At 54.3% G+C, this 136156-nt stretch overlaps 7 protein-coding genes and 2 long non-coding RNA genes across 16 annotated transcripts in view; 5 read left to right on the top strand and 4 right to left on the bottom strand.

Moving 5' to 3' along the window:
* MRI1 (methylthioribose-1-phosphate isomerase 1) overlaps nt 1-5512 on the top strand; it is an 8111-nt gene extending 2599 nt beyond the window's left edge. The window contains exons 4-6 of the mRNA XM_069589220.1: nt 1012-1188; nt 1267-1491; nt 5273-5512. Coding sequence (XP_069445321.1) covers nt 1012-1188; nt 1267-1491; nt 5273-5400 — 530 coding nt within the window. The 3' untranslated portion in view covers nt 5401-5512. The remainder of the gene's footprint in view (nt 1-1011; nt 1189-1266; nt 1492-5272) is intronic.
* A 304-nt stretch (nt 5513-5816) lies between these two features.
* C5H19orf53 (chromosome 5 C19orf53 homolog) lies at nt 5817-12571 on the top strand. Its single transcript, XM_069589222.1, has 3 exons — nt 5817-7269; nt 7347-7402; nt 11799-12571. The coding sequence occupies exons 1-3, from the start codon at nt 7173-7175 to the stop codon at nt 11940-11942; spliced, it is 297 nt and encodes a 98-aa protein (XP_069445323.1). The 5' UTR covers nt 5817-7172; the 3' UTR covers nt 11943-12571.
* A 970-nt stretch (nt 12572-13541) lies between these two features.
* Nucleotides 13542-19659, bottom strand: LOC138440173 (uncharacterized). The gene is made up of 4 exons (XR_011256951.1): nt 19462-19659; nt 17458-17620; nt 15546-15594; nt 13542-15247 (listed from the first exon to the last, which is right to left on the bottom strand). It is a non-coding gene; the product is annotated as an uncharacterized lncRNA (long non-coding RNA).
* Nucleotides 19660-19947: 288 nt separating this feature from the next.
* On the top strand, nt 19948-42251 carry ZSWIM4 (zinc finger SWIM-type containing 4). 2 transcript variants are annotated; one of them, XM_069589218.1, is made up of 14 exons: nt 19948-20335; nt 22555-22756; nt 24394-24750; nt 26077-26225; nt 26307-26457; nt 27687-27854; nt 28652-29011; nt 30305-30442; nt 30775-31029; nt 31714-31849; nt 35800-35954; nt 37829-37992; nt 39631-39712; nt 40231-42251. In XM_069589218.1, exons 1-14 carry the CDS (start codon nt 20183-20185, stop codon nt 41088-41090), a joined length of 3330 nt encoding a protein of 1109 aa, XP_069445319.1. In that variant the 5' UTR covers nt 19948-20182; the 3' UTR covers nt 41091-42251. The 2 variants fall into 2 exon arrangements, with proteins under 2 accessions (XP_069445319.1, XP_069445320.1); XM_069589219.1 differs by lacking the exon at nt 27687-27854 and having other exon boundaries at nt 19990-20335.
* Nucleotides 42252-44228: 1977 nt separating this feature from the next.
* LOC138440169 (uncharacterized) lies at nt 44229-51014 on the bottom strand. The gene is made up of 2 exons (XR_011256950.1): nt 50840-51014; nt 44229-45515 (listed from the first exon to the last, which is right to left on the bottom strand). It is a non-coding gene; the product is annotated as an uncharacterized lncRNA (long non-coding RNA).
* Nucleotides 51015-66808: 15794 nt separating this feature from the next.
* Nucleotides 66809-77190, top strand: NANOS3 (nanos C2HC-type zinc finger 3). 3 transcript variants are annotated; one of them, XM_069589217.1, is made up of 3 exons: nt 66809-66977; nt 74712-75032; nt 76867-77190. In XM_069589217.1, exons 1-3 carry the CDS (start codon nt 66881-66883, stop codon nt 76932-76934), a joined length of 486 nt encoding a protein of 161 aa, XP_069445318.1. In that variant the 5' UTR covers nt 66809-66880; the 3' UTR covers nt 76935-77190. The 3 variants fall into 3 exon arrangements, with proteins under 3 accessions (XP_069445318.1, XP_069445316.1, XP_069445315.1); XM_069589215.1 differs by lacking the exon at nt 66809-66977 and having other exon boundaries at nt 72742-75020; XM_069589214.1 differs by lacking the exon at nt 66809-66977 and having other exon boundaries at nt 72742-75032.
* A 1884-nt stretch (nt 77191-79074) lies between these two features.
* On the bottom strand, nt 79075-99971 carry BRME1 (break repair meiotic recombinase recruitment factor 1). 2 transcript variants are annotated; one of them, XM_069589212.1, is made up of 9 exons: nt 99873-99971; nt 98983-99034; nt 93637-93817; nt 89802-89883; nt 89483-89587; nt 86856-88136; nt 82809-82897; nt 80094-80186; nt 79075-79746 (listed from the first exon to the last, which is right to left on the bottom strand). In XM_069589212.1, exons 2-9 carry the CDS (start codon nt 99011-99013, stop codon nt 79593-79595), a joined length of 2016 nt encoding a protein of 671 aa, XP_069445313.1. In that variant the 5' UTR covers nt 99014-99034; nt 99873-99971; the 3' UTR covers nt 79075-79592. The 2 variants fall into 2 exon arrangements, with proteins under 2 accessions (XP_069445313.1, XP_069445314.1); XM_069589213.1 differs by having other exon boundaries at nt 99563-99912.
* Nucleotides 99972-100015: 44 nt separating this feature from the next.
* On the top strand, nt 100016-117921 carry CC2D1A (coiled-coil and C2 domain containing 1A). Of its 3 annotated transcripts, none has more exons than XM_069590899.1 (29): nt 100016-100337; nt 101690-101825; nt 103338-103453; nt 103546-103611; nt 103873-104007; nt 104104-104338; nt 108559-108683; nt 109133-109205; nt 109388-109459; nt 109552-109682; nt 109762-109834; nt 111089-111222; nt 111592-111703; nt 111786-111958; nt 112673-112795; nt 112876-112934; nt 113026-113142; nt 114463-114536; nt 114613-114671; nt 114793-114844; nt 114948-115047; nt 115136-115226; nt 115911-116048; nt 116143-116204; nt 116764-116827; nt 116917-117043; nt 117127-117203; nt 117277-117324; nt 117406-117921. In XM_069590899.1, exons 1-29 carry the CDS (start codon nt 100278-100280, stop codon nt 117424-117426), a joined length of 2853 nt encoding a protein of 950 aa, XP_069447000.1. In that variant the 5' UTR covers nt 100016-100277; the 3' UTR covers nt 117427-117921. The 3 variants fall into 3 exon arrangements, with proteins under 3 accessions (XP_069447000.1, XP_069446999.1, XP_069446998.1); XM_069590898.1 differs by having other exon boundaries at nt 116140-116204; XM_069590897.1 differs by having other exon boundaries at nt 116125-116204.
* Nucleotides 117922-118508: 587 nt separating this feature from the next.
* Nucleotides 118509-124340, bottom strand: PODNL1 (podocan like 1). Of its 2 annotated transcripts, XM_069590896.1 has the most exons (10): nt 124064-124340; nt 123698-123925; nt 122866-122959; nt 122515-122579; nt 122252-122361; nt 121565-121721; nt 121105-121220; nt 119791-120448; nt 119067-119215; nt 118509-118953 (listed from the first exon to the last, which is right to left on the bottom strand). In XM_069590896.1, exons 1-10 carry the CDS (start codon nt 124064-124066, stop codon nt 118803-118805), a joined length of 1731 nt encoding a protein of 576 aa, XP_069446997.1. In that variant the 5' UTR covers nt 124067-124340; the 3' UTR covers nt 118509-118802. The 2 variants fall into 2 exon arrangements, with proteins under 2 accessions (XP_069446997.1, XP_069446996.1); XM_069590895.1 differs by lacking the exon at nt 124064-124340 and having other exon boundaries at nt 123698-124008.
* Between the last annotated feature and the right edge of the window lie 11816 nt (nt 124341-136156).

Here is a 136156-nt window from a genome sequence, read left to right as displayed (position 1 = left end):
CAGTGTCCAAAAAGTCTCCTTGTATCTTGGAGGCCATGATGGAGTCACCTACCCATCTAGGATCAATCACTCAATAGGCCTCGCCTGAGCCATGTGCCTAGAAAGTGGGTGGAATCTGGGCTCTAAGAGGACTAAGAGGAAGGGCGTAGCCCCCTAAAGAAAGATTAGAGTAGCTGTGACCAGGACTTGGGGGACTGGGTCCTGGCGCTCAAGGCAACAGAGTCCACCTGATTCTTAATTCTCCTGGATGTTTCCCTGCCTGCCTCAGTCCCACCTTTGTGCTTGGATACTAAGGCAATGCATTCATTCGTTACTCAGCAAATGCTTAGGGATTTCCCTGGTGGTTCAGTGGCTAAGACTTGATGCTTCCGATGCAGGGGGCCCAGGTTCCATCCTTGTTCAGGGAGCTAGATCCCACATGCCACAACTAAGAGTTCGGATGCTACCACTAAAAATTCCACATGCCTCAACTAAGACCTGACGCAACGAAATAAACAAATATTAAAAAAATAATACAGTTAATAAATGCTTATCTGCCGTGTTCCTCATTAGTCATCCATGCATCCATTCCTTCAATCACTCAGCATTTATTAAGCACCTACGGTGTGTGCCGTCATTCACTCGTGTGCATTCCTTCATTCATTGGACAAACATTTATTAAGCACCTACTATTTGCCAAGCACCATTCTAGCAGTTAGGGACCCAGCAGTGGAGAAAATAGAAGGCAAGTCAACAGATACCTATGATTCATTTCAGGGTGGTACATACTAAAGAGAAAGAGCAGGGGATGGCAGTGTGGGGGTTGCTATGTAACATGGAGTAATCCTGGAAGGCCTCACAGAGAAGGCTTTCTCTAAGCACACATGTACCAGGCAGAAGGGAACAGCCACTGCAAGGGCCTGGGGGCAGACCGCATGGTTTGGAGTACCATGCTGCTAGCCAAAGGGTCACCATGCCCATCTATCCCTTTCTGTCTTATCTTCGCCTCTTCTGGTGGGCTGGGCCCCACAGGTGTGATCCGCTCGCTGCATAACCTGGGCCGTCTCGAGCACGCCTTCTGCACGGAGACCCGGCCGTACAACCAGGGAGCCCGGCTGACAGCCTTCGAGCTGGTCTACGAGCAGATCCCCGCCACCCTCATCACTGACAGCATGGCGGCAGCCGCCATGGCCCACCGAGGCGTGTCAGGTCAGCAGGCAGGGGCGCTGGTGAGCAGGGCTCCAGCATCCAGGGCTGGATCCTGACTCCCAGCATCTCATTCTCCAGCTGTTGTCGTGGGAGCCGACCGTGTGGTTGCCAATGGCGACACAGCCAACAAAGTGGGCACCTACCAGCTAGCCATCGCGGCCAAGCACCACGGCATCCCCTTCTATGTGGCTGCCCCCAGCTCCTCGTGTGACCTCCGCCTAGAGACAGGCCAGGAGATCGTCATTGAGGAGCGTCCCGGCCAGGAGCTGACCGACATCAATGGGGTCAGGATAGCGGCACCAGGTAAGCCTTCCACTCAGAGAGGGGTACACCACAGTGCCTGGGAACCTCTGTGTAGGCACCCTGACTCTGTCATGCGGCAGGTAGCATCTCGGTTATCATCAGCCTTCTAAGACAGAGGCAGTTCCTTCAAGCCATGTTATTAAAGCAGACATGTCTTGGAGGTCAGATTCACTGGTGTGTGCTCAGTAGTATCTGACTCTTTGTGACCCCATGGACTGTAGCCTGCCAGGCTCATCTGTCTGTGGGATTCTCCAGGCAAGAATACTGGAGTGGGTAGCCATTCCCTTCTCCAGGGGATCTTCCCAAACCCAGGGATCAAACAACGTCTCCTACATTGGCAGTCATAGTCTTTACCACTGTGCCACCTGAGATGCCCCCTTCCATGGTCAGAAGGTACGGTAATGAGTCAGGAGACTTTGAGCGAATTGTCTTGTTCTTATCCACCTCTGTTTTCTCACTTGGATAAGAAGTTAAGAATACCACCTGGTCAAGTGCTTCTGAAAAGACAGATATTTCTCAGCTTCACCACACTTCCTGACTGTAGCCAGGTGCCTAAAATTCATCCATAAGGGCCCTATGAGCTATTGTTATGACCTACCTCATACATGCAGGACGTTCAACAAGTTAACCCAGGTGACATCAAGAACCGTGCCTGGTCCTTAGTTCAGTTCAGTTCAGTCGCTCAGTCATGTCTGACTCTCTGCGACCCCATGAATCACAGCATGCCAGGCCTCCCTGTCCATCACCAACTCCCGGAGTTCACTCAAACTCACATCCATCGAGTCAGTGATGCCATCCAGCCATCTCATCCTCTGTCGTCCCCTTCTCCTGCCCCCAATCCCTCCCAGCATTGGGGTCTTTTCCAATGAGTCAACTCTTCGCATGAGGTGGCCAAAGTATTGGAGTTTCAGCTTCAACATCAGTCCTTCCAAAGAATAGCCAGGACTGATCTCCTTTAGAATGGACTGGTTGGATGTCTTTGCAGTCCAAGGGACTCTCAAGAGTCTTCTCCAACACCACAGTTCAAAAGCATCAATTCTTCAGCACTCAGCTTTCTTCACAGTCCAACTCTCACATTCATACATGACTGCTGGAAAAACCATAGCCTTGACTAGATGGACCTTTGTTAGCAAAGTAATATCTCTGCTTTTCAATATGCTATCTAGGTTGGTCATAACTTTCCTTCCAAGGAGTAAGCGTCTTTTAATTTCATGGCTGCAGTCACCATCTGCAGTGATTTTGGAGCCCTAAAAAATAAAGTCTGACACTGTTTCCACTGTTTCTCCATCTATTTCCCATGAAGTGATGGGACCAGATGCCATGATTTTCGTTTTCTGAATGTTGAGCTTTAGGCCAACTTTTTCACTCTCCTCTTTCACTTTCATCAAGAGGCTTTTTAGCTCCTCTTCACTTTCTGACATAAGGGTGGTGTCATCTGCATATCTGCGGTGATTGATATTTCTCCCAGCAATCTTGATTCCAGCTTGTGCTTCTGCCAGCCCAGCGTTTCTCATGACGTACTCTGCATATAAGTTAAATAAGCAGGGTGACAATATACAGCCTTGACGTACTCCTTTTCCTATTTGGAACCAGTCTGTTGTTCCATGTCCAATTCTAACTATTGCTTCCTGACCTGTATATAGGTTTCTCAAGAGGCAGGTCAGGTGGTCTGGTATTCCCATCTCTTGAAGAATTTTCCCTTAGTTAGTGCTTATTAAATAGAAACAGGTTACAATTGAAAACTTTTATAAAAAGGACCAGTTAGTTAGGGAGTTTGGGATTGACATGTACACACTGGTATATTTATTTATTTTTATATCTATATCCATTCCCAATGGCTTGGAGGTAAAGAACCCACCTGCAATGCAGGAGATGCGAGTTCAAGTCCCTAGATTGGGAAGATCCCCTGGACAAGATGGCAACCCACTTCTATCTTCTTGCCTAGAAAATTCCAAGGACAGAGGAGCTGAGTGGACTACAGTCCGTGGGGTCGCAAAGAGTCAGACATTATTGGACACATGATGGATGGATAGATATCAAGTTATTCAATTTAACTCACGTTTCAGTTCAAAGATTCATGTACACTGCTATATTTAAAATGGATAACCAACAAGGACCTACCGTATAACACAGGGAACTCTGCTCAATATTATATAACAACCTAAATGGAAAAAGAATTAAAAAAAAAAAAAAGACCAGTTAAAACTTCTAAGCACTGAAAATACAATGAGACCAGCATCCCTTACTCCAAATATGGAATAAGTGTAAAACAATACTGTACAACTAAGCTGAGGGAAGTCCTAATATTCTGTTGTTTTCTGCTGTGATTCCTTATAGCTTTCTAAAAATAGGACACATTAGCAAACTATTATATATACAACGGCTAAACAACAAGGTCCTACTGTATAGCACAGGGAACTATATTCGACACCCTGTGATAAACCATAATGGAAAAGACTATGAAAAGTAAATAAATAAATAAAAATAGATACATTAATTCTGAAAAAAATTTTCTCAGTGTTTTTTGATGCCCCTGCCTTCCTAGGGGCTTAATTATTTAGCACTGGTCAAAATCCACAAGACCATGGAAAGCGGAATTGACAACCCAGCCTGCTTTTCCCTCCAAGAAAGCTGGGTAACACGGACCAGGTGCAATCCAGCGACCGCAGTACTCTGCTGTGGCCAAGGGTCATAGGAATGTAGGCCCCACGGTAAGAGAAGCCTTACCAAGAGAAGCCTTAACATATGTTATATGGATAAAATCTCCCACATTTTGAAAACTGAAAGTGTTAGTTGCTCAGGCGTATCCAACTCTGCGACGTCATGAACTGTAGCCCACCAGGCTCCTCTGGCCATGAGTTTCCAGGCAAGAATACTGGAGTGGGTAGCCATTCCTTTCTCCAGGGGATTTTTTGAAAGCTGACTGATAATTTGGTGGTCTTAAAAAAATAATTGAGACCGAGAAAACAGTTTGCAGCCTCTTGTGTAAGAGGTTGTTATTCATTCACCAGGTATTTTGAGTGCCTGATCAATGCCAGCTGCCATGCTAGCAGCCAGGGATACAGGAGTGAAGAAAGACCTAAAAGTGGGACCCCTGGCAGTCCAGCGGCTAAGACACGATGCTTCCATAGCAGAGGGCTTGGGTTTGATCCCTGGTCTGGGAACTGAAATCCCTCATGCCTCTTGGCACAACCGAGAAAAGAAAAAGACATACAAAGTCCCTACTCTGGTGGGGCTGACAGTCCAGTGGGGAGACAAATGACAGACGAGACAAAGAGTAAAATTCTAATGTATGTTTTCAGAAGGGGATAAATAAACGAGGCACAGAAGGATACGAGAAGTGTCTCTTCAGAGAGTGGGTTAAACAGGGTGATTAGTGAAGTTCTCACTGAGAAGGTGACATTTGAGCAAAGACCTGAAAGGAAATGAAACATTAAATCATAAGCATATCTGAGGGAAAGCATCCAGGCAGAGAGCACAGTCCATGCAAAGGCCCTGGGGTGGACTCTTGGAGGTTCCTAAAGAGATTCTTGGAGCAGGCACAAGTAGGGTAGACCTGTATAAGACTCTGAAGCCTTCTTAGCAACAATCTGGGAATGTCAGGGTGTCTAAACTTATAACTGGGTGTCAAAACCCATGCATTTGTGTATTTGGGGGGTAAGGATCCCCACATTCTCAAGGATTCCCCAACGCCTAGAACCACCATGAGGGAGACGTGACAATAGCTTAAGTACATCCATTGACCAAATACCTGCCTTCTTGCTTCTCCTCTTCCCTGCAGGAATTGGAGTTTGGAATCCTGCCTTTGATGTCACCCCCCACGACCTCATCACTGGTGGCATCATCACAGAGCTGGGCGTCTTTGCCCCCGAGGAGCTCCAGGCAGCCCTTAGTGCCACCATCTCCTGAGTGGAACACCCTAGATGGACCCCAGAAATAACCAGCCTAGCTCTCCATAGCTTCCATATGCCCTCCATATCCCCATTATTTTTATAATAAACTTATTAAATGTTCTGCACAACTGCTGACCTTCTTCCCACAACCACAGTACTTCCCAGAACAGGGACATCAGGCAGGATCCGGGAAGAGCCTGTGTGTGGCTCTTGAGAGGCCAGCATCTGGAGCCCAGCTGCCTGAGTTCATATCCCAGCTCCACCTCTTCTTCTGCAGTGTGATCTTGGCCACATCACTTCATCTCTCCCATACGTTCTTTTCCTCATTTATAAAATGCAGGTAATACTGGCACCTCCCTCTTAAATTGCTCTCAGGGCTGAAATGAAGGTGACCCCTCCATTTTAAAGGATGCTGTAAGAAGCTCAGTAATCAAGATAAATGGGCTTCCCTGATAGCTCAGTTGGTAAAGAATCCACCTGCAATGCAGGAGACCCCAGTTCGATTCTTGGGTCAGGAGAGCCCCTGGAGAAGGGATAGGCTACCCACTCCAGTTTTCTTGGGCTTCCCTTGTGGCTCAGCTGGTAAAGAATCTGCCCGAAATGCAGGAGACCTAGGTTGGGAAGATACCCAGGAGAAGTGAAAGGCTACCCATTCCTGTATTCTGGCCTAGAGAATTCCATAGACTGTATAATCCATGGGGTCACAAAGAGTCAGACACAACTGAGCGACTTTCACTTTCAATCAAGATAAATAACAGCTTCGTGCATTTTTAAAAATCAAAATTAATGCAGGGAATTTCCTGGTGGTCCAGTGTTTAGAACGCTGCACTTCTGCTGCAGTTGGCACCACTGGGGAACTAAGATCCAGCATGCCAGTGGCACAACCCAAAAAAAAATTGGGACTTCGCACTCGTGGCTCAGTGGTTAGGATTCTGCCCTTCCAGTACAGAAGGCACAGGTTCTATACCTGGTCAGGGAACTAAGATCCCATGTGCCTCATAGTGTGCCCCCCCACCAAAAAAAACGAATAGAAAAGAAAGAAAAATTAATGCAAAAAAAAAAAAGACCTCCATGATAAACAAAATATCAAGCTATCCAAAAGAATGAAACGCTGACCTTGCCTACCCTGACTTTTCTCTAAGTTTTGATAACCAGTGCTCATACCAATAACATTTATTTATAGCATCAGACAGCCAGTCCACAGGCTGTAGTGGACAATATGATTTTTTTAATATTAAAATCTTTTTTAATGTTGAAAATATTTTTATCTTGGTTACTGACGTTTGGTGTGCCTAGTTGCTCAGTCGTGTCTCACTCTTTGTCATCCCACGGACTGTAGCCCACCAGGCTCCTCTGTCCATAGGATTCTCCAGAGAAGAATACTGGAGTGGGTTGCCATTCCCGTCTCCAGGGGATCTTCCCAACCCAGGGATCGAACCCAGGTCTCCCACATTGTAGGTGGATTCTGTACCCTCTGAGACATCAGGGAAGCCCACTGAAGTGTGGGGCACCATTTTTTTTTTAGGTAAACTGAATTTTACTAACAAAACACATAAGACAGTGTAAGTTTTACAAAACAAATGACCAATAATGTTAGGCTATCTATAACCCTTACTTCGAAATTTTCGCCAAACACTGGCTATGATCAACTACCGTTGTGAGTAGCTCGTCCCTTTAACTTTGCCACGTTGTATCCCGTGAGTCATTGCGCCCTTCAGCCCCACTGTATCCCATCGTGCCCTGCGCCTTCCCACTGCGACTTCCCCCTCTTCCGACGCGTTCCTGATCATGGCGCAGGGGCAGCGCAAGTTCCAGGCGCAGAAGCCAGCGAAGAGCAAGGCGGCGGCGGCGGCCTCGGCGCGGAACCGGGGCCCGAGGAAGGGCGGTGAGAAGCGGGCGGGGGACTCGGGGGTGAGGTGGGCCCGATATTCTCCAGCCTCACGAGAGCGCGTTTCTCCCCAGGTCGCGTTATCGCACCCAAGAAGGCACGCATCGTGCAGCAGCAGCAGCTCAAGAAGGTGAGTGCGGACGAGCCGCGGGTCGGGATGAAGTCCCAGTGCTGTGAGCCTCAGTTTCCTCCTTTGTGCGGTGGGTACGGAAACATTATCTAGCAACCAGCGGGCCTCCTAAAGCAGGGATTGGCGCGCAGAAAAGTGTTCACTTTAGCTGCTTTCGCTAAATTGTCTTCGTTAATCAGTTAGTTCAGTTCAGTCGCTCAGTCGTGTCCGACTCTTTGCGACGCCATGAATCACAGCACACCAGGCCTCCCTGTCCATCACCAACTCCCGGAGTTCACTCAGACTCATGTCCATCGAGTCGGTGATGCCATCCAGCCATCTCATCCTCTGTCATCCCCTTCTCCTCCTGCCCCCAGTCCCTCCCAGCATCAGGGTCTTTTCCAATGAGTCAGCTCTTCGCATGAGGTGGCCAAAGTATTGGAGTTTCAGCTTCAACATCAGTCCTTCCAATGAACACCCAGGGGTGATCTCCTATAGGATGGACTGGTTGGATTTCCTTGCAGTCCAAGGGACTCTCAAGAGTCTTCTCCAACACCGCAGTTCAAAAGCATCAATTCTTCGGTGCTCAGCTTTCTTCACAGTCCAACTCTCACATCCATACATGACCGCTGGAAAAACCATAGCCTTGACTAGACGGACCTTTGTTAGCAAAGTAATATCTCTGCTTTTCAATGTGCTGTCTACGTTGGTAATAACTTTTCTTCCAAGGAGTAGGCAACCGTCTTTTAATTTCATGGCTGCAGTCACCATCTGCAGTGATTTTGGAGCCCAAAATATAAAGTCTGACACTGTTTCCACTGTTTCTCCATCTATTTCCCATGAAGTGATGGGACCAGATGCCATGATCTTAGTTTTCTGAATGTTTAGCTTTAAGCCAACTTTTTCACTCTTTTTCACTTTCATCAAGAGGCTTTTTAGTTCCTCTTCACTTTCTGCCATAAGGGTGGTGTCATCTGCATATCTGAGGTGATTGATATTTCTCCCAGCAATCTTGATTCCAGCTTGTGCTTCTGCCAGCCCAGTGTTTTTCATGATGTACTCTGCATATAAGTTAAATAAGCAGGGTGACAATATACAGCCTTGACGTACTCCTTTTCCTATTTGGAACCAGGCTGTTGTTCCATGTCCAGTTCTAACTGTTGCTTCCTGACCTGCATATAGGTTTCTCAAGAGGCAGGTCAGATGGTCTAATATTCCCATCTCTTTCAGAATTTTCCACAGTTTATTGTGATCCACACAGTCAAAGGCTTTGGCATAGTCAAGAAAGCAGAAATAGATGTCTTTCTGGAACTCTCTTGCTTTTTCCATGATCCAGCAGATGTTGGCAATTTGATCTCTGGTTCCTCTGCCTTTTCTAAAACCAGCTTGAACATCTGGAAGTTCACAGTTCACATACTGCTAAAGCCTGGCTTGGAGAATTTTGAGCATTACTTTACTAGCATGTGAGATGAGTGCAATTGTGCGGTAGTTTGAGCATTCTTTGGCATTGCCTTTCTTTGGGATTGGAATGAAAACTGACCTTTTCCAGTCCTGTGGCCACTGCTGAGTTTTCCAAATTTGCTGGCATATTGAGTGCAGCACTTTCACAGCATCATCTTTCAGGATTTGAAACAGCTCAACTGGAATTCCATCACCTCCACTAGCTTTGTTCGTAGTGATGCTTTCTAAGGCCCACTTGACTTCACATTCCGGAATGTCTGGCTCTAGGTGAATGATCATACCATCGTGATTATCTGGGTCATTAAGATCTTTTTTGTACAGTTGTTCTGTGTATTCTTGCCACCTCTTTTTAATATCTCTGCTTCTGTTAGGTCCATACCATTTCTGTCCTTTATCGAGCCCATCTTTGCATGAAATGTTCCCTTGGTATCTCTAATTTTCTTGAAGAGATCTCTAGTCTTCCCATTCTGTTTTCCTCGTTAATAGACATCAAAAAAAACAGGCAGCCTGGGAAAGGAGTTAAAAACCCCAGCCTTGCAAGAAGGATGTCCTGGATGCAAAACACAGTTCTGTTGACAGCTAGTGTATCTACACCCCAAAGATCTTAACTGAAATGGTCCTAGTAATAGCACTTCTCTCCTAGAATTGTAAGGATTCAGGGCCATAGGAGTGCTTGTAGGTGAGCAGGGTTAAATTTATAAAGAGGTTGCGGAAAGACTTGTTAAGATTGCAGAGAAGTTTCAGAGAGATCTGGTGGAGTCAGATCTGAATTCGAGTTGTACTCTGCACAGTAATTCACACTTCCTAGTTGTTCCGTCGCTAAGTCGTGTCAGACTCTTTGTGACCCTGTGGACTGCAGCATGCCAGGCTTTCCTGTCCTTCACTGTCTCCCAGAGTTGCTGAAACTCATGTCCGTTGAGTCGGTGATGCCACCCAACCATCTCTTCACCTGTTGTTCCTTATCCTGCCTTTGGTCTTTCCCAGCATCCGGGTCCTTTCCCGTGAGTCAGTTCTTCGTATCAGGTGGCCAAAGTATTGGAGCTTCAGCTTCAGTGTCAGTCCTTCCAATGAATACTCAGGGTTGATTTCCTTTAGGATTGACAGGTTCGATCTCCTTGCAGTCCAAGGGACTCTCAAGAGTCTTTTCCAACACCGCAGTTCAAAAGCATCAGCTCTTCAGTCCTTCACCCTGCCATCTTGAGCATGTTGTTCAGAGCCTCAATCTTTCGTCTTTTGGTTTTTGCTGCAGCACACAGCTTGCAGGATCCAAGTGCCCCAACCAGGGATTGAACCATTGCCCTCTGCAGTGGAAGCGCAGAGTCTTAACGCCAGGATGTGAGAGCCTCGGTTTTCTTAGACCTGGGTACCCTGCTTACCTCCACCTGGCAGTTGGAGGAGGGAAGTGTCTCTTGGGCAGCTCAAGCTCAGTCTGTCCAAAACCAGGCACTCCCACTCTGCTCCATCACCCCAGCATGATCCTACCAGTCTCTCCTTCTAGATATTCAGGAGTCCCCCTTTCTCTCATCCAGGTTGGACCTCATCCTTTTTGCCTTTTTTTTTAATTGGGCTGTGCTGGGTCTTAGTTGCGGCGGACGAACTGTTAGTTGTGGCATGAGGGATCTAGTTCCCTGACTAGGGATCAAACCTGAGCCCCCTGCATTGGGAGTGCAGAGTCTTAGCCACTGGACCACCAGGGAAGTCCCTGCCTTCAGGATTAATCTAGAATGTACTCACTTTTCACCTCCTTGACCGCCCCCCCCACCTGGCCCCATCCCATCATCTAAAAACACCTGGGCTAGAGCAGTCACCTTCCCCCCGATCTCCTTCCCCTGCCCCTCCAGTAATAGCCACAGGGCGCCATTGAGCATCCGAGAGCTCCTGAATCAGGGCACCTCTGCTCAGAACCCTGCATGACTCCCACCTCGCTCAGGAAGAGCCTGAGTTCTCCGCATAGGACCTGGCACTTTCTACCCCCATCTTTTCCCTGCCCTCATCCCCTCCCTCTCTTCTTTCCTCCTGGCTCACTCCCTCTAGCATAACTGGCCCCTTAACTGCCCCTTGACCCACCTGGGAATGTTGGCACTAGTTGTTTGCTCCACCTGGATTCTTTCCCAGAAATCCTCACTGCTTCCTTCCTCTAGGTCAAGGCTGGCAGCCAGCGTTGCTTCTGAGCAGCCATCCCTGATGGTAACACCACTGCAACTCTCGCTCATTATCCTTTCACTTTTCTCCACAGTAGCACTTATTATCCACCAGCATTCAACAGTTTACCAGAGTGTCACTGAAGGTTACACACACATATGCGCTCGCGTGCTCTCTCTCTCTCTGAATGTCACCTCTGCGAAGGCAGAAGTTTTTCTGTGTCTTTGCTGTTGTGTCCCCTGCGCCCAGGTGTGTGGTGACACCCGTGGTCATCATGGTCATTGGAACTCATAGAGCAAGGGAGCGGTTTAGGTAATAGGATTAAACTGTCAGTTTTGGACCCAAACACTTGGGCTCTGATTGCTATGCCTTTATTTGTTCCACCCCATATCTCTCAGAGCCCCAGTTCACCATTTGCCAAGCAGAGATGACGGGACAAGAAGGGGCTGGAGTTTTAAGCCAGAGAGTCTGGGCAGGCTGGGTTCCAGTTTCCCATCACTCACATAGTTCGGGAGCCCTGGCCAAGTGCCTCCTCCCTGCAGGTGCCTCTGTTTCTCCGTCTATAAAATGGGGATGAGCAGAAGTTTAGAAGCTGAGGTCCAGAGATGGGAAGGGGTGTTTTGTGTGTGTACAGTGTTCTCAGAGGGTGGGGCAGAAGTAGGACTTAAGCGCCAGCCACCAGACTCTTGGGTGCTTTTCAGGGAGAGGGTTGCTGATCTAGCCCCTGGTGAGCTCACGGAACAAAAGGCAGCAGGCCAGGCCCTCCCTCCCACCTCAGGTCCCAGTCTGATTGCTCCATGCTTGCTTCCCCCAGAACCTGGAGGTTGGGATCCGGAAGAAGATTGAGCATGACGTGGTGATGAAAGCTAGCACCAGCCTGCCCAAAAAGCTGGCGCTTTTGAAGGCCAGCACCAAGAAGAAGGAGGCCTCTTCTTGCTCCACCAAGATGCCTGCCTAAGGATGCGCCCCAGCAGTGACCACCACTGCAGCCCCCTCCTCTGTGCTCAGACCTGTGCGGGTAACCCCACAGGAAGGAGGAACTGTGCTCTCCAAAGACTTGAATTGCACCTCGAACTTGACTTGGGCCTGGCCCATGAGCCATTGAGTAGCAGGTCAAAAGCACACTGACCGGCTGGCCTCCCAGGTGCCGAGATGTCAGCACAGGCCAAGGCCAGGGGGATGTCTTCACCAACTTCCTGTGTCCCCACTACCCCCTCCCGCATCCTGTCTGGATAACTTGGAGCAAGACACCTGACTGTCATTCCTCCCGTGGTCACGTGCTCCTGTGAGCAGGCTGTGCTGGGGCCTCGGGCCAGGTGCCCGGACCCCCCGGCCAGCCCCAGTTTACACACGAGCCGCATACCCAGGGATGGGTGGACAAGCTTCCACACCTCCAGCCTGGGGGCTGGGGGAGTCTTTCTTCCTACCTTGAGTGACTCGCCTGCTTGCCCTCCACAGATATCCCTGTGTCTTCCCGTCTGCCGGGGACAGGCCAGACAGGCTAGGGAGCCACCTTCCCATCCTCGGGGCAGACACTGACACCACCTTGTAGAGTCAAATGCTGATTAAACCAGAAGCACTTTCAAACTTCTCTGTGCCACCTTTATCTTTTTATAAAAAGTCTTAACAGTGAGTATGTAGCAGTGCCTGTGGCCCAGATGCTGTTCAGGTGCTTCCCACATGTCTCATCTCAATCCTCACGATGCCCAGGTCAGGTCACGAAATTCATGGCCCAGAGCAAGGACTTGAACGCGGCACGGGCAGAATCGCAGTGCACTCTCTCAGCTGCCAAACCACTGCCTCCCTTCAGAGACCCACGTTTCTGACCTGTTCCATCCTGGGCTCCCCCTCTTCTAAATCTGCTATCTTGAAGACCAACCAGTTATGGTTTTGAGATTAATGTGGCCAATTCTGATGAAACTGGTAGAAAATCCTACTTAAAGGGTGTTGGTGCCATATCCTAGTGGCTTGCCCAGTGGCTTGGTGGGTAAAGAATCCACCTGCAATGCACGAGACAATGGAGAGGCAGGTTTGATCAGGGACCTGGGGAGCAGGGACCAGGGCAGGCTATACTCCGGGGGATGCTAAGCTGCTGTCTGGAGGGAGGTGGCCATGTGGTGGCTGCTCCTCCCAGGTGAGTGACTAATGCCCGGGTGGCCCAGCCTTTCCCAGCCAGTCTCACCCACCCCACATGGGTTTCCTGTGTCCCACATAGTAGTGGTCAACATTTTTCTAAAAAGCAGGGAATAGGGACTTCCTGGCAGTCCAGTGGCTAAGACCCCACACTCCCAGTGCAGGGCAACCCCTGGTCTGGAAGATGTCACATGGCTCAGCCAAGTAACAAAAGCAGGGGACAACCGCTGTGGCAAGCAGTCGGTGGCTCCTCACTAAGTTCAGCCCAGAGTTGACACCACGTGACCCGGCCCTTCTCCCAGGCACACACCTTAAGGGACTGAACTCGGACAGCATCTCACACACTACATTCACAGCAGCACTGGTCACAGTCACTCAAAGGTGGCAGCAACCAAATGCCCATTAGATGACTGGGTAAACAAAATATAGATATCCACACAATGGAATATTTATTATTTGACCATATAAAACAATGGCCTCTGGCGGCTCATTGGTAAAGAATCTGCCTGTAATGCAGGAGACTGGGGTTTGATCCCTGGGGTCAGGAAGATCCCCTGGAGGAGGAAATGGCAACCCTGTCCAGTATTCTTGCCTGAAGAATCCCCGTGGACAAAGGAGCCTGGCGGGCTACAGTCCATGGGGTTGCAGAGTCGGACAGGACTAAGTGACTAAGCTGTCAGTCACCGTAAGACAGGCTACACCATGGGTGAACCTCAAAAACATTCTGAAAGAAGACAGACACAAAGGGCCACATAATATGTGATTCTGTATATGTGAAATGTCCAGAAGAGGCAAATCACAGAGACTGTGGTTCACTATGGGGTGCCTGGAAATGGGGAGTGTCAGCTAATGGGTATGGGCTCATCTTTGGGGGTAAGGCAGTGATAAGATTTTGCAGCTTGATAGACGTTGCAAACACTGCGGAGGTGCTAAACGCCTCTGAATTACACCGTTCTAAATGATGAATGTTCCTTGTGGGTTTTAACCACCGGAAAAAAAAGACAGGAAGGGAAATTCCACACACACACACACACCCCAAAAAATCCTAATTTACATCTCAAAAAAACAAGAATTGTGGCAGCAGAGCCCTAATTTGATAGAGACAGTTTGGAGTTACCTGGAGTCCAGGGCTCAGGATTTCTATTGGGGAGGGTGGAACTGGTGAATGCCTCACAGACCCTTAACTAGAGGGCAGGGCCGCTGCTGGGCTCTGTGACACCCCCAGGGCACACCCTTCTTTGAACCCCACCTGGGGGCCTGGACCTTCTGCCATCTGCCCACCTCACAGCAGTTTTCTACCCTAAGCAGGTAACAAGTGACTTCTGCCCTTGAAATGGAGTTGCTTTGCACAATGGGGATTTTTTCTCTATTTATTTATGGCTGCATTGAGTCTTCGTTACTGTGCTCAGGCTTTCTCTAGTTGCAGCAAGCAGGGGCCTACTGTTTATTACGGTGTGGTGACTTCACAGGTTCTAGGGCAAACGGGCTCAGTAGTTGCGGCACACTAGCCCAGTTGCTCTGCAGCTTGTGGGATCTTCCCTGATCTGGGATCAAATCTGTGTCTCCTGCACTGGCAAGTGGATTCTTAGCCAGTGGACCGCCAGCGAAGTCCATGATGGGCATTTATTGTGCGCCTACTGCATACCAACCTCTGGGCTAGGTAGAAATGAGAACTGACATTCTAGTGGGGAGAACAGGAAACAGAAAGTCCCAGGCCACCCCCTGCGGACCCCAACCTCCTCCCTGAGCCACCTCCTGGCCTTTTTCAGCCCCTGTTGCTCCTCTGCTCCCAGGGATCCCCGCGGAGAACCTCCTCTGTCCCCCGCTCCAGGAGGTGGTCACTGTGCCACTCTCCGTCTTCTGTTTTGCATCTTGGTTATGTCTTGAGCACCTGGGACAGTGGACAGCAGTTGCTCCACGAACAAGTGTTTGTTGAATGAAGGAAGGAAGGAATTGTTTTATCTTTCTGCAAGGAACATTTTGTGTCTCAGTGAATCGGTTCTGACCATTCCAAGCACCATCTCCATACAACACGTGCTTCCCTTCCAGGTGAGCTGATTCATAACAGCCTCTTCGAACTTCACAGCTCCGTGAATTGTCAGCAACTGATAGCAATTCTGAAGATCAACCCTGGAATTTATTTGGAAGGAATGATGCTAAAGCTGAAACTCCAGTACTTTGGCCACCTCATGCGAAGAGTTGACTCATTGGAAAAGACTTTGATGCTGGGAGGGATTGGGGGCAGGAGAAGAAGGGGACGACAGAGGATGAGATGGCTGGATGGCATCACTGACTCGATGGACGCGAGTCTGAGTGAACTCCAGGAGCTGGTGATGGACAGGGAGGCCTGGCGATTCATGGGGTCGCAAAGAGACAGACACGACTGAGCGACTGAACTGAACTGATAGCAATTGAAAACCACTCTTACCTGCTCCTTCCGGCTCATCCAGCCGAGGTCCCATTGCCAAGCTCCTCCCCTGTGGAAAAACCAATTTGCCTCCATTCACACATTTGTTTGCTCGAATAGTCTGAATAGTCTGATCTGTCCTTAAGAGTGCCTGTTTTTCTGGACTCTTTTGAACCTCGTGGAACATCTGCCTGGTTCCCATAGGAGTTCAATAGAAAAAAAAAAAATCTTAATACGTGTCCTTTATTTGTCGGTGAGAGCCATGATTACACCCGCTTTTGAAAATTATCTTTTAACCTTTCTATGTGGAATCTCGAAAGGGCGAGGGCTGGGACTGTCTGGGCTTTGGGTGCCATCTGGCACGTCCCTCGGCCACCAGGGAGCGCCTTCAACCCTGGGCCAAGCCCATGACGCAGGGCAGGCGGAGGACTCTAGTAAACTGGCTCCCTTTGTCCCTCTGACCCCAGCCCCTTTGAGGGGGACCCCAGGGGTGAGGAAAGGCATGCAGGTGTGACAGGATCTGGACTGTCAACCCATCTGTTTCCTCTTCACCCCATCCCCTCAGCCTCCTGAAACAGCCTCATTTCCCCCCAGCTGCCCCCACCCTCCACCCTGTCACTGCCCCGAGTGACTCCTCTCCTTCCTAGCCCATGGGTCGTACTCACAAACCCCTTTTAGTGTTGCAGCCGAGAGCCCCAAACTTGGGCAAATCCCCATACCTCTTGTTCTCTTCAGTCCCTCTCTGAGCCTCGGTTTCTGCATCTGTTAAATGGAGACCCTAACACCTCTTCCTGAGTGTGGAGAATTCGCTGAACCTTAAGGCTGTGACAGCTGCCTTTGTGTCCTGGGTGGGGTGGGAAGCCCAGTTCCAGCCACTCGTCCTGTCTTCTTTCCCTGCCTCCCCCACCCTCACCCCTTTGCTCGCCCCCCACCCCTCCCCGCAGTCATTAAATGTGGCTTTTTCAGACAATTATTCCTGCACGACCCTTTTCCTCTCTTGCCTCCACCTTCCCCCTCTGCCTGGAATGCCCATTTTTCCTGGCAGGACCCTGACTCCCTGCCCATGAGTTTGTGTTCCAAAAGGGAAGAAAAGAAATGTAAGAAGCAGATCTTGCCAGCTGGGCAGGCCAGAGGGGCTGCATCCAGACCAGGAAGCAAAACTGCCCTGGTTGGTTTCCTGCCTGAGTCTTCAGGAGCCTCGGAGTGCCTGGGTGGGGCCGGCGGGGGAGGGGGTTAGTGTGGGGAGAGGGGTGGGCCATGGGGGTGGGGCACTGCTGGCAGAGGGAGGGACCCTCAGAAAGTTAGAATGGTGTGGTCACAGAGTTGTAGGGCACAGCCCCCCTCATCTGAGACTGCGGGGCCTCCCCATTTCTCATGGGTCTCAAGGACATGTGGGTTTGGGGTCTGGAGTTGTGGATGCCTAGACAGTGAGCTCACAGCAGGGCGGGCAGGATAAATGTGCTTCCATTCCCTGAAGCCCAAACTCACTGTCTACACTGAGAGGACTTGCCTGTGGCTGGAAACCAACCCCCCAAACTTCTCCTTTTCTAAAAGTGTTGCTGGGTTTTAAATAGGCTTGGAGACTGCATCCCAGAGGTGTGACACATTTCCTAGGTGTCTTTCTGATTTCTCACATTCTCCTGGGATTGCTATGTGGCCTTGGACAACTTTCTTACCCTTTCTGGGCCTCATTCCCCTCATCAGGGATCATAATGGAATGCTGGTGTGTCCCAAACTGTGCATTTGATCCCCATCCAATGCAATAAGACCAGCCCATTCATCAAGGTAGGGCTTGAATGCTGGCCTTACCCTTTCCTGCTATGGATCTTGATCAAGTCACCTGTCCTGTCTGTGCCTCAGTTTTCTCATCCATGAGATGGGGATGATAGCACTATTAGTATCTTTTGTTAGAGAATAAAATAAACCTTCTCACCTTGTGATACCCCATTCTCTGTTCCTCTATACATCCTGTTCCACTGGCCTGGAGTGTCTTCTCTGGTTCAACATCTTGGGGCACCCACTGAAGCATCGTCAGGACAAGGACCAGCCATACTAGATGCTGAAGGCAGCTGCTTGGAACAGCCGGACTGTGGGTCCTGTTTGCCAGGAGAGTAGCTGAAAGACTTGTTTTGCTAAAGTTCTACCTGCTTCTCTGCTCACCCATTACCCCTTCCCCATACGTCTATCTCTGCCTCAAATCCTTGCAAGAAAGACACACTTTAATAAGTCTAGGGCTTCCCAGGCAGGCAAAGACTCCACCCCTCTAAGCCTCAGTTTCCCCATCTGAGAAATGGAGATGACATCCTCATTTTGCAGCACTGTCAGAAAGCTTAAACTTGATCATGTGTCTGAACAGCTACAGCACACCATAAACAATCAGTACAGTATTATTATTATTATTTCTTGTGTTGTCATTGTGGTCAGCTGCGGTTTCTCAAGACCCACAGAAATTACAACGCAGTGCTGTCCCATAGAAATGACCACTCCAGCTGCATACGTAACTTGACATGCCCTGAGACCCCACAGAATAAAAGGAATACACAATGAAACCGGGGGAGTTAATTTTAATAAGGTATTTTACTTAACACAAACTTATCTAAGATAGCATCGTTTCAACATGTAATCAATATAAAAAGGTTCTTATTTTGCCTTCTTTTTTCTTACTAAGTCTCTGAAATCCAATGTGTTTACATTGACGTGCTTAGTCACTCGGTCGTGTCCAACTCTTTGCAGCCCCATGGATGGTAGCCCACCAGGCTCCTCTGTCCATGGGATTCTGCAAGCAAGAATACTGGAGTGGGTAGCCATTCTCTTCTCCAGGGCATCTTCTTGACTCAACAATCAAGCCTGTGTCTCCTGCATTGTAGGCAGATTCTTTACTGTCTGAGCCACCAGGGAAGTCCACAGCACAGCCTAATTCAGGCTGACCCCATTTCAAGGACTCAAAAGCCCACTTGTGGCCAGTCGTGACCATATCGGACAGTGCAGGTCAGAGAGAGTTTGCTGAATGGTGGGTTGGGGACTGGCCAGAACGTACAGCTGGGAAACTAGAAATTCCTGGAAGGAAAAAGCCAGAGTTTCCATATGGGGAGGGGCAGGGGGCAACAATTAGACCAATTAAGAGCCAGCTTGAGCTTTTCCTGCTCTGTACATCATTTCAGTGGAATGGGAACAGGCATGAGTTGGTTTAGTCAACAAGTTATATATATAGATTGAGCCACTGCTGTCTGTCCTGAGGTGTTCAGGTGCTGGCCTTAAAGCAGAGCATCAGCTGGACAAACTACTGCCTCTTGGAGCTCGCCACGGAGCAGGGAGGGACAGAAGTTAAACAACTGCTGAAATGATAAAGAAACGTAATGATGATGGAGAGAAGTGTGGCAAAGGGGAAATGCAGGATTCTCTGAGGACATGGAGCTGGCAGGGGCCACGTGGGCGGAGACCATGGGCGCGGGTTGGGCTGGGGAACTGCGATGAGCACCACCGACTGCTTCAAGGTCAGAGATGTGGCCCTGACAAGCTGAATCAGAAAAAATAATCAGAAGTGGTCAGATTTAACATCTATTACTTTGAACTTTACGAGACTGTCATTTAGTGTATCAGAAATGATTGAAAATTAATAATTTCATATGATTCAACATAATATATGGAGAAGGAAATGACAACCCACTCCAGTATTCCTGTCTGAGAAATCCCATGGACAGAAGAGCCTGGCGGGCTACAGTCCATGGGGTCACAAAGAGTCAGACACGACTTAGTAACTAAACAACAACAACAACAACAACAATATATGAAGCAGAGAATGGATTGGGGGTACTTATCTTGGGGCTCAAGGATGGATTTGAATTTGGCTCTATTTCTAGAGAGGGTGTCCGCAGCCCCCATAAGCTCTACCAAGCGACCTGTGATCCCTCCATCCCGCAAAGCATCAAAACTTGACCTGGCGCCCAGAGAGGCTGTTTCTCACGCCACGCAGCCCAGAGGGAGGATGGGCTGAGAGGTTGCCCGGGGATCCCGCCGCTCTGTCTCGCTCCCGGGCCGAGCAGTGTTGATTGTCCCCTCGCGGCGCCCGGAAGCGACCCTCAGTAAACAAAGCCGTGTGTGGGCGCAGCCCCAGCAGCCCTGGGAGCGCTGTCCAGCCCGAGGGGGGCGGGGGAGGAATGTTGTGAATGAACCCAAGACCCGCCCCGAAACTCCGCTTAAGGCCGGCGCTGCGGGGTCTCCTCCCACTGTGATTGGTCTTTGGCTCTTCGTGATTGACAGCCCAGCTCGCTGAGCGTCCTGATTGAGTAGTCCCGAAAAGACGGGCAGTGCATGTAACGAATGAACAGAGGCGAGTTGGACACGGATCTGGTGGTGCAGCCAACGGCGGAGGAGAGCCTCGGAGGCCGAAGGGGGGGCCAATGGGGACGGGCGGCGGGGGCGGGACAACGGTGTAGGATAAAGCGGCGGCCGAGGCAGCTTCATTGTTGTGAAGCTTCTTAAAGGGGCCGCATCACCCTGCTGGCCCGGGGGTGGGTGCGGCCCAAGTCCCGGGGCGACCGAGCACAGACCGAGGTCAGGAAGGTGGGCAGGAGTCGTGGGAGCCGGCGAGGAGGAGCGGGCTTCGGGCAGAACCCCCTCAACAGGCCCCGCCCCGGCCCCGGCCCCGGCCGGGCCGGATGGACCCCCCAGCGGCCAAGCGGAGCCGGGGCTGCCCCGCAGGACCGGAGGAGCGCGACGCCGGGGCCGGGGCCGTGCGCTGCCGGGGCCGGCCCGAAGCTCTGCTGGATCTCAGCGCCAAGCGAGTAGCCGAGAGCTGGGCCTTTGAGCAGGTGAGCGAGAGGCGGGGTGGGGAGGAACCCACTCCTAGCCTCTTCCTAGACATAGCTTTTCCTCCCCCTGCCCAGACCCCAGCCTCCGGACCTGTCCCCATCGAAGACACCTCCAGAGATCTCCAAAATCCTTAATTCTACCCAAGACATCCCCTCATCCTCCCATTTCACTCCTTCCACCCCCATCCCTTCCTGGGACAGCTCTGCTCTTCAGCCCACAAGACCCAGGAATACCTGAGTGCCCCAGATCCAATTCGGGACCCTTTTTCTCCTCCTGCCCCGTGGTCCTCTTACAACACCGCATACCTCTCTTGTCCCACCTTATCCTCATCCCCAGTTAGAGCACCCCGTTCAATCCTCAATCCTCTCTCCAACTCTTACCACCGCCTCCACTTGGGAACAGACCAGATCTCAGGACCTAGAGACCTAACATTTCTGACCTACACCCCCTTAGAGGACTCTCCCATATATATAGATCCCAGGCCCAAGACACCCTTTTCTGTCTCCGATCCCTGCCTCCGGCCTCCACAACCCACTTATCCCATGGGGACACCTTCTTCTCTTGTCAATCCTTCACTCTGGCCCTAATACACAAGCCCCTGTCATTCTGGGACCACCTCCCACCTGGGGCTGCCCCTCCTGACTGGCTGCAGAGATTACTCCATTGTCAGAGTCCTCCCTCCCATTACTTCATGCCTACCCTCCCCTTTTCCCCACCCCTCACTCTAAACCATCTCAGTCCTTCCAGAGTTTGGCAGCAAGTGCGGGGCCAGTGTCTTGCTACCTGGACAGGTGCACCTGGAACCGTGCCCCTATGGTCTCTGGGGGCCCTGCCAGGATGGCCCCAGGGCAGAAGCTATTAGAGTCAACTTTCCCAGCCTCAGTGGAGTTGTGACTAGGACCTGACCAAGCCTTCCTCAGCCCCGATAGGTTCTGTCCTCTCTTTGGCTTTGGGTGGCTTTCTTTGCTCCCTGGCCTCAAAAGAATTAGGGAGTCTGCCTCGACCAATGGGTCTGGGCCAAGTGTGGATGGGGCGGGCTCTGATTCATGGCCTGGAAAATCCCTCCTTAGTCATCTGCCAACTGTCCCCGAGGCCCCGGGCGAATCACTGGTCCTCCCACTTCCCTTTGACATCCAGGACTGGGGACTCTGAAGGGTCCCTGCTCCTTCATTGTGTGTGAGACCCCCAGGACAATCTTAAAACCTTCTCCAGGGCTCCCATGTACCTGCCTCGGGCAAGTCTGGTCCTAGTAAAGGTCTTACCCCACAGAAGCAGCTCTTTGGCAGTTGGTCTCCTTCTTACTTTAAGGAAACAAGGGCACAGAGAGGTTGAGAAACTTGCCCAAGGACACCCAGCCAGTGAGTAGCAAGCCTGGACTGGAATGTAGGCTCAACCAGCTCAATTCATTGCCCAGAGCCCCCAGGGGTAGGCAGGACATTCGTTCTTTCCTGGGGACCCTTAGAAGCTGGAACAGAGAGCCTGTCTTGGAACCTGGAGCTCATCAGCTGTAGGATCCTGAACAAATGAATTCACCTTACTTCTGAGCTTAGAATCCCCAGGCTGCCAAAGTATTGGGTTGTTGCTGGTAGAATTAAGGGTATTTAATATGCATAAAACATTTAGCACAATGTAGGCTAAGACTGTGTAGGCCTGATCATTTGTCTTCTGATCACTTTTCTTTCCTCCTGCCCTACCCCAACCCCGCAAGCCTGAGGGGTGAGACTACCTTCCATTAGGATCCTGGGACCTGACATTCAAGAGGGAAGTGACAGAAAGTTCTAGAATACTAACAATGGGCCAGGTGTTATTATAAGTGCTATACATATTAACACATATGTAATACTCATGACACCCAGAAGGCGGATGCTCTTAACATCTCCTTCTTACACTTGAGAAAAACTGAAGCTCAGAGAAGCAAAGTGACTTGTCCAAGGTCATGCTACTTGTTTTATTTCGTTATTTTGGGCTTATGTCAGGTCTTAACTGTGGCAAGTAGGATCTTCACTGTGGCATCTTTTGTTGTGGTGGGTGGGCTTAGTTGCCCCACAGCGTGTGGGATCCTAGTTCCTGGACCAGGGCTTGAACCCACATCCCCTGCATTGGAAGGCAGATTCCCAGCCACTGGGCTGCCAGGGAAGTCCCCAGGGTCATGGTACTTGTAAGCAGCAAAGTCAGGGTTCCAGCACCCGGGTCTCTAACACAGCAGCCCTTCCCACAGGTTGAGGAGCGATTCTCCCGTGTGCCGGAGCCAGTCCAGAAGCGCATCGTGTTCTGGTCATTTCCACGCAGCGAGCGGGAGATATGTATGTACTCATCACTGGGGTACCAGCCCCCAGAGGGCGAGCACGACGCCCGGGTGCCCTTCACCCGCGGGCTGCACCTGCTGCAGAGTGGGGCCGTAGATCGTGTGCTGCAAGTAGGTGAGTGCCTGTCCCTCCAGCCCTGCCAGGGAGGCCGAGGGTCCGGAGCGTGTGTGGAGGAGCAGGGAGCTGGAAGATTCCAAAAGGCAGGCTTTGATGCCCACAGAGGGTTGTACAGAATATTCTGTGCTCAGGATCAGGGATCTGCCTCGACCTGAGTCAGCTTAGTTGGGGGGTGAAAGCAGAAGTATGAGACAGGGAGGAGGCAGTGGTTTTGAGGAGCGATTATAAACCGGAAGTGAGGGGAGGTTCCAGACCTCAGGCAGTGGGACCCAGGAGTCCTCTGGGGCCAGGATTTAGAGCCAGAGATAAGAATGATCCTAGACTTCAGGCAGTGGGGTCCTTGGTAAGAGTTGGAGGCAAAGTTTGTTTTCTTTTTTTAATATTTATTTATCTTTTGTTGGGGCATGTGGACTTCTCTCTGGCGGTGGCACACGAGCTTAATTGCCTCAAGGCAGGCGGGATCTTAGTTCCTCGACACCAGTCCCATACACTGACTGGAAGGAGGATTTCTAACCACTGGACCAGGGAACTGGCGAAGTTTTAGAGCCAGTGGTGAGAAACAGACTTAGACCTCAGGCAGAGAGATTCAGGTGGAGGTTGGGTTCATAGGTTTAGGGATGGTGTTGGACCTAAGGCAACGAGGATTTGGTGGGGTCTGGGGTGAAAGTTCACCAGCTCAGGGAGATGATGAAGGATAGGGAAGCCTGGCGTGCTGCTGTCCGTGGGGTCGCAAAGAGTCAGACACGACTGAGCAACTGAACAAAGGGTGAAAGTTGAGGATCATCGGTAAGGAGTACTCTTAAACCCCAGACAGCAGGGTCCAGGTGAAGGGAGGGGTGGAAGTGTAGCTAGAGATGAAGGATGAATCTAGACCTCAGGGAGCAGGGCTCAGATGGGAACCGGTGGAGACTGAGCCAGAAGGCAGATGAGCCTTGGAATGCCACACTTCACATGGGGGCAGGTCACGTCATCTCCCGGCTGGAGGCAGGGACTCAGCCAAGATGACCCTCTCTGAACCATGTCAGCCTGGGGGCCCCCTTGCCTGGACATGACCCAGCCAGCCACAGGCTCGGCCACCTCCAACTGGTATGAGGAAGCTGCTGTGTCCCTGCGTGACACAGACGGGGCCGGCTGGAGCCTGAGCTGCCCAACCAGTCGGATGAGCCTGGCATCTGGGCTCCCCAGGGGCCAGGGAGGGGCAGGGGGTAATGGGGTGACCTGGCCCTTAGCTGGCCCCCAAAATTCAACCCCTCGCCCCCAAGATTCTTTGGTATTTTCTCAGGAAGTTCCAGGGTGCCTGGTGCCTGGGCAGTATCCATAATCATTCAAGGGCTTGTAGTAATATTATTCAGAATTAGAATAAGAACAAGCATTTATTTAACACTTACAGTCTGCAAACAGTATTCTACATTAACCTATTTCATCCTCATTACAAACGCATGAGGAGGATGCCACCTCCACATTTATTCATTAATATTCCCATTTCACAGATGCAGACACTGAGGCCCAGCAAGGTTAGGTTACTTGTGCTAGGTTACTCAGCTGGAATTTGTACCTGGTCTTGCTGTACGTCGTTTTCAAGCACGACCCATCTCTGGGGTGACACAGCAGTGACAGCTTGGTTTTGGTCTTAGGGTTCCACCTGAGTGGAAACGTCCGGGAGCCAGGGGGCCCCGGGGAGCCCGAGCGGCTTTACCACGTCTCCATCAGCTTTGACCGCTGCAAGATCACATCTGTGAGCTGCGGCTGCGACAACCGTGATCTCTTCTACTGTGCCCACGTGGTGGCCCTGTCGCTGCACCGCATTCGGCACGCCCACCAGGTGGAGTTGAGACTGCCCATCTCTGAGACACTCTCCCAGATGAACCGGGACCAGCTGCAGAAGTTCGTGCAATACCTCATCAGCGCCCACCACACCGAGGTGCTGCCCACCGCCCAGCGCTTGGCAGATGAGATCCTCCTCCTGGGCTCTGAGATCAACCTGGTGCATGGTAAGGGTGCCCCAAGGCCTGATGGGAGAGGTGAGGCCCCAGCTCAAAGCCACCTTGCTTGCTGTGTGGCAGGCGTGTGTCACAGCATCCAGAGACAGCCTTGATCTAGGAATGAGGGTGGAGCACCACCACCTGAGACCAAGCTCACACACCTAGGAAGTGGCAGAACCTGGATTTGATCTGGCGCTGGGTAGATGAATGGTCGGAAATCAGCCAATGGGAAGATCCAGCCCCAGGGGAGGGGTGTCCCAAGATCGCAGGAGCAGGTCTGGGATTATGGATGGGTGGAGGTCATGAGGAGTATGTGTGGACTTTAGTGGGTGTCAGAGGTGGGCTATGGTTAGGAGACAGACCCGGAGGTGTTATGAATTCTGGGGTGGTTTGGAGCTACGAGTGTTGCTTAACTATAATGGTGGGAGGATGGAGTAAGATGGAGAGTGAATAGATGGATGAGTAACAGGTGGAGGCATGAATGGATATTTGAGGGTAGTGATGGGTGGCGGGAAGTTGTTCATGATGGAGTGCTGGGATGAACTGATGGTGTGGGAAAATGAATGGAATGAGTGGATGGGTGATTTACTGGGACAGTAGGTGAATGGGGAGTTGGTGGTACTTGGCAGTGGAGTTGGATGGGACGTGCTTTGATTGGGGAGTTTGAGGTAGTGGACAGATGGGGTTGGTGGCAGCTTGGAAGGACCAAAGGGTACATGGATTGGGGGTGAGTTGATGGGTGCATGAATGTTGTTATATATAGACTGACCTGGTGGATGGATCAAGTATATAGGATGGATGGAGGGACTAATGGATTGGTGGGTGTTTGGAGAGTTACAAATGAATGGATGGTTGGTGGGGAAAAAGATAGATGGAAAGTTAGGGTTAACTGGATGGATGGATAGCATGGTTGTGTGAGTCAGTGGATGAATAGGTCAGTAGTGTTTTGAGTGGTTGGTACGGATGAGTTGGAAAGACAAATAGGGTTGGGTAGGTGGATGGATGGATGGACGGACTGATGGGATGGGTATGTAGATCAGTGAACAGATGGGAGTTATGGGTAGGGTGGATGATGGACTAATGGGGTAGGTAGGTGTGCTAAGGGTTATGATGTGTGGATGGAAAGATGCATGGCATGACATGGGGGTGTGGATAGACCGGTGAGTGGTTTGAATGGATGGGTAGGTGATGCTTTGGGTAGGATGAGGATGGATGGGTGGGTGAGTGGGTTTTCAGGTGGGATGGATGGAATTTGGGGATGGGTTGGGTGATTTGGAGGACTGGTTGACATACTCCTTTCCCCAGCCCACACCTGTTTTCCCTCCCTTCGCGCAGGTGCCCCAGACCCCACAGCAGGCGCAGGCATCGAGGATGCCAACTGCTGGCACCTGGACGAGGAGCAGATCCAGGAGCAGGTGAAACAGCTGCTGTCCAATGGCGGCTACTACGGCGCCAGCCAGCAGCTGCGCTCCATGTTCTGCAAGGTGCTGCGTGGGCGAGCACGGGGGCGGGGCTAGGCTCCGAGTCAGAGCGCCGCCCCTTCTCACCACCAGGTCTTGGCACAGGTGCGAGAGATGCTGCGGATGCGTGACTCCAATGGGGCGCGCATGCTGATCCTCATGACTGAGCAGTTCCTGCAGGACCCGCGCCTGGCCCTGTGGCGGCAGCAGGGCGCCGGCATGACGGACAAGTGCCGCCAGCTGTGGGACGAGCTGGGTGAGTCCGAGACCCCAAAAGCAGAAGCGCGGCGAGCACCTGGGCTCACCACCCTGAATCCGCCCTCATTCAGTACCACTGCCAATATACATGGGCTGTACCGAGCGCTGGGGCTACCACAGGCAACAAAAGAGATTAAATAGCTGCCTTCAGGGCTTCCCTGACGGCTCAGTTGGTAAAGAATCCGCCTGCAATGCAGGAGACCCCGGTTTGATTCCTGGGTCTGCAAGAGCCGCTGGAGAAAGGATAGGCTACCCACTCCAGGATTCTGGCCTGGAGAATTCCATGGACTGTATAGTTCATGAGGTCACAAAGAGCCGGACTCTGAACGACTGAGCGACTTTCATTTCTTCTTCTCAGAGAGCTGACACCTAGTAAGGCAGACAGAGAGGAGAAAATCCCACAAGCCCATTAGGCCAGGGGTCAACACACGTTTTCCACAGGGCTAGATAGTTACTAGTTTTGGCTTTTTCAGGCTATTCGGGGTTTGTCCCAACTATTTGATTTTATCTGTTGTAGCAAAAAAGCAACCACAAACACATAACAAAGTAGGCATGGTAGCATTCCAATAAACTGTATTTATGGACACTATTTATTTATTTGAATTTCATATCATTTTCACAAATCACAAAATATTTTTATTTATTCCCCACCCCCTCCACCATTTAAAAATGTAAAAATGAATCTTAGCTCAAAGGCCATTCAAAAACAGGTGGTGGTCACTGGAAAAGACCCTGATGCTAAAGAAAAAAAAAAAAAACAGGTGGTGGGGGACTTTCCTGGTTGGTCCAGTGGTTAAGACTTTGCACTTCCAAGGCAGGAGTACAGGCTTGATCCCTGGTTGGGGAACTAAGATCCCACATGCGGTGCAGCTCCAAAAAAAAAAAAAAGAAAGGCAGGTTTTATTTTCTCCACGGGTGGTAGTTTGCTGACCCCTGTGGTTGATAGTGATAAGTGCTATAGAGAAAAAAAAATTGCAAGAGGAGTCTGGCAGCCAGGGTTGGAGTCCTGACTTCTGTCTTCCCAGCTGTGTGACTTTGAGCAAGTGACTTTACCTCTCTGAGCTGTAAAGTGAAGAGAGGATGAATTGCAACCTCAGAGGCCCAAGGTGAGAGTTAGGCAGAGACCAGTGCCCAGCACACAGCAGGCACTCCGTAAGTGTGTGCTGCCCCTGCTGGCATGAGTGCTGAGCCTCCTCCATGCCCACATTGGCTACCCTCCCTCCCCAGGGGCCCTGTGGGTGTGCGTCATCTTGAGTCCCCACTGCAAACCAGAGGAGCGGACGAGCTGGCTCCAGCTGCTTAGCAAGTGGGACAAGCTGGATGTGTGCCCGCTGGAGGAGGGCAATTACTCTTTTGATGGGCCCAGCCTGCAGGCCACTGCAGCCCTCATCCCAGGTAGGAGTGGGGTCCCTGCCATTCCCCCCAACAAATCCCTATTGCCTGTAGCCTAGCCTCCCCATCATAGCGCTCTGGGGGAAAATGGAGGCAGGGCGGAGGGGACGAGCCCTTACCTGCCTCCTAGCCAGGAGACAGTGAGTGTCCAGGGCAGGGGCAGCAGGCAGCCTGAGGGACAGTGATGTGAAATACTTAAGATACCTGTAGTTCTGGGCTGACTCAGTCTCCTCCTGGCCATGGAGGCAGAAATCGGGTGGGGGGAAGGGGAAACAGAAAGAAAAGGAAACAGGTATTGAGAAGAGAAAGACAAGTAAAGACAGGCAGGGAGGGAGGGAGAGAAATAGAAGAGAGAGAAGGAAATTGAGTATGGAGGGAGAAAGACGGGCAGACCCAGCTGTTCATTTGTGGTGGCTCAGATAGTAAAGAATCCACTGCAAAGCAGAGACCTAGGTTCAATCCCTGGGTCAGAAAGATCCCCTGGAGAAGGGAATGGCTACCCACTCCAGTATTCCTGCCTGGAGAATTCCATGGACAGAGGAGCCTGGCGGGCTATAGTCCATGGGGTGGCAAAGAATCAGACACGACTTTTTCATGTCGGACACTTGCACTTTCATGAAGGACTATGGTAGCTCCCCTGACACACACACAACTCTAAGTCTTCTGAAAAAGTTGGGGGCAATGATGGCACACTCGTCACTGTATCTAGGCCCAAGCTGGCACTTGGTGGGATAGAACTGTCCACTGCCTAACTGCTAGGGCCCCCCTCATGGGACCACATTTGGGCACCTCTCCCACAGGCCCAGAGGAGGAGGAGGAGGAGGTGATGGCAATGGCTGCAGGTTCCCGCCACACCGTGTTTGGCCGCGCCCTGCAGGCTGGGTCACTGCATTGGAGTGATGACCATCTGCAGAGGATCCTGGCCAGTGACTCCTACAGCCCCAACCTCACAGGCAACGGGGGCAGTGACAAACCAAGCTTCGACCCCCAGGGCCGCCCGCTTTGGCTGGGCGAGCCCTTCCCCACTACCTGTGCTCGTGTGGACACCCTGAGGGCCCATGGATACCCCCGCCAGGCCCTGCGGCTGGCAAGTGCCATAGTCAACACCCTCCGGCTGCAGCAGCGACATCAGCTACAGATTTACAAGCAGCAGAAAAAAGGTGGGCACCAATCTTATCATCGTGTCCTGGGGCTGAAGACACAAATGCCAACTGCTGGGGGCTGTGGCAACCTGGAGGGTCTGTGGGTACAATAGGAAAACAGACCACTCAAGGTGTGTTGAGCAGAAAGGAATTTAATACAGGGGACTGAGGGCTCACAGAACCAGTGAAAGGGCTGCCAGATTGAAAGTCAGGGAAGCCACTGCCTGGGTCCTCAAACTTGAACTTCAGAAGCACAGAGAGTTCAGCTGCCTGTAGCCCTCACTGGGGGGAAAGTTCCCAAGAGACAGCCCAGAACCTGCTGGCAAACCTTACATCTCTGCCCCAGACAGCCACACACACACCTACTCACAGCTGCTGCAGAAGAGTAATGGGCTCATTTTCTCCCACCTTTCACACCTTACACAAAGGGGTCTGGGAAATGTAGTTTCTATGCATCCACCCACATGCCTTTGAAGAACATGGACCCAGCATGCCAGATCAGATTTTTCCAAGAGAGGCCAGAAATCTGGATTCTTTGATGTGTAATTTCCTGTTTTGTTTTTTTTTTCCCCCAATATGGGCAACAAATTCGAAATTGTATTCCATGTTGTTTGACCCCCCCAAAAAAACATGTTTGTAAACTAGATATGGGGAGCAGGAGGGAGCCACCAGTTGCATACTCTGGGTGATGAGGTTGGGTTGATGGGTTAGTTACCAGGAAGTTGAACACAGGGTTTAATGAAGGAAAAGGGGGCTTTGGTATCTGAGCAGAACTCTAAACTAGCCTGGAAGCATAGGGAAAGCCCCCACCCTTCCCCTGGACCAGAGGAGGTGAGAGCTAAGCTTAGATCCTAAGGGTGTACATGAGGTTCCCAGGAAAAAGAGAGGGAGCAACTATATTCCAGCAGAAGAAACAGCATGGGCTGGAACCCAGAGGCAAGGGAGAGCTCAGCTTGTGTGAGATGAGAGGATGTGCTTCCAGATGGCGTGGGTGCGTGACAGTCACAGGGAAGCATTCATATCCGTCCTTGAGAGTGCTGAAAGCTGGTTGAACCTGAGAGAACTGAGGATTAAGGGTTATATGGAGAGGAATGAGACTGGTTGGATGTTTTAAAAGCACCCAGTTTAGCCACGCCTCAGCCTGGGTGTGGGACAGGAGGCCAGGGAGGTGAGCACTACTGCAGAGCTCAAGGGGGCAGAGACGAAGGTGCCAGATGGGTGTCTGGAGGCTGGGCTCGGGGTTTGGGAAGAGGAAGCCCTCCTGGAGGGTTGGTAGAAGGGTGGGCTTTGAACCTTTTTTTCTACCTTCAGAGCTACTGCAGAAAGGTTCCACCTGTATCACCAACATGGAAGGATGGGTGGGCCATCCCCTGGACCCCATTGGCTGCCTCTGCAGGGCACTCTTGGAGGCCTGTCGTCTAGAGGAGGAGACCCTCGCCATTTACCCAGGTATCCACACTGGGGACCCCTGGAGGAGGTGGGAGAATCACCACCCCTTGGCCGTGCTCCTTTGCCTAGTATTCCTATTACTTGGCCACGCCCCTACACTTGGCCTGCCCTTTGGCCAGTACCAGGTGCCAAGAAGCTTAGCTTCTGTAAGTGAGGCCACCATAGGCCTACCTGCTGTTGGAAGGTGGGTGCTACCTCCTGATGTGTGCAGAAACAGCTGGCTCTCCATAAATCTCCCCCACCCCTACAGTATCCATGTTTAAGGTCAGGGACCACTAGAGTCCCAGGAAAATGGGTTCCTCCCCAGTAGCCTTGGTGCCCTTCTCCCACAGACTCGGGCCCTGAGAAGCGGAAGGTGGCCTACCAGCACGTCCCTGTGCCGGGGAGCCCTGGGGAGTCCTATTTGGCAATGGCGCTAGAGGTGGCCCTGCTGGGCCTGGGACAGCAGCGGGCCCTGCCCGACGGGCTGTATGCCCAGGACAAGGTGGTGCGCAATGAGGAGCAGCTGCTGGCCCTGCTGGAGGAAGTGGAGCTGGACGAGCGGTTGGTGCAGGTCCTGCGCAAGCAGGCGGGACAGCTGCTAGAAGGTAAGGCCACACTCCTAAGCCAGGTTGTTCCTGAAACGTAGGGTCCAGTCCACTGCAGTGGTCTGGTTGCTGCTGGGTTGGGAGACCCAGCCTCTACCTCCACCTCCGGTACTTATTGTCTTACCTTATTGGTCGGTCGCTAAGTTGCGTCCTACTCTTTGCGACCTCATGACTGCAGCACGCCGGGCTTCCTGGTTCTTCACTATCTCCCTGAGTTTGCTCAAACTCATGTCCATTGAGTCAGTGATAAACCACCCCATCATTACATACCTTGGCAGTTCCCTAAACGGGAGGTCCTAATTTTGGCCCCGCCCCAGAAAGCCTGCCGACCAATAACGGCTGCTATTGATGAGGCCCCCCCCCCCAGCCCTATCCTTGGGAGGCCCCGCCCCTACCACTTAGGGAAGCTGGTTTGGCCGCGCCCCCAGAAGAAGTGCAGCCCCGCCTTCACTCTGGCAACACCCTGCGTTTGCGTCCTACCCCTACCCAGGGGTCCCAAGGGTCTCATTCCTTTGGATTTTCCAGTACTTGTCTTAGTCCCAGCCCTGTTTCCACGCCCCGGGACCTCTCTAGCCTCAACCACTGTTATCTTGGGCGGCCCATACCCCCACTGGAATGTGAGGACCCCTGGGGAGAGGCGATTCACGCCCAGACCTGGGGGTTGAGCTTGGGTTGCCCCCGCAGGGGGTCCTTTCAGTGGCTTTGGAGAAGTGCTGTTCCGGGAGAGCGTACCCATGCACACCTGTGCCCGCTACCTGTTTACCGCACTGCTGCCTCACGACCCAGACCTGGCCTACCGCCTCGCACTGCGAGCCATGAGGTGAGAAAATGCAGCGGGGGACTTCCCCAGGGGCGGGAGGGATTAGGGGATGGGAGGCTACCGGGAGCCCTATCCTTCCGCCTGCACGCACCACCTCGTTCATGCAGTCTCCATGCTGGCATTCCAGGCCGCTCTGTGCTCTTGATGATTAAATATAAATATGTCATATTATTTTGAATTTGAGAAATCTCCACATGACACAGAATTCAGAGTCCTTTTCTAGGTAAGTTTATCCCAACCTACCCAAAGCTCTCTGGAGGCAAGCAGTGTTACCACTTTCTTATCTATACTACAAGAGTCCGGATTTCTACAAACTTGTAATCTGAAAATTAAAACTTGGTTCTCCTTTACACCCATGATACATCCTGTTGTTTAGTCACTAAGTCATGTCTGACTCTTTTTGCGACCCTATAGACTGTAGCCCACCAGGCTCGTCTGTCCATGGGATTTCCCAGGCAAGAATACTGGAGTGGGTTGCCATTTCCTTCTCCAGGGGATCCTCCTGACCCAGGGATCAAACCTCAGTCTCATGCATTGGCAGGCAGATTCTTTACCACTGAGCCACCAGGGAAGCCCCATACCTCTAGTACCTATTCTTTTTTTTTTTTTATGTTAATAACCTATTGGTTTCTTATGATGGTTAATCTTTTTTTAATATTTATTTAGCTGCACTCAATCTTAGTTGCCGTCCTCAGGATCTTTAGTTGAGGCACGAGGGCTCCTTAGTTGCAACATGCTGAATCTTTTAGCTGCGGCGTGTGAATTCTTAGTTGCAGCAGGTGGGATCTAGTTCCCTGACCAGGGATGGAACCCAGACCCCCTGCATTGAGAGCACAAAGTCTTAGCCACTGGACCACCGAAGAAGTCTCCTGTACCTATTCTTTGCGCCTTGTTTTCGCTGAACTTTTGCATCTTAAAGGCTCTATCCTGTCACATAACAGGTGAACCACTGTAGGGTGGTACCATGAAAAACCCAGTGTGAAACTGATAGACCTTTAGATGTTGCAGTGAATGACCAGGTCACCCATTTCCCATGCGCACCAGCAGATCGTAGAAGCAGAATAGTAAAAGGGCCCGTCCATAGTAAACCATGCCCAACCAATTAAGTGAAATCTGCCTCCCACTCTCTGATCCTGTCCTCCAGAGATACCTATTAACCATCTGAGAGCTTCCCTGGCTGTCCAGTGGTTAAGACTCTGTTTCCAATACAGAGGGATCGGGTTCAATCCCTGGTTGGGGAACTAGGATCCTATATGCCACATGGATGGCCTGGCAAAAAAAAAAAAAGTTTGAGGTGCATTTTCCAGAATATTTGAAAAAAATAATCTGTTAAGAGCCATGATTTAGAGAACACTCTTTTATGTGTTAGACTTTTTTTCTAAACCAGTGCTAGCAAATTACAACCCACGGGCCACCTTTGGCCAGCTGCCTGCTTTTGTGCAGCCCCTGAGATAAGAATGGTTTGTGTATTTTTAGACGGTTGGGAAGAAATCAAAAAAAATATTCTGTGACACATGAAAAATACGTGAAACCCAAATTTCAGTTTCTAGAAATAAAGTTTTATTGGCCCAGAGCACCACTCACTCGTTTGTGTATTGTCTGTGTCCGCTTTTACACAACAGTGACGGTTGTGACAGAGACCAAATGGCCTACAAAGCTGAAAATACTGGCTGTCCAACCCAGTGCAGAAGAAAAGCTGCCAACTTCTGATCTAAATCTGACTCACATTATCCCATATAATCTTCTAAACACCCCAGCGAAATAAGTATATTTACACCCATTTTACACATAGACAGGCTGAAGGTGTGCCCCAAGTCATGTAGCAAAGTCATTTATTTTTTTAATTTTTATTTATTTATTTAATTTTTGGCGGTGCTAGGTCTTCATCGCTTCCCGAGGGCTTTCTCTAGTTGCAGAGAGTGGGGCCTTCTCTTTGTGGCGCTGCTCAGACTTCTCACTGCACTGACTTCTTTTTCACGGAGCAGGGGCTCTCTAGTGCTCAGGCTTCGGTAGCTGTGGGCTTAGCTACTTGGTGGCACATGTGGGATCTTCACGGGCCAGGGATTGAACCCGTGTCTCCTGCATTGGCAGGTGGATTATTAGCCACTAGACCACCAGGGAAGTGCAGCAAAGTCATTTTAGATATTTGGAACCAGAATAGTCTTGACTCCTTTTGCACGCTTTGATTACATTTAACAGCTTTGTAGAACTTTCTTAACACAAAATGCATGTAAACAGTGAGCTGAGGATCAAAATATCTTACGGGGGCCCCCCATTGAGTCATTCAGCAAACATGTGTTGTATGCCTGTTGTATATGGCAGGCATTGTTCTGGTGCTGGAGATGCAATGGTGACCCAAATGGTCAAAAATTCCTGCCCTAATGGAGCTGACATTGTAGTGAGGGAAAGACAGTAAGCACATTTATAGGTAAACTATGTTGTATGGCAGATGGTGACTTGCAAGAAAGGGGTAGAAGGGGCTGGGAGGGGAAGTTGCACTCTCCCATGTGTTGGGCATGTCAGGAAAGAGCTCACTGAAAGTATTTTTGAAGTAATTGTATTTATTGATTTATTTTTGGCTGTGCTGGGTCTTCATTGCTGCACAGGCTTTTCTCTAGTTGCTGTGTGTGGGCCTCTCGTTGCAGCAGCTTCTCTTGTTGTAGAGCACAGGCGTTGGGCACGCTGGCTTTCAGTAGTGGTGGCACGAAAGCTCAGTAGTTGCTGCTCGCAGACTCTAGAGCACAGGCGCAGTGGTAACAGCACACGAGCTTAGTTGCTCTGCACCATGTGGAATCTTCCTTGACCAGAAATCGAGCCCGTGTTCCCTTCGTTGGCAGGTGGATTCTTATCCACTGCACCACCAGGGAAGCCCTGATGAGAGTGTTGTTTTTTTTGTTTGTTTTTTTGTTTTTGAGAGTGTTTTTAACAGTGGGTCAAAACTATGGTCTCTGACAAGATCAGAATATGAGCAGGGGTTGCAGACCCTTCATCTCAGGTGGTCGGGTCTCCTAATCTTGGTGAGTTTCTCCAGCCCCTTTAATCTTGCCTCAGGTGGTGTCTTGGCTGTTCCTCCCTTGATTAGCAACTGTTGGAATCCATCCTTTGGAACGCAGGGAAGTTCCTGGAGACTGGAGTCTTTACTTCAAGAAATGCCAGACAGAAAGGCCTCTGTGCCTGGGATTCCCACAGGGCCCTGCTCAGTTTCAACTGCAGTGAACATCTTTGTCTTCTTAATTTTTACTGGAGTATAGTTGATTTACAATGTTGTGTGACTTTCAGGTGTACAGCAAAGTGAATTAATTATACATATACCTATGTGTGGGGCTTCCCAGGTGCCACTGGTGGTGGACGCCCACCTGCCAATGCAGGAGACATAAGAGACATGTTTCGATCCCTGGGTCGGGAAGATCCCCTGGAGGAGAGCATGGCAAGCCACTCCAGTATTCTTGCCTGGAGAATCCTACAGACCAGAGGAGCCTGGAGGGCTACAGTTGTTGGGGTTGCAAAGAGTTGGAGGTGACTGAAGTAACTTAGCAGCAAGAGCAGCATACCTATGTGTCTGTGTGTTAAGTCACGTCAGTCGTGTCTGACTCTGTGACCCCATGGACTGTAGCCTGCCAGGCTCCTCTGTCCATGGGATTCTCCAGGCAAGAATACTGGAGTGGGTTGCCATGCCTTCCTCCAAGGGATCTTCCCGACCCAGGGACTGAACCCGGGTCTCGTGTCTCCTGCGTTGGCAGGCAGGTTCTTTATCACCAGCCCCACGTGGGAAGCCCCATGTATTTTATACATGCAGTAAACATCTTCAACACACATCTTCCGTCTTCCTGGGTGCCCAGGGCTTTGCTGACTCTGGAGGGTAGGTTCTGGCTGAGGCAAGAGGCGTCTCCTAGAGAGGATGGAGAGTCCAGCCTTGTCTCACAGCAGGCTTGCTTCTCTTCTCACCCCAGGCTGCCCGTCCTGGAGACAGCGTTTCCAGCTGGAGAACCTCCCAGCAACCCGCTGGACTCCATCATGAGCAACCGCTTTCCCCGCTGGTTCATCCTCGGCCACCTGGAGACCCGCCAGTGTGAGCTGGCCTCTGCCATGCTGACCGCCGCCAAGGGTGAGGACCGTGGCTGCCCCCACCCCTGTCCCCCTGCCCTTTACATTACTCCCCTCCCTCCTTACCCTCAGTCCATTCCTCTCGCTTACTTTTACTTATCCCACAGTTTTCCTTGGGGCTTCCCAGATGTTGCTAGTGATAAAGAACCTGTCTGCCAGTGCCGGAGACATAAGAGATGTGGGTTCGACCCCTGGGTTGGGAAGATCCCCTGGAGGAGAGCATGGCAACCCACTCTAGTATTCTTGCCTGGAGAATCCCACGGACGGAGCAGCCTGGAGAGCTACGGTCCACGGGTTACAAAGAGTCGAACGCGACTTAGCGTGCACCTCCACAGTCTTCCTTGAGCACATTCTTTTTTTCTTTTGACCTGTGGGATCTTAGTTCCCCGACCAGGGATCAAACCCACACCCTCTGCCAAGGGAGTGTGGATTCTTAATCACTGGACCAACAGGGAAGTCCCTTCTTGAGTACCTTCTGTATATGCCAGGCACTGCCCCAGACACTGAGCCCCAGTAGCAAACAAAACTGTCCCGAATCCCATGCTCTGTGCTGTTATTCCTAGGGAGGGCAGACAGACAGTAAATAAGGTAAAGAAGACAGTTATGCAGTGGGAGGTAATAAGTGCTATGAAGAGGCATACAGCAAGTTGACATTTAAGCCACAATGTCAAGGTGAAGGTGGAGGAATGCCAGTACCTGGTGTCTTAGCTCAGCTGCCGTAACAAACTATCACAGATGCGGTGATTTAAATGACAGAAAGTTATTTTCTGACAGTTCTGGAGGCTGGAAGTTCAAGATCAGGGAGCCAGGACAGTCAGCTCCTGGTGAGGGCTGTCTTCCTGACTTACAGACGACTGCCTTCTCACTGTCCTCACATGACAGAGAAAGAGAGATCTCTGGTTTCTCCTGTCCGTGTAAGGACTCTGATCTCATCCAGGGGGCCCTAGCCTCATGACTTCATCTAAACCAAATTACCTCTCAAAGGTCTGCCTCTAAATACAATCACTCTAGAGAGTTAGGGCTTCAGTGTATGAATTTTGGGAGGCACAGTTCAGTCCACAGCATCTGGGAAGAGTATTCCAGGCAGAAGGAACAGCCAGCACAGAGTGCCTGGTTATATTTAAGAAGCAGAGAGGAAGCTGGTGTGGCTGGAGCTGAGTAACAGAATTGTAGGATTTAGGTGGACAATAATAGTAATAAAAGTTGACATATGTGCATGTGTTTGCATGCTCAGTTGATCAATCATGTTAGACTCTTTGTGACCCCATGGACTAGCCCTCCAGGCTCCTCTGTCCATGGGATTATCCCAGCAACAATACTGGAGTGGGTTGCCATTTCCTCCTCCAAGGGATTTTCCTGACCCATGGACTGAACCCATGTCCCCTGCAGCTCCAGCATTGGCGGGTGGATTCTTTACCACTGAGCCACCTGGAAGCCAGTCACATATTAAGGCCTTGCCATATTAAGGCCTTTACAAGTATGGGCTCACCGCAGCCCTGTGTGACATGTACCGCGGTATTAGTATTATCCATTGTACAAATGGAGCAGCCAAGGCATGGAGAGGTGAGGTGAGTTGCTCAAGAGCACACAGCTTGTGTGAGTTGAACCCTGGGATCTGGCATCTGCTGGGTCCAGAATTGGCGCCCTTGACAGTTAGGGGTCCAGTGGCTTCCTCCCACAGAAAGGGAAGGGGCAGAGGAGAGATGAAGGGGAGTGCCAAGAGTGGTCTAGGTCTTCATAGAACCATCGCCAGGTGATCACCATCCACATTCACACATTTGGACGTGTGTGGAAGAAATTGTGTGAGCAGGTCCAGCAGCATCTGGCTGGTGCGGGGTATGCCGATGATATCTTCTGTCCCTCCCCCAACTCTAGGAGACCCCAAGTGGCTGCACGCAGTACTGGGCTCCATCCAGCAGAACATCCACTCTCCAGCCTTGCTTTTCAAGCTGGCGCAGGATGCCTGCAAGACTGCCACCCCGGCCAGCGCCCCGCCGGACACCACGCTGTTGGGCATTGCGCTGGAGCTGGGCCTTCAGGTGAGAGCCACGGGAGCGAGCATGGGGGCGAGGCCAGGTGGGCCTGAGGGTAGGGCAAGGGCCCACTTGGGGGTGGGGCCTGAGTGCAAGGTTTTTCTGGAGGCGGGACCTAAGGGTAAGCTTCCTGTCCTTTAGGGGCGGGGCCTGGGTGTGAATGGCATCTCTGGGCGGGGCTACAGAGGAGAGTCCTGGGAGAGGTGTCCTGAGAGTGAGGGCCTGAAGTCAACAGTGAGGGTGGGGCCTATGAATACTCAGTTGCAGACCCTGAAGGTGAGAATCTACTTCTGGAGGTGTGGCTGAGGACACGGAAGGGGATCACGGAGCATGCAGGTGGCCACAAGAGGGAGCAGAACCTACGTGTGTTGGCCTGGGGTTGATGTGCCATAAGGACCATGAGTGGGCGGGGCTGAAACGGAAGAGCCTGCCTACTAGAAGCTTTCTTTGGGAAAGGGCCTGCAGGGGACTGCAGCGAGAAGGAGGCCTCACTACTGAGGGGGCGGGGCTTAGGGAAGGTCCTGCGAGTGAAGAGCCACGTCTGGGGGTGGGGTCTGTGGTTGAAAGTCGTGGAGGTAGGACCTGCAGGTGAGTGTCCAGGTCCTCCCTCAGGGACCCGGACGAGGGACAGCGCTGTAAGGGCAAGGCAGAGGCAAGGGCGCAGCTTGAGGGCATAGACAAGTATGGGGCTCATGGGGGCAAGGTCTCAGTGGCAAAAGTAAAATAAGAGAATAAGGTACAGATTCAGGTGACATCTTCCCAGTGTAGAACTGGCCAGCAAAGGGCAGACAAGTGGCAGAATTGGCCTCTGAACAACGCCGTGAAGGGGGTGGAGCTCTTGTGGGGGAATGTGGGGGTTGAGATAAAGGCGGTGTTTTGGGGGGTTTTTTTGGCTGTGCCAGGTCTTAGTCATAGCACACAGGATCTTCGATCTTTGTTGCTCCATGCAGGATCTTTAGTTGCAGCAGGCAGGATTTTTTTTTTTTTTTTTAGTTGCAGCATGTGAGATCTAGTTTCTGGACCAGGGATCGAACCTGGGCCCTGTGCATTGGGAGCATGGAGTCTTAGCCACTGGACCATCAGGGAAGTCCCCAAGGGTGGTCCTTCAGGGTGGTGACCCTACTAATTAGGAGCTTCCAGGCAGGACCTGGGCTTGGGGCCTCAGGAGAAAGGCCAGCAAGAATGGTGCTTATTGGGGGTGGGACCTGAAGAAGGTGGGAGCTGTAATGGCAGGTGCTTTGTATGGGGCCTCAGGAGGAAATCTGACAGGAAGCACAGAAGTTTCCAGAGAAAAGTGGCAGGTTGGTTAGTTGTCCCAGATAGGATCCACGGGACCTTAGAATAACACTAACAGTAATGGCTGGTGTCAGCTGAGCACGTTGAAACAGTAGGCACTGTACAAAAAGCTTTACTTACTATACACTTTCGCTTTATTCTCACAACTAGGTAAGGTAGATACTATTTTTATCTCCATTTTACAGATGAGGAAGCGGAGGTCCAGACAGGTGAAGCACCTCGCCCACACTGTATGGCTTTGATTCAGTCCTCAACTTCTGAGTTTCCTGGGGCCCCTCAGAATCTTCCACCCCCACTCGTAGGCCTCCCTTGGGTGACCCCCTTCTCTCCCTATGTCCCGTGCTGCAGGTGATGCGGATGACCCTGAATACCATGACCTGGCGTCGGAGGGAGATGGTGCGCTGGCTGGTCAGCTGTGCCACAGAAATCGGTGAGAGCCCCCAAGGGGACTCACAACTCACCTCCATGCAGAACCAGGAAGGCAGGAGGGAGAAGCAGAGCCATTTCCTGGACCCCAGCCCCTGCTCTGGGCTGGGCCAGGAGCAAATGATGGGCATGGGGGAGGGCAGGGTGTGTCTAGCTGAGCCTGGAGGCTGGCCAGGCTAAAGAGGCTTGGAGAACGGACAATCCCTCCAATGCTTAGCACCCACCTTCCCAGTTCCTACCCAGCCCAGCTGCCCTCTGCTCCCTTAGGAAAGTAAAGTGAAGTTTCTATCAAGCCTGGAGTGGAGATAGAGGGGATACAGCTTTATTCTTGCCTGGTGGGAACTGTAGGTCAGGGTAAACTTGTACACATAGGTACACCCATGCACAGATAAGTCGCCAGAAAAGCCATGCACACAGGGTAAACCCATTCACGCAGGGTAAACCCATGCACGCAGGGTAAACCCATGCACAGGTGAATCCCTGCCCCGTGCCCAGCCAGTGTCACCCTCTCGTTTCCTGTAGGCCCGCAAGCCCTGATGAACATCATGCAGAACTGGTACTCCTTATTCACCCCGGTGGAGGCGGCCACCATCGTGGCCGTAACGGGCACCACCCATGCCACGCTGTTGCGGCTGCAGCTGGATGCAGCCCGGCGGGAGGAGCTCTGGGCCTGCGCACGCACCCTGGCCTTGCAGTGCGCCATGAAAGACCCGCAGAACTGCGCCCTGCCCGCCCTCACCCTGTGCGAGAAGAACCAGGCGGCCTTCGAGGCGGCCTACCAGATTGTGCTGGATGCAGCCGCAGGCGGCCTGGGCCACGCCCACCTTTTCACCGTGGCGCGCTACATGGAGCACCGCGGCCTGCCGCTGCGGGCCTACAAGCTGGCAACGCTGGCCCTGGCGCAGCTCAGCATCGCCTTCAACCAGGACAGCCACCCGGCAGTCAATGACGTGCTCTGGGCCTGCTCGCTCAGCCACTCGCTGGGCCGGCACGAGCTCTCGGCCATCGTCCCCCTCATCATCCGCAGCATCCACTGCGCCCCCATGCTCTCCGACATCCTGCGCCGCTGGACCCTCTCGGCGCCCGGCCTGGGGCCCCTTGGGGCTCGCCGGGCTGCCAAGCCTCTGGGTGCCGATCGGGCACCGCTGTGCCAGCTGCTGGACGCGGCCGTGGCAGCCTACATCACCACCAGCCACTCGCGCCTGACGCACATCAGCCCGCGTCACTACAGCGACTTCATCGAGTTCTTGGGCAAAGCTCGTGAGACTTTCCTGCTGGCGCCCGATGGACACCTGCAATTCGCCCAGTTCCTGGAGAACCTCAAACAGACCTACAAGGGCAAGAAGAAGCTCATGCTCCTGGTGCGGGAGCGTTTCGGCTGAGGGTCAAGATGCAGACGGTGGGGGCATCCTCCCTTTGCCCCTGCCCCTGTGGCACCCGCCCTCTATCAGGGGCGTCGACGCTGAAGGCCCGTGTGGCGTTTCAGTATTAAGTCAGGGAAGGAGCCCAGCTGAAGCTGGGTGGTCTTGCCTGCCATCCCCCACCCCCCCAAGCCCAAAAGGAGGTGGGAGGCAGGAGGTGGCATCCTGCCACGTGCGTGCCTAGGAGCGTGCAAGCGAGTGTGCAAGACACGAGGATCAGAAGCCATACCAGCACCCAGAGGCCTGGAAGGGGGTGTGTGCTTGTGCAGCTGGTATGACCCCATTGTGAGCACCCAGAAGCAATAGTCAAGCTCTCCCTTCCCAAAGCTACAGCTCTGTCTGGAGCTGTAGGGGCAGCGGGGAGTGCTGGGAAGCAAGACTCTCCAGACACTGGTTTTCGAAGTCAGAGTAGCATACAGACCCTCCCTGTGCCCAACTCTAGGTGGATGGAGGGCTTGTGTTAGGGCATCTAAACTTTTGTAATACCCCCTCACCCTCCACCCCCTCCTCAGGGGCCCCACTGGCAGCCCTATACCCTCTCCAGGCTGCCCAACGGGAACCAATGGTTCACCCCCCACTGAAGGATTTGAAGAGGCTTCAGGCCTCGGCCACATACCTCACCCCCTCATCCTGCCAGGACTCTGTTGGGTGCCAGGCTCCCAGGGTAGGCTGGGGGAATCATTGTTGCCCCTCCCCCTACCTACTAGTCACTGGACTTACAACTCAGGAACCGAGCCAGACTCACACTGTCCTCCAGACCTGGTGTGGGGGAAGACAAGCACAGGCAAGCCAGAGACCCCCCCAGTCTAGAAAGGGGCCAACATCTTAGCATTTTTTGGCTGGCTGTGTGTCTCTCCTTTTCTCCTCCTCTGCCTGCTCTGTCCTTCATCTTATTCCGTCTTCGCATATTTCCATCTAGCCTGTCTTTCTATTTGCATTCCCAGTTGCTGTTTGGCCTCCCTCCCCCCAGCTTGGCCTAGGGAGAAGAAGAAAGTGTCCCACTCCCAATCACCTGCCTCTGTCTTTTCTCCTCTTGTAATTAAGGACAAAAATCACCGAATTTTGTAACTTTTTTTTCTATTTATTGAACCACATATTGTATTTTTTTTTTTTAAGATTGAACACAGCTTGTTCTTTTAAATTTTAGTTTGAGACAAAAGTGTGTGCTCCTCCCCCAATGCGGCCCCTGCCCGGGCACCCTTTTCCCCCCGTAGAAAATCTCCAGCCTCTTCTCTGGGAATAGCTTCAAGCGACGGGTGCAATGGGAGCCACTGTTGGCTGCATCCAGTGCTAAGAATATGGATGATAGTAGACAGGGATGGAGAGCTCACTGTGAGCAAGCCTAGTGTTTATATCTGTGCTTTACACCTGTCATCTGTTACGACACCTATCTGAGGAGAAAGCCGAGGCTCCAAAGTTTAAGGAAAGGGCGTGGAATTTTAGAAAGTGACAGCTCTAGGCTTAGTACCTTGCTGGGCCCGGGACACTGCTCACCCCAAGCCGCTTGGTCCATGCAGTGCTGAGAATGGCCACTAGAGGGTGCCCTGGCTCCAGACACTCGCTATTGAGGTTCCCTGTGTGCGTTTTCGGTTGCTCAGTCCTGTCTGACTCTGCGACCCCACGGACTGTGGCCGTCAGGGCTCCTCTGTCCATGGGACTTCCTGGCAGGAATACTGGAGTGGGTTGCCAGTTCTTACTCTAGAGGATTTTTCCTCAACTAGGATCGAACCCAAGTCTCCTGCATTGGCAGGTGGATTCTTTACCACCAGGGAAGCCCCGCTATCGGGGTTATTTGTAAGCTTCTAAGCACGTGGCAGGGGTGGGAGGGTTCCTGTCAGGTGCTGAGTGCAGCTGGGTGGGGAAGACACAGCCCCCAAAAGCGGGAACGCGGTTTAGACTAGGCCTTGGTGGGCGAGGTTCTTGCCGAGATGACGTGGGCATGGTCAATACTGGGCGCGCCTAGGGCGTGTCTAGACTCCTACCCCGCGGATGCGGGACCTGAGGGGTGGCGGGAAGGCCTTTAGTTTCCTCTAAAGGTTTCCTGCCTTTAGAGACTGACGGACAGAGGGACGGACTGACTGGGTCGGCGTCAGGGCCGGGGCAGGCGAGGACAGAGGCTTCCGGGACGGGCGGGGTTCAGAGCGAGGCTGGGCGGGGCCAGCAGCTGGAGGACACCGAGGTCCTGCGCGCTGGCGTGGGCGGGCCTTCCCTGGCGCTGGGCAAGGCGATTGGCTCTTGGCACCGCCCTGCGCTGGAGGGAACCAGTTGGAGGTGACCCCACCTTCTGCCCCGCCTCAGACATTCCCGCAGGTATTTGAGGGGAGACCCCAGCGGACCCACAAGCTCCTTAGCGCCGCCTGGAGGCCTGGCAGGGTAGAGGCGGTAGTCCTGAGGGCTCTATCTCAGCCTTGGCCCTTGGGGTTCCCGGCTGCCTTCAAATGTTCTCAGACTTTGGGGCACCCCTTACTGTGCCCCTCGGCTCTCCAAGTCATCTGCAGATATCCCCACAGACCCAGGGTGCCACTCAGGTCCCAGTTACAGCCAAACGTCCCCCTTGGGCCCACATACACAATTTCCCCACCACCGTTCTCAGATAGCAAGACACCTCAAATCTTACCCCTAATCCAAGTTGTCCCTATTTATGTCTAAGTCACCCCTAAATGTCATTAGATCAACACCATCCGGTACCAGTTATCTTTAAATGTCCAGTGTTTTCTTCCAGGTCACCCTCAACCACCAGCTTAGATTGGGTCCCATTCCCTTCCACCTCACCCCTGAACATGGAGCATTCCTTATCACCCTCCCATCTAGGCTCCAGTTCTTGTCACCACACCGACCCTGAATGTCTGTCCCTCCAGCCCACCCCTGAACCCCAGGACACTCCTCAAGTTCCCCTTTCCATGATAAGGGCACCCTTTCCACCCCAAATGACTAAATTGTCATCTTCTCCAGAGTGGGCAGGGTAGGGCTGGGGATCCTGGGAGGTCAGGAGCACAGGAGGCCAGGACAATAAATTCAGACCCATCAACCCTCCCCAGACAAAAAGCCAGGACTCCAGGGTTGCAGACTAGAATACATCACAAACCATCAGACCAGGCATAAGCCAGGGGCCAGCTTTTATTTAACTGGACAGCAGGCTCAAGACACAGCAGAGACTTCCCCAAGCTTCGCTGGAGGAGGGGTACACTGAGCCAACTCTTGACAGCTTGACGGGCTTCACTCTACATCCCTAGTTTCACCCCTAGAAGAGCCCTATTCCATCTGATGATGGATACAGTCTTAACTCTTCCATGCCCTGGACCCACCCAAGGACTGAGCAGGCCTGCTTGCGTCCTCTGGGTCCACAGGGACCTCATTCCCCGCCCCATGTGCCAGGAGGGTGCCATGCCCCTCCTCCCAAGTTAGGAAGCCACAGAGCCCAGGGAGAAGGGGCCAGGCAGGTTCAGGTCAGGCCAGCCTGGTTCCGGAAGCCCGGAGTTGGCATTTAACGGTCTGGGGGGCCCAAGGCAGCTTCCTCTTGGGTAACTGGCTGCTGGGAAGATGCAGGCCAGCCAGGCCCCCACCAGGCTTGGACGAGTAGGGGCCGAGGGTCAGCCAGGCAAGGACACATCTGGCTTCCTTTCTTCACGGAAGGGCCAGCCAGCCAGCCAACCGCCTGTCTGCTCATCCTCAGCTAGGAACTGGGAACACAGCCCAGTCTTGAGTTGGGACTGGGGGGGGGGGGGTGCGGGGGCAGTCCCCACGTGCAGAAATTGGAGTAGGGGGCCTGCAGCAGACAGCTGGGTTCACCAACCCCATCCCAGGCTCCACCCATCCCCAGGTTCTTCCTCTGGACCCAGGTCCCAGGCCGGCAGGGTCCTCATTTCTTCCCCCAGGCAGCGACTGGCTCACCCAAGGAGGGCAGGGGCCACAGCAGACTCCAAGGGGGCTTGACTCCTGTTCCTGCTGAACTGAGCCAGTGTGCACAAATCAACTGTGTTTCAGCTCAGTAGGCACGGGAGGCAGAGCCCAGGGAGGCCCCGAGGTTGGCCAGGCAGCAGAGGGGGAGAGGTGGCAGGGCCAGAGGCGGCGGCAGGGCTCTGGGGGGGCGGAACTTAGCCACTGTGAACACGACTTGATGTGGACCTGCTCACAAGCAGCTAAGCCCTGCTCCCCAGGCCAGATGTGAGTGGTGGGGGCCTCTCTGCCACCCCATCCCCATCCCCAGGGTCAGCGTCCTCAGCGGTGGCAGTGGCAGTGGCGGCCCCGGAGGCAGGGCTCAGGGTCGGTTGGAAATCCCTGGCAATGTGATTTGTGACAGGCAGCAAATCCCATCCCCAGGAACCCCAGCCGGCCATGGCACCAGGGTCGAGGGGCAGGGCACCGGGCAGGGCCAGCAGCTGGCACCTAGGAGAGACGAAAGGAGGTCGTGAGATTTGAGGACACCTGCCCTCCATGTCCCCCCTTGCCTCCATCCTTTGAGGTCTCGCAGAGAAGCCGTTTTCCCCATGTGCGTCCGCTTCAGTCGTGTCTGACTCTTACGACCCCACGGACTATAGCCCATCAGGCTCCTCTGTCCATGGGATTCTCCAGGCAAGAATACTGGAGTGGGTTGCCATGCCCTCCTCCAGGGGATCTTCGCCACCCAGGGATTGAACCCTCGTTCTCTTGTCTCCTGCATTGGCAGGCGGGCTCTTTACCACTAGCGCCACCTGGGAAGGCCTTCCGCATGTGCTGCTGCTGCTGCTGCTGCTGCTAAGTCGCTTCAGTCGTGTCCGACTCTGTGCGACCCCATAGACGGCAGCCCACCAGGCTACCCCGTCCCTGGGTGTGGCAGCAGCTAAAGATACCACCAGGCTGGACACCCCCAGCCAGGCTTCCCAGACCCAGAGAGGTAGAGATACCCACAGGGTCACTTTCGGTCAAGGAGGCTGTAGGAACTCCCAGAGCCAGCACCCCCTCCATTCCTTGGCCGAGCCCCCACCCCCACCCCCGCCCCACCCGCAGCACGGAGCCCTGGGCAGGCTAAATGGGGCCATGGGGAGAGGAAGCTGAGGGGGTGGCGGGCAGGCGGCTGAGGAAGTGATCTCACCCCAGCTGGCGCCACTTCCTAGAAGCCTGAAGGGCAGGAGGAAACCACTAGGGCCTCCCCCCATGGTCCCGTCTCCTCAGTGGCCAGGCCTCAGCCCGCGCCCCACCAGAGCGGATGCCGACAGCGGGCGCCCCGCTCTCCCCCCAGGCACGCACCCACCCAGAGCACCAGACCCAGGCTCCAGGTGCAAATCCCAGCTCCACAGTTTCCTAAATACCATCCAAGCCTCAATCTCTCCATCTGTACAGTGGAACCAAGAGCCTCTACCGCGTAACACAGTGAGGTTTCACCAACAGTACATAGCAACTACCCAGCACCAGGAGCCCCCTACAGAATTTATGGGACTCAGTGCAAAATGAATACTCAGGTGGGAGAGAAATGAATACTCAGGGTCCTTCTCAGTGCGGAAACACCCTGTGAACCGCACAGGCCACCAGCCGGTGAAGCCAGCCCTCTGTTCAGTAAACAGAGACCTCCCAGAGGATGAGAGCCCTGTGGCTAGGCGCCCTACCTCTGGAGCCAGCCCAGCTGCATCTGAACCCTGGCTATGCAGCGCACCAGCTGGGCGACCCTGGGCAGGGGACTCAACCTCTCTGAGCCTCCGTTTCCCTATCGGCAAAGCAGGGGCAATGCTGTGGTGAGGAACTCGTGAGTGCAGTGTATAATTGGGACGGGGCTACGCTGTCATCATTCCTCAGGCAGAAACAGGAAGAAGGATGGCATTCAGGAACTGCACACGGGTAGGACCTCGGCATCCAGATATGATAGGGGGTGGCCACCCCCAGGAGACAGGTGGAGGGAGGTGTCCGCTCTGCACCGACCCTGCCATACACACGTTACATACGCTGGCCACCCACTTTACGGCGGGGCCCCAGCCCAGCCCTGACTCTTCAAGGTCTAGGGGCACCAACCGGGAGCAGACGAGGCCCCGAAGGGCGGCCGGCCTCCCTGGGCCGCCTCCGGAAGTGAGACAGCACATTCGTGTCCCAGGGACGAAACGGGAAGGGCGGCCATTTGGCCGGGCCCGTTTCCTGTGGGGTTTCCCCTGCACAGAGCCTCGGGCCGGGGCCAAGGCCACTCCCCGATCCCCGCAGGCACAAAAGGCCTGGGTCTCCAGTGGAGGGGGCACTACCAGGCAGGTGCCCAGGAGCAGGATGACCCCCATTACCACAGGCGTGCCCCTCAGCCTCAGGGGAGACGGTGTCCAGGGAGGGCCAAGCTCCTGGCAGCTGGAGGCATTTGGGGGGCAGGGGGCGGGCGGAGGGCCCTTGGGCCAGGGGAGTAGGGCAAGCCCCAGGTCACACCATGGATGGATGGATGGATGGATGGATGGGTATCTAAGTCTGCTCTGCAGACAGGGCGTGGACTTGAGAGACATGCTCTGTAAGCCTACCCACCCCCCACCCCCCCAACCCCTCCACCCCCCGCCAAACCCCATGCTCCAAGAATGAATCAGGGGCAGCTTCCGCCGGGGGCGCCACTGCCGCCGCTGCCCCCAAGCCTGGTCCCCAAATACTTTCCACCCTCTCAGAGCAGCTGGGATCGGAAAATACCAAGGGCCGCTGGCCCCGCCCTCCCAGCCTGTCACTAACGCTTTGCCTAATGGGCCCAGACTCTCCGCAGAGGCTCCCTGGGCCAGGCCCTGAGCCAGCCGCTAACCTGGGCCTTCCAGCCAAGTGCCGCCTGACCACCAGGGCCACCCGCCCCCTCACCCGTCACCCCCATCCCAACGAGGCCACCATCACCACCAGCCCAACCGACGGGGCAGCCCTCGGAGGTCGGCACCCAGCTGAAGGAAGGCAGGCCACTGGCAAGTGGGTGGACCCCCACTGCCCACCCAGGGCTGAGGGGAGGGAGGAAGGCTCAGGAAGGGGTGAGTAAGTGAGGAGTGAATCACTTGTTATAAATAGGGGAACTGTGCAAGTCACATCTCAGCCCCCATGGTGCCCAGCCACACCACACTCCAGCCCCTGCCTTCAACTCTGATGACCCTCAGACAGATCACAGAATTCCCAGGGAACCCCTAACGTCCACACAGTGAGCCCTTCACTGAGGGGTACATGCTAGACCACATTCATCTCTGCCTTATCCCCAAACAGGTCCCTGTCCCGGCCATCTGGCCTGCATTTTGGGGGCCGCTGGCCTCGAGGATAGTCGCTGGCTTCCAGGCCCTGTCCCCCTCCTACGGCACCCTGACCATTCCCAGGCCCAAAGCTCTAGGTTCCTGGGCTCCCCAAGCCATTCCCAAGGTGTGGGTGACCACGGTCCTGGATGCTAACACCAGACCAAGGACAGAAGGAGGCTGAGGGGCTTAGCGTCGCCCAAGTCGGTTCCCTGGCCCAACCCAGGACCCCAGCCCAGACCACCCAGGCCTGCTCTGCCCAGGGCCACAGCTTGGTGACCACACCCAGGGTGGCGCCAGCTCCAGCACCCTGGGGCAAGGCGCCGCTAGAGCATGACTCAGCCGTGCCCAGTATGGCGGTGTCCTTCTCTGCCCAAGGATTCTCACACGCCCACACCCACTGGCTTCCGAGTACGTCCTTCCCAAGGGACCAGTCTTCCCCAGACACACCTCCATGATCACCCAGGACACCCGATGGCAGGAGGGAAGGTGGTCAGAGGGCCACCCCCCAAAGGGATCTGAAGGCAAGGGCCTTGGACAGGGAGCGGAAGCGGACACATCTCTCCGCTCGCTTTCCCAATGCTTCCCATATACAGATGGAGAAGCTGAGACCCAGAGGATTCAGAGCCAGGCTCAAGGTCATGCGAGAAGTCTAAGGAAAAGCAAAAATTATCCTGATCCTGGCTTCAAGTGCATGCAGAGCGGGAAAGGGCTGGCCAGCCAGCCCAGAGAGGGGCCGGAAGGAATTTTCTCCGGACCGCCCAGGGTTCCTGGCGGCGTCCTTCGCTTGGAACTGACTCCCCCACCCAGCCTCCCAAGGTAAAGGGCAAGTGCTGAAAAATCTTACAGTATATCAAAGAATCACCTAGGCCCTTGGTGAGCAGGTCCTCCCACTGTACCCTTTGGGCCAGTGTCCCTCAGACTTCCAGGGAACAGGGGTCTGCCCCGCAGCTGCGGCCCACCACACACAACATCTGGCCTTCACTTGCAACAGGTAAGGGTTGGTTGCGGGGGCTCCCGCGGAGGACCCTTGGAGCATCCGTCCCTGTTGTTTCTTTCCACTGAGCAAGGGTCTGCGGAGAGTCAGAGGCCGGGCCGGCACAGACAGGCCCGACCCCCCCTGGACACGCCCTGTCACGCATGTGCTCGGCGTGCCAGCCCAGAGCCAGGCCAGCAGCTACTTCGGGGGCCCCCTCCAGACCCACAGAGACAAGGCTCGCCCACTGGGGTCTTGAGGGAGCTCCCAGAGGACATCCTGCAAGGACAGAGGGCAGTGGGTGCCCTTGGGGCGCTAGAAGAGAGCTGGCACGGAGCCCTAGGGCCCGTGCCTTCCCAGGACGGCGGCATGTGAACACATGCGCATGGACTGGCCCAGGCACGGTGCGTGGGTGAGCGGACAGGGTGTGCCCTCCATCACCTCGCCTCTAAGCTCGGGCACCTGTTGGGGACTGCCCTCCGGCTCGGGCTGGCATCAGCAGGGCTGCCAAAGGACACCCTTATGCCAAGGGTCCCAGCTTCCCCCTCAAAGACCACCCATCAGGAGCAGGCAGTTGGTTGGGGCTGGGGCAGAAAGGATAGGTGACACAGAGCCAACCGCACCTCCATTCAGGAAGCCACTGGGTCTGGGCCTGGCTGGCGTGCACCGGACAGGCAGCGCAGGGCTGAGGGGCTTTGGTAGCCGTGGAGCCCAGCACTGGGGGCAGAGGTCAGTCTGGCGCTAGGATGAAGGGGGTCTGGGTTCAGTCTGAGCCCTTTCACCCTCTTCTTGCACCCCAAGGGCACAGGAACCCCAAGCTACACAGGGCAGAGGAGTCAGCCCTCCAGGAATCTCCCAGATGTGGGCCCCCTTTCTATGAATGAGCCTTCTTAGTTGGGCCAGAAGGAGTGAGAAGGGAGGAGAGGGGTCCCCCCAGTCCTCTTTTAAACCCAGGCTGGACTGCTGGGTCCCCACTTCTCTCCTCTGGAGGGCCTCCCCACCCCCACACTGGCTGACATGTCAAGAACTTGAAGCACTGTCCTCCACCCGCATCCACACAACTCTGGGAGACCCTCACTAACACAGCCCAGACAGGCACCTACCTTCCCACTCCCGGGGCCGAGACACCATGTCCATTCCCTCCACCACGAGGGGGGCGCATACCCTCCCACCCTGCGCCCAACTCCAACCCACCTCGACCTGCCCCGATTCGCGTTGGGACCCGCCCTCCCCAGCACGCTCTCACGAATCTCCTGGGTCGGGGGAGTGGCTGGGGGGTCGCGGTGGGCCCTTGGGGACGGGGCAGAGGTGGGCCGCCCTTCCCCCGCTCCGCAGGGGGCGCCGCGGGACTCCGCGGCCGCCACCATCAGACCGGCCCCGCCGTCCCCCCAACCACCGGCGGCGGGGCGGCGCCCTCCCCTTCGCCCAGGGCTGGGGGACACGCCAGGCGCACCCCCACTCCGCCCACGAGTCCAGCGCGGAAAAGTTATCGCCGCCACCACGGCGCCGCAGTCTCCCTCCCGGTTGCTTCCCCGACTCACCCGCGGGGGAGGGGAGCCGGCACTCGGGGCTCCGGCCGCCGCCCCGGCCCGGCCGACCGACACCCGGCCGGGCGGGCGGGCGGCGGGCCCGAGAGGGGCCGGGGGCGGTCGCCGGCCGCGCTCCATCCCACTCACTGGCCGGCCCGCGGCCGGGCCGAATCGCTTTTAAAACCTCCTCGTCTCCTCCCCTCCCGGGCCGGGCAGGGGGCGGGGGCGGGCGCGGGGCGGGGCGGGCGCCGCCGTCATGTGCCCCCGGAGCCGGTCCGCCCCCACTTTCTCTCTCCGGTCCCCCAACTCGGTCCCGTCCCCAACTCAGCCCTAACTTTTTCCTCCCTTGTCCCAACTCTTCCTGAGCCTGAGACTTAGCTCAGGTTCCCCCTCTGGGTCCTGGGCTCGGGGATCCAACCCCAGTTCTTCAACGAACGCCCTTCCTGCTGGGATGGGGGGCGGTTTCCTAATCCATATTGCACCCTAAACCCCTCTTGGCCTAAGTTCTGCTCCCCTGCGCAGGGAGAGAAACCCAGGAGGCCATGGACAAGGAGAGGGTAGATGGTGGGGCACAGTGCCACACTGCCACTGTGGACCCCTCCCTGCCCTGGGGGGCATGGGCCCGGGGAATTCTGGGGCCCGGCCAATTACGAATCCCCACTCTATGCATTTACACAGTGCGTTCTTTAGCCTCAGGAAGTCTCCCCTTTTATCCCACCCAATACTCTCCTGCTGCCATTGAAGACTTGCTGACCCCAGTCCAGGTGGTCCCTGGTCTGGGTCCCCTCTCCCCCTCCCCCCACCCCTCCCCGCCAGGCTTCCCGGCATCCCCACCCCCCATCTACCCAGGGCCTCTGGGAAACTCCCAGCTCCTGGAGTATCCCTGGGAGAGAGCCCCTCCCTGCATCCCTCCCGCCTTCCCTGCGAGCCGGTCTGTCCCACCTCATCCTCCGCGGACCTCCCCTCAACCGGGAGGAGGAACACCGAGGCATTGTTCACCAGGACGGGGCCCTGCCTTGGGGCCTGGCCCCGTGCCCAGGTGGGGGGCCGGGAACAAAACTCAGCGAAGGAGGGGTGGGGTGCCCTGTGCCGCCAAGCCAGCCTCCTTGGGCAGGCCCGGATGCCACTTTGCCCTCTCCAAGATGGGATGGGAGCCAGTGGCCCACAGAACACCATCACCACCACCATGATGCGGAAGCAAGTTTCTACAGCCTGAGGACCCTTCCCAGACCTGTGTGGGCACTGCTTTGGGAGACAGGTTTCCTCCCACCCACCTGCAATATTTCCAAAGCCATATAATTGGGGCCGGGGGGGCGGGTGGGCAGATTCTTCATAACCCACGTCCTGGGCAATAAGACTAAAGCTGGGATGGGGGGTACCCAGCGGGAGGGCCCAGGCAGAAGACTGGAGGGGCTGGTTGGATGCCTGTGGGTCACCTTGCTCCCCCAGAATTCTTCCAGGATCCCTCATTTCCCCAGTTCAGCTCAACAGGTTCCTCACTTTGGATCTCGGTGGGACTGGGAAGAGAGGGGCAGAAGCCACACCTAGCTACTATCCCATGGGGCCCAGCCCTGGGGGCTCCCGGGTCTTTCTTCTCTGTGGGGCCCAAGGGGCAGGCTGGCCCAGGCTGCAGGATCTGGCAGGTTGGGGCAGGAGGGGGCAGAGCCGCCTGTGGGGCCCCAGGGGAAGATTTGGGGTGGCACAGAATTCCCCGACTCAGGGCGGGGCCCTGAGGGGGTGGGGCACTCACCACAGGACCTCCTGAGCAGCTACAAACAGGGGAATGGAGTTCCCAGGGTCCAGGGTCTTACTGTGGACACAGGCTTGCATACACACACACACACACAACCCATTCTAGAAGTATAAAGTGACCAAATTACAATAGGGCACTTCCTCCATGCCACCTCTCCAGAACACTCCCTTCATGCCCTGGGACAAGGTCTCCATCGAGAACCATCCTCCTGTTCTTATTAGTCCAATCAGGCGTATATGTGGGGGAAATGCCTCCTCCAGGCTGGCCTCCAGGGATAACTGTGCCAACTGCGCCTTGTGCCGTTACCCTGCATGTGGTTTGGGCCACAGCAGCTCAGCATCCCTCGGCCCAAACTTGGGAGGGTCCTCCCAGTGTCCTCAGCCCTCCATCTGGATTCTGAACATTTGCCCCCACCAACCCCCTCCACCCTGGTCCTAAGCTGGCCAATTTACCCAGGGACAGCAGCCAAGAGGGATCAGAGCTCTCCAAACCGGCCAACTGATTCTTTGTAATGATGGGGACGGGTGAGAGGACAGGGCCAGGGTGAGACCAGGCCAAGCGGTCAAGTGGCACAGGGCATACACACACGCCCATTTGTTCATTCTTCAAACATTCATTGAGTGCCTGCTGGGTGCCAGGTGCTGTTCTGGGCACTGGGGACATAGCAGAGAACAAGCCAGAAAAAAAAACCCTGCCCTCATGGAGTCCACATCAATGGGGGAAATACAGGCAGTAAACAGGTATAAAGATATAGAATGTGTTGGGTGGTATGTATTAGGGGAGACTAGAAGGGGGCTAAGAGGATGAGGGGAGGGGGCTTCGCAGGTGCACTAGTAGTGAAGAACCTGCCTGCCAATGCAGGAGATATAAGAGACGCAGGTTGGATCCGTGGGTCGCAAAGATCCCCTAGAGGAGAAAATGGCAACCCATTCCAGTATTCTTGCCTGGAGAATCCCATGAACAGAGGAGGCTGGTGGGCTACAGTCCATAGGGTCGCAAAGAGTCTGACACAATTGAAACAACTTAGTATGCAGGGAGATGAGGAGTGAGGGGTTGGGGGCCACGTCAAGAAAGGCTACTCCGAGGAGGAGGAGGTGACATTTGAACAAAGATTATAAGAGGTGGGGAGAAGCCACACAGACAGCTAGAGGAAGAGTTTCAGTAGAGAGGGAACAGCCAGTACAAAGGCCCTGAGGCAGGAAGTTCCTGGCGTATTTGAGAAACAGCAAGGAACCAGTGTGATAGAGTGGGGAGGGGAGCAGAGAGGCAGAACGGAGTTTCCAGTTCTTGCTCCCAAATTCCTAGCTGAATAACTTTTGCTAAGTGATCACACCTCTGAGCTTCAGTTTCTTCATTCATGGAATGGACCTGAACATTTTTAGGGTTAGGAAATTGAGATGAGCTGCACTTTGTCCCAGCCCCGGGCTTGAGGCAGGGTAGCGGCTGGACAAGCGTTAGGACATAGGTACACCACTTTACGTAGCCATTCAGACCTGGGATGGGGAGGATGGGTCAAGGGACCCTGACGGACTCAGTCGCCCTGTAGGTCACCCTGGCTCATATGCAGGGCCGCCTGCCGGGCCCCATGGCAACGCAGCACACAGAGACATCAAACAGGCCCTGCCGAGGAAGTCCCACGTCACTGTGGTTAGGGTGGCTCCTCCCAGCCCAGCCCCCGGCTGGCGCTGCGCTCCTCCTTGCCAGTCAGGGCCCCTACCTCCTGTCACCCTGGTGACAGGCTGTGTTATGGACTGAGCTGGGATCCCACCACCTGCCCCCTCACTAGGGCACTAGTCACTCCCCACATCCGGAGGACATTATGCAGTGGCCCCAGTTCACTGCCACTAACCCTTTCATTCAACCGCCCCAAATTGGCATTGGGAGCAGCAGGAAAGCTCTGGTCAATCCACCTACAGTTCAGAGGGCCAGAGAGGCCCCAGGGACCTATGGGGTCCCCCAGCCGGGGGCCTGAAATCCCTAGGGCAGGGTCCATCAGGGTACCTGCCAGCTCCTGGGGCAGGGGAGAGGTGAGTCAGATAGGAATAGCCCCCCAGGGCTAGCCCAGCCCCCACCCGGGAACTGATTCACCACCTACCCAGCACCAGATGACATCAGGGTCTGGCGGGCCACCCTCACTTGGAACCAGGCCAAAATGGGGGTGCCCCAGAGGTGTCACAGAAGGCTGCCTTCTCCCCTCTGACTGGGGCCTGGCAGGCACAGGGTTAAGGAGGGGCCCTCCTGGGGGTCTCCCCCCATCAACCCCCCCTTTTCCCGGGGATTTCGGGCCCCAGCCCCTCTGACGTCACTGGGGGTTGCTATGGCAACTGCCCGAAGTTCCCAAATAAAATTACCGCGGGCGGGTTAAGTTTCCTAGGAGGCAGCAGACGGGTAAACAATGGCGGTGGCAGGCGGGGCCGGCGAGGGGCTGTCTCCCCCTCCCACTCCTCATTCTGCTGGGACAAGGGGGGGGGGTCCCCAGGGCGAGGAGGAGGGTCCCCTCCCCGACCGGGTCCCGAGAGCCCACGAGCACCCGGGGCACTGGCGCACAGACGGGGGACAGCGGGGCCACCGCCGAGATGAGCAAGGGGGACCTCAGAAGGGAAGCTGGGGCGGCGGGGAACAAAGGAGGGACCTGAGGCCCGGGCTCCGCCCTCTGCACACCCTGCCTGCCCCCCCCAACCCCCAGCCGGCCGCCAGTCCAGCTGTGGCTGCTCCCAGCTGCCTGGCTCCCCACATCTGGCGGGCTGCGCGCTCACTTCCTGTCGCCCTGGCTGCCTGGAGGGAGGTAAAAATAACCCTCCCCCTCCCCCTGCCGGCGGGCGCAGACGGCGGATCCTCCTGGCTTGGAGGAGGCCGAGGCCGAGCCGCAGCGGGGGAGAGGAGCCCCCCTGAGGCCGACTCCCGTCCCTCCCACTGCCTCGGTGTCCTGGGAGGAGGGGCGCAAAGGAGGTGGCACAGATCCCAGGCTGCAAAAGAGGGCTGAGGAGTCTATTGCCTTAAGAAGGCCCTCACCTGGGCCACCAAGAAACCGAGGAAACCCTGGCTTCTGAGTCCCATCCCCTACCCCATTACAAGTCACCTCTATTCCCCCGCAGAACTGTAAGCAACATGCTTAGGTTCCAACTGGGGGTCTCCCACTTATTAACTGTGTAGATATGTTCAGTTCAGTTCAGTCCAGTTGCTCAGTCGTGTCCGACTCTTTGCGACCCCATGAACTGCAGCACACCAGGCCTCCCTGTTCATCACCAACTCCAGGAGTTTACTCAAAACTCCTGTCAGTGATGCTACCCAACCATAAAAAGTAAAAGTAAAGGCGCTCAGTCGTGTCTGACTCTTTGCGACCCCATGGACTGTAGCCTATCAGGCTCCTCTGTCCATGGAATTTTCCAGGCAAGAGTACTGGAGTGGGTTGCTGTTTCCTCCTCCAACCCAACCATAGAGGGAGAGAAAAAATAAAAACCTCTAGGCCTCGGTTTACCTGTCTGTACAACAGGGATGATAGTAGTACCTACTTCGAAGGGTATTTGCTCCATCTTTGTTATATTATCATTTCCCCATGCCCAGGGTCCCCTAAGACCCTCAAGTACTCTTGCCAGATAAAATATAGGACACCCAGTAAATCTGATTTTCTTTGAATCATTTCATATCAGTATGTCCCATGCAATAGTTGGGCCATCTTTCTATGAAAAAAAAAATTTTTTTTTTACTTGCTCTATAACTGAAAATCAAATCTAACTGGATCTCCTGTATTTTTATTTGCTAAATCTGGCAACTGTATTTCTGAGCCATCATCATCTCTGGCATGAAAACACTCCAACTCTGGTCTCCCTTGTCTCCTTGCTTCCAGCCTTACTCCATCCATTCTCCAGAGAGAGCCAATTAAACCCAATCACATTTCCCTACCGTCCACTGCGAAAAGTTCCTCTGTGGTCCCCCTTGTCACCTACAAGACCTTGCTTGTCAGGTTCCCACCTTCTTTCCAACCTGCCTTTCACACCCACTAGTCAACGGCCAACTTGTTGAGATCCTAGGTCACCACCCCCTCCAGGAACCCTTCCTCACCTCCTGCCATGACCCTCTGACTTACTCTGACTCTAAACACTTCTGTCTCCCCACTCAACCATTTGAATGATATAGTCAAGAAAACAAACGTTTCTTAAATGATGCCGAGGTAACCGGGGTTGGGGGTGGGGAATGTACCTGTCAACCTGGTCTCAGTGTTGTTACCTACTCTTTTCCCCACCCCATGGGATCTGGGCCCTAGGAATCCCCTCAAGCAGCTCCCTTAGGGGTCCTGTGGGCAGCTGGATGGCGGCTAGTATGGGTCTTAGGAGCCTAGAGTTAAGTGATGCTGGCTCTTGGGGGACTGTCTCCTGCCCTCAAGTAGCCTGGAAGCCTGGAAGGGCACCTGGAACAGCCTTGCATCAACAGCCCCCAAGGAGCCCACCTGGCCCATCTAAGCTCCAGTGTGGACTCATAGCCTTGCTGGAAACTCCCACAGATATGACCGCCCCCAAGAGGAGGCATGCACCCCCCTGAGAGGAGCATAGAAGCCCAAGTCACCCTGCCTGGCTTCAAGCTCGGTGCCCTGCCTCCTCTGGCGAAGGATTGTGCCTCTCTGTGACTCAGTTTCCCCATGTGTCAAATGGGAATACCAGTGGACTGTCAGAGGGCTATTGTGAACATTAGGTAATGTCCATAGTGGTAAAGAATCTACCTGCCAATGCAGGAGATGCAAGAGACACCAGTTCCATCCCTGGGTCAGGAAGATACCCTGGAGGAAGAAATGGCAATCTACTCCAGTATTCTTGCTTGGAAAATTCCACGGACAGAGGAGCCTGGAGGGCTATAGTCCATGGAATCACAAAAAGTCAGACACCGCTGAACGGCTGAGCACGCGTGTAGAACACAGCTTGGAACATAGAACGTGCTCACTGTTAGCTACTCTGGGGACAGGGGGGATGGTGAAAAGTCAGAAGCCCTGATCACAGTCCTCCTGACCCCCACCCCCAGGTCGGCTCCCCAAATCCCTATAGGAAAATGGTTTCGACCTCCTGACAGTAGCTCTAACCTAACTTCTCAGGGTTCGTCTCACCCCACAGAGAGTCCCTAGTGCCATCCCCTGGCTCTGGCATCGGCCTCCTGAGAACCAGAGACAGGTCTGCCTTGAGGACCCTCTGTTCTCCCCCATCCCCAATCCCGCTGCCAGTGAACCACAATCTCCTTCGCCCTCATCTCTGTATCAACCAGGACTGTAGACCTGATCTGAATTCCTAGTCTGAGTAAAGCCACCGGGTCCCGGAGCCTCTCACCGCTCCCACCCGGCTGGAGCCTCGAACCCGTGTCCTCCTCGAGCGCAGACCCGGCGGGGAACCAGCGGCAGTTGCCCGGCAACGCGCTGTTTGTTGGCGCGGGGGGCGGGGCCGGCGCGCACGGTGACTCACAGCGGCGTGATGCTGGCGGGCGCGGCGCCCGGCAGCCTGGAGGGCGGCCCGGCCCAGGCTGGCCCCGGCGGCTGGAGGGGCCGGGCGGCGGGGGCGCCCCAGCCTCCAAGTGGGCGCCCAAGGCGGGTTGGGAAGTGGCAGAACAAGCCCCGGCTGCCGACATCGGTTCGATTTTCTGCCCAGCCTCTGACTCGGGTGTGACTTAGGCGCTCCTTGCCTCAGTCTGGTCATCAGTAAAATGGACGCGACATTACAAGCTGCAGTAACCCATTACTGGGCTACAGAGCAGCTGGGGTCATTACATATTTAGACTGTCGGGCATCACTTTGTGCTCTGACTCGGTTTGATCTTGTATCTTTGAGCAAACTTCATAATCTCACCGCGACTCAGTTACCCCATCTGTTAAAGTAGCAAGGACGTCTCACCTCTCCGGTGGTTTGGAGATTCCACGAATCAGTAGTGAGACAACAGCTGGCATGTCTCAGGGGTCTGCCCTCCGCCCCATCAAGGACCAGAGGGACTGTGGGAAGTTTTCTTCGTGGCCTGAACCATGTAGGGTGGGGAGTGTAAGCGCCCCTGGAAATAAGTGAGTGTGAATCACAGGCCCAGGGTACGGTGGCGTGAACCTGGCTGCTGGGGCCCCAATCCTGAAGTTGGCGCTGGCAGCACCTGCTGCAAGGGGGCAGGAGGGAGGCCTGAGCGTGAGTCACTGCCCAGCAATGAGGAGTGAGTCACGCAGGGCGTGGTCCCCCGGCAGCCCCCCCACCCCAGCGTCCCAGCCGCTCCCACAAAGGCCCTTTGAGAAAGTTCCCCACCCCCCTCCCCCAGACTCTGGGCCCTCTGGGGGAGATTGTGCTGTGGGGCCAAGGCCCTAGTGGGCTGCCCCCAGGACCCCCGCCTGGGCCGGGAAGGCGCCAGCCTGCTTCTGCAATGTCTGTGAAGAGTCACCGTGGGCAGCAGAGCGTCCCCAGAGAGGGGGCTTTTAGGTTGCCTGAGTCACTAGGGGGGCAGTGAAGGGTCACACGCATACAGTGGGTAAAGTTGAGTCAGGCTGTCTGGTTGGGCGTGTGGGCCAGGGCCCTTGCAATCAGGCTTTGAAGGCATCATTCTTCCCACCCTGGGAGAGCGTGCAACTCAGGAAAGCCCATGACTTCTGGTAGGAAACAAGGGTTCTGGCGAAACATCTCGGCGTATCTCCCTGACTTTGCTAGCCCTCCACCTAGGCATCCTCTCCTTGCTGTCCCTCTGTTTTTTTTGGGGGATTGGGGTGGGGTGGGGTGGGGTAGAGGGGGATAGGAGGGTGGGGTTTGGCCACATAATGTGGCATCCAGGGTCTTAGTTCCCGGACCAGGGATCGAACCTGCCCCTCCTGCAGAACAAGTGCGAAGTCTTAACCACTGAATGGCCAGGGAAGTCCCAGTTGTCCTTCTTAAGCTTGGTGTAGGAAGGACAGCAGGGCCCGGACTAGGCTGAGAGCAGAGATCCACTGAGGGCAAAATTTATGGGGACACCAAAACACTCAGCGTGTGGGTGCTCAGTTGCTCAGTTGTGTCCGACTCTTTGCGACCCCGTGGACTGTAGTCTGGCAGGCTCCTCTGTCCATGGGGATTCTCCAGGCAAGAATACTGGAGTGGGTTGCTATGCCCTCCTCCAGAGGGTCTTCCCAACCCAGGGATTGAACACACGTCTCTTATGTCTCCAGCACTGGCAAGCAGGTTCTTTACCAGTAGTGCCACTTACTTACTAAAACATCAAGATTAAATATTTTTTATAACAACTTTGTTGAGCTAAAATTCATGTACCATGCAATTGACCTTTTTTATGTACAATTTTTATTATTTTTTTGGCCACAATGCTTGGTTTGCAGGATCTTTGTTCCCCAATCGGAGACTGAACCCAGTGGAAGCATAGAGTCCCAAACCACTGACCTGCCAGAGCAGCCCCCAGTGAGTCTATTTAAAGTAAGTAATTCAATGTTTTTAGTATATTCATAGAATTGTGTAAGCTTCACATTTTCATTAACCCCCCAAAGAAACTCAGTACCCATACGCGATCACCCCCCAGATGCCCCCATCTCCCCCACCCCCGTACCCCTACACTCCTTTCTGTCTATATATGAATGGACTCATACAATGTGACTTAATCACTAGCTTCATTCACTTTTCAAGATGTGTTCAGGTTGTGGCATGTATTGCAACTTCATTCCTATTGATTGCCAAATCATATGTGGTATAGATACGCCACATTTTTAAAAATCCATTCAGCAGTTAATGGACATTTGGGTGTTTTTCGCTTTTTAGCAAAAACAAGAGTAATGTTGCTATGAACATTTGTGTACACACTTTTGTGTGGGAAATCAAATAATAGACAGGGTTTGATAGGGTGGGGATTAGGGAAATGTGAGTGAGGTGAGTCATCAGAGGGCAAAATTGAGTCCTGTCTAGATTTGTGCTTTACCAATGAGGTTGCCACTTGTCCCTTGGCTACTGGGCAGCTGAAACCTGGCTATTCCAGACTGAGACATGTTGTAAATATAAAGCTTGTTTTCAAGAATGTGAAATATCTCAAGAATTTTTGAAAAATCTTGATTACATGTTGAAACCATGCTATTTTGGATATGTCAGGTTAAATCGCATATATTATCAACATTCGTTTCACCTGTTTCTTTTTACTTTTTGAAATGAGGCTACTAGGGGACTTTTCTGGTGGTCTAGCAGCCAAGATTTCTGAGCTTCCACTGCACGGGATGCTGGTTCGATACCAGGTCGGGGAACTAAGATGTCACATGCCACTCACTGTGGCCATAAGACTACCCCCCCCAAAGCAAAAACAAGCAAACCTGTAATGGGGCTACTGAAAAACTGCTTTATTACACACGTGGCAGCTCACGCATGTGGCTCTGTTGTTTCACTGTTTAGTCACTAAGTCGTGTCTGACTCCTTTGCAACCCCATAGACAGTAGCCCACCAGGCTCTTCTGTCACTGGGATTTCCCAGGCTCAAGAGTGGTTTGCCATTTCCTCCTCCAGGGGATCTTCCCAAGGTTTGACCCAGGGATCAAACCCAAATCTCCTGCATTGGCAGGTGGAGTCTTTACTGCTGAACCACCAGGGAAGCCCATTCGTGGCTTTAAAAGTATACAGCACTTTTGTTGGAGAGTGCTGGGCTTGTTGCCTGTTTCTTTCTCTTCCTTACTTCTCAAGAGGGTGCCCGATCACACTAAGTGGTGAGTCAGCCCAATGCTCCCAGTCACCTCTGTCCTCGACCTCTGTACAGAATCTGTCACCTTTGGGGAGCTCCCTTGCAGCCCAGTGGTTAGGACTCCATGCTTCCACCGCAGGGGGCACGGGTTGGATCCCAGGTCAGGGCACTAATATCCCACATGACGCACGGTGTAGCAAAAAAAAAAAAAAAACACAAAAGAATCTGTTACCTTCGCCTACTTCCTCCTTGGCCGCAGGACACTACATTCTCCTGGTGGCCTTTCTCCTCCTCCTCCTCAGTCTTTTGAAATGCCTCTCAAACGCTCTCTTCCCCAGGCATAGCTTTGGTCACTACGTGTCGATGACCTTCCTCTCCAATCATCTCCTCGAGGGGGCCCTCAGGTGTCTCTGACTCCGTCTGCTCATCCTTCCTCCGTGGTTCCTCGGTCCCCACACTTGGTCCACCCCTGAGACCTGTCTGCCTCCTGAAGCTGCCTGTTTCCACCTGTTCCCCGGGGCCTCCGTCCTAATTCAAGCCGGTGGACAGCCAGCCACACGGGTCTCCCTGTTGGCCCTCTGCTTCCTCTCATGTCCTCGTTGCTGTGTGCTTGCCCTGGTGGACCTGCTGATCACCTCCCACTAAATCTGCTATATCATGATTTCAGACAATGGTTACACAACTTGTATGCGTATGTCAAAACTCAGAGAACCATGTAAAGGCAGAATTTTACTCTATGTAAATAATACCTCAATATATTTAACTAAAAATAGAAACCCAGACTTCCCTGGTGATCCAAAGATAAAGAATCTGCCTGCAAATGCAGGGGACACGAGTTCAGTCCCTGATCAGGGAGTATTCCACATGCTGCAGGGCAACTAAGCCCGTCTGCCGAAACCACTGAAGACCATGTGCCCTAGGACCCGGGCTCTGTAACAAGAGAAGTCACTGCAATGAGAAGCTCCAGCACTGCAGCTGGAGAGCAGCCCCCACTCACCACAGCTGCAGAAAGCCCACGCACAGCAATGGAGACCCAGCACAGCCATAAAAAATAAAATTTAAAAAAACCTTCCAAATCTTCCCACCCTATACTTATATCCAAACCCCTCATTGACCACCAAAGCCCTGCATGACCTCACCCCCTCCAGAAGCCTTCCCTGATTGCACCTCATCCTCCAGACTGGCTCCATACCTCCCCAACACTCCCTTATCCTTCTGGCTTTCAGCACTGAAAACTCTTCATTGCAGTTGGCTAGCTACGTGACTGTCTGCCCCACCTCACAGTGGCAGGCAGGTGCGTGCCACGTCATTTTGTTCTCCATGTCAGAAATGCAGTGATCATCAATACGTCCAGACAACAGTCTGAGACTCTCCTCTGAGTGCTCCAACATATAATGTTCAAAGGCGATAGGGTGGACTTCCCTGGTAGTACAGGGGCTAAGAATCCACTTTGCAATGCAAGAGACATGGGTTCGATCCCTGGAAGATTCCACATGCTATGGGGCAACTAAACCCACGTGCCACAACAAATGAGCTTGAGCTCCAGTAGCCCTTGAGCCACAGCTACTGAGACCACGTGCTGCAACTACTGAAGCCTGTGCACCTAGAGCCTGTACTCGGCAACAAGAGAAGCCACTGCAACGAGAGGCCCGCACACTGCCCACCACAAAGAGTAGCCCTGCTTGCCGCAGCTAGTGAAAGCCTGCGCGTAGCAATGAAGACACAGCGCAACCAAAAAATAAAAAATAAGAGTGATGAAAAAAAGAACAAGATAAAGCAAGGGGGTGGGATTTTAACGAGGGGCATCTGGGAAGGTCTCACTGAGGTCATGATATTTAAGTAGAGGCCTGAAGGAAATGAGGGCGGCAGCCTTGTGGGTACCTGGGGGAAGAGATTCCTGAGCAGAGGGAATGGCCAGTGCAAAGGTCCTGAGGAGGCTGGACAATACCCTGTGTGTTTGTGCAACAGTGAGGAGGCCCATGTGGCTGGAGCAGAGGGAATAAGGGAAGGAGGAGAGGAGGTGAGGCAGGGAGGGGACAAGAAAGCTATAGTGTGCAGGGCTGTGGGGATGACTTGGGCTTTTGGTATGAATGAAATGGGAGCGATGGGAAGTTTTGAGCAGAGAGGGGACTAAGGTGCTCACTGGTGCCGTTGGGCCATGGTAGGACAGACTGTGAGGCTGGAGCACCGGGAGAAGAAGGAGGTGGCAACTGCGTGGGTCCAGGGGAGAGATTACGGTGGGGTGGTCCTGGGTGGGAGCTCTGGAGAGGGTAGGATGCCTTTAGAAGAGACAGTAACTGAGCTTGTTTTAATGGATTGCATTTGTTAAGAAGGGTTTTGGCCGGAGCAGCTGGAAGAATGGAGCTGCCATTTCCGGAGACAGGGAACATGGCTGGAGAAGCCGGTTTGTGGTTGAGTGAACTAGCTCCCAGCCCAGGCCTCACATGGACCTGGAGAGTTGCTGCCCGGACTCCGGTGGGATGCGGAGGAAGGTGTGTTCACAGCCTGAGCCTTGCCTAGGCACACATCTGGGCACACACGGACACCGCCCAAGACCCCCACAGCCCGGCAGACCCAGTCATGGCCACAACCTTGCAGGGGGGGTCCTTGGGGACTGGGGCTCAGGGACTGATGGAGTCGAGAAGACCCTTCTGGTTGACACACCCACCAGGGCTACATCTGGGTCCCTGAGGCGACCCCCCCCCCCCAGGGGACAGGAGGTGACATGGGGTGGAAAATCTCTCAGGGAGAGGTTCAGGAAGGACCGCTGGCTGAGTCACAGCCGTGGGTCCCCTGTGAGTCAGCACTGGCAGGGGCCCCAGAACTAGGGTCTGGGGTGGGGCAGGCAGTTCCCACGCCAGAAGGAACCAGGCGGCTTGGGCACTGGGGCTTCCCCCTCTGCCCCTCCCATCCTGCAATGGGCTCCGAGGGATATTCAGAGGACTTTGGGTTAGGGGGTGGGACTAACCACTCGGCCAGGATCCAGGAGTCCTCTCTCCTGATCTGACCCAGCTCAGGAATGCCGAGGCTGCCCACCCAGTTTGTGTTGCAGCAAGAAGGAGCAGAGCTAGACCTTAAGAGGGACCCCGTGCCAGTAAGACACTGCTTGGGACATCGGTTCTAGAAGGCTTTATTTAAGAAAAGTTTGTTTCTGCCGGGGCCCCTGCATTTTGGCAGTAGCGATTCCAGCCTGGGGGGGAGTCGGGGGGGGGGGCGGTCTATGCAGCGTCCTCCGCGGCTAGGGCGAAGAGGGAATTGAGAGCCAGCGAGTTCCCGCAGCCGGAGGGCTCTGGAGTCTGCTGCCCCCTGCTGCTGGCTGTGGGAAGTTCAGCGGGCTGAGTGCTTCTTCAAAAGGATCCTGGGAGATGGGGAAAGACCTTGCACGGAATCCGAGCTCTGCAGCCTACAGACTGTGCCTCACTGGGCAAACAGCAGGCCCTCTCTGGTCCTCAGTTGCCCGTATGTAAAAATCACACTATTCACTTCATGGGCTTGCTGGGAAGAGTCTGCGATAACTGGGATTGAATGAAAATATTATTTCAATGCAACCTTTTTCCGTTAGAATGGGGAGGGTACATATGGGACATCCACAAAGCTGTCTCTACCTACTGAGGCCCAATTACTGTTTACTCACATTCTCGTCCTTCTCCTCCAGGGAATTAGTCCCTATTTGCAGGAAAGTCAGGTACAGAGTAGGGCTGAACCCCAAAGGCCTCTGGGGGACTCCCAAGGGAATATCCACCCTCCTGGGCCTGCTGGAGCTTGGCTTTCTGGTCTGAGACCCGAGGAAAGAAGGCAGGTGTGGGAAAAGGAGACTTATCAAGGAGAAACTGAGGCAGGACATTGAGGGGGCTGAAGGGGAGGGCCGTTGCCTGGTGGAGCAGGGCCCTGGCCCCACAAGGGTTAAGGCCTGTGTTTTGGGGAGGTGAGGGGCTCGAAGGTTTCCTTTACCCCATCTTAGACTGGAGCAGGGACGAAATACACAGAATGAGAAACTGGTCAGCTCAGTCCTGGCCCATGAAGTCCAGCTGGCACCACAGACTGCCCTGAGGTGACCTCTTTCTGCCAGTCGAGGAGGCCACGGCAGGCCAGCATTGTGTGTATTGATGGAAAGTATAAGAGGGGACCTGTGTGCAAATTCCTGGAGGGATCCTCCATCAGTGTACTGTTGCTGCTGTGTGTGCCCATGTACCTGGTGTGTGTGTGTAACCATGGGGGCTCCGTGTAAGCATCTCGGGGGAATCAGGGGAGCCCCACCCCATGCACAACTTCTGAGTCCATCTCCTGTATGTGACTTCTGTACCTGGCCTGTCTGTGTATTTACACTGGTTGGTCCCAGGTACACATGGCCCCAAGCATCCCTGTATTTTGTGCGTCTTTATGGATCCTGTGGGCTTCCCGGGTGGCACCAGTGGTGAAGAACTCGCCTGCCAATGCAGAGATAGAAGAGATGCAGGTGTGATCCCATGGTTGGGAAGATCCTCTGGAGGAGGGCACGGCAACCCACTCCAGTATTCTTGTCTGGAGAATCCCAAGGACAGAGGAGACTGGCAGGCTATGGTCCATAGGGTCACGCTTCAGACAGACACGACTGAAGCGACTCAGCACGCATGCATGGACCCTGTAACCCTAGGACCTGCCCGGGGAAGGGGGGACTTTGTGGGTATGTGTGTTGGTTCTGTGAATTCCTGTGTGGCAGGAATTGTGCATATATTTATGCCCAGTTTGTACAAGAGGGATTGTGCATATATTTGTTTCTCTGTGAACTTTGTGTGTCTGTGTGTACCCCTGAGATTGTGTACCTGACATGTCTTATGGGTGTATTTCTGTTCTGTGTATACATCCACGTGTGCTGAACTGTTGTGTGTCAGGGTGTTCCCATGGCTGTGCACTTGATGAGTGGGGAGGTGTGTGGGTTCTGTTTACACTGGTATGTCTGTGTACCTTGTGTGAGCCCCTGGGCGTGTGTATGTGTGTGTTTTGGGGCCATTCCTGCGAGTCTGTCTATTTCTGTGCCTATACTGTCTGCGTACGCCCCTGGGATTCTCTGTGTGCTCTACTTCAGTTCTGAAGACATTCTTCTTGCCCCTTGGATGTGGTGCGAGTCCTATCCTGCATGTCTCTGTGTGGCCCCAGGTGTCCCTACGTGTGTAGGGGGTTTTATGAACAAGGTGAGGCGGGTGCCCCTGCGTCCTACCATTTCCTCCGGTGGGTTTGTGTCTGGAAGTCCCTTGCACACCCTTCCCTGTGTTTGTGGTCCGCGTGCCTTTGTGCGCGTCCGCTCCCCGTGCGCCTTTGAGGTCTGCGTGCATCTGGGCTCCAGCGTGTGCCCGCTCGCGCCCCCGTGTCCCCGTGTCCCCTGCGCGGAGCCCGGGAGCTGCGTCCTGGAGTCCCGTGGGCATCCCCGCTTGCATCCTGGTGCGCCTGGCGGGAGGCCTCGGGGCGCACACGGCCGCGGCTGGACCCACCGCCCGGCAGGAGCGGGGAGGTGGGAGGGGGCGGTGGCGGCGGGGAGCGCGGGCACGTCACCGAGACAGACAGGCGGGCGAGCGGGTGGGAGGCGGCGGCCGCGGGTTCGAGCCGGCGCCGGAGCCCCGCGGTCCCCTCCCCCTGCCCGCGGCCTGGGGAGCCCCCGCCCAGCCCCGGAGCCGCCAAAATGCAATTTCCCGTGCCGGCGCCTCGCGGCTCGGGGGGCTTTTCCGGGCGGGTTTTGGACAGAAGAGGGGGAAACAAGGCGGCGGCCCCAAAACGAGGTGAGCGCGGGCGCCGGGCGGGCCCGGGGCGCGAGCGGGGCGGGGGCCGCCCGCGGGGAGGGGGCGCGGCGGGGCGGGGCGGCAGCGGGACCCGCCGCAGCCCCCTCACGCACCTGCTCGCGGCCGGGGGGCGGGCGCCCCGGCCTCTGCAGCCCGGCCCTCCATTGTTGCGGCGGCTGGGGAAGGGGGGCGGGGAGGCCCTGGCGGCTTCTCCGAGTCTCGCCCTCCCCGAGAGGGGCCCCCGGAGGACCAGCCGCCCCCCTCCACAGGGCACGGACCCGAAGTCCCAGGCCAGCCGGGGGCCGCCGGGGGAGGGCGGGCCGAGATGCCCCTGCGGGGCGGGGGCGCAGGCTGAGGGTCGGGGGGGCATGGGTGCCGGGCCTCCTGACACCTGACCGTAGGAGGCCCTGGGGCCGGGCGGCGGCCAGCTTTGTTCTTGGGGGAGCAGGGCTGATGGGGCCTCGGATATCCCGGACCGGGAGAGGCTCCGAGCCGGCGCGTGCGTTCGAGAAGGCGCTCCCGGCCAAGTTCACGGGCGTGCAGGCCTGTGCGGGCCCTGCGGAGACGGATCCCGGCGGGGGCTTCCCGCTCGGGCCTGGCTGCGGTGGCGGGCCAGGGGCGACAGCGGCGCCGCCTGCCGGAGCCCCGGGGCCCTCCGCAGCCACCCCCCCCACCCCCCCGCCGCTGCCGCCGCTTGTCATTACCGCCGGCTGCAGAGTATTTACCGGGGCCAAGGTTTGCTAACAGGAACACGCCCTCAAAAAGTGGCCGTAAAAAGGAAAAATTGGCCGGGAATCCCACTGCTGGGGAACCCTTTTAAAGCGACAAGGCGCCTTTCACAGGGACCTCGCCCTGGAGGACATGCATTGGGGGCGGGGGGAGGGGATGGAGAAGACCCCTCATTGGCTAATGGGATCTGAAATGTACCCCGCATCCCACTACATTTCAGTTCCATCTCCTTTCCCACCGATTCTCCACCTCCCTGGACTGCTCACAGATACACTTACAGAGTCACAATCAGATGAAGACCCCAAATCTACACCCTATACTCCCGCATAAATCATCCCCATTGTTACTCACATCACCTGCCAGAACGCTGGTGCACACACACAGTCACCCATCATAACACTGCCACGTGGGCACACATCACCCACAATGACAGGAACACTCAGGGCGGACACCTGGGAAAACGTTGCCACAGAGGAATGAAGCTGCCACCGACCGTGGTAGACATATCCTTGCACATAACACTGACACACACACATAGCTTTCTATTGCACACACAGACACTCCTATGCTCACTGTCCCATGGGCACCCACAGGCTGTCATCAGAGTAATCTGACAACCGAAGCTAGGTAAATGCCCCGACACAGGGACAGGGGGACACCATTATCCTCAAGTACTTGGGCATGCACACATAGGTCTCCGTGTGCCTGCCCAGGCAAGGACACAGCCAGTCACCCAGGCAAACTCCCACACACACACAGAAGGTAAAGGCCTGCACAGATGATGGACATTTTGACATCAGGTTACAGTAATCTTAATCTACACACATACAGTTAAATTGACCCTCCTAGACAACCGTTGTAACAGTCTCCCACAGACAGATATGAACAGTCCAATAGTACCTACACCCATAGTCACCCACACTGACACCTGATTATACCCTTAGACACCCCTGGGACTTCCCTGGTGCTCCTGCGGCTAAGAACCCATGCTTCCAATGCAGGGGGACCTGGGTTCAATCCCGGGTCAGGGAGATAGATCCCACATGCTGAAACGAAAGATCCCTCAACAAAGACTGAAAATCCCACATGTCACAACTAAGATCCGGCGCAGCCAAAAAACAAACCACTGACCCACAGACACAGTAACACGTTTGCAGTGAAAATGACATACAGGAAAAGGACATAGAGACATGTAGAAATCCAGTCACCTGAATGCCCACAAATCCAGCACTTGTTTATTGAGCATCTGTTATGTACCAGGGATTGTTCTCTACTGGGGTTATAAGAGATGAAGAGCCCTATCCTCCTGGAGCTGAATTTTTAGTGAGGAGGGGTCGGGGGGCACCATCATCAGATGACACAGACCACAGCCACCTACAATGACATTGACAGACACCCATGTACACCAGCTCACACATCGACCTGCAGTTACCCACAATCACACTGACATCCACACACAAACAAGCCCATGGGAGTGCCAACACACACCACTGGCGTAGAGACAGCCAGCCACCCATGATGGCACATGCCTGCCTGAACTAACGGACACCCACAGACCCCCTAAAATAGCCCGCCAAAGTAGCTTTTGGACCCTCAAGCCCATCACAGCCCCCAAGTAACAGGCCCACAGGCAGTTGCTGCCTACATTTTTGCAGATGGGGCCCATCCTGACCCAGACCCAGGGTCACTCTGCACTACAAGCCTTGGTAGAAGTGCCTGAATTTCTCATTAGCCTGTCCCAGGCCCCTCCACGGCCCCCAACCCCAACTCCAGGGAGGCTTCTCGCCTCCCCCCAGCCCTGGCCCCACATCTGGTGGGCTTGAGAAGGAAACTCAGGTTCCTGGCTAAACTAGCTGCCCTCAGGGTCCTGAGCAGGACAGACAAGCCTCTTGTTTGAGGACGTGGAGTCAAAAGCCTGAGCAGCCAGCAAGTGGAGAGGAAGCCTGGGGAGGGCGGGGTGGCAACCTGAGAGGCCGTGTAGGTAGGTATCATGGAAATGAGGGGCCCCCTGCCTGCCAGTCTAGACAGCCTGGGCCATCCACCAGACCCCACATGGGGACTCCTGTGCTCACTGCCACTGCACATTCCATAATGGGCTCTTTGTCTGCCAGGCTCTGAGTACCTCCTCCTCCGCGTGTTTCCCGCCCCCAGGTCCTGTGCACACACACACAAGGGCACAGACACAGGGACATATGTACACTGGGGCACAGGAGGGACACACAAGCCACTAGATACCCCTGGAAGCCCTGCATCTCTAACCCTGTGCTCCTCCCTGCTCCCACCTCCACACCAGCACCTTGTTCTCCAACTTGACAGCAGAGCTGCCTCCACCCATTGCCTGCCCATCTGGCTCCACTGGGACCTCTCACCTCCAACCCCTGACCCCCAGGCCCCATGCCAGCTGCTCTGCCTTCCTGAGCTTAGGATGAGGGTTGGGGTGGGGATAGGCTCTGGGTCAGCCTGGCTGCTGAAAGGCTGCCCCCCACCCAGTCATTCCCAGCCCAGACAGGCCCTCCCAGCTGCGGTGTGGGGTCCCAGGGATAAGGAGAAAGAGGCAGGGCCCCTGGGTTGGGGGTGGGAGGAGACGGCTCCCTGCCTCCCACCCTGCTGGGCTTCAAAGTCAGACTGGAGGCCCCTTCAGCCCTGGAGAAGGCCTCAGGACACTTGGCGGGAGGAACACTCAGCCGCCTGCTGAAAGGCCCCAGGTGCAGACAGAGAGAAGGAGACAAACCCAAGGCCGCCTTTCACCAAAGGGCAGCTCCAGACGTGGAGGGGACAGGCGGATGGACATAGGGGAGATCAGGTGGCAAGGGCCAGACACAGGTGACCCCAGACAGCCAGGGATGGGTGCACACAGCAGGGCTGGGGACCCAGACTGATACCAGCCTGCGAGGGGCACAGTCAGACCCAGACAGGAGGACTCAGACAGCAAAGGCGGAAGCCTATACCCACCAGGACAGACGAAGGGAGACAGTCAGACCCCAGGTTATGTCTGGACAGCCCCTCCCCCATAGGGTGGGGCTGGGGGCTGCGGGCCTGGGGCACCTCTCTTTGATCCCAAGGCCCATCCTCTGGCCCCAGCCCTGCCTTCCTGAGTTGGGGAGACCCTTACTAGGACCTACCTGAAGTAGGTCAAAGTCACAGCCCTCAGGGAAAGGAGCAGCGGGGTCCGGGGAGGCCCCCTCTCCCACCCCCAGCGCACTGTGGCCACAGTGCCTCTCCGTGACCTGGCATTCTAACCTCTTGGTCGTTAAGAACCGCTGAGAGAGTTCTGGTCCAAACTCTCAGAACCTCACCTTCCTCATTGATAAAACCTCCCCTTCCTCATTGATAAAACCTCCCCTCCCTCATTGTATCCTACTAACAGGGTGATTATGTAAAGCATCATTATCAGAATTACTGTCCTTGTTATTACCCTGGCCTCCTAACCTACCCTCCTCTCCCAGCGTTCTGCTTGTTAGGACCACTGTCCTCCCTGCAGGTGATCGCCTCTCCCAACACGCGCCCTGAGAAAGGCCTGGATACCCTGTGCCTGAATGGGGGAGGGCTCTGCAGGGCGGGTGGATGGTCCTTGGGAGAGGAGGCTCCGTGCGGAGCTCCAAACGGGTGGGAACCGGACTGGTCCCGGGTGGGCGAGAGGGCGGGCTCTGGGGAACGCGATCCAGGTGGGGGGCGGGCCTTACGGGAGTCGGGCTCCGAGGGGGTCCCCGGCGGACCTTCGCGGAGTTGAGATCCCTGGGCACGACCTTGGGGACGCGTAGGGACGCGGTCTCTGGGGGTCTGGGAAGGATGATTTGAGAGGCCCTAGAGGGCGGGGGCTCCCGGAGACAGCTGTAGCTGGGAGGCCAGCGGGGGTGGGCTCAGAGGGCGAGGCCCCGGGGAGGGCCTTAGAGAAGCTGGGTGGGTTCTTGGAGGACCGGCTTAGGAGGCGTGTTTTATGGAGATTGATTTTGGGTGTGGGCTACATGGGAGTCTATCTGGGCGGGCTCTAGAGGGAGGGTCCTAGGGATGTGGCATTTGTGGGTGGGCTCCGAGGGGGCGGGCCTTGGGGGTGGGGCTGGAGTCGGTGGCTGGCGAGGGGCAGGTCTCTGGAGGCTGGCTCTAGGTGGGGATCTCGAGGGTGGGGCTCCGAGCGCCGCGCTGCCTCTGGCCGCCTCCGCGGAAGGTCATTTTTGGGTTCACTCAAGCTCAGCACACCTGGGGGCTCTGGTTTGCCTAAAGTGTTACGACAAGCGGTTCATCCTTTGGGGCTCGATACTGCCCTCAGTGAAATGGAAGGGGACTGGAAATTTGAAGTCCAGGCCGTTCTCTGGCGAGGGGGTGGGTCCCAGACCTCCCAGACCCAGGGAGGTGGGGAGCAGCCTCCCCTGAGACTGCGCGTGGGGGCACCCTAGGGGGTGGGCGGCTAACTCTACTGCGGTCCCTGGAGGGAGGGACTGGGGACCGGGTTTGAGGGTGAAGAAATGGGGAAGGGCAGTAACGGGGCAACCCTCGCGTGGTTATGCGCTTGGGCCCGGGTCTGATCCCGACAAGGGCCTGTTTGGAAGCCCGGGACCCTCTGCGATCCTCTAGCTTCGCCCTTGTCCAACCGGCAGTTGGATCCACAGGCGGGCTGGGCAGCGGCCCCACCTCGGGGCTCGAATTTGCAAAGTGCAGACTCTGACGACCCACCCCCCCCCACCACCGTGGGTTGTTGTGATTATAAACCATTGTGTCGGGAACACGGTGAAGCTCACTGAAGGTATTACATTGTATTAAAATGACTTGTTTATCTCTCCGTTGCATCCATGCCCCCGGGGCCAGAACCACTTGGCCTCCAGACCTCTTGGGGCCACTCCGAATCCCTCCCCTGCCTCTCGCTAAGGGTGCCCTCTGGCCTGTTTCCCAAACTGACAATTGGAAGAAATATGCACCTTTGAGGGCCCTTTTGAGAATGCTTTGACTAAATGGGTTAGAAGCCCAGCACCCACTGCTGCTATATTTGCATAGCAAGGGTGACAGAAGTATCTGCTGTTACTAGTACTTAGATTTATCTCCTTTTTCGGTGTCCTGGAGCAGGGAGTTCGCTCCTGCTGTTTTCTAACTTAATAGATTCTCTAAGTCTCTCATTGCCTTCCCCTCTCCTCCCTCACCCTATCCGGTTCCTTGACCCCCTCAACCTCCACTCCCCACCCCCAAGGAGTTGCCAAGGGTTTGGGGGAACATTCAACCTGTCGGTGAGTTTGGGCAGCTCAGGCAAACCATCGACCGTTGAGTGGACCCCGAGGCCTGGAACTGCCGTCCACCCACCCATCACGACCCCCAACTTTCAGATCTGGGGCAGGGGCAGGGGATCCCGAATACATCCCCTCCCTTAGGCCACAGCGAAGGTCACAATCAACATTCATTGTTGTCGGTGGGTTGTGACGGAGACCAGACCCACCGAGGGATGAATGTCACTGTGGCTGGGCCAGACACAGCCTCGGGGGAATGGGATGGAGGATACAACCCACCCCGGACTCCCCTCCTCCCGCCCCCCTCCAAACTGCTCAGCCAGAACCTGACCCTGACCCTGGCCTCTCACCCCTCGAGGAGGGCTGGTGTCTGGAATCCTTACAGACACAGGCTGGATTTGGGGGACTCAGTCCTGGAGGGCTGTGAACAGGAATTACAAGTTTAGGACTGGGCAGCTGAAAAACCTTTCTGAAAGGGATTAGGGGTCCCTGCTTCCAGAAGGCTCAGTGAAGCTTTCTTGAATGAATGAATGAATGAATGAATGAGTGAATGACTGAGGTGCATAGGTGGCACATCACCTCTTCTCTGAGTTCCAGTCTTGGGCCCTGCTTTCTCACCCCCCTTACCTGGTACCTGCAGACCCCTCCTTTACCTTCAGTCGCCCACCTAGCCCCTGATGCCTGTTGATCACCTGCCAGTCTGTGTCCCACCTGGGTGACTCAGGGGCACACTGCATCCTCCTGAGATGGAGCACAGGTCTCATTTGAGAGGGCGATCAAGGTGCTGGCGAATGCTAGGGGTCTCCCCTCTGGCCCGTTAGCCCCACCTGCGCCTGTGCTCTCTTCTTCCCCATAATTCTCAGTCTCAAACCCTTTTCCACCCCAGGACCAGGAGAGACTGACCCCACAACACCTAAGGCTCCTGTAACTGGTGGGGGAGGCAGGCTTTGTGTTTGTCTTTGTGAATAACCTCAGGGCAGATGGCTTCAAACCCCAGTTTGTTCATCAGTTAAAAGGAGGTTCCACTGACAAGGGGTGTGAAAGCTCCCTGAGGGTGACCAGAGCTACGGGCCTTGGTCCTGTCCCCCCCAACCCCATAAGTCAGGCCCATCCTCCTTCCAAAGACAGCTGGAACATCAGCAGCTCCCCCTCCCCCTCCCCCGGTCCAGGAGAAGGAAGAAAGAAGTTACTAAGTTACTGGCTACAGCAATGCTAGTCTTTGGGGTGGGGCTTCCAATGCCCCCACCTGCATCACTCTGGTTCTCTAGGAGGCTTAGACAAGGGTAGCCCTCTCAATGCCCTCTGGGTGGGGTGTGTGGCTGCTTATTGCTGGTGCCCCCTGCAGCCTGTGTCTTGTCACGCCCCCTCACCCCTGGCCTACCCAGAGGCCATGCAGCCCCGTGGCAGGTGCATTTCTGGGGGAGCTGCAGCAAGCCCCCTGTGATGATAGGGAACCTCCTACAGCCTGCTCCTCCCTCTTCACACCCCCTTGGAGTATAAGGAGGGAACTGACAGCCCAGACTCCTCTGCTCCAGAGAGGGAAGGGAAGGGAGAGGAGGCAGGGGTAGAGAGACCAGCTTGGAGGCGGCTGGGTTTCTCCTCTCTTCTGCCCCTCCGCCTGGCACACGGGGCCAAGCCATGGGGACCTTCAACCTGTGGACAGACTACTTGGGTTTGGCACGCCTGGTGGGGGCTCAGCGTGAGGAGGACGAGCCGGAGACCAGGCTGGACCGCCAGCCAGAAGCAGTGCCAGAACCGGGGGGTCAGCGACCCAGCCCTGAATCCTCACCAGCTCCCGAACGCCTGTGCTCTTTCTGCAAACACAACGGCGAGTCCCGGGCCATCTACCAGTCCCACGTGCTCAAGGATGAAGCAGGCCGGGTGCTGTGCCCCATCCTCCGCGACTACGTGTGCCCCCAGTGCGGGGCCACCCGCGAGCGCGCCCACACCCGCCGCTTCTGCCCGCTCACCGGCCAGGGCTACACCTCGGTCTACAGCTACACCACCCGGAACTCGGCTGGCAAGAAGCTGGTCCGCTCGGACAAGGCGAGGACGCAGGACACTGGACACGGATCGCGCCGAGGAGGAGGCGGCGGAGGAGGTGCCTGTGCAGGTGGCTGGGGGGACTCGCTGCACAGGGGGTTCTGCCCTGGGCTGACTTAGAGCCTCTGAGAAGTGGGTTAACCCCTGGGCTGACCCACTTCAGAGGGTTGGGTGGGGGACAGAATCCATACATAATAGAAAGCTTAGAACTGTGTTCTAGAACTGTTGCCCCAGTGGGTAAGCTAGGGCTGGGGTTCCCTGTGTGGCCTTGGGCAAGACACTCTCCTTCTCTGGGCCCATAGAGGGAATGTTTTTTTCAGGTGCAGGGTGATCTTAGCAGGGAGGCCGTGGTGACTAGTGATGGGGTCTGGCAACAGGTACAGCAGGGGCTGCAATCTTGTGCGGAATGTAGGCGCCATGTGACCCAGAGGGAAACAACCTCACTTGTCCACTCATTCGCAGGTGGTTTGTGAGGCTTGTCCTGTGCCAAGCACTGGCTGGGCTCGGCCCTCAGTGGTAGATAGGAGAGTTATAACAGAAACGGGAGTCTAAAGGGAGCACCCGAGCTAGACAAAGCAGTCCAGGAGGGCTTCCTGGAGGAAGGGACTCCTGGAAATCTCATTCAGTTTGGTGAAGTGCTGAAGGCAGTCTGGAAACTGGGGCTCATTAGGGAACTTGGTCAAATTCTGTGCGTCTGGGATGGGAGTATGCATGCACGTAGGGTGGAGGGGAAGGTGTCAGAAATTTCGGGGAAGGGCTCCTTGCTGATCGCCTTGAAGAGTTTGGACTTGGGTACTAGGGAGCTGAGAAAGAGACAAGAGCAGGTCTGTGTGTTAGACTGTGCCTGTGTTAGACCGTGGCTAATGGGTTGTGCTGTGGGAGTGGATTCGAGGGGGTTGAAAGAAGTTGGTCCTCCAGGCAGAGGTATCCGAGTTGGCGTCAGTTTGGAAGGAAAGAACCATGAGTTTGCTGTGTGGGGATCACCCCTGGAAGGGTGGCTGGAGGCTCCCTAAGGTCTGCACAGCCACAGAGCGTTCCCTCCATCTTGCTCATCAAATTCGGATTCCAGTTATGCAGGTCTGCGTGAGGCCAGAGCATCTGTACTTCTAACTAGATCCCCTTGACCTCCGTAGCCGGCAGGGTGTGAGTAGCTAGGCTTCCATATCAGCAGTTACTACTACAGACTCGAAAGACCTCCGCTTCTGCAGGTTCTTAAGAGAGAAATCCGTTTTAGCAACCTTGGGGAAGTCAGCCAACAGAGGGACCGGTTTGACCGGGCGGTACCCCAGTACTGCCCCTCTCATCAGACTGGGGGCCCCTCGGAAAGTCACCAGAAGGGAGGACCTCTTCCCATCCCGGCGGCTGTGCGGGGAACACATGTTAGAAAGGTTGTGAGACTGCCCGCGGGACAGGATAGTATTCCTGCGAGGTCTGACAGGGTACAACTGGGAGAGGGAGGAAGCGGAAGGGACACAGAGACGATGGTCTCAGAATCTTCCTTTTTCCCCTTAAGCCCGAGGGAACAGGAAAACTTGATTCCGTGGGGGTGGAATGGGGTCGGGGAGCCCTCACTACGGTATTGGCACGGAAAGGCTGCCTGAGGCTGTCCTCCCAGGAAACTTTCTGAGTGTAACAAATCCGGGGTTCCCGGAGCCCTGCGGCCTCGAGGGGGCAGCACGGCAGGACGGAGTTGGGAGTTTCTGTTGCTTTGTGTCTGGCTCTGGGTCCCACCTGGGACTGCCCGGGGCTGGGAATAGCACAGGGGTGCTAGTCCAGAAGGTGCCTGCAGGTGGCGCCAGAGCACCGGCAGCTCCGCAGGTTGAGTCGGAACTTCCGGATCATCGAATCATCCCTATTACTAAATGCTTTTCTCCTCCCCCCCCAACTCTGCTTTTAAAATCTAGGTTCCAAAGGTGCCAGGAAGTCTTCTGGAACTCCTCCCTCTTCCTGCTGCCCCTCTACTTCTGCCTAAGGAGACTGGCGCGGGCAGGATGACGCCTTCACCTGGGGATGGGGACCCAGCCGGGGTTTCAGGGAAGACCCACCCTCCGAGGATCCGCCCCTAGGCGGTGCCTTCAGCCCGGGGACTTGGCAAAGGAGCCGGGTCTGGGACCACCGCCCAAAGCGCGCCCGACCCCGTCACTGAAGGGGGTGGTCCTCAGGCACCCCTGCCCTTCTTCCCCAGCGCTGGGCACCCAGTCAGCGCTCAATAAATGTTTATGAATGGATCAGCGTCATACGAAGCCCGGTCTTGGGACAAGGTATCGTGAACTGCGCCGCTGGGGCTGTCGCGTCCCTCAGCCTCCACATCTTACTCTAATCTCCGGTTTCCCCAACTGCTGTTTGGATTTCTTTTCGCCCTGGGGAGCTGGGCTGAGGTGCTTTGGTCCGAGAAATGGCAGCTGTGGGGTTCTGGGGGGTCGCCCCAGCCGGGCACTTCTGAGCAGACACTTGCAGTGGAGTTAGTGCCATGGATCTCGTTCCTGTGACTTCTGTGTTTGCAAACTTTTCTGGCCACCTCTTGCATATTGATATGTCCACACTGGAGGTGGGGGCCTGATTTGAGGGGGCAATGGAGAAACAATTAAGAGGTCCCCCCATCGTTGTCTTCACCTCAGAAACCCTCAGTGAATGTTTATGTTACCGTCAATGCCCCAGAAACTGGGGACCAGAGTCACATGCCAGGCCCTTCAGAGCAAGGGAAGGACTTCTGGGTTGGGGCAGGGTGAGGGATGGGGGTCATAAGGAATGGGAATATGTCCTGGTCGGCTGTGCCAGACAATGCCTTGGGCAAGGGGCACTGTGGAGGCTGTACGTGTTCAGGAGTGGGAGGGGACGGAGGTCCATCCCCACCCAGGGAGTGTGATCTGGTTCTCCTGGGGGGTTTGGCTTGGGGGGATCCCCACCCCGTGTCTGCCTCCTCCACGCCAAGATCTGTTCCACCAGCCTCGAGGGGGCAGCAGGTGAGAAGTGCCAGTCCACATTCCTTCCCCAATCTGAGGGATGGCCTGAGCCTGGTCTCCACCCCCAGCCTACAGGTCTCCTAGGGTTGAGTCAGGGCAGAATTTGGACTTCCCAGAATTTGCCCTTGGCTTTGCCACTTGATCCAGGACGAGGCCACCTGAGGAGGGCTGCGGTGAGCCAGGCATCAGAGAACGCCCTTGAAGACAGCCTACTCCCCAGGCTTGGAGAGAAAAGGGAAGGAGGAGAAAGAAGGCATGAAGGAGGCCTCCTGAGCAGTGCCAAGGGTTTCACCATGGAGTCAGGGGACACAGTACCCCAGCCACTCTCAGCTACCTACAAATGCTAATTGTATAAGCCAGAGCCACTGGGGCTTGAGACCCAGGGAACGGGGTGACGGCACATTTGGTGGGTTCAAGGAAGGGGCTGTCCATTCTGCAGGGTGAAAAGGCTGGGGGACTCTGAGCCACCTGAATGGGATGCCCCAGGTATAAGAAGGTGGCGGCAGGAGGGCCCTCCCTGCCTTGGCCCTAGGAATTAGGGTGCAGGACCCACCGGCAGAGCAACAAATTAGTCTTGGTCTGGTCCACCTAGTGGTGACCTATTTAACAGAAGCAATGTCTTCTGCAAAACGGGTTCGACAGCAGCAGTTGGGACTGCTAGTGGCAATGTGACCTCACTGGGGCTGTGGTGAGGCTTGGTGGGGCAGGGTGTGCACGGCTTGCCCTCAGCACCCTCCAGGCATTAGCTGTGTATACATCAGTAATAATTCCCACCCAGGGTTGCCTCCTAGACCAGGGCTTCTCGTCAGCTTGTCCCCCAGAGGAGAGGCAAGGCCGACTCAGCACTGAACTCCAGCTTGGACAGTCCAGATGTCTCAGTGGGCTGATTGGTCCACAGATACTTGCGTGCTGGAATTTGTACACATGCACATCTCTGCACGTATCCACCTGCTCCAGGAGAGTCTGACATGTGCTAACGCGTGGGGACCCCTGGACTCCATCTGGGAGTGGGGGCCCCCGGCAGTACACCAACTTGTCTTCGCAAGGAACATGAGAAGCAGAAGGAGAAAGAGGTGGTTAAGGAGGTTTGTGGGCAGGCCATCAAGGAACTGAAAACGCCTCCAACCGCAAACAACAGGTCACACGGTCTGAGGTCTGGCTAAGGCATCATTTATTAATGGGCTTCCCAGAAGAAATAAAATGGAAATCCGGTGAAAAACAAGGGTATGACCAACAAAGCAGCCCTTTTCTCCTCCAGGAAAGAAACAAATTCTGAACCTTCAGTAACCCTAGCTAAGGAGCTGAAATTTGCAAACTCAGATAAACATCTGGGCGGCCCTGGGCCCCTGGCTCAGAAGCAGCTGGCTTCCTGGGGCCCCAGAAGGCCTGCCACAGGCAGGAGCAGGTCCCCGCCCCACGAAGCTCCAAGGGGAGGCCGGTGACAGAGGCAGGGCCTGCTGCATTTCCCGTGGGAAGCCGACTTCCTGGTCAGCTGAGGGAAGGTTTCTGGGGCCCCCAGGACTGGCATGTCAGAAGGTCAAGATAGCAGGGTGGGGCAAGCACGCAGGGTCTGCAGAGGGATTGTTCCCCACTGTTTGGCAGGACATTTCGGGGGGCCGGTGAGCTTACAGGAATACACACCACAACCCTAGGCAGTTTGGAACCAGCTACAGATCCCTCCAGGACTGCTCCCCTCGGGGGAGGGTCCCCGCCCCCTTTGCTGTGTAGGGTGTGGGGGCCTTCCCCGCTGGCTTCGCTTTCCGGTAGTAGTTGAGGCGCTTGAAGGTCTCCAGGTCCCGGTGGGCGCTCATAATCAGCCGGCTGGGTGGAAACAGGCCTGGGCTGTGCCCCACCTCACACTTGGGCACACTGGCCTGCTCACGTCAGCTCACTCACTCATGGGTACTCAGGTCACACCCACATAAGCATAGGTGTGTGCACAGTCCGCATCAGCCTGCTGCAGGCAGGCTGTGACCCTTCTAGCCCCTCCTCAGAGCCTGACAACTCTGTGAAGGAGAAGCTTCCCAGAGGCCCCTCACTGGGTGGCCAGGCCCAGCCTGGCGCCCCCAGATCACTGGTGCACCGGGCCCTCCATCACCCACCCCCGGCCCCATCCCCTCTGCCCATCCCAGGGACTGTGGGTCCGCGGGGCCCAGCCCAGCCCTTACTTCAGGTTGGAGAGCTCCATGACCAGGCCCCGCACGGTGTCTGTCGCGTCCTCTATGCCGGTGGCCTCGCACGTCTTGATCCCCACTCGTGTCCTGGCGGGAAGGGAGGCAGGAGGAGAGGCCTGAGCTCACTGGAGAGCCCCACCAGCATCCACTGGGGGTGCTCTGCTGGGCCTTGAGGAGTCTTCTCCAGAGATGAACACCCTTGACAGCTATGACGCTCCCCCGGCCCAGGCAGGGCCCTGATGGCCAACCCCGTGGCTCTACTGCTGAAAGCACGCCCAGAGTCCAGCCCCTCCCCCACCAGGTGGCTCCTGAGGGGCAGTTGCCACACCCGCTTAGCCCCCACCTCCTGCCCTTATATCCTGTTCCCTCAAGTGACTTGGGAGGGGCTGTGGAAATGAAAACCCAGCCCAAATCTCTCCCCGCAGCCCTACACCATCCACCGTGCCTCCAGACCCACCCACTCCCTCTTGTCCCTCTTCCCCCTGTTCCAGCCACACCGAATTCCTGGCCATTCCTGTAGCACTTCTTAGGGCTCTGGAATGTTCTTTCCAGAATGTCTCCTCCGTGGGGGTGGGGCAGGGAGAAGATGGGAGGGGGACCCTCCCTCTCCCTCCCCATCCACCACACGTTAAAATCTTAACCCCTTCCCTGCTATCTTTTTCTCCCCACCACTGACCAGCTAATAATTTGTCTGCCATCTGACCAGCTAATAATTTGTCTGTTGCTCACCACCCTGCCCCGCCCCGCCCCAGCTCCCAACCAACTAGGGAGAAGCTCTGTGTTTCTCCCCAGTGCCCAGAGCAGGTCCAGGAAGACCTGGCATTGGAGGGCATCAGTGCCTATAGAAGGGGTAGACATGGGGGGCACTACCGTTTCTAATAGGTATAGCCTATGGGGGAGGGGTGCAGAGGGTCATACAGCTTAGCAGATCTCCTGGGCTGTCACTAGAGGAACTGTGGTTCTGCTCCACCTGCTTTAGTCACCCTGAGATGACTGGTCAGCCTGAGCCTCAGTTTCCTGCCTTTTCTCTCTTGGCCAAGGGCCATAGAAGCAGACCCCAGGACCCACCTGGGGGCTTCCAGCCATCCATGTGGGGTTGCATCGAGGCCATCAGAGATTCATACACGAATCTGCCTCCTCTTTGCTTAAACAACAGCAGGGGCCTTCTCTGGTGGTTCAGAGGCTAAGAATCCACCTGCCAGTGCAGGGGACATGGGTTTGGTCCCTGGTCTGGGAAGACTCTACATGCTGCGTGGCCACTAAGCCCAGGCTTTAGAGCCTGTGCTTTAGAGCCTGCGCCCTGCAATCAGGGAAGCTGCCAGGGTGAGAAGCCTGTGCGCTGCAATAAAAAGGAGCCCCCGCTCTCTGCAACTAGAGAAAGTCTGTGAGCAGCGGTAAGGACCCAGCACAACGAAAACAAATGCTTTAAAAACCAATAGTGGGGCCACGCTGATTAAACAGCCTCTGGTCCCCATGCAGGGAGCTGGTGTGTGTGTCCGTCAAGGGAAGCAACGTGTGGTACCCCAGGTACTATACACAGATGTGTGCAAGGGCAGGGGGTGGGAGGACTCCCTCTTCCCTGAGGAGGAGGAGCAGGAGGAAGAGAAAGGAGACAGATTCCGCCAAGGGCTGCATCCCTCATCTCTCCACACCTGCCAGACAGACCCAGAAACTTGGCCATGAATAATCAATCGGCCACCGCTCTGCAGTTTAAGTACAAGGTAACAGGAGAGGACTGTCGCACAGTGCTGGCGGTCAGCAAGGCTGGGAGAAAGGACAGGAAAGGAGGTGATGGACTCTGAGAGGGAAGCTCTGGGGTGCGGGGAGAGGACCCTCGCAACACACACCTCCATGGCTGGAGGAACACACCCGGTGCCTGTAGGAGGGAGAGAAGCTGGCTGCCTTGGGGAACAGAACCAAGCAGGAAAGAAGATGGGACAGACTGGGGACTCTGGAGGGCCCGAGGGTGCCAGAGCAGGGGTGGCCCCGAGGTCGCGCAGACCAGTGGCTCCGAGCTCTGACTGGGTCCCCGCTCCCTCCATGGAGATTCAAGGAAAGCTCTGGACCGTCTCTCCAAGAAAACACAACGTGCATTCAAACCACCACAGAGCTGGGGGCACCATCCCAAGGGACCTAGGGAGAGATGCTAGCTTGGGTACAGGGTGCTGACGGAGTTCTCCACTCCCAGGGAGCAGGGGGCATGGGAAGTTTGCAAGTGGGAGTGGGAACCTTCCTGGCAGTCCAGTGATTAAGACTTTGCACTGCAATGCAGGGGGCCTGGCTTCGATCCCTGGTGGGGACTAGGATCCCACGCCAAGTGGCATGGCCGAAAAACGAAAATTAAAAATTTGGGGACTTCCCTAGTGGCCCAGTGGTTAAGACTCTCTGCTCCCAGTGCAGGGGGCCTGGATTTGATCCCTGCTCAAGGAATTAGATCCAGCATGCTGCAACTACAACCCAGCGCAGCCACATAAACAAGTAAGAAATTCAGGGCTTAGCAACCTTATTGGACAGAGAAAAGTGAGGCCCCTCGAGGGAGAGCCAGGGTCACCTCCATCGCCCTCATTCACAAAGTGGAAGCTCAAAAGGCTGGGGTAGGGGAGAGGTGGGGGCTCCAGTCCCAGGAAAGCAGCCACGCTCCCCGCTTCCAGAGACCAGAGGAGGGCTCCTGCCAAGGCAAGGTCCCACGGTGCCTCCCACTCCGCCTACCTTGGCTGGGCCTCAGCACAGGAGCCTCTGTCTGCACGCCGGCCGGTGCCAGGCCGGCAGGGGTCCAGCTCGCCTCCTGCAGGAAACAACTGGAAAAGGAGAGTGTGCGCACATGTGAGTGACCCGGTTGGGAGAAGGGAGAGGGGCCACGCAGGTCTGGCTTCTCCTCTGCCACGCTCTGAAGGCCGAGGCATGCTTTCCTCCTGCAGAGGAAAAGTGGTGTGGGGGACAGACGCCGTAACAGCCAGACCTGCAGGCCACCAGTCCGGCTGCTCTCACTGGCCCCTCAATACTGGGCCTGACCCCGGGGACCTCTCCTGGGCCCCAGCCTTCGGACAAGCTGATCTGATCCACCGGCGGGTGGTTCCATCCCATATTCTCTGTCCCTGACAGCTGAGGCCTGGTGTGGTCTCAGGCCTGTCCTGCAGTATCTAGGAGGGGTCAGAGAAGACCCTGGGGGTGCTGACTGTGGTGAGGTAGGCGGCTGGCATGGAGGGGCAGAGATTGGCCAGATAAGCCCCAAGTTTCATGTCAAGGAAAAGATTTTGCAAATATATTTTGAAGGGAACATTCATAATTAATGGGGGAGGGAGAGCCAGATAACCCTGAGAAGCTTAAATTTCTAAAGGTCAACGGTGGTTTAATTTTCATGGAAAATGTCAGGCTCAGTGGCGCAGGTGACAGCTCTTTGCCTCTTTGGAGCGGCTGGCCCAGGGCTGTCTATTCTGAGGAGACCCAAGTCCTGGGTGGGGGATGCGGTGAAGGGTTTGAGCTCAACCTGCCAAGGGTCCCGGGATACAAAGGAATGGACATGAAGAACTGTCCGCAGCTCAGCGGCTTTCACTCAGGGATGACTCCATCCCCAAGACACATCATAAGTGTCTGCAAACATTTTGGGTTGTCACGCCTTTGGAAGAGGGTGCTCCTTGTGTTCAGAGGGTGGGGGCTGGAGGCCAGGGATGCTGTTCAGCCCCCTTCCATGTACAGGACGGCAGCCAGGCCCCCAAAGCCAGCAGTGCCAAGGTTGGCATGACTGTTCTAGGCAGTGGTTTCTCCCATGCGCCCGGCCGACTCTCACGGAGGCAACTCTGTGACTTAAAATACAATTCAGGGACTTCCCTGGTGGTCCAGAGGTTAAGACTTTTTGCTCCCAGTGCAGGGGGTCCCAGGTTCGATCCCTGGTCAGGGAACTAGATTCTGCATGGCGCAACCAAGATCCGGCACAGCCAAATTGAAAAAAAAAAAAAAAATTCGATGCCACAGATTCAGCTCAGTTTGGTCATAAGGAATGTTCTCCTTCCCAACAAGGACCACGGCTCCCACCAGGGCTGTGTAAAAGTTTGCCATAACAAAGGTCGTGCTTATCCTGAAGGCACAGTAGTGCACCTTCCCCCTGCGGAGGCCACCCACGGGGGCCACGAGAGGGACCTGGGATTTTAAATGAGGCCCTCTTTACGAGTGGAGGGGGCTCCACCGGCCCTGGGGTGAGCATCAGGTCCCTAGGGAGCCACGATAAGAGGGCAGCTGGGTTTGCAGCCAGCCTGTCACTGCTGCAAGTCCCCAGGGGCCCCCTTCAGCAGTGGAGTTCACAGCTGAGCCCGCTCAGGCCGCGGGCCGAGACGCCATCCACCAGCACTCTGTTCCCACAGGGCTTTCCTGCCAGGGAGGGGTCCTGCCTTCTGGAACCTCCCCATGGGAACCTGTGCTCGGGTTGCCCCGACTTGTTCAGGAAGCCCCGGTGTCAAAACAGAGCGTGCCTGGGCATCCACGGCCCTGCCAGGGCAGTGCCTCCTGCAGTGGGCCCGTCCACCCTGGGCGCTGCTGGGTTCCTGGTGCTCCCGGCTGGGTGGTGATTTGAGTGTGCTTGCTGGCGGCACGTCCAGCAGGGCTCTCCTTGGCCGGCTAGATGCCGCCCAAGGTTCCAGCTGCTTCCTCAGCCCTCTCCCTCAACCACGGCCCAAGATGCCAGAGACTGGGGACGACCAAGCTCTTCTTTCCAAGAGAGGGGTGTGCATTTTTAAGGGCTGGGGTTTTAATTACAACGTTTCAGCTCTGTCCAGAACCTGAGTGCCTTCCTTTTCCTGGGCCGGGCGTCTGCGTTTAATGGCCACGATCTAGCCGCACTGTGACTCGCTTTCTGTAATCTTGCTTGTCTGGTGATCACAGCAACGTGTGATGCATAGTACAAAGAACTGGAGCCAGGGCAGGGAAGCCCGTGTCACAAATGACCCCTGGCCATCCCTTGGGAAGGCAGCGCCTGAGACCCACATTTCCTCGACCCAGACATGGTTTCCCTCCACGGCTGGGAACAGCTGGCTTCCTCCAGCTGGGCACCAGATGACGTCCTTTGCTTGTTTGGGGGCTGCGTCTTAGGAAGAGACTCTTTAAGGGCAGAAATGACAGGGTACAAAGTGCTCATTCTGGGAGAGGCAGATGGAATGGCGCTACTGAAAACCTCTGGGGGCAGAGATCTGTTCGCCATCCAGATCTGTTCACTCCTGCCACAGAGCAAACTCTCAAACCTCAAACACATTTTCAAACAGGGGACTTCCCTGGTGGTCTGGAGGATAAGACTCCACGCTCCCAATGCAGGGGGCCCAGGTTTAATCCCTGGTCGGGGAACTAAGATCCCACATGCTGCAACTAAACCCAAGCACCCCAACTAGAGAGCCCGCATGCCACAACAAAGACCCAGAGAAACCAAAATAAAGAATAAATTAATAAAAGTTGAAAAAAAACTTTTCAAACACCCCCAAAATAAAGTTTTAAAACAGGGATGGCCAAAGAGACGGAGGCCACGTTTGTGAAGTGACATGGGCTCTGTGTTGGTTCCAGGTCAGAATGGTTGAGGCACAGCCGCAGAATCAGGCCACCTGGGCATGATTCCCTCCCAGCTGCCTCATCGTGGGCAGGTGCTCAACCTTCCTCAGCCTCTCAGCCGCACCCAGTGTGTGGAAAGAGAACCGCCCACCTCTGAGCGTGAGGCCACAAGGCACTTAGGCTCAGGTGGGCAGGCTGCTCCCAGCGATGTGGTGCCTACTGGGGGGTGGGGCCGAAGTGGGGTTGCCACCTGCCCAGACAAGTGACCACCCACGGCCAGCACAAGCTCAGCAGGCAGATCCCGGAAGGAAAGCCCTTGCAAATGCCAGCAGACAGGACTTCCCTGGTGGATAAGACTCTGCCTGCCAATGCGGGGGATATGGGTTCGATCCCTGGTCCAGGAAGATCCCACATGCCCCGGGGCAGCTGAGCCCCTGCTCCACAACTACTGAAGCCCTCAAGCCCTAGAGCCCATGCTCTGCAACAAGAGAAATTACTGCAGTGAGAAGCCCTCACACTGCAACAGCAAAAAAGTAGCCCCCACTCGCTGAGAACTAGAGAAAGGCAACACAAAAGCAGAAAAGACCCAGCGCAGCAAAATATATAAATAAAAAGATGCTAATCATCATCTGACCGCAGAGTTGCCCCAAATCTTCAATTTGTAAAAGAAAAAAAGAAAAACCAACTGCAAGGCACAGTAAAGTGAAAAACAAACAAAAACTCCAGCAGACAAATGAAAGTCCATGTAGATGTTTGAAAAAGAATGGTATCAGGTGACACTAAAGATGGACAGAGGTTCTTCCCAGCAGGGGAGTGAGGTCCCGCCCCATGGGCCCAGTTCTGAGGTCCCTTGCTGGTCCAGGTAGCCCCTTTTGGTCTGGCGCTCTCTAGACACCCCTAAGCAATCTCCAGGCAGAGCTGGGCACTGAGGTGTGCAGGACGCAGGTACACCGGGGGCTCTGCCTGGGCCGACAAAATGTGTGTATCACGCCCCAGGGCTCCTCAGCTCCCAGACGGACAGGCCCCTCAGAGAAAGGCAGGTCCAGCCTTCCCAGGACATCACTGGCTCCACACCCACTGAAGCTGTGACTCAGACCCTAGGACTCATGCTGAATAAACAGGTCACCACGTGCCCCTCTTCCCCCGACTACTGGACGGTTTGGGAGGGTTCGTGGCCTTCTGGCGCCTGCCCTGGGGCATGTGGCTGTAACTTGGGGAAGTTCTTACCTGCTCAGGTGGGGCTTCAAAGCCAGGGGCTTCCAGGGCATCCTGTATTTGGCTGTCTGGCAGGAAGTCGAGTTCCATGGCTGGTGACCCCTCCCAGATGGCCTGCTTGGAAGAGTCAGCGGGGCGCCAAGGCTGGCCTACAGGGCCTGTGGGGGTGTCTGGACTGCCCCGGCCTGCCCCAGCATCCTGGGGAGGGCTGCTCGCTGCTTCTTGGTACATCGGTGCAGCAGAGGCTCTGAGGGACAAACTGAGCCCCTGGAGGTCTTGCTTGAGGCTCAGGCTCCCTAGCTCAGCTGCCTTTTCACCTGCAGATTGTGACAGCCAAGGCTGCGAGCACACACCTCCCAACCCTTCCTGATCCGGGCCTGGCACCTGGGTCTGACCAACATCTGGGCCCATTTCTAAGGCTGAAAGGCTGGGATCCCCAGCTACTAGTGTGGGTTCTTGGGTCTCATGGGGCAGAGGCAGGGAGGCTGCAAAGCACCCCAGGATGTCACCAGGGGGCTCATCTTCCCGCTGTGCCTCCCCTCTGCCTCCACTGGTCACCCCAGTGAGAGGTGCGCAGCTGAGCAGGGCCCTGCTGTGGCCTGCGTTGGGAGCCTTCCCACTGGGAGAGGCAGGCACCCTGGCGCTGACCTCCCTGTCTGGCACGGCCACCCTCAGAGCCTTGTGTTCTGGCTCAGCGGGGTCTGTGTTCACATCTGTGATAACAATAGCCCCAAGTGGCGGGCACCGAGGGCAGCTCCAGTTCCACTCTGCTTCCCTGCCAAGGGTTTGCAGGGAGCGAGGAGGGCCCAGGGCTGCAGATGGGGGCTCTGGGCCCAGGAGGCTACCTCCTTCTTCCCGGAGCCCCTCAAGTAGGTCAGCACCTGCTAGCGCTCGGGCACCTCCCTGCTGGGGGGCTCCTTGCTCTGGCTCCGTCTCTCCAGTGTCACTGCCTGGCAGGCGCCCTTTTTGGCTATGATTGCCTGGAGCCCAACCCTCCTCCGTGCTTCCACCCTTGGGCATATTGGTCCCAGGCTCTGACAGGTAGTCCTGGTCAGCCCTCTCTGAGGCCGAGGGCACCGTCCCCAACTCTGGGGAGGTGTTGGTGGAGACAGAGGGCTGAGGATCCGCATCACTGGGCCCAGGGGTCATGGGGCTTAGGCCACTGGGCTTGGTGCAGGTGCCATCTGCCTGGGTCTGGTGTCCTAGGTCCCTGGCCTCCTGAGGGGCAAGTCCTGGGGATTCTTCCTGAGGCTGGCTCCTGGTCTGCTGTGCACTGGGTTCTGGCAGTGTTCCCTGTGGAGAGAGAAAGACTCCGCCTTGGGCCCTCAGTAATCAACTGCTCTGAAGACTTTTCTAGTCATCACTGCCCCTATATGAAGCCTCAGAAGCCACGAGGATGACAGTGCACCCAAACAGGGATCTGTGCGGATCCTGGGTGGGTCTCCCCGGCGGCTCAGCGGTGAAGAGTCTGCCTGCCAATGGAGTGAGTTCAAGGCGAATAATGCTGCAGTGAACATGGACACACAAGCATGTGTTCTGTTTACGGATGTTACCCATGTTTTGTTTAATTCATTCATCCATCGACAGAAACTTGTGGCCATACGGTTTCTACAACTTCCTCGGAGTCTACTTAATGCCCTGGAGATCCATCCAAGTGGTTATGTATATCTCACTAGTTTGCTCTTTTTGAAATTGTGTTCTGTGGTGTGAACGGACCACAATTTGTTCAACCATTCACCCGCTGAAAGATACATGGGGTGTTTCTGGTCTGGGGAAATTACAAACACAGCTGCTGGGAACGCCCACCAATCACTTTTTAGGGGAGTGTGTTCCAGAGACAGCGATCGTGACCCCTGGAGCTGACAGGGGTAAGGACAAGCCAGCATGCCGTAAGAGCCCCCTCGGCTCATGCAACAGCTTCTGAGAAGCAAAGGGGTTAAGGGACAGAAATGCGGGCTGCCTTTCTTGATTCACTTTTAACTGGAGGACAATTACTTTATAGTATCGTGGTGGTTTCCGCCATACAACAATGTGAATCGGCTGTAAGTATACATACATGTCCCCTCCCTCCTACCTCGTGCCCACTGCAGCCCTCTGGGTCATCACGGAACGCCGGGGTGAGCTCCCTGTGCTGAGCTCGGGCCGCCTCTCTGAGTTTCGCGACTTTCACTCAGTTTGGGGCACAGAGCTCTGGCCTCTGCAGCCTCAGCGGGCGCTGCCCTGAGCACCTCTCACAGGCCTGGAGGCTGCTGACACAGCCCCTGCCGTCCACAGATGCCTTTAGGGCTAAATATGGTGGTGGGGGAGCATGGAGAGGGGCAGGGCTGCGTGCACACTCAACTGTGTCTGACTCTTTGCGACCCCATGGACTATAGCCCGCCAGGCTCCTCTGGCCGTAGGATTTCCCAGGCAAGAATACTGGAGGGGGTTGCCATTTCCTTCTCCAGGAGATCTTCCTGACCCAGGAATCAAACATGCATCTCCTGCATCTCCTGCACTGGCAGGCAGGTTCTTTACCACTGAGCCGCCTGGGTAGCCTAGTCATTGTCAAAGGAAACCAAGGTTGAACTTGGCTGCTGAGGTGGGGCCAAGAGGTGGTACACCTACAGAGCTCAGCCTGGCTGATGGTAGGACCTTACCGAGCTGAACACCCCCATCCCGAGGCGTTCTTCCCTCCTCTCTGCTTGTCTCGTCACTGTCTTCCTGGGTTTTGCAAACTGAGGGACGAACTTCCCCACTGAGTTCTGTGAACCAGATACAACAAGAACAAAACAGCAGTAAAGATGAAGGAAGAGTGAGTTCTTAGAAATCAAGTGCGAAAACCCCAAAACCGGTTTCTGTCTTGCAGTCTGTGCCTTTCAGCCCCAGCACACACTCCCACCAGCGGCTGCTGCTGCTGGATACAGACAAGCTCCCCAGCATCTTCTGTGCCTATGTGAGGCTACAGAGCAGGCTCACCTGGGAAGGAGGAAGGGGAACTGGCTCCTTCTCTGGCTGCCCAAGGAGCCTGGAGGGAGCGTCTGCTTCATTATCAGGAGAGCTGGAAGGAGAAAGACAAAACAGGGGAGGTTCTCAAGTCCTCCTACACTGTTAACTTGTGTAGTGAGACAAACAATGGAATTCAAAGGCAGAGGAGTGCTCGGAGTCTCCGAAGAGGGCGTCCCTGGAGCACCTGCTGAGAAAACGCGGGGTGGAGAAGGGGACGTAGGACTGCCAAGAAGCATTCGGAGTCCCATGCCTAGAAGCCAAGCTGCCTTCTCTGGCAGTGCTTTACTCTTATAATCCCAGTAACTGGCTCCTGGAATAAGAACAGGGATTCTCATTTGGACAGACATCACAACCCCCAATTCTACAAATGCTAAAAGGTTGCAGATATAAAAAAAACGCACTGTCTAAAAACACGAGTGTATTCATAATTGCCAAAATGTGGAAGCAACTGAGAGGCCCTCAGCGGGTGAGTGGATAACTAAGTTGTGATAGGCCTTTCCTGATGGTCCAGTGGTAAAGAATCTGCCTGCCAATGCAGGGGACACCGGTTCGAGTTCTGGTCTGGGAAGATCCCACATACCAAAGGGGACAAGAAGCCCCTGTGCCATAGCTACTGAGCCCCTGATTGGAAGCCGTGATTACTGAGCCCATGGGTCCCAGAGCCTGCGCTCTGCAACAAGAGAAGCCACTGCAATGAGAAGCCCGCACCACGACTAGAGAGGAGGCCCTGCTCTCCACAACCAGAGAAAGCCCACGCACAGTAACGAAGACCCAACCCAGCACGGCCAAAGATAGATAAATAAATAAAATAATTTTCAAAATAAACTCTGGTACATGAAGTGGGACAGCATGCAGGGTGAGAGGAAACAAGCGCTCCTCTACTCAGTGCTCTGTGGTGGCCTGTATGGGAAAAGAACCCAAGAAAGAGAGGACGTGTGCACAACTGGTTCACCTTGCTGTACACCGGAAACTCACACAACACTGTAAATCAATTAGACTCCAATAAAAAAATCTGAATTAATTTTTGACCACACCTCAAGGAATGTAGAACTTCCTAAACTAAGGATCGAACCGGTATCCCCTGCACTGGAAGGGTGGAGTCTTAACCACTGGACCACCAGACAAGTCCAGACTTTTTAAAAATACATAAACAAAATTATGCCATCTGCTTTATAAAATAAAATTAAAAAAAAAAAAGAGCTCTCAAGCCATGAAGACATGTGGAGATACCTTAAATGCATGTTACCATGTGAAAGAAGCCGATATGAAAAGGCTATGTATTGTATGATTCCAATTATAGGATATTCTGGAAAGGGCAAACTATGAAGACAGTGAAAAAGATCAGTGGTTACCCAGGGTGTAAGGGAAAATGAATAAACTGGGACTTTTATGGTTGTGAAAGAACTCTGCATGATGTTATGCTGATACATGTTATTATTCCTCTAGTCAAATCCACGAGAGTGTACAACACACAGAATGTAAACTTTGGGGCTTCTCTGCTGGTCCAGAGGATAAGAATCCACCTGTCAATGCAGGAGACCCGGGATCAATCCCTGGTCCAGGAAGATCCCACATGCTGCGTGGCGACTAAGTCTGTGTGCCGCAGCTTCTGAGCCCGTGCTCTAGAGCCGGGGAGCTGCAACCACAGGAGCCCGCACGCCTTACAGAACACGCTTTGCAACAAGAGAAGCCACTGCAATGAGAAGCCCATGCACCGCAATGAGAGGAGCCTCTACTTGCCACAACCAGCGAAAAGCCTGGGCAGCAGCAAAGGCCCAGCACAACCAAAATTAAACAATAAAACACAAAAATCTGAAGTAAACAATGGACTGTGGGTGATTAACATGTGTCACTGTAGGTTCAGTTCAGTTCAGTCATTCAGTCGTGTCCGACTCTTGGTGACCCCAGGGACTGCAACGTGCCAGGCTTCCCTGTCCACGTTAATGCAGCTTCATCTTTGGTAAAAAAAAAAAAATGTACCATTCTGGTGAGGGATCGCAGTCACGAGGGATGTGGGAGGGCGGAGGGTATATCAGAAATCACTGTACCTTCCTCTCAATTTTATTGTAAACCTAAAACTGCTCTAAAAAAATAAAGTCTTTTTTAAAAACTGGTGAGACTTAAGGTTATACCAAACAAATGTGGATATATATATATAGTTAAAAAAAAAAAAAAAACAGAACCTGGAACTGAAACTTCATGATTTCAACTTTAGAAGTGGAGCAGGATAAAGCATGAAGCTACACTAATGGGCTTGGATCATGCCAAGGGAGGTTATAGAGACAGAATAAATCTAGATACCAATGGCAACCGTCTGCTCGAAATTTTTTAATTGGGATGGGTTGTTTGGGTGGCTTCTGGGGTACTGGCAAGATTTCATTTCTCAATGTAAATGTGCTAGGCTGATTGATTTATGTTGCTTTTTTTCTGCTACATTTCCGCACAGGCGGTATTTCTTAATAAAACATTAAAAAAACAGAAACAAAGGGGTGGGAACCCACTTCTTCGGGTTCTGATTATTCTTGTGGACTCAGACAGCAGGGTGGGCAGCGGCCCTGACCCCATCAGACCTGATGGGCTCTCTGGGGTGAGGGACATGGTGACACCGTCGTGTGTCTGGGAGGGTGGCTTAGCTGTGACACGTGGCCCCTCTCTTCCTACCACACATGCAGCTTAGCTCTAAGACTGCCAAGACCTGAGATCAGACACGCACCCCGGAAAATGGGCCTGTCGGCCAGGCCGCATGCCTTACTTTTTCATGCAGAAAATGTGCTACACCAACCCACGGTGCTTTCTCTGAAGACTTCGGACAGCAGGAACTATCCTTCTCCCGACTCCTAACGACCCTTTCTACTTTGCTGCAGTTACATGTGGCTTACCCTCATGGAGACTAAATGGTTCTCCAGAGAGTTCCTTTCTTCCCACCGTGTTTAATTACATATTTCTTGAAAATATATGGGAACTGGGAAGCCATAGTAGTGAAGAGCACAGGAACCAGATGAAGCCAGAACTGCAGCCCACCTTGTATGAGCTTAGTGGCCCTGGGTAAGTCATCTGATTGCTCGAACCCTCAGAGTCCTCATCAGTCAAATGGGGTTAAAAACCTGTGTCAGAGTGCCATGAGGATAAAATAAGCAGATGTGTGTAAAGTATTTATTATTAGCACACTGCCTGGAACATAAAGATGCTTAATCCTCTCTTATGGGTTATTATTTCACAGACCCACAACTCCTCCAGTCCCCTCTTCATTAAGAAGGAATGTGGGAGGACTTCCCTGGTGGCACACTGGATAAGAATTTGCCTGCCAGTGCAGGGGACACAGGTTCAACCTCTGGTCCACGAAGATTTCACATGCCATGGGGCAACTAAGCTTGTGCACCACAACTACTGAGCCTGTGTGCTACAACTACTTATGCCCACACGCCCAGAGCCTGTGCTCCACAACCAGAAAAGGCGCTGCACTGAAACGCCTATGTACTGCAATGAAGTGTAGCTTCCGCTGTCTGCAACTGGAGAAAGCCCATACGCAGCAACAAAGACTCAATTCAGCCAAAAATAAGTAAGTAAACAAGAAATAAATACAGTTTAATTAAAATTATATATATATTGACTTTTCTCACTAGAGACAAGTCTCTAGAGCAAAACTTCAAGAACCTCAATCCAAGGGCCTTGACCCCTGTTGGGGAGGCACAGCACTGGCAGGGTCATGTTGGCTGGTCCCCTGTCCTTTGCATCCTGTCCACTAGGTCACTGTGCTGTGCCCACTGTCAGAGGAGAGGCTTGCTGGATGTTCTGAGCCACCTACCTGGAGGCTGCCTGTCCTGGTTCCTCCCCACTCTGCTCTGCAGAAGGAGTGAGTCCCGATCCACCTTCTGATTCTTCAGGGTGATGCAAACAGTCTAACAGGGAGCTCTGGCTGGTGGCCCCGTCAGAGTCTTCTATCCTTGGGTTCTTTGGAAGTTTCCGAAGATGGAGTCCTTCCCTTCCTGGTTTGGAGACAAAAGATTAAGGAGGCTTCCCTTCATGGTGGTCCAGTGGTTAAGAATCCGCCTGCTAATGAAGGGGACACAGGTTCAATTCCTGCTTTGGGGAGATCCTACATGTCTCGTGGCCACTACTGACAGAATTAGGATAAATTACAGGAAAGTCAGTGTGGTCTAGTGGAACCCAACAAGAGAAGCCACCACAATGACAAGCCTGTGCATCGCAATGAAGAACAGATGCCGCTCGCTGCAACTGGACAAAGCCCTCAAGCAGCATCGAAGCCCCAGCACAGCCGAAAATAAATGAAAAGAAAAAAGAGAATTGAAGGGGTGGGGGACAGTGGGAGCACACACTGCCGTGACCCACAGCCAAACACATCTGGGTCGCTGATGCGACCTGAGGAGGCTTGTGCAAAGGGCAGGAAATTCCTGCTCTGACGCTTGCTTGGAGAGTGAGAGACGGGATGGACTGTCATCCAGGTGGGACCCACGAACTTATGGGGCCATGGGATTCAAAGGCTTTTAACTTGTGGTCTGGTCATGATGGACGCTGGATCCTGAGGTGACCTGGCCTGGCTCAGAATCACGAGACAACCTGTCCAGCTGACTGTTTCTCTGGGGAAGTGGTGAGAGGTGTGTGCTGGTTCCCTTGGATCTCAGCTCAAATTGCCCCTACAGAGGGGCCTTTTTTTTTTTTTTTTTTTTGGTGAGAGAGCTTGTGGGATCTTAGTTCCCCAACCAGGGATCAAACCTGTGCCTCCTGTGGAAACAGAGTCTTAGCTACTGGACCACCAGAGGAGCCCCTAGAGGAACCATTCTTGCCCTTTCTATACAGCAACTCCTCTCGGACCCATGCTCTGTTGTATTCACTTTACATCTTTTCTGCAAGCGTCCAACGAACAGGGTCGTTTACCGTCTCCTCCACTACAATGTGTCCATGCAAGGAGGGGCCTCAGTTATTTCACTCTCTGCTGGGTCTCAAGTGGCTAGATGAGCATCTAATAAACCATTGGTGCTCAATAAATGGGGCTTCCCTGACAGATCAGTTGGTAAAGAACCCGCCTGCAATACAGGAGACCTTGGTTTCATTTCTGGGTCGAGAACCGCTCAATAAATACTTGGAAGATGACTGAATAAGTGCATGAGGAAATCCAGATCACTTCCCAGAAAATGCAGACGACATTAAATTTTATGTACCACTCTGGTTTTCCATGACACTTGTAGAATATCCAACCTGGGAAAACTGGGACCCAGAGTCATCGAGCAGTAAGGAGGTGACTTCTCAGCTCAGTTGCCTCTTGGTCCCTGCTACATTCCTAAAAATACCTTTCCCATCACTGAAAGCAATTCAGACCCTAAAGGTGCTTATTACCTTCTATTTGTTTAATGAAGGGAACTCCCTTATATAGAAATTGCCAATAGTGGCTGACTTGTCAGAATGCTCTGGCCCCAAATGAACCATTCATTCAATGAACAAATAATAAGGGTTGACTCTTGTTCAGTTCCATGCCAGACACTGTCTTGAGGACTCAGGTATGTTATGATAAAACTTCGAGGTAGAGTCTTCATGTTGTGCCATGTTACGGATGAGCAAGCTGAGGCCTGGAGAGATCAGATTCTGAAATGGGATTCAGGCAGTCCAGCTCCAGAGCTTTCACACTTAAGTGTACCTGAACACTTACTGAACACCTACATATACTGCATCTCCGACCAGGGAGTGAGAACAAACAGATAAACCAAACCCAGGTCTGATTTTTCTGGAGGTTGTCAGAAAGACCTTTCCACACTCAGCTCCTTTTATTGTTGTTCAATTGTGTCCGACTCTTTGTGACCCCATGGACTGGAGCATGCCAGGTTTCCTTGTCCTTCACCATCTCCAGGAGCTTGCGCAAACCCATGTCCATTGAGTCAGTCATGCCATCCAACCCTCTTGTCCTCTGTTGTCCCCTCTTGAAGTAAACCCACTGAGAGTTTCCCAGGTAGCTCAGTGGTAAAGCATCCGCCTGCCAATGCAGGAGACACTGGTTTGATCCCTGGGTCAGGAAGACCCCCTAGAGAAGGAAATGGCAACCCACTCAGGTATTTCTTGCCTGGGAAATCTCATGGACAGAAGAGCCTGGAGGGCTACAGTCCATGAGGTTGCAAAGAGTCAGACACAACTAAAACAACAACAAATCCATTGAATGATCTCCCTTCCTCCAACACTGAATGCTAGAGTCCTCCTCAGCGTCCATTTGGCTTTTGGGGTTCCACTAGACCACACTGACTTTCCTGTAATTTCTCCTAATTCTGTCAGTTACAGCTCACATGGGCCCATTTAGAACCTTACCCCATTGCTGTGCATTTGATTAGCTCCCTTGGTGAGAAGCATTTTTCCTTTCCCCCTGATTTGACTTTGAAGGAATCAACTGCAAGACCTAAATCTCATCTTGATCTCATCTTCACCGTGCTTCCCGCCCCCTGCCCACTTTATGGACCCACCCTGGCACTGCACCCAGAGCAAAGCTCCAATGAATGTTTCTTATACAAACACATTTCTACTTTGTGGTCTACCAGGAAATGCAAAAATATAGTGGCTTCATTTGTTTAGTTTCTTGAGAAACCCAAACACTAGCTTGCTTTGCTCATCCAATGGACACTTATTAGTACCAAATAAAAAGCAAAAATACCAACAGGAGTGAAGAGGCTCCCATTTTCTTCCTGTGATCCATCCCCACAGGATTAATTTAAGAAAAACGAAAGCAGAACCTTGTGTTCAACACTAAAGGCCAAAGACATCAGGAGGGAAAGGGTTCTTTCACCACCTGCCAGAATTGTTTTTCTTTTTCCCCACCCATCCAGGACACACAGAAAGAACTTTCCTGGGCCAGCCCAGGGTCCACTGAGCTGAGGAGTCCACTGCCAAGACAGGCCCCGAATGACCTGCTGTGGGTGGGCCTGGCTGGCCCCAGCTTCCGCCTCCAAGGTCACAGAAATTCCTGTGCCTCCAAGCAGCTTGTTACTCATCTCTGCACAAACATCTTTTTTTTTTTGGTTAATAATTCTATTTATTTATTTTTGGCTGTGCTGGGTCTTTGTCCCAGCTCAAGCTCTTCTCTAGCTGTGGTATGAAAGCTTCTCACTGCAGTGGCTTCCCTTTTTGCGAAGCACAAGCTCTAGGGCACACAGGCTTCAGTAGTTTTGGCTCCAAGGCTCTAGAGTGCAGGTTCAATAGTTCTGGTGCAGGGGCTTACTTGCTCCACGGCATGTGGGATCTTCCCAGACCAGGGCTCGAACCCCCGTCTCTTGCACTGACAGGTGGATTCTTTACCACTGAGCCACCCGGGAAGCCCTTACACCAAACGTCTTTGATCTGTTGATTTCTTTCCTGCCCTACATCCTACTCTTGAAGTTCATTAGTCACTAGGTGAAGGGGTCATTCTTAAATTTTTAAGAAATTTAAATTCCTTAGCCAATGACAGGGGAATGGAGCTATACCACATAATACTGGATGTTTTCCTTCTGAACGAGGCAATTCTCTATGTATATTGAGAGGTAACGATGATCTTGAAAACCCATGAAGTTGAAAATCAGAGGTTGCATATCAGTATGTAGATAATTATATTTATCCAATAAAAACACTGTATTTGTGTATATAAAGAAAAAGTCTGGAAGAAGTACGGTACTGAGATTTATTTCTTGTTTTTTATGCTACACGATGCGGTTGATCCAGGCTTCCCTAGTGGCTCAAGTGGTAAAGAATCCAAGTGCCAATGCACAAGACACGAGTTTGATCCCTGGATCAGGAGGATCCCCTGGAGGAGGAAACGGCAACCCACTCCAGCATTCTTGCCTGAGAAATCCCAGGGACAGAGGAACCTGCGGGGCTACAGTCCACGGGGTCGCAAAAGAGTCCGACATAACTGAATGACTAAACAACAACATGGCTGACCATCATCCTATGGTTGTGGGTGGCTTTACCATTAGCGGAAGGCGAGGAAAGGGTAGACTGAACTCTGAAATATTTTTACAACTTTTCTGTAAGCTCAAAATTGTTTCAAAATGAAAAAAAATAATAATCTGAAAGGACAATCATAACAGCAGCATATATCAGTGTCCTGCCGTGTGTCTACTCTCAGTGCTTCACAAATGCTAATTCACATGTGAGCTCTAGGGCAAAGTTCTCAGCTTTGGCACTACTGACATTTGGGGTACTACTGACATTTGGGGCCAGGTCATTCTGGGCTGTGGGGGCTGTCCTCTGCGTGCTATGATTTTGAGCAGCCATCTCTGCTCTTGACCCATGAAATGCCAGTACCTCCCACCCACCCAAACAAACACACCAGTTGTAAAACCCCACAGTGTCTCTAGGGACTTCTCTGGTGGTCCAGTGGTTAAGATTCCTGCTCCCAATGCAGGAGGTTCAATCTCTGGTCAGAGAACTAGATCCCATGGGCCACAACTGAAAGATTCCACATGCCACACTTAGGACTTGGCACAACCAAATAAATGAATAAATACTTTTAAAAAAACGTCTCTAAATATTGCCAAATGTCCTCTGGAATCAAACTGCTCCCCGCAACAGGTTGAGAATCACTGTTCTAAAGGACAGGGTGGGGAGGTGGGAGGGAGGTTCAAGAGGGCGGAGACATACTTGTGGCTGACTCATGTTGATATGTGGCAGAAACTAACACAATATTGTAAAGCAATTATCCTCCAATTAAAGATAAATTTTTTAACATTTTTAAAAGAAAATAAAGGAAATGGTATGTGCTCTTTATTATCTCCTACTTGCAGGAGGAAAGTGAGACAGAGTAAGTTATCTGCCATCACACAGGGAGATGAACCTAGGTCTTTTGCTTAAGCCACATACCAGCACATCAAGCTCTATTCACGGGTCATCTCTGAGAGTGGACCTGCGTAGAAGCTGCACCCCTCCCTGAAGCCTGCAGGCCTCCCCTAGGCTGTGGGATCCCACTACAGGCTGGAGGAAGCTTCACAAAGCTTTCACTTTTTACTATAAGCACTTCTCCATAACTTATACTTGGACTAAGTCATCGTGTGTATTAAATCATTGTTGTTATTTTAAGGAGCTTGGTGTGGTCACCTTAGCATTTCTGCAATAAGCCCACATTCCTCCTAAAAGCAGAAGCAGCAATAAAGATGTGTCAACTTGATCGTCCAAATACCTGAAGTCCGAAGCTTCTTCCTCTTACTCATTTTCTCTCTCCCTAGAGAAATCTGAAAACAAGGAGCAAATCTTATCATTACAAGCAGTTCCTGTCTCTCAGTTACAAGACCCAGTGGCCTTGGCTGAGGCCACCCCTACCAGACCTAGACCTATCTGGCTGCCCCAGGGGTCAACAGAGCCCCAGTAGGGCAGAGGATGGGAATCATAGCTACCTTGGGCTACTCGGCATGTGAATTTAAACTCCTCCATGCTGCAGAGAGGGAACTGCCTATTTTCTGCCCAGGATCTGAGAGCACCTGGGCCGGGGTATGGCCCCTCTAGTCTCTAAGATGGGGCAGCCTATGTGAAGCTCCCTTCCTCCAGGCTAGGGTACTTGGGACCCTTCCAGGGACACCCCAGGATTTTCGAGGTGACACATGGGGCCCTGCAGGGTCATCTGAGGGCTTCAGAGGGGAGACCTGGGACCTTTCAAGGGATGGGGAGGCCCTTTGGAGGATGCCTGGGGCCTTGGGGGAGGCCAGAGTCGCCACCACAGGTCCATTCCTTCCAGCCTAGGAGCCAGACAAGCCCAATCTGACCTGGGTCAGAGTTGTTGAGGTCCCTCTGTCGTTACCAGGAACTAGGAAGGTCTACCTGGATCTGCTGGGGGATAATTCGGTTATTTCCGTAACGTTTTTTTTTAAAAAACAAAGGCAAAGTTGTCCCTCACGGAGGCCGGGCAGCTCGAGGTCTGAGGCCCGAGTGCTGCGGACCTTGCTTCTGGTGACCAGGCCCATCCTAACCCTACCCTGGAGGCCGAAAGCGAGAACTGCCTAAACCAGGAAAGACCAGAACTCGCAGGTGAACCGGCCACACCGTGAACCCAGGGACCGCCACCAGCCCTCACACCTGCAATCGCTCCGCCCCGCGCACTACAAGGCCCTGCCGCGCACGCGCTATGCCGGAACCTCCCTTCTCCACTTGCGCACGCTCCGCCTCTTTCCCGCGCAACCTGCGGCACCGCCCATCGCCGGCAACGCGCCTGCGCATTCGCGCACTGCCTGCCGGGAATTGTAGTTTCTGTGTTGTGGGGCCCGGCAAGTCCGGTGGCTGAGCTCCGGTGCCGCGGCGCCCGAGGGCCGAGGCGGAAGTGGGGCAGCCACCTGGGGGCCGAGGGCGTGGGGTCGGCGGTCTCGAGGCGCCGACAAGGGGCGTGGGACTCAGGAAGGGCGTGTGCGCTGCCATAGGCCCCGGGGGAGGAGGCAGGGCAAGACCAGGCCAGGGGTCCAGTGGTCCGAGTAGCCAACCTGGAAGATGCACAAGAGGAAGGGACCCCCGGGACCCCCGGGCCGAGGCGCCGCCACCGCCCGCCAGGTGAGTCTGTATCCCATGGCCCCGCCGAGGTATCCCATCCCACCCTTGTCACACGTTCAAGGGAGGGCCCCACCCCCCAGGGGAACCGGCTCTCCACTCCCAGGTGAGCCCACGTCCCCGCCCCCTAGGTTAGGTTTGACCCCCACAGTAAGGCCTGTTGGCCCGGGCTCCCCAGCTCCTGGCGCCCCGCCCAGGGCTCAGGGCCACCTGTTGCAGTAGCAGCTCCAGTCGGGGAGGAGAAGGCCTTGAACCTGGGATAAGAAAGACAGTTATGGCTTTCCTGGACTGAGCACTGTGGAACCCTGGCATCAGCTTGGCCAGGTCATACTTTTTTATCCCCATTGTACAGATGAGGACACTGAGGCCCAGAGAGGTGAAGATAACTGTCCAAGGTCATAGGGATCAACTGCTTGGCCAGACCTAAGGGCAAATCCAGTCTGTTTGCTGTGAGCCCACAGAATTGTGGTTGGGCACCGTCTCCCTCCCTTATTACCTTTTTCCTAGGCACTGGGAGAGTTTGATTTTTCTCAGCTTTGATGGAAGGAGCTCAGGCCAAAACTTAGTGCCCAGGTATTAGTCTGGCTGACCTGAAGTTCCCTCAGGGCTTCTCCGTATTGGATACTTGGCTTCACACCTCTAAGCCTCAGTCTTCTCATCTGTACAATGGAGGCCTTAAGAGTGTATGTCACAGGATAGCTGTGAAAATTCACGACTATCTGTGATAGTTTACAGAGAGTGCTAGAACATAGCGCTCAATAAATGGTGTCATCATCGTTACTATTAGATGGAGCCGTTGTATGATTGCTGATACTTGGCCATTTTTGACCCAAAGAAAAGGAGGTAATTTGTGTACTTCAGCCTAATATTATCATATCATGGTTGGTTATTAACAAGGATAGGATAGGAAGACAAGTGTTTCACACAGCCAAGACCTCACTTCCAACTTCAGTGCTGTCTGCTTCCTTTTACTCTTGACACCTCCAGCCTTCCTGCACAGCTCCCTCTGCTGAAGATGCTGGAATGGAAAAACCCAGTTGTGCAGAGTGACTTTGCTTTGGGGCAGGGTGTAGGGCCTTATTTCACCGCTGAACTTGGCTGGCAACCCATCATGGGTGTGGGCTCAGAGCAGGCAGTTGGGTCTCTCTCTACCTGCCCTTTGCCCCATGTTGATCTGTGCCAGAGGAGTGACTTGGCCCATCTTGGACACCTGTTGTGTCTGGGGCCTGTTCCAGCTGACTGGCTTTCCCCAGGAGCTCTGAGTTCCTACCCAGGGGACTCCAGGTCCATCACAGCTGCCTCTAGCTAGCCGGGGTGCATCCCATGGTATGACAGAAGCCCCATTGTTTCCACAGCTGGGCCTGCTAGTTGACCTCTCCCCAGACGGCCTGATGATCCCTGAAGATGGAGTTAACGATGAGGAACTGGAGGCTGAGTTCTTGGCCTTGGTGGGAGGCCAGCCCCAAGCCTTGGAGAAGCTTAAAGGCAAAGGTGAGACTCTCAGTACACCCCTGAACATTTTCTGAGCTCCTGTTTGGAGCTGGGCACTGAAGCGATGAGAATATGCAGACAGAGAAGGTCCCTGTCCGCCTGGCAACCTAATTCTGGGGAAGAGTTAAGCGATCGGCTCTGGCCCCAAAATGAGGATTCAAGTCCCACTTCTGCAACTAACTGGCTGTGTGACTTGCTGAGTTTCAGCAACTATATGGGGCTCAGTTTCCCTGTCTGTAAAATGGGAATAATCACCAATAATGGATGTGGCATGTCCTCCAACCCATGGTTCTGTGATCAGGGCTGGGATCAGGGGAGACCTGTGGGCTGGACTGGGATTCCAGGAGGAGGCACCTGCAATGGGGAGGGCCAGGTGAAGAGTGGGGGAGGGGGTGAGTTACAGTTTGTGCACAGGCCCTGGAAGAGGTGGCAAGGGGCAGGGAACTCTGCAGGGGTCAAGTGGGGCTGGAGCTTGGGCACATGGAACCTTTACGCTTTATAGCTAATGCAGTTGATCCTTGTTAGCTACAGATTCCAAATTTGTAAATTCATCTATTGGTTTCAATTTATTTGTAACCTCCAAATTAGTTGCTTGTTGCACTTTTGCAGTCATTCACAGACATGCACGGAGCTGCCAAAAGTTTGAGTCACCCAGTGTGCCTGTTCCCTGCTGAGGCGACACTCTGCCTTCTTGTCTCAGCGCATAGTGTCCTTTTCTTGGTCTGTTGAATGTCACGCTTTTCTCATGTTTGTGCTTTTTGTTGATTTTACGGATCCACACGGCCCCAAGCGTAGTGCCAGAGTGCTGTCTCCTGTTCCTTAGCGTGAGAAGACTAGGATGTACCTTGTAGATAAGCTTCATTCAGGCATCAGTTATAGTGCTGTTGGCATCAAGTTCCGTGTTAATGAATCAACAATATATATTAAAGAAGGTGTCTTTAAGTAGAAACACACATAAAACAAGGATATATATATATTACCTGTTTGACAACAGTGTTGTGCCCAGAGGCTCATGGGAACCTAATGTTGTATTTCTTTCAGGGCCAGTTGGTTCATTATTCACTAATTCCAACTTTATAGAACATGGGTGCCATGAATAACAAGAGTTACAGGAACAACAAATGCTGACAGTGTGCTGTTCTAAGAGCTGCATTTACCTGTAGTCCCTGCAGTCTATGGTGAGGGAGAAACTGTTATTGTCCCCATCTAACAGATGGGAAGACTAAGGCCCAGGGAGGTGAAGCGACTTGCCCAAGGTCCCACAGTGAGAAAGTTGCAGATCTGGGGTTCCAACTCAGGCTTGTCAAGGAAGAGATGAGGCCAGGGAGATCGACAGGGAGTAGGATCATGCCTGTTGGCCCAAGGACAATGGGGTGCCGTGGAAGAGCCAGGAGAGGGAGACATACTGCCCACTGCCTGCTACCCTAATTTTCATGGCCATGGGTGAATGGGACAGGAGACGGGGGACTCTTGAAGGATCCTGGTTCAACTGGGGCCTCCCATTGCCTTCAGGTCCCCTGCCCATGGAAGCCATTGAGAAGATGGCCAGCTTATGCATGAGAGACCTGGATGAAGATGAAGAGGAGGGAACAGACGAGGAGGACGTGGAGGCTGATGATGACCTGCTGGTGAGCACCAGGGGTGGAACGGGAGACCTCCCTCCCGTTGTTGTCCACCCAGCAGGCCCTCACGACTGGCCCCCGGCCGTGTGTCCCTGCAGGCAGAACTGAATGAGGTCCTTGGGGAGGAGCAGAAGGCTTCAGAGTCCCACCCTCCTGTGGCCCAGGTATACCCCTGACAACACTGGTCTGTGTAGCCCAGGGTTCAAGGGCTACCTCCTCCCTCTCAACCGCGGAACCTCGCACAGGTGGTGGGGTGCCTCTGATCCCCAGTTCTCCACCCTGGGAGATGGGTGATGATTTCTGCCCCTTCAGGGTTAGAGGGGGCAACACACCTGGTATACAGTAGGTACTCAACCCAGGAAGCTATCACGGTGGATCTGAGAGAGGGGTCACCACCCAGACTGTGCACCTGGCCCCTCCCGCAGCCAAAGGCCACAACCCCCAGCCCAGGGCTGGAGGCCACCTTGCAGGAGAGGCTGGCCCTCTACCAGACTGCGATCGAAAGCGCTAGGCAAGCTGGAGACAGTGCCAAGATGCGGCGCTACGACCGGGGGCTTAAGGTGAGTGGGCAGACAAGAGGGTGACCAGGTCCTCACCACTGCCCCCTGCACCCAGCTCCAGGCTCCTCTCAAACCTACGTTCACACCTTCTCCCAGACACTTGAAAACCTGCTGGCCTCCGTCCGGAAGGGCAAAGCCATCGATGAAGGGGACATCCCGCCGCCTGTGGCTGTGGGGAAGGGTCCAGTGGCCACGCCCAGCCACACGCCTGCACCCACCCAGCCGGCCCCTCTGAACCCGCTGGCCCCAGATCCCCGGGTTGTCGTGGAGAGTCCTCCTTCTGCTGCTCCATCCTCGTCCCTGGCCTCAGCTAAGCCCCAGCCGCCCCCAGGTAGGCCACAGGCAGGGCTGGCTGATATGGGCTGTTGAGGGGGTATCCATTTAGTGGCTGGCCCTTTGGTGCGGGGGTACAGGGCCTGCACTGATTTTTAGATATTTTTTACCACCTTTCCCTCCCCAGATCCTACTTTCCAAGGGGCACACAGGCTCCCAGGAGAGGTTTTCTGTCTGTGGTAGCTGTAAAATATATTTTACAAAACATTTGCCATTTAACTGTTTTTCAACATGCAGTTGAGTGATATTTATCACTTTCACAATATTGTGCAACCACCACCTCTATCAGTTTCCAAAACTTTTTCGTCCCCCTCTATTCAGCATTAACTCCCCGTTCGCCCTTGCCCAGTCCCTAGGAACCTCTGTTCTGCTTTCTGTCTCTGGATTTGCCTTTTACAGATATTTCATGTAAATAGAATCATCCACTATTTGTCCTCCTGTGTCTGGCTTCCTTCACTTAGCAAAATGCTGCAGCATGTGTCAGAACACCATTCCTTTTTAGAACTGAACAGCATTATGGTTTTTTGGTTTTGTTCTGGTTTGGGTGTGCCATGTGGCTTGCAGAATCTTAGTTTCCTGACCGAAGACTGAACCCAGGTCCCGGCAGTGAAAGTGCAAAGTCCCAACCACTGGACCGCCAGGGAATTCCCAATAGAGTTTTTTCTTTTTTTTTAAGATTTATTTTTATTTATTTATGGCTGCGTTGGGGCTTCATTGCTGCTCACAGGCTTTCTTTAGTTGCGACGAGGGCTCCTCTTCATTGTGGTGCACAGACTTCTTATCGTGGTGGCTTCTTTGGTTGCAGAGGATGGGCTCTGAGTGCACAGGCTCAGTAGTTGCACCTCGAGGACTCTCAAACACAGGCTCCGTGGTTGTGGCTCACAGGCGTAGTTGCTCCATGGCTTGTGCGGTCTTCCCATGACCAGGGTTCGACCCCATGTCTCCTGCATTCTTAACCACCGGACGACCAGGGAAGGCCCCCACCCATAGAGTGTTAAGTGAGTAGTTCCCAAGCCCTCAGCTTGTCCATCGTTCCTAAAACTCACTTGCTGGAGAACACACCTCCCAAGAAGTTTTCTTTCCCTTAACCTCCCCTTCCCCCACCTTAAGAAAAGAAAATGGGGCAAACCAAAGGAGATACTCCAAATGCTGGCCTGAGGTTCAGAAAGTGAACCCCTAGTCTCTTGAGTGCTTCAGCCAAGCTGGTTTCTAAGCTTTTGTTTTTAGTAAAGCTCAAGGATAACTATTGGAAATTGTGACCTGAGATTCTCAGCTGAAATCACCAACAGTTTTTCATAATGGGGTTTTCTGTATATAGCTGCGTGGAGACCCTGAAAATCACGTGACATCTGTAAGACTCTGTCTCTTCCCATCTATTTGATGATGTGAAGCAGGTTTCTTTGCACATTAAAAACAAAAAAGGAAAGTAGGAAAAGAATGAACAAGGAAGCAGGAGCTAAGTGCTAGTGGGTGGACCCGGCCCCCGCCTTGTCAACAAGAGCTGCCTTGCCGATACAATTTTACTCTTAGTATATCAAAATTATTTATCAGAAAAGCTCAATATAGTTAAGCTTTGCTCAGTTTTGTGCAAAAAATAATTCCAACAGTAATTCTGCCCCAAAATAAATTTTAACACTGAGAGGGACTTTCAGTGGCAGGAGATAAAGCCAATGAAATGTCAGGATGTTACAGGACTTCCCTGGCGGTCCAGCGGTTAAGGCTTTGCCTTCCAATGCAGGGGGTGCAGGTTCAATCTCAGCTCGGGGATCTAAGATCCCACATACCTCGGGACCAAAAAACTAAAAACATAAAACAGAAGCAGTATTGTAACAAATTCAATAAAGACTTTAAAAATGGTCCGCATTAAGAAATGTCAAGATATTGGGCAGGGGAGATAAATTAGGAGTTTGGGATTAACAGATACACTTTACTATATATTAAATAGTTCCAAAAAAACCAAGGATCTACTGTATAGCCCAGGGAACTTATGCTATATGGTAGATTTATACATCATATATATATATATATATATAAAATGGAAAAGAATCTGAGAAAGAACATTTATTTATATATATACATAAATGAATCAGGTTTCTATACACCTGAAATTAATACAACATTGTAAATTAATTATACCTCAATTAAAAAAAATGTCAAGTTGTTTTGTTTCAAGTTGGACACCTTCTCAGGCAAGTCCACCAAAACAAAGCAGTGAGTCCAGTTATCAGTCTGAAAAAGTACAACAGGTACTTTGTACTGTTTTCCAGGTATTTCTAGGATGTATATCTGGGTGGTGAGTGGTGTATTTACTGTATTTTATTTTTAATACCAACAATTGTACTTACTGATGTCAATTTAAGAATACTGTTCCTAAGAACATATTAGGCATATTATTTGAAGCTGTATCTAATAGAGTGTTTTTAAAGCCATTTAATCCTGTTTCCCAACTTTGCTGATACAGTGCAGAAAGGTACATTTATATGTACAATAAGGTGTTAAAAAAAGACTCTCGAGTACCCAAATACATCATGTTAGGATACAGTTCTGCCAGAAACGTGTATGTAAATAAGGGAAGATCTGAAGTTCCTAATTGCTCACTGTGAACCCTGGCGTATATTTAAAAAGTAGGACTTCATGGTCCTGTGGTTTGAAATCTGTTGGCTGATGCAGAGGACATGTGTTCAATCCCTGGTCGATCCCAGAAGCTTCCACGTGTCCAGTTTCTGTTGACAGATGAAGCATACCTGGATTTCTTCAGCTTTGCTTTATTACAATTCACAGATTAGTGTGATTTTTTTTTTTTTTTACAAATCAGTTTGTGGTAACTGTACTCTGAGCAAGTCTGTTGGCACCATTTTTCCAACAGCGTTTGCTCACTTTGTGTCTGTCTGTCACATTTTGGCAACTCTTAAAGGATTTCAAGGGTTTTCAGTATTGTTATACTTGTTATGGGGATCTGCAATCAGTGGTTTTCGGTGTTCCTGCTACAGTGTGCTGAAGGCTCAGGTGGTAGTTAGTGTTTTTTAACAATCTGTTTATATTAATCTAATGAGTGTTTCTCTTTGGCTGGCTTCTTTGTTGCACATGGGCTTTCTCTAGTTGCGGTGAGCAGGTTTCCCCTTGCAGTGGTGACTCGTGTGGCAGAGCACGGGCTGTAGGGTGTTCAGGCTCAGCAGTTGCAGTACCTGGGCTTGGTTACCCTGTGGAACAATGAAATTCTCTTATGTTAAAGTATGTACATTGTTTTTTAGTCATAATGCTACTGCATGCTTCTTAGACTACAGTATAGTAGAGTAACTTTTACATGTACCGGGACACCAAAAACCCTGAGGGACTCACTTCATTACAATATTTGCTTTATTGAGGCGATCTGGAACCAGACCTATACTAAGAGGTATGCCTGAAAACGGGTAAACAAATGTGCTCCATGCATATAATGGAATATTATTCACCCTGAAAAGGGAAGGAAATTCTGACACACGCTACAGCACGGATGAACCTTGAAGCCATTATGCTGCGTGAAATAAGCCAGCAACAAAGGGACAGATACTGTATGATTTCGCTTATAGGGGGTCCCTAGCGGAGTCAAATTCCCAGAGACAAAAAGTAGACCAGTGGGTGCTGGGGGCTGGGGGAGGGGGATGGGGAGTTAGTGTTTAATGAGGACAGAGTTTCAGCTGGGAAAGATGGAAAGAGTGCTGGAGCTGGACGGTGGTGATGGTTGCGCAACAATGAGAATGTCCTTGATGCCACTGAACTGTATACTTATAAAGGGTTAAGATGGTAAATTTTATCTTGTATTTTACCACAATCTGAAAAAATAAAAAGGGAAATGTCGGTGAGTTTCAGATCACTATGGTAGTTAGGATATATTTGATTTAAAAGAGTAGTGTGATGATTTTCTTTGTCAAATGTCAGTATTTGAAGACACTAGGAACAACAGCCATTGCCACTTTCTCAACTCAAAATGAAAAGTTTTAGATGTCGACTTAAAAATGTGTAAGAGTACAGAAAGTTTTCCAGGATTCTCTTAGGGGCAAAATAGCATTGGCTCTAGAGACTAACAGTCACAGGGTTGAGTCCTCACTATGCCTTCTTCAGGCTGTGTGATTTGGGGAAACAGCATCCCCTCTCTAAGCCTCAGTTCTCAAATCTCTAAGGTGGTCCTTTGTTGTGAGAATTAAGTAGAAATAGTTTGTGCACTGTCCCCTCTCCCAGGTCCTTGCAGCCCTGGCCCCCTGGCTCAGTTGCAGAGCCGCCAGCGCGAGTACAAGCTGGCTGCCCTCCACGCCAAGCAGCAGGGAGACACTGCCACTGCCGCCAAACACTTCCGTGTGGCCAAGGTGCGTCTGGAGGGGTCAGGGTTGGAGGTAGAGGACAGGATGCTTCTAACATTGTGTGATAGCAAAGAACGGGGGCTCTGGAGTCAAGACAGACCCAGATTTGAATCCTGGTCACTCCGTGACTGTAGTTTGCTGCACCTCCTGAAGCTTCAGTTTACCCTCTCTGTGAAATGGGCGTAAATGTCTGGAGGAGGCTTGAGCAAAATACCACAAAAGGACTTCCCTGGTGGTCCAGAGACTGACCACCAGGTCAGTCTGCACTTCCACTGCAAGGGGAGCAGGTTCAATCCCTGGTCACAGAACAGCCAAAAATAAAAATTTTAAAAAGATGCTTGCTGCAAAGGAAGTGACAGAGTGGGGAGTCATCTGCCATGTGGCAGGTCGTGGAGGCTCCCCATGGGGTCCTAGCCCTCAGCTGCAGCCTCCTCCCCTGATCTTCCTTCTCCCAGAGCTTTGATGCTGTCTTGGAGGCCCTGAGCCAGGGGGAGCCTGTGGACCTGTCACGCCTGCCCCCTCCACCTGGTGAGGACCCCACCCTGCCCATCCTCCAGGACTGCTGGAGGTCTCCAGGACGTTCTTGCTGATGCTGCCGCCCCTTTGGTCAGGGGGACCCCAGGAACTCCAGCCTCAGGCCAGACTAGCCTGGTCGGGGGAAGGGTGGCTACAAGTAAGCCCCCTACTGGACTGGACCTCTCTACCCCTAGACCAGCTGCCCCAGGGCCCACCATCACCACCTGTGCAGCCTCCAACTCCTGCTGTGGTGCCCTCCACGCCAGGTAGGCTCCTGGGACCCTGTGGGGTGGGCCGGCCGGAGCAAGACAGTCTCCTCCCACCGAGACCCTTAACTCTGCCGTCTGGTCTGACCCAGAGGCTCCTCCACCTCCGAAGACTCTCCTGGAGGCACTAGAGCAGCGGATGGAGCGGTACCGTGTGGCTGCAGCTCAGGCCAAGACCAAGGGGGACCAGCGGAAGGCTCGCATGCACGAGCGCATCGTCAAGGTGCGTGGAGACCCAAGGAGGCGGGTCGGCCACCCCTAGAGACCTTGCCCAGGAAGCCTGACACCGGTGTTCCCTGCAGCAATACCAAGACGCCATTCGAGCCCACAAGGCTGGCCGAGCGGTGGACGTGGCGGAGCTGCCTGTGCCTCCAGGTAGGCCCTGCTCCGCAGCCCCACCCCACCACCCTCTGAGCCTTTGCAGGTGCTGTTCCCTCCCGCTCTCCAGGCCCAGGGAGCTGATGGCTGCACCTTCAGAAATTCTGCAAGCTTGTTGGACAATGGGTACCTTAAAATCATTTACCATGGGAATGTTTACACCACAGAAATTGGCAAACACTACAAATTAGGAGGTTTTTATCTGAAGAGTCTGTTCACCAGCCCACCACTGTCTGGTCATTTATTTATTTTAAAACATTATACATTTTTTTTGACTCTGCTGGGTCTTTATTGCCGCACAGGCTTTTCTCTAGTTGCAGCGGGCAGGGGCTACCCTCTAGTTGTGGTACACGGGCCTCACTGCGGTCACTTTTCCTGTTGCAGAGCACAGACCCTAAGGCATGTGGGCTTCAGTAGTTGCGGCTTGAGCTCTAGAACCCAGGCTCAGACACTGTGGCATTGGGGCTTTCTTCGCAGCACGTGGCATCTTCCCGGATCAGGGATCAAACCCGTGTCTTTTGCTTTGGCAGACAGATTCTTTACCACTGAGTCACCAGGGAAGCCCCTGGTCATTTCTTCTTTGACTAACTCCTTCCTAGTCATCGGCTCTCAGTTTTACAGAGATCTCCCCAGCCTCCCATCGCCCCTGCCGGTGGGTTGGAGACGTCTTCTGGGATCTCAGAGCTGCCTGTGTGTCCACCATGAGAGCAATTACAGCTCTGCACGTTGGTCCCCCGGGAGTCCCTCCAGGCCCAGGGCCGCCTCTTAGGCCCAGCATGCCACCTCACATGGTGCTTGCTTGTTGCAGTCTGGTCAAGACCCGGCCAGGGTCAGGCAAGAGGAGCCAAGAGCAAAGAGGGAGGTTAGAGGGAGGTCTGACATCTCCACCAAACCAGCAGCAGCTCCTTGCATTCAAAATAGATTCAGGGACTTCCTTGGCAGTCCGTTGGTTAAGGCTCCACGCTTCCCCTGCAGGGGGCGTGGGTTCGATCCTTGGTTAGGGAAGTAAGATCCCACATGCCTCGTGGTGAAGCCCACCCAGCCCTTCCACAAAGGAAAGAAAGAACCAAGAAAATGCAAACGTATTGTGTTGGCCAAAAAGTTCATTCAGGGTTTAAAAACCAGAACAGACTTTTTGGCCAACCCACATAGATTCAAAGGCCTGAAGCTCCTTAGCAGGGGAAGAACCTGTGTCTCAACCATTATAGTGTGGGCCTCACCCTCCTGACTGGGTCCCAACTGGCCACCTAGGCTTTCCCCCGATCCAGGGCCTGGAGGCCACCGAGCCCACCCAGCAGAGCCTGGTGGGGGTCCTGGAGACCGCCATGAAGCTGGCCAACCAGGATGAAGGCCCTGAGGACGAAGAGGACGAGGAGCCTAAGAAGGTGTGAGGGGCTAGGGCCTTGGGGTGAGGCAGGGGAGTGGCATGGCAGCAAAGCAAAGCCCCAGTAGTCCTGGCCTTGAGCCAGGAAGAACCAGCTACACATCTGGGCCTGCTACTTCCTGGCTGTGAGGCCACGGGCAAGTCCTCTTGCCCTCTGAACTTCGGGCTCCTCTGTACAGTGAGTGTACTAGTCCCTACCTCCTGGGGCTGTTGCCAAGGTTTAGTGTGAACAAGATCGTATGTTGTGCTCAGTGCTGAAGAAACATAAACTGAGATGGTCAGTGTTGTCGCTGTCAGGCCTCAACCCTGTGGGCAGCAGACTCATCACAGGCGCTGTGAAAGCTCTGACTTGTTTTCCAACCCTCTGCAGCTCAGCAGCCCTGCAGCCCCCACAGCCCAGCCCAAAGCCCCACCTTCAAAGGCACCCCCGTCAGGATCCGCCCCCATAGCCAAAGCAGCCCCCAAAGGCACATCCACCAGAGGTAGGTACGCCCCTCCCCACCTGGGCAGCCAATTGCCTGGCTGTGGGTGGGGCAGCACCCGCAAACACCCCTGTACCCACAGCCCAGCAGCAGCTGGCTTTCCTGGAGGGCCGCAAGAAGCAGCTCCTGCAGGCTGCGCTGCGAGCCAAGCAGAAGAACGACGTGGAGGGCGCCAAGATGCACCTGCGCCAGGCCAAGGGGCTGGAGCCCATGCTGGAGGCCTCACGCAATGGGCTGCCTGTGGACATCACCAAGGTGAACCCTCTAGGCCTTCTGGACCTTCCCAGGCACTCACCCTTCGGACTTTGGCCACTTAGCTGTCACATGACTTGGAATGTATTCATCAGGGTCCAGGTTAAACTGCTGTAACAAACCCCCCTTCCCAAGACAGTGGCTGAAATAAGACAGATATTTCTGTTTCCTGTATGTAACACTGAGGGCATTCTGGTCTCTAAAAGAGACCTCTAAAAAAGCCCTTCAGGGCCCAGATTCTTTCCATCTTGCTACTTTGTGACACCCTAGGAGGTCATTCTTGTCCTTGTGGTCAAAGTGGATTGACCTTTGACCAGATAAGGAGAATGCCTTATCTGCATCTGGGCTATGGGCAGTGATGTGGAGTTGCCATCACTTCTACTTGCCTCCCTTTGGCCAGAATTGAGTCATGTGGCCACACTTAGCTGCAGGGGAGGCTGGGAATGTGGTCTCTTGCTGGGCTGCTGTGTGTCCAGCCAGAGCTCCATTACTAGGGAAGAGGGGTTGGAGATCAGGGTAACAAATTGTGCCGTGTGGGACAGACCATCCACTTCTCTTTGAGGATTACTTTTCTCCTTGGGAAAGAACAGGGCCTGCGGATGAAGCTGTAGTCAGGGAAGGCCTCTTGAAGGAGGTGTGATGTTTCCGCAGAGCCCTGGGTGGGTCTGCTCATGGTTGTCCAGCAGGCCCCTCCCTCACAAGCCTCGTCCTCCCTAGGTGCCACCTGCCCCCGTCAACAAGGATGACTTTGCCCTGGTCCAGCGCCCTGGCCCAGGTCTGTCTCAGGAGTCTGCCCGACGCTACGGCGAACTCACCAAGCTCATAAGGCAGCAGCACGAGGTGAAGGGGGCTTCCCTGCCCAGGTCGCCAGGCACACGGCGCCCCTCCCACCCTCCCCTCACTGTCTTCTGCTCCCCCAGATGTGCCTGAACCACTCTAACCAGTTCACTCAGCTCGGCAACATCGCTGAAACCAGCAAGTAAGAAGCCCAGCCCCAGGCCCCACCAACTTCTGCACCCCGCAGCCTGCCCCTGGGACCAGGGACCTGAGCAGGGCCTTCTCGCTGGCAGATTTGAGAAGCTGGCGGAGGACTGTAAGCGGAGCATGGAGATTCTGAAGCAGGCCTTTGCCCGGGGTCTCCCCACGCCCACTGCTCGCTTTGAACAGAGAACCTTTAGCGTCATCAAGTAAGGCCCCCTATACCCTGCCACTGGCCCTTTTGGAGAGGGGTTCACACTCCCCAGAAGCCAGCGGAGGTCTTGCTTCTGGAGGAGAGTTCGGGTGGTCTGGTGGGAGCAGAGCAGGTGCAAGTGTCCTGAGGCAGACGTGCCGTGTAAGTAAAAGGTGGCAATGGAGTGTTGACAGTGACACGTTTGGAAATGGGGACAGTCTAGTGAATGCAGAGGCCTGGACAAGCTCATGGAGTGGTGAGGTGGGTCCTGCTCCTGTTACAGCATCTCACACTCCAAGGAGTTGGGATCATTTTTCCCACTTGTACACGAGGTTAGGGGTGGCCACTGGGGTAACCTAACATCACCACTTAGGAACCTGCACCCCTCACCCTGGCTCCCCCACATCTGCAGAGCCTGGCTCCCTGTCACCCCCTCATCTCCTCTCACTGACCCCACTTCTGTCACCTCCAGCCACACAGACTTCTTTTTGGTCAGTCAGACACACCAGCCGTGTTCCCACTCAGGACCTTTGCACCGGCTGTCTCCTCTGCTTAGAGCCTCTTATGCAGATTACCATGTAGCAGCCTCTTCTTTTTCTTAAAAGTTTTTTTTGGCTGCACTGCATGGCCTGTAGGATCCTAATTCCGTGACTAGGGGTCAAACCCATGCCCCCTGCAGTGGAAACTCGAAGTCTTAACCACTGGTCTGTTAGGGAAGTCCCTGTAGCAGCCTCTTCTTGACATTCAGAGTCACCTACGATGTTACTTCTCCTGAGAAGCCCTCCTTGATGGCCCTGTCTAGAGCAGCACCTCCCAAGCACACGCCAGTGTTTTAATCCTCTGCAGAGTTGTTTTTGTTTTGTTTGTTTATATATTCGGGGTCATGAATTATTCAGCTAGCCAGGGCTCCCTGAACACAGGCGCAGTCTGCCTCATTTACCTCTGTACTTTCAGCAGTGAGGACGCTGGCTGGCATATAGTAGATGCCCAAAAAACCTTGTCAGAGAAAGAGAAGGTCCTGCAGCAGCTAGGGCACTTGGTGAATTCTAGAAGATTCCAGAAAATTCTAGAAGGTTCCAGAAATCTTATGCAAGGAAAGCGGTCCCACAGAGGTGAGGCCACTGACTGGTGCAGAGCTGGTTCCAAATAAATATGTGCAAATTTATGAAGGACTAAACAAGTAGCCAGTGGCAGACCTCGAATGAGAATTGTAGTCTGTCTGGTTCTAAAACTCAAGCCTAGGGCCTGAGACACCCTCAAGAGACTCGGGGGAGGGCCAAGAAGGCGGGCAGGGCGGTGGCACTGAGGGCCTGTCTCCCACCCTCCCTCTCGGAAGGATCTTCCCTGACCTCAGCAGCAACGACATGCTCCTGTTCATCGTGAAGGGCATCAGCTTGCCCACACCGCCAGGTGAGGGGGCACCAGGCAGGGGACAGGGCTATGGGGTCCACCCATCTGCCCAACTCTGACCCTTGTCTTCCCACAGGGCTGTCTCCTGGTGACCTGGATGTCTTTGTTCGGTTCGACTTCCCCTATCCCAACGTGGTACATGGGGAGCTGAGGGGGGGTGGGCTCCAGCCCCTTCAGGCCTGGAGGGTGTGGGCCTGGCGGGGGTTCAAGGGCAGGCGCCAGCCCCTGAGCTTTTTCACCTCCTGTCTGGTCACAGGAAGAAGCTCAGAAAGACAAGACCAGCGTGATCAAAAACACAGACTCCCCTGGTGAGCCCTGGCAGGAAGCAGTCCCCCGCCTCCCATCCCCACAGAAAGCCCACGAGACCATAAGCTGACCCTGCCCCTCCTCTCTCCCTCCTTCCCCTGGCAGAGTTCAAGGAGCAGTTCAAGCTTTGCATCAACCGCAGCCACCGTGGCTTCCGAAGGGCCATCCAGACCAAAGGCATCAAGTTCGAAGTGGTCCACAAGGGGTGAGCTGGGGCCGCAGGTGCTTTCTGGGCCTCCAGAGGAGGGGGAGCTGCCCAGGGCCAATCATTCTGTCCCCTCTCACACACGCAGGGGGCTCTTTAAGACTGACCGGGTCCTGGGCACAGCTCAGCTGAAACTGGACGCCCTGGAGACGGCATGCGAGGTCCGAGAGGCCCTTGAGGTGAGAGGTGGACATTGGTCTGAACACTTGGGTATAGCCGTGCCACTCATGAACATCAACCAGATGCTCCCTGCCGTGAGCTTCCCGAAGGTCCTCTCTGCTGACACAGCCCCTCCGCGGAAATACCAGGCTTCCCCACTACCCAGCCCTAAGTATCCTCTGCACCCTGCTCCATTAAGAGCAGCTGGTGTCTCAGCCATACCCAGGGGCTCATATTTTGGAAATTTCTCTGGTTGTCCTGGAGCCCAGCCCTGAGCCTCCAGCCACAGCCTGCTGCTTTTATTTATTTATTTTTGGGGGAATTTTATTTATTTATTTATTTCAGCTGTGCTGGGCCTTCGTTGCTGCGCAGGCTTTCCTCTAGCTGTGGCAAACAGGGGCCGCTCTCTAGTTGTGGTATGCAGGTTTCCCGTCGCGGTAGCTCCTTTTGTTGTGAGTGCGGGCTCTAGGGCACGCAGGCTTCGGTGGTTTCGGCACGGGGGCTCAGCAGTCGCAGCTCCCGGGCTCTAGAGCGCAGGCTCTATAGTTGGGGCATACGGGCTCAGTTGCTCAGCAGCATGTGGGATCTTCCCGCACCAGGGATCGAACCCACATCTCCTGCACTGGCAGGCGGATTCTTTACCACTGAGTCACCAGGGAAGCCCCACTGCCTGCTTCTTAACAGCCCCCCCTCACTGCCCCCAGGTCCTGGATGGCCGCAGGCCCACAGGGGGCCGGCTGGAGGTGATGGTTCGGATTCGCGAGCCACTGACAGCCCAGCAATTGGAGACCACGACTGAGAGGTGGCTGGTCATCGACCCCGTGCCAGCATCCATGCCCACAGTGAGACCCCTGCCCGTCAGCAGCCCTGGGGGGAAGGGAGGGCTTGGTTCAAGGTGGCCGAGACTCACAAGACTAGTTCTGTCCTCTGAAGCAGGTTGCTGGCCCCAAAGGGAAGGCTCCTCCCATGCCTGCTCCTACGAGGGAGCCAGGGAACAGGTAGGTGACTGGGCCCAGCTGTGCTGGAGAGAATGCCCTCTTCTTATCTCAGCCTCTCCTGGACAACTTACCATCAGGCACAGATTAAAGCATGTCTCTCCCCTGCTTCAAAACCTTTCCTGGCTCCTCTTCTCCTGGAGCATCTAGTTTAAACTCCTCAGCTTGATCTTTAAGACCTTTTGTGATCAGACCACTGTCAATAATCCAGCCTTCTTCCTGTTGGTTCATGGCTACATTTAGTTTTCATGAGCCTCTTGGCTACTCTGTGTTATAATACCCTGAGCACCCCTATCGCCACACTTGCTCCTTGCTCCTCTGCCCAACTCTGACTCCTTTGATTCCCAGCTTGGCTGTCACCTCCTCCAGGAAGCCCTCCCTGACACCTGGCATCACAGTTGCCTGGGTGTACACCCCTTGTCCCTGTCAGGTTGTGGATTCAGCAACACAGGGGTGGGCCTGGCTTGTCTCCCACTGTTCCCCGGGGCCCAGTATGTTTGTTGAATTAACAGGGTTGGGGATGGGAGTTCCCTGCAGCCCCTCCCCCTCCCCAACTCCATAGATCAGCACGGCCCCTGCATAGTCTCAGTGTGCTGGCCTTCGACCAAGAGCGTCTGGAGCGGAAGGTGGGTGCCACCCTACGAGGCTCATGGGGCAGGGCTGGGGGTCTGCAGGTCCCTCACAGCTCCCTCTGTATCCTCTCTCCCAACCCCAGATCCTGGCCCTCAGGCAGGCGCGGCGGCCGGTGCCCCCTGAGGTGGCGCAGCAGTACCAGGACATCATGCAGCGCAACCAGTGGCAGCGGGCGCAGCTGGAGCAGGGAGGCCCGGGCATGCGGCGGGGTAGGAGCTCAGGGATGGGTGGGGGGAAGGGTGGGTGGCGCGGGCCCCATCCTGATGGCCCCCCCCCCACCTCCATCCCTCAGAGTACATGGCCCAGCTGGAGCGCCAGCTACAGTTCTACACGGAGGCCGCCCGGCGTCTGGGCAATGATGGCAGCAGGGTGAGTTGGGCAGGCGTGGGGGCATGGCCAGGGCCACCAGGGGCTGCCCGCTGACTCCTTCTTCACCCCCTAGGAGGCCGCCAAGGAGGCACTGTATAGACGGAACCTGGTCGAGAGTGAGGTGAGCAGCTTGGGCATTGAGAGCCAGGCGGGCAAGTGTGGTCGTGTCCCCCATCCTGACCCAGGCCACTTCTCCCCGCAGCTGCAGCGGCTCCGCCGGTGAGGGGCAAAGGGACAGGCAGCCCCCGGAGAGCTGGGAGCGGGCCTGTGGCCCCTATACTGCCACAGCCTCGGACCAGACAAGCAGACAATCAGTGGACAGTCAACTCTGGACGGACACATCCCCCACTGGGCCCACCTGGCCCGGATGGAGCCTCCCCCAGCAGGGGGCGTCGGCAGAGTCTGCCAGCCTGTGTGTGCCCCTCACCCAGGCCCAGCTGGGTGGGCCCCAGAAAGTCCGTTTGCACAGCCCAGGGGTGCACAGACCCTTGCCGGCCTCCAAAGCAGGAGGATGGCTGGGACCAAGCCCCCAGGGCCCTTGCAAGCACTTTACTTCCTGTCCCTCCCCAGCCTTAACCCTGATGCCCACCCGCACCCCAAAGAAGCCACTGAGGCGAGCCAGGGTCAGCCAGGCTCCCCAGAGGGTTGCCCTGGCCCAGCTGGGCCCCCAGGGCAGACACATGGAATAAACAGCCAGGGCCACACCTGGCTCACTCTCTCCTGCCCTTGTTTCTTGTTCCTGGCCCCAGTGCCTGGGCTGGGCTGCCCCACCCCCGGGGGCTGATGAAGAGGTGCCTGCGAGAGGAGCAGGGAGCGTGCCCACAAAGGACATGGTCTATGCACACACTCTTTGCAGAGATGTGTGTGAAGGCCCATGCGTGTGTCCTTGGGATCTGTAGTGCACCTGAGGGCATCTGCGTGTGTGTCTCCAGCTGGTGGCCTTGGGTGTATCTGGGTTTACACACAAGGTCAGGTCATATGCGTTGGTGCTTGGTGACCCACATGCATCTCAGGGCCTTGCAAGGCAGCCCTGCTGCTCGTGGGCCCCAGGACCTGGACTAGACTGCCGGATGCACTTAGCATCCCAGAGCTTCAGCTTCCGCTGCTGGATATGGCACGATGAGAGTCCCTGCCACAAGCGGAAGGGCACCTGGTCTGCGGTGAGCACTTGCAAGGGCTAGAGGTGTTTTTCTGTTTGTTTTTTGGTCATGCTCCAAGACATGCAGGATCTTAGTTCCCCGACCAAGGATTGAACCCACACCTCCTACAGTGGAAACGGGGACTCTTGACCACTGGACCACCAGGGAAGGCCGGAGCTAGGCTTTATTGTTGCTTCCATCTGCACAGGCAGTGGGGGAGCGTCCAGCAGAGCCCGAGTTGCCTGTACGCCCAGTGTGCGCGTGGTCTGCTCCAGTCTCCTGGGCTCCCTGGGTGTCTGGGTGGTGGCCCCTCCCAGTGTCCCTGCCAGCACAGGATGGGCAGGCCCAGCCCTCCAGGCCCAGGAGAGCCAGGTCGAGGCCCCAGGTGGGCGCTGTCTCCTTAGTCCATAGTCCAGCAGAGCCTCAGGGATCTGGGCCATTCTACCGGGCTCCTCGAGGCTCAGGGGCCTGCTGCCCGTGGCTGGCGTGGGGCTGTGGGCGGCAGGTGGACCAAGACAGGCTCGGGGTTCCCCGTCGTGTCCACTACGCGCAGGTGCAGGAGGCCCAGGAAGGCCTCAGGTGCGATGCTGGTCATGTGAAGCCTGTTGGCCCTGGACCGAGAGACGGGTATGAGGGCATGTTCCTGGGGAGAGGCCCCCCTGGGCCTGCCCACAGCCCTGCCCTGTGTACCTGGAGTTGCCTAACCCGGCCACCCCCAGGGTACCTGAGGAAGAGGGCGCGCAGGCGTGGTGTACTGAGAAAGGCTTCAGGGCCCACGTGGCCGATGCGGTTGCCCTGCAGGTGCAGCTCCTCCAGGGCCTCGGGTAGGTCAGGGGGCACGAAGGACAGCTCATTGTGGCTGAGGTCCAGCACCTGGGCAGGCAAGCAGAGATGGCGCCGTGGTGGCCCCAGGCCCTGGGCCACCTGTTCAGCTAAGCCCCAACCTGCTCCCTTCCCGGGCCCTCATGTACACCCAGCCTGGTTCTTCTGCCCCCTCCCCGCACCTACTTTGTGGCTGCCAAGTCCTGCCCTCCACAGAAGTAAACTGAGTCCCTTCTGGGGCAGGCCTCATTCTAGGTGACGGGGACCCAGACAGGGGGCCACTGATGCAGCCGATCACTCACAAAGACAGTATTGGGTTGACCCAGAAGTTCTTTCGGGTTTTGCCATAACATCTTACGGAAAAGCCTAATGAACTTTGGGACCAACCCCATTCTTCCCTGGTGGCTCAGACGGTAAGAATCTGCCTGCAATGCAGGAGACCCAGGTTCCATCCCTGGGCCAGGAAGATCTCCTGGAGGAGGGCGTGGCATCCCAGGGCTGGCCTACATACAGTGGGGGCTCTCTTTCTAGCATCTCAAGGCTTTCCAGGGGAGGAGCTGGCCAAGCAGGCAGAGGGGTGAAGGAGCTGCCCTGTGGATAGTATGGCCAACCAGCCTGCCCCTGACCTGCAGGGCTTGCAGCTCATGCCAGGTGCCAGGCCCAATGCCACCCACACGCAGTCGGTTATGTGCCAAACTGAGCTCCTGAAGCTGGTGCAGGCCAGCCAGCGGCTCCGGCTCGAGGACCCGCAGCTGGTTGCGCTCCAGCCGAAGTGTGTGCAGGCCAGCGGGCAGGCCGGAGGGCAGCTGGGTCAGCTGGTTGCCAGCCAGGTCGAGGCTGCGCAGGGCCCGCAGCCGGCGGAAAGCCCGGAGGTGCACGCGGGCGCTGGCCAGGCAGTTGTAGGCCAGGTTGAGCTCGGCCAGTCGGGGCGTGGAGGCCAGGTCACGGGCGCCCAGCGCGGCCACACGGTTGTGGGGCAGCACCAGGGCCCGCAGGCGGCGGGGCAGCGCCTGGGGCACTCGGTCCAGCCTGTTGCCGTAGAGGTGCAGCGTGTGTAGGCCCCGCAGCGGCCGCAGCGCCCCGGCTGGCAGCCCCGTGGCCCCCAGTTGGTTGTGCTGCAGTAGCAGGTAGCGCAGGCCCCGCAGGCCACCCAGCCGGGCTGCCTCCACCCAGCGAATGCGATTGCGGCCCAGATGCAGCACGGCCAGGGTGCGGGGCAGGCCAGCGGGCACCGCAGCCAGCTGGTTGTGGGACAGGTCCAGGTACTCCAGGCGGTGCAGCTTGCTGACAGGAGAGAGAAAGGTGGCGTCAGGCTGGGCATCCAGAGTGGAGGCCCCAGATAGATGCTGCAGGGCAGGTTGGGGTGGGGAGAGTTGAGGAGCTGTCCTGAGAGATGTCTGGGCTTTCCAGGTAGCTCAGTGGTCAAGAACCTGCCTGCCAGGGGAGGAGGAGATGCAGGTTCAATCTCTGGGTCAGGAAGATCCCCTGGAGAAGGAAATGGCAACCTACTCTAGTATTCTTGTCTGGGAGAGCCCATGGACAGAGGAGCCTGGTGAGCTACACTCCACAAGGTTGCAAAGAGTCAGACATGACCGAGCATGCAAGCACACACCTGAGAGATGTAAGGTGGAGATTTCAATTTGGGGGTGACGAGCTGAGAGATCTGGGCAGGAAGTAAGTCTGGGGTGACTAGGTCAGAGTTCTGGGTCTGATATCTTCATGTGGCAGCTGTGATGTTGGGTAATAAGACCAAGGCACCAGCTGGTTGGAGGCCAGGTGCTTGGCCAAGCCCGGTACACGGTAGGCACACACCAAATGAGGCCTTGAATTGGCCATAAGGGGGGGTGGTGAAATGGAGGGCTGGGGCTCCCAGATTCTAAGTCCTCAGACCCTACTGCCAGCACGAGCCTACACCCCCCAAACCCCTGTTCAGGCCCCACCTGAACGTGGTAGCATCCAGGCCACTGTCTGTCAGCTGGTTGTGCTGAAGGTAAAGCTCACGGAGGTGGGTCTGGCGGCTCAGGGCTCCTCGGGGCACCTTGGAGATGAGGTTGTTCTGGGAAGGGAGGAGAGAATGAGACAGGGTCCAGGGTTGAGGGCAGTTGGGAGCCACGGGGGCTCCTGAGCAAGGCACAAGGTGTTCTTTTGAGCAAGGCTGCTCAGAGAGAGCCCGTGAGCACCCATGCCAGAGGAAAGGACCCAAAGACACTTTTGATTGCTGGTATGACAAGGGGTCCCCCAGGACAGAGGTGAGGGGCCCCGAGGGGAGTGGGGACGTGGGGGTGGTCGGGCAGAGGGGGCACCTGCAGGGGCTGCTGGGATGACAAAGAGCCCCCCAGGACGGAGGTGCAGGGCCCTGAGGGGAGTGGGGATGTGGGGGTGGTTGCGCAGAGGGGGCACCTGTAGATGGAGCCGCTCCAGCGAGGGTGGCAGGCTGGGCGGCACGTAGCTGAGTTGGTTGCTGGAGAGACTGAGGGTGGCCACCGCCTCAGAGCCGCGGAAGGCGTCAGGGGGCAGGCCGGCGTTGCTCAGCTGGTTGTTGTGGAGGTACACGGACCTGAGGGGAGCCAGGCTCCTGCCACCAGCCCGGCCCCGGCCTTCCCGCCACCCTGTGCCCCAGCTCAGGGCAGGCTTCAGAATGTGTGTGTGAGTGTCTGTGTGTGTGGGAGTGGTGTGGGTGTGATTTGTGTGGGTGGGTGTGACTGTGTGAGTGAGTGAATGTTGAGTGTACGTGTGAGTTTGAGTGTGAGTATGTGTGAATGTGTGTATGTATGTGTGTGTGTTGAGTGTATGTGTGAGTTTGAGTGAGTGTGTGAGTGTGTGTGTGTGCTGAGTGTATGGTGTGTGTGAGTGGGTGGGTGGGTTGAGTGAATGTGTGTGAATGCCTGTGTGGGTGTATGCGAGTGTGTGTGTGTGGAGTGTGTGAGTGTGTGCACTCTGCTCCAGTCTGAACTTCTCCAGACAGGGCATCCGGGGCCCTGTCTCCCCCCCGACCCAGAGCCTCATGACCCGTCGGACCCCAGGGTGCAGAGGGACCCCAGGCCTACACAAGTCCCAGCGGGGCCTGGGCTGGGCCAGGGGCTATACCTGAGCGCCGGCTTCTCCCCAAATGTGAGCGGGAAGATCTCAGTCACTTCATTGGCAGCCAGATCAGCAACCCGGAGGGAGCGGGGCAGAAACTGGGGGGCCACAGAGAGCTGCGGGAGCACAGCCGCAGTGGTCCCAGTGGCACGCCCGTCCTGCCGCTCCCCGCCTGCCGCCCACCTCCACTCAGCGCTGTGGGACCCCAGCTGGCTGCGCCCTTGCTGGGCCCTGCCTGGGGCGGGGTGGGGGCGTGGCAGGGTGCTCACCTTGTTGTGGGCCACATAGATGTGCTGCAGCTGTGTGAGCGACTCGAAGGCCTCGTCGGGCAGGCCTGTGCGTGAGGTGGGCAGTGAGGGGACCCTCCTGGCGGTGGTGAGGGCGGGGGCAGCCTGTGTTCCCATCCAGCCTGGAGGCTGGCAGAGGCTCCTCCAGGCGCCGCCCCCGCTGTGTCCTCAAAAGCCACAGCCCCCGCCCCCTATTCTCTGAGTTTCCATCCTGCTCAGCAAAGGGCAGTTCTGGGAACTGCCGCAGAGCTGCCCACAGACCTAGCTGGGGAGGGAGAGGGCAGTGGGGACTGGGCTGTGGAGGGGCCTCCTCCCATTGTCCCCCCAACTCACCCTCAGAGGAGATGAGGTTGTTGTGGAGGTTGAGGGTCCGCAGCCCGATGAGACGTGACAGCTCGTTGTAGGGGAGCTCCTGGAGCTGATTGTTCTGCAGGGCAGGCCGGGGTGGGGGACGACATTCACACCCTGACCCCTGTGACTCTGAGCCCTCAACAGATGGCCCTTGCAAGCCCTGCTTCTCAGCTTCCCGTCAGCCTAAGCAGGAAGCCTCCACACCCTTTCACCCTGTTGTTTGTTGTTGTTGAGTCGCTCAGTCATATCCGACTTTTTTCGGACCCCGTGGACTACCCCACCAAGTCCCTCTGTCCCTCTGTCCATGGGTTTCTCCAGGCAAGAATACTGGAGTGGGTTGCCATGCCCTCCTCTAGGGGATCTTCCTGACCCAGGGATTGAACTCCCGCCTCCGTCACCTGCTTGGCAGGAGGTTTCTTTACCACTGAACCTTCACCCTGTACTTGATCCCAAAGGCATTACTTCGTAACAATCCCGTAACAAAAAGACACTGACCCCCAACGCCCCATCCACCCCTACAAGTGACCCCGGATGCCTCATTACACTTGACCTCAAGCAGCCCCTTAATCAGCAGACATTGACCCCTCAGACACCCCTTAGCCCCTCCCACTTTCGGCATCTGTGCCCCCCACCTCCTCTCACCTGACTCCTGCACAGACCCCTACGTGCTCATCAAGACCAACTCCCATCTGTGTCACGACCCACAGGCTCAGCTCCTCAGCCCTGCACAGGGACCCTGCATCCCCCAACCCCGGCACCCTGCAGGCTCCCCGTCCACACTGGGAGCTGCCCTGCACCCACACGCCGGCCCCACCTGCAGGGAGAGGTGCTGAGCAGCCCTGGTGATGTTGTCCGGGAACACCTGGAGGTCCAGGCCGTCGCAGTCCACCGTGTCGGGCCGGGGGCAGGAGCAGCGTGGGGGGCAGGCCCGGGGTGGGGGCTGGGAGCTCTCCCCCAGGTGGGGGAAGGAGGCGTCATCCTCCATGCCAAGGGCGGGTGGGGAGCCAGGCAGCAGCAGGAGCAGCAGCAATAGGCTCAGTCGCTGGGAGTTGAGGGACAGGTCAGGGTGTCCCCAGACTGGGCACCGGGTCACCATGGCAACGGAAGCATCCCCGCCTGGTGGGGGGTGTGCAGCAGACAGGCAGGCCCCACCCTCCGACCCACCCCCGCCCCACCTTACCATAGCCAGCCCCGCTCTGCCGTCTCGCCCAAACTGCTGACCAGAGTTCCTTAATGGAAACCAGGCGGTCACCTCTGGAGGTTGTGCTGTGGCCGCCACCGACCCCCATCTCACACAAACCCCCCTCTTCCCCCCCAGCCTGTTCCCTCAGGGGCTCAGGGGAGCTGGCCCACCCTTTCCCCGCCCTGCGGAGGGCGGGCAGGCACCGGATGGGGTGGTGAGGACCGGCCAGCCCATCCCCTTGGTCCCACCCGCCTCCCCCAGCCACCCCAGCTCTGCTTGCGTAACCTCGGCCAGCCTGGGCCGGGCCACAGGAGCGAGGAATGCTTGGGGGAAAGCTGAGATTCGCCCTGTCTGGTATTTGGGCCGACCGCAGGAGTAGGGGTGGGGGCAGAGGAGTGGAGGACACTTCAGGGCACAGGAGGGTCCCCAAGGAGCAAGGGCCAGGGCAGGCCCGGGCTCAGCCTGCCGGTCCAGACACCAGCCTGGGGTGCTCCCAGTCAGGCCTGCTGTCTGGGCCCCTCCTCCCCTCTGCCAGCTAGACGCACTGGCAGCTAGGCTCCCCCTGTACCCAAATGGCTACAGCTGCTGCGGCCAAGAGGAAATTACAAGTATTGAGGCACCAGCCGTGTGGTTAAGGATGTGCGCTCAGTGGCAGCCTGCCTGGGCTTGAACCTGGGCTCTGCCGCCTCTCCGGGCCTTGGTTTCCCACTCTGTAAAGTGGGAGAGTGGTTGTCTTGCCCTCCTGAGTGGGGTAAGGATTCAATAAGATAATGCATAAGAAGGAGATGAGAGAGGTGACTTCCCTGGTAGTCCAGTGGCTAAGACTCTGTGCTGTCAACGCAGGGGCTGGGCTCAATTACCAGACAAGGAGCTAGATCCCATGTGCCGCAACTGAGACCCAGCACAGCCAAACAAATGCTTGAATGTGTTCACGTGCTTGGTCGCTCGGGCATGTCCGACTCTTTGTGACTCTACGAACTGGAGCCTGCCAGGCTCCTCTGTCCATGGGATTCTCCAGGCAAGAATACTGGGGATCTTCCCAACCCAGGGATCGAACCTGCATCTCCTGCATTGGCAGGCAGGTTCTTTGCCACTGAGCCAGGGAAATCCAAATGCATGAATTAAAAAAAAAAGACAAAGGTAAGATAGCACCTAGCACATACCAGGCCCTCAACAGCAGAGTGGCAGCGTGTGCTGAGGGGTGAGGAAGCCCAGCTCTGCCCCAGGTCCCATCCTCCGAGACGTGCCACTTAACGGCAAGACTTCAGACAAGGCATCTCCCTGCCCAAACCTCTGCTTTCCCACACATAACATGAAGATGACAGAAGATCCTTTTTCAAAAGACTGTCACCAGACAGGGACTTCCCTAGTGGTCCAGTGTCTGAGACTCTGAGCTCCCAATGCGCGGGGCCCTCATTTGCTTTCTGATCGGGAAACTGGGTCCCATGTGCCGCAACTGAGAGTTCACATGCCACGACTAAGACCTAGAGCAGCCCAATAAATAAAATGTATGTATTTATTCATTTATTTTTAAGAAAAGAGGCTGTCACAAGACGAAAACCAGATAGTGGGAAGGAAAAAACTAAGCAACTGACCCAAAAGTGCTCAGCTTGGGTGGGAGTGGCTGATGGGCTGCTTAAAGGGCCTGATGGAGGTTGGGGTCTCTCCAAAACAGACGGAGGTAAAGATTTAGTGCCATCACCTCAGAAACAGCAGCTGTAGGGGAGCAGGGGTGTGGCAGAGGGAAGGAAGGGAGCAGTCAGTAATTGAGGAGACATCACCGGAGTAAGCAACTTGCCCTGGAACTTGTCAACTTCAGCTCTCAAAATCCTGCATCCCAGGAACATTCAGTCCTGGACACACTGGGATGGTTGGTCATTCTCATAATCAAATTTTCACTGCAGGCAGCTGGAGCTCAGTCCTGCAAGGGAGCCCTGGGAGATCAGAGTCACCCCACAGCAGAGGTGAGAGAGCTGAGGTATTGATCCTCCAACTCCCTCCATTGGTCGCTGGTTGAGGGCTACCCCCAAGGGACCTGAATTCCCTGGCGGTTTGGGTAGAGCAGGTTCCACCCCTAAAGAGATATTAGGGACTTCCCTGGTGATCTGGTGGTTAAGAATCCGCCTTGCAACGCAGGGGACACAGGTTCGATCCCTGGTCAGGGTACTAAGATCCCACATGCCACGGGGCAGCAAAGCCAATGAGCCAGAACTACTGAGCACCAGCACTCTAGGGCCATGAGGAGAGATCCCACATGACACTGAAACTCCCTTGTGTTTCAAGGTCCAGAGCAGCCAAATACAAATAAATATTTTTTTAAATAAAGAGATATGAGATGTTTGCTGGTGTGGCCCGAGGAGGGCATGGTGAGCCCCAGACAGAACCAGCTACAGAGGATTTTCGTCAGGTCATGGGGTGATGGAAGTGAAGTGCATCAGGTCAGTGGGAAGAAAGGACCATGATGTGGAAGAATGATGGACACAGAGAGGGTGTCTGTATTATTAATCCCTCTTTTACAGAATAAACTTGGACCCAAAGAGGTAGTCATTTACCATGTTTCCTAGAACTGCGTGGCCTCCGGAAATGGGACGCTCAGGGCTAGAAGACAAGATTTAGCTTTAACCAGAAGAGAACAACAGGGCTCCGAGTTCTCCATGTGGGACTGACAAGCACTAGCTTGGACCTTGTGTAGCAGCTTCTTAGTCTCCGTAAGAGAGTAATTAGAGAGTAATAGCGTAAATAAAACGCTGCTGAACGCAACTGGCCAGAACTACTGAACTGATCCTAGCCACAGGGTCATAACAATGAGGACCAGACTATTAATATGTGAACTTCTGGCAGGAAACTCTTAAAGAGGCAAAGGAATAGAGAATCAAGCCAAACTAATGAATACAAACCAAGGTATTTATTAACTCATGAAGAGAAATGTTGAAGGGGCGTCCTTCAGGCATAGCTGGGTCCAGGTGTTAGGGGAAGCACACTGATTGAAACCGCCCACCCTGGCCAGGCACCATAGTAACCATTTGCATGAGTTGTTTTATAACAGGAGATCCTGATAAGGAATACGGAACTAATAAGCCACCAGCAACTGGAAGAGTTCGGGAAAGGTTGAAAGGAGACACCGTGTGTCTGTCCACTTCCCAGAATCCCTCTCGCTAGCATCCGTCTTGGCTGAGCAATGCGTGCGCCACCAGGAAAGACCCTGAATTAGAATGATTGGCCAAAGACCACCCGGAAACTAATCCCATCACCATAAAACCCGAGACTGTGAGCCACGCAGCAGAGCAGTTCTCCTCGGTTTCCTTACCCTACTGCTCTCCACCCAGGTGCCCTTCCCAATAGAATCTCTTGCTTTGTCAGCACGTGTCTCCTCGGACAATTCTTTTCCGAGTGTTAGACAAGAGCCCGCTCTTGGGGCCCTGTAGGGGGGGGCCTTCCCCTTCCTACAACAACTGGCGACTATGAAGGGACACCCTCAGTTTTACTGGGGCTGACATCCAGACCGCTCAGGGTACTCCAGGACCAGCTCGCCTGCCAATGGATCTGACCCAGCAGCTGCAAATTGGACTTGTTTGTCCCTGGTCTCTTGACACGGACAACTGGCCAGGGTGCCCCAAATGGGTAAGGAACAACAGATCTTGTTGACCCCTTTTATCTCACCCCTCCTTTCAACCTATCCTAGCCTATCCTATTTTTCCTGTCTCCCCGTCCTGGATGCAGGAATCTGGTTGAAGGGCCTCAGCCTGAGCTGAGGATTGGAGACTGATCACCTCCTCTTGGCAGAGAACTCGAATTTCGGTTCTGGTAGGGCTGAGCTCCACTCCTCCCTTCTCTGGAGGCCAAGGGGAAAGTCCCATAATGCCTGGGTATCTGCAGGTGGCAGGAGACGTTTTTTCTTCTCTCTCTCCGCCACTCTTAGAGCTTTGTCTCTTCCCACTCCTCTCTCAGCCTGGCCTCTTTTCCTCTCTTTGAAGATCCAAGTTATTTCCATTTACTCAGTCTGTCAATACTGGGACCTGAAGTGCTGGGTCTTTGCAAGAGATTTTCTGAGAGGCTATGCTCTCTGCTTCCCATTAGCTGTGCTTCTTGTTCTTGGGGAGACAATCGGGCATTAGAAGCCCTCCATCGGGTGCCCTGTTTCTATAAATTCAGCTGTTTAATTGAGCATTTGGCTGAGTGCTTCCACGTGGAAGTGATTGACGGGGTTCAGTATAGTCGCCCCTGGTCTTGGGTGAAAATCAACACCCTAGGACACATCCTTAGGGGTTAATTCACCTTTTGGGACCAGCCCTACAGCCCCATTGATTGTGCTTACTACTGAACATTTCCTTTGGCGCATATACAATCAGGCAATTTGGGACCAGGAAAGAGCTTACAATCTCTCTAGAGTCAGATATAGGGGCATCCACCCCAATACTGGTCTCCTGGGAACCAGATATAAACTATACCATCGCTAAAATGGGAAATAAGCCTAGCTTCCCTTTAGACACCCTGCTGGGTTGTCTTTTGGGCTACTGGGAGGGATACCAACTGGAAGGGCTAAAAAAGAAAAAAACTTATCAAATACTGTACTCAATACTGGCCTACTTACTCCCTGGGAGGAGGGGAAAAATGGCCCCAGTCGGGATCACTTGGATACAACACCATTTTACAGCCCAGTCTATACTGCAATCGCGAGGGTAAATACAAGGAGGTTCCCTATGTCCAGGCCTTTATGGCCCTCTACCAGGATTCCGAAAAAAGGGAAATTATAAGCTTGAGGACTTTGATAAATGCTCTTCCAAAATCCTTTTAGCAAGGTCTGAAACAGATCCCCTTGACTGTCTTGACCTCCTCTGCTTCAGCAGAGGAGGTCAAGGGGAAAGGAGGGTCAGACATGCCTGGAGGTCACGAGCCTGGACCCGGAAGTCGGGAGGCTAGGCCCAGAAGTCACGAGGCTGGGCCCGGAAGTTATGAGATCTGAAGGGAAGTCACTCACAATCGCCTCCGCTCCTCCTCCATGTGCCTCCTCCCCCATGGGGTTACCATCAGGAAGTAAGCTTCGTCCTCCACAGAAGGAAAGGTCATCCTCAGACAAAATCTGCCCCCTAAGAGAGGCACCAGACAGGGAAGGGGGATCTACGCATGTCCATGTTCTGTTCTCTGTGCAAGACATTACCCAATGCAAGGAACAACTGGGCTCATATTCTGAGAACACCCCAAAATTTAAGGATAAATTTGAGTGTCTTAGCCTTAACTTCTTCCTCACCTGGAGGGATATAATGGTCATCCTTACCTGGTGTTGTAATGATGAGGAAAAACTCGAATCCTAGATCAGGCTAGAAAAGTGGCTGATGAGAGACAGCGGGTAGATGTCAGTCTGGCCCCTGCCGAAGAGGCAATTCCAGAGCCAGACTGGGATCCTAATACAAGGGCAGGAAAGGAATCCTTAAGACACCTCATTACTTGCCTACTACAGGAAATGACCCAGGGTGTCCGAAAGGTTGTTAATTATAATAAAAGAGGTTACACAGGAAGAAAATGAAAATCCAGCTCTTTTTTTGGGCAGACTCACAGAAGCCTTTAAAAACGTTACTGAGACAGATCTAAAGAGTATGGAAGGAAGTGTCCTGTTGGGCCATTCCTTCATAACCCAGGCAGCCGCAGACATAAGGAGAAAATTACAAAAATTAGGAAAAGGACCAGAGACCCCAATTTCCGGTTTGGTGGAGGAGGCAAATAGGGTGTTTTTGAATAGGGACTGGGAGAAGGAAGCAAAAAGGGAGCAAAGGAAGCCCGAAAAGATAGGAGAATAGGCAGACCCAGGCCTTGGCCCAACAACAGGCTAAAATCCTGGCCTTGATTCATCCTGCCACTATGCGAGAGTCCCGGAGAAAGCAAAGAAAAAAAAAGGATCTTAACAGTCCGCCGAGGCTGAGACGCACCTGGTGTGCCTGTTGCAAAGAGGATGGGCATTGGGAAAGGGAGTGCCCATATCGCTGCTCCCTTAGTACTCTTGCCTGGAGAATCTCATGGACAGAGGAGCCTGGTGGGCTACAGTCCACGGGGTCCCAAAGAGTCGGACACGACTGAGCGACTTCACTTTCACTTTCCCTGTTCATCCTGGGCTACCGGACTGATGGACTGACGGTGCCCAGTGGCTTGAGAAACTCCCGCAAATGGTGAGGTCCAGATCACTCCTCTCGACCGCCCCGCCGGGTGACTACATACAGAAGGTAAGGATGCGAACTTTCTTTCAGACATGGGGGCTGCCTTCTCTGTTCTTCCTTTCCGATTAGGACCTTTAGACTCCCAGACTAAAATGGTGATGGGGTAGATAGAAAACCCCAAGGCCAAAATTTTACTAAGCCCCTCCATTGTAAGGTGGGCAATTGGCAAGGAACCCACCCCTTCTGATACATCCCTAGTTGCCCTGCTCCCCTACTGGGGAGAGAACTTCTTTGCCGCCTCCAGACCAGAGTGACTTGGGGAAAGCTAGAAGTCGATAATTTCCTTTGCATAGTGTCTGAATATTTACAGTCAGATATAGAAAAGGAGGAGTCTGTCCCTTTCTTAGATGAGGTCAATCCCCAGGTGTGGGATGTCTCCAGCCCTGGTCTAGCCATAAACGTTCCACCAGCAAAGATTCTTCTGAGGCCAAATGCTCCTACCCCTGGAAAAGACAATATCCCTTAAACCCAAAAGCTCTTGAGGGTCTTAGACCATTAGTTAACAAATACCGAGATCCAGGAATTCTAATCACCTGTGAGTCTCCCTGCAATACTCCAATCTTGCCTGTTAAAAAACCAGATGGATCTTATCAATTTGTCCAGGATCTAAGCTGTTCTCCTGGGTTCCCTTACCCTACTGCTCTCCACCCAGGTGCCCTTTCCAGTAAAATCTCTTGCTTTGTCAGCACGTGTCTCCTCGGACTATTCTTTTCCGAGTGTTAGACAAGAGCCTGCTCTTGGGGCCCTGTAGGGGGGCCTCCCCCTTCCTACAACACAGGGGCTCAAATGACATCTTCAGTATGGAAACTCTCTGTACCTCTCAGCTCTACCAGCAGGCTCCTCTGTGTGGTGCCAAGATATCCCCAGCTTTAGTCCAGCTGAAAGCCCCAAGGTTACACGTCATTGGCCTAGCATTGGTCACATGTCCATCTGGAATCAGTCCCTGTGGCTAGACAGAAGGAATGTGATGATTGGTGGGGAATATAACCACCACTCTTGTAAATGACCCACAGGCCTTATCTTCCTGCAACAAATCGCCTTCTCTGTACTGTACTGTGCCCAGCCCGGTTCAGCCCATCCCAGCTCTGCCCTGCCCAAGAGGGAGTTCTACAGGGGTGATAAAGGAGTATGGTCTACCAATGTGGAGCCTGGCAGAATCAAAATGCATGTAGGATTGTGTCTGTATGTGTGGGGATGTTTGCATGAGGAGGGGGTGTTGGTGTCTCTTGGTTTTCCTGGGGCTGTGATCTCAGAGTAAGAAGGACTGTGGGATCAGGGGGACAAAAGATAGTTGCAGGAACACCATGGGAGCTAGGGCAGCAATCTGATCTCATTTTGTTTTTCAACACTTTTTTAAAATTAAAAATTGTTTATTTATTATTTGGCTGTGCCGGGTCTCAGGGGCAGTACAAGAGATCTCTAGTTGCAGCATACAGGATCCTTTAGTCGTGGCATGTGGGATCAAGTTCCCCAGCTGGGGATTGAACCCTGGCCCCCCTGCCCTGGGAGCATAGAATCTTAGGGCCTGGACCACCAGGAAATTCTTGATCTGGTGTCATTTTGGGTTGGGGGGAAGAAGGGGCAGGGTTGATGTGGGAGGGAGCAAGAAACTGATGGAAAATGTAGTTTCCCAATGAGAAGAGGAAAGGAGGGGTCTTAACTCAGTACCAGTTAATGATCCCAAGGCATACCTTGCGCCTGCCCCTCCTCATCCTCGAATGGCATCCAGTCTTGACTCACAGGCTAAGGCCAAACTCCTCAATCAGCCTTCATCTGATTGATAAGCCCCTCAGGATCTGCACCCAATCCATAAAACTAACTGGTACTTAGCCAGGCCTTATGGCTGCCTGGAATAAAATACTACATTTCCCAGGTTCCCTTGCAGGTAGACAAGGCCTTGCTGCTGTACTGTGCTCAGTCGTGTCTGACTTTGCGACCCCGTGGATTGCAGTCAGCCAGGCTTCTCTGCCCATGGGAGTTTCCAGGCAAGAATACTGGAGTGGGTTGCCATTTCCTCCTCCACAGGATCTGCCCAACCAGGGACTGAACCCGAGTCTCTTGCATCTCCTGCATTGGCAGGTGGATTATTTACCACTGCCACCACCTGGGAAGCCTAGACATGGCCATATGGCTGTGTAAGCAGAAGTGATAGGTGCAACTTTGAGGAAAGGAGGGTGCCTTCTTATTTTCTGATGGAACATAAATGTGCCATCAGCTGTCTTGGGCCATGACACTGCCTTGGGACTAGAAGCCTCAAATGGTGGAGCAGCAAGATATCGTAGAAGGAGACTGGATCTCACATACCATGGAAGACTGTGCTGTCCATGAACTGACCAATGTTTTAATCCCCTCCTGTTGGCCCTGTTGGAGAAAGAGGGATCACATGCCCTAAATGGTGCAAACACATCAGAGCCCAACACATGGTACTCAACAGGATAGATGAGATCATCCTCAGTTAATTGGTCACACATACTCACAGGCCAGAAGTGGAGGAAGACACTGAGCCACCAGGTGGGGGTGCACTCAGGAGCAGAGTCAAGAAGCAGGGGCTGCAAGGAGATGACCTTGGTAGTGACAAAAGAGTGGGCTAACCTCTGGTTCCCTTCCAAGGATGTGATTGGCTTGTTTGAATAATTCCTGACTGCCGGAGAGGTAAAATGCATTAGGGCAAGGGACCAGACGGGGGACGGCTGCTCTGGCTGATAGAGAAATGAGTCAGGTGGTTGGGGTGGGGGTGCATATCTGACAAAAGTGGAGAAATTTACACTGAAGTCTTAGAGGGGGCCCTGTGAGGGTCAAGAAGGTCAAAACAGCCCATGGAATTTCAGGCCTTTACACATAAGCAACACCAGTTACCTTGACCAGGAGAGAAAAATAGATCTCTCTCTTGGTTAGCCATTTTTATTTTGGATTTTAAACTTTCTTTATATTTCTTATTTTTATTTTTTCTCCCTCTCAACCCCTTACCCCTTTTGGCAGGGAGGAAGGGACGCAGCCTGCGTTTTTGCGGCATCTTAGGTCTCCAACCAGGGATGGAGTCTGTACTACCTAGGGTGGAAGGGCAGAGTCCTAAACACTGGACCACCAGGGTCTAACATTTCCTCCGAGGTTCTATGTTGGTTGCATTTCACAAGTTTTTATATGTAATGTTTTTATTATCATTTAGTTTTGTGTTCTTGAAATTCCATATATACGTGTGTGCGCATATGTATATATATATATATTTGGTTTCACAGGTGACTTAGAATTGTGTCCCCTACCCACCACCCATCCTTTTTTTAAAAAAAATTATTTATTTATTTGGCTGCACGGCATGTAGAACCTTAATTCCTGACCGGGGCTTGAACTTGCACCCCTGCATTGGAAGTATAGCATCCTAACCGCTGGACTGCCAGGGAAGTCCCCCCCACACACACACTTTTAATAACTGAACCGAATCCTAGTGGACACAGGAGATATCCACAGAGGTGAGAATTGGAGACGTAGCATGGATGCTGTTCACCAAGAAAAACACGTAGAAGGAGAAGAGAAGGGAGTCAAAGGGAGGACCTTGAAGGATACTTAGGTTTGAGGTGTGGGTGAAAGAGAAGCCCTCGACAGCCACGGAGAAGGAGGGTCAGAAAGGAACCTGAAAGTATCTGGTAAAACGGAAGATGTTGGACTTCCCTGATGGTCCAGTGATAAAAGAATCTGCCTGCCAATGCAGGGGACCTGGGTTCGATCCCTGGTCCAGGAAGATCCCACTTGCTGTGGGGTAATTAAGCCTGTGCCACCACGACTGCTAAGCCTGTGCTCTAGAGTCCGAGAGCCACAGTTATTGCACCCACTGCTGCAACTACTGAAGCCTGTGCACCCTAGCCCATGCTCTGCAACAAGAGAAGCCCCCACAGTGAGAAGCCCATGAAATGTAACTAGAGAAAGCCTGAGTGCAGCAATGAAGACCCAGCACAGACAAAGATAAATAATGTAATTAATTAATTTTTAAAAAAACACCTGAAGATGTGCCTGCCATGTACTGGTTGGTGATGGTTCCTTGTAGGTGTCAAATATAGAATCACATGATAACATTTTATTGGGTCAGGGACACCCAGATTAAATATTCTTGCTGTGCACATCTGTGAGGGTGTTTCCAGAGGAGCTTAGTGTTGGAATCAGTGGACTCAGTAAACCTGATGACCCTCTCCACTGTGCCTGGGCATTGTTCATTCTACGTCATCCCGGAGCAGAACAGAAGATGGAGGAAGGAGACAACCGTGGGTTTTCTCTCATCCTGCCTGCCTGAGCTAGGACATTGGTCTCCTCTTGCCCCAGGACTCGGAGGTGCGCCATCAGCTTCCCTAGTCCTCAGGACTGGAGCTGGAATAACGCCACCAGCTTTCCTGGGTCCTCAGCTTCCAGACCACAGCTTGGGGGCTTCTCATCCTCCATAATCACATAAGTCAACTCTTCAAGGAAATGGCAACCCACTCCAGTGTTCTTGCCTGGAGAATCCCAGGGATGGGGGAGCCTGGTGGGCTGCCATCTCTGGGGGGGTCACACAGTCAGACACGACTGAAGCAACTTAGCAGCAGCAGCAGCAGCAGGAGCATGCTAAATCTCCTCTTATTCATATAGATTTTACATACATAAAATGATATGTATATTTGAAAAAATATATTTAGTAACTATTATATATACACAAGCACTATATATACACATTATATGAACACATACAATATTTTATATACATAAAATATTATATATACACATTATATATAATATATATATATACATGCAAACATATACATATATGTGGGCTTCCCTGGTAGCTCAGCTGGTAAAGAATCTACCTGAAATGCAGGAGACCCCAGTTCAGTTCCTGGGTTGGGAAAATCCCCTGGAGAAGGGATAGGCTACCCACTCCAGTATTCTTGGGCTTCCCTGGTAGCTCAGTTGGTAAAGAATCCATCTGCTGTGCAGGAGACCTGGGTTCAATCCCTGGGTTGGGAAGATCCCCTGGAGAAGGGCATGCCAACCCACTCCAGTACTCTTGCCTGGACAATCTCCATGGACTGAGGAGCCTGGCAGGCTGCAGTCCAGGGGGCTGCAAAGGGTCGGACACGACTGAGCGACTAAGCACAGTGCACAATACGTGTGTGTGTGTGTGTGTGCGTGCTGTGCTTAGTCCCTCAGGCATGTCCGACTCTTTGTGACCCCATGGACTGCAGCACGCCAGTCTTCCCTGTCCTTCCCCATCTCCCGGAGCTTGCTCAAAATCAATGTCCACTGAGTCAGTGATGCCATCCAACCATCTCATCCTCTGTCAACCCCTTCTTCCCCTGCCTTCAATCTTTCCCAGCATCAGGGTCTTTCCCAATGAGTCCACTGTTCATATCAGGTGGCCAAAGTATTGGAGATTCAGCTTCAGCGTCAGTCCTTCCAATGAATCGTGTCCAACTCTTTGCAACCCCGTGGACTATACAGTCCATGGAATTCTCCAGGCCAGAATACTGGAGTGGGTAGCCTATCCCTTCTCCAGCAGATCTTCCCAACTCAGGAATTGAACCGGGATCTCCTGCATTGCAAGCAGGTTCTTTACTAATTGAGCTATCAGGGAAACCCAATGAATATTCAGGACTGATTTCCTTTAGTATTGACTGGTTTGATCTCCTTGCAGTCCAAGAGACTGTCAGTCTTCTCCAACACCACAGTTTGAAAGCATCAGTTCTTTGGCCCTCAGCCTTCTTTATGGTCCGACTCTCACATCCACATGACTACTGGAAAAACCGTAGCTTTCACAGAACTTTGTCAGGAAAGTAATGTCTTTGCTTTTTAATACACTGTCTAGGTTTGTCATAGCTTTTCTTCCAAAGGGCAAGCGTCTTAATTTCATGGCTGCAGT

Source organism: Ovis canadensis, chromosome 5 (assembly GCF_042477335.2).
Source record: "Ovis canadensis isolate MfBH-ARS-UI-01 breed Bighorn chromosome 5, ARS-UI_OviCan_v2, whole genome shotgun sequence".
NCBI classification, from domain to species: domain Eukaryota; kingdom Metazoa; phylum Chordata; class Mammalia; order Artiodactyla; family Bovidae; genus Ovis; species Ovis canadensis.
The sequence above is the reverse complement of the archived record's forward strand: the minus strand, read 5'-3'. Positions and strand labels throughout refer to the sequence as shown.

Coding starts and splice junctions, on each gene's coding strand:
- C5H19orf53 (XM_069589222.1), top strand. CDS start 7,173: ATGGCGCAGGGGCAGCGCAAGTTCCAGGCGCAGAAGCCAGCGAAGAGC. Junction 7,270..7,346: donor CCGGGGCCCGAGGAAGGGCG/GTGAGAAGCGGG, acceptor GTTTCTCCCCAG/GTCGCGTTATCGCACCCAAG. Junction 7,403..11,798: donor AGCAGCAGCAGCTCAAGAAG/GTGAGTGCGGAC, acceptor TGCTTCCCCCAG/AACCTGGAGGTTGGGATCCG.
- ZSWIM4 (XM_069589218.1), top strand. CDS start 20,183: ATGGACCCCCCAGCGGCCAAGCGGAGCCGGGGCTGCCCCGCAGGACCG. Junction 26,458..27,686: donor CCAGCTGTGGGACGAGCTGG/GTGAGTCCGAGA, acceptor CTCCCTCCCCAG/GGGCCCTGTGGGTGTGCGTC. Junction 35,955..37,828: donor CATGCTGACCGCCGCCAAGG/GTGAGGACCGTG, acceptor CCCCAACTCTAG/GAGACCCCAAGTGGCTGCAC.
- NANOS3 (XM_069589214.1), top strand. CDS start 74,558: ATGGGGACCTTCAACCTGTGGACAGACTACTTGGGTTTGGCACGCCTG. Junction 75,033..76,866: donor CGGAGGAGGTGCCTGTGCAG/GTGGCTGGGGGG, acceptor TTTAAAATCTAG/GTTCCAAAGGTGCCAGGAAG.
- BRME1 (XM_069589212.1), bottom strand. CDS start 99,013: ATGAGTAAGAGGAAGAAGCTTCGGACTTCAG. Junction 93,818..98,982: donor GAAGAAGCTTCGGACTTCAG/GTATTTGGACGA, acceptor TCTCCAAACCAG/GAAGGGAAGGACTCCATCTT. Junction 82,898..86,855: donor TTGAAGCCCCACCTGAGCAG/GTAAGAACTTCC, acceptor CTCCTTTTCCAG/TTGTTTCCTGCAGGAGGCGA.
- CC2D1A (XM_069590897.1), top strand. CDS start 100,278: ATGCACAAGAGGAAGGGACCCCCGGGACCCCCGGGCCGAGGCGCCGCC. Junction 103,454..103,545: donor AGGCTGATGATGACCTGCTG/GTGAGCACCAGG, acceptor GTGTCCCTGCAG/GCAGAACTGAATGAGGTCCT. Junction 109,206..109,387: donor ACGCCTGCCCCCTCCACCTG/GTGAGGACCCCA, acceptor CTCTACCCCTAG/ACCAGCTGCCCCAGGGCCCA.
- PODNL1 (XM_069590895.1), bottom strand. CDS start 123,979: ATGGTGACCCGGTGCCCAGTCTGGGGACACCCTGACCTGTCCCTCAAC. Junction 122,960..123,697: donor CTCAGCACCTCTCCCTGCAG/GTGGGGCCGGCG, acceptor CCTGCCCTGCAG/AACAATCAGCTCCAGGAGCT. Junction 121,722..122,251: donor GGGGAGAAGCCGGCGCTCAG/GTATAGCCCCTG, acceptor GGCTCCCCTCAG/GTCCGTGTACCTCCACAACA.